The sequence below is a fragment of the Ambystoma mexicanum genome, chromosome 1p, assembly GCF_040938575.1.
Source record: "Ambystoma mexicanum isolate Mex_15411 chromosome 1p, UKY_AmexF1_1, whole genome shotgun sequence".
Lineage (NCBI taxonomy): Eukaryota > Metazoa > Chordata > Amphibia > Caudata > Ambystomatidae > Ambystoma > Ambystoma mexicanum.
The window spans coordinates 1,282,203,970-1,282,348,148 of record NC_090921.1 but is presented as its reverse complement, the minus strand read 5'-3'; the positions used below and the strand labels follow the sequence as shown (position 1 = coordinate 1,282,348,148).

At 47.2% G+C, this 144,179-nt stretch overlaps 1 protein-coding gene across 1 annotated transcript; it reads left to right on the top strand.

Moving 5' to 3' along the window:
- Nucleotides 1-40,355: 40,355 nt before the first annotated feature.
- On the top strand, nucleotides 40,356-136,165 carry BAX (BCL2 associated X, apoptosis regulator). The gene is made up of 6 exons (XM_069605261.1): nucleotides 40,356-40,585; nucleotides 106,911-106,959; nucleotides 109,411-109,578; nucleotides 110,359-110,494; nucleotides 132,430-132,534; nucleotides 134,015-136,165. Exons 1-6 carry the CDS (start codon nucleotides 40,471-40,473, stop codon nucleotides 134,105-134,107), a joined length of 666 nt encoding a protein of 221 aa, XP_069461362.1. The 5' UTR covers nucleotides 40,356-40,470; the 3' UTR covers nucleotides 134,108-136,165.
- Nucleotides 136,166-144,179: the final 8,014 nt, after the last annotated feature.

The following is a 144,179-nucleotide window of genomic DNA, read 5'->3' as shown; positions in this document are numbered from 1 at the left end:
CCTCATTAGAATATGTTTCACCATGAAAATATTTGAAATAAATAAAATAAAAATTGTACCTACTCCTGCTCACATGGAGATCACAGTTGCAAGTGTATTAATCCTCTCCACAGCAATGTTACCAGTCTAGCTATCTTATAGGCTGTGTATATCATACATTTGTTTAGAAGGAGATGCATACAGGAGGCACATGCAGTATGTAAAAACAGATTAATTGGCATGCATTTTAAAGCCGTTCAAGGGTGCCCTAGTGATTGTTTGTGTTCCAGAGGTGGGGATTATATTTATAACATGTGTTTATCCCTTCCATGATGATTTTCAGCATGCTATATTGGGTGCTGGAATGGTAAGTGTTTGTCTTTTTCTCTCTCTACCTGTCTAACTTACATAATCTTTGACAAAACACCCTCCATAAACTAAATGTACTCTTGCCACTTCAATAATACACCTTGACCATTAACCTCATATAATTTCAAGGTCTTTGATAGACCCTGAAAGTATAAAAGGTGCAGTCTAGAGATGATCCTCAGATCTCTGTGGTGGGGACTGAACGCACAGAACAACCTTACTGGCTCAACACAATGCTATAGTCGGCCATGGTCCACAATCGCTGTCCATGATCGGCAAGACTTGACCATGATTGGCGATGCTTGGCAATGGTTAGCTACGATTGGGGATGGTGGGCCATGGTTGGCAATGATTGACTTGGGGATAGGCAACCGTGGTTGGTTTGGACGCTGGCGAAAGTCAGCAATGGCCAACTGTGTTTGGCAATGGTCGCCTGCTGTCTGATCCTAAAAAACGTTTGGTAATATGAATAATGCAAAATGCAAAACCTCTTAACTGCAGATAACCAAGACAAAAGACAGTTCAGGCAAACAAAAGCCAGACTCTGTGGGCCTCATTACACGGTAGGCAGTAACCATGGCGCTATTAGTGCCATGGTTGCCGCCGGTATTTTACTGTGTCCGCCTTGGTGGATGGCGGAATTACCGCCCTACTCCAAGGTGAGCGGGGGCGGTAATTCCCCATTCACCAAGGCCCTTCCCCATTCCCTTTTTTGCCCCCATAGGGCATAATGGGAATGGGGAAGGCGCTAATTACGGTACCACAAACTGCGGTACCATAATTAGCACCAAGGTCCCTTTGCGGGTTTGTTTTTTAACGCCTGCTATGAGCAGGTGTTAAAGTACCAACCCGCAAAGGGACCTCGTAATAAGGCGGTAAGGGTTAACGGTCACCGGTACCCTTACCGGTGACCGTTAACCCTTACCGCCTACCGTGTAATGAGGACCTATATCTGCCTCTGCCAACCCTTATGTCAAGCTTTTGCCTACTTGGTGCTTATCTGATCAGGTTTCATTTTGAAAACGCTTTCAAATTGCGTCCCGATCCAAGAAGGCGCCCAGATGCTCTTGCCACACGGTGACATCATCGCGTTCACGTGCTCAGCAACATCCGATACCCGGAAATAAATAGAGGTAATTCAGAAGGCTTCTCGCATTGCAATTGTTTTGTATTGCGGAACGCTAGTTTGCCTTGCGACCTCGTGTTTTCTACTTGTTCCTGGTTCCTGTAAAGACAAATTCCCGGAATAACAAACTTACCTGGAACGTCTTCTCACCACCTTGTTTTTTTTCCCCCTCAAGGTTTTTTTCCCCCTGGGACCTGGCTCTCAGGGTAGCCGTAGTGCTTACCTGTTATCCTGTAATCGGGTTGCATGGTGGCTACTTGAAAGGACAGGCCTTACCTCTTCCCAGCAAAGGAGTCCAGAAGCAAAGAGGTAAGGACTGAACCTGACACCTTATCTCCTAAGTCATCATTTAGGGCATTCATTTTGGCTCACATGCAAAGGGGAACTAAACCACCACCCCATGGAGCCAAAATTAAAAAATTCAAATGTAATCAGTACTCAAATAATTCTACTAAAATAAAAAGTCAAATAAAAAATGAATCAAATAAGAGAGAAAATTAAGTTTGAGTCCCTGTAATATAGCCAGGGGTGTTAATGTCTCTGTTGCAGAGATATGCTTGTATCCTACGGGTTCGAATTTCCCATTCCCAGTGAGATTGCACAAAGGGTTAACATGCCTGCTCTGATTTGTCTGGTACATGCACTGCACATACCTACCATTCTAAACAATGGAAGAGCTGAGGCCCCTGCAGCCCACCCCTGAAAAACTGAAAAATATATTACGATTTGCTCCTCATAAAAACAAATGTCCCTTCTTCTGGGTGCTCCAGCACGGGAGCGGGACTTTTTTCATTTAAATAGGGCACTGCTGCTACACCATAATGGGACAGGCTGTCATGATGCCTACCCCCGGGGACCCAGACCAAGTCCAGCAACCCCGGAAGCAGGCATCAAGTTATTCCAAGCAAGCCCAACAACCCCTGCTAGGGGCTATTTGGGTGCAGTCCTGTGTCTATGGCGCCAGGCTCATAGATTAAAACTTACCTGATGCAGTCCATGCTTCAAAGAGCTCCAAGCCAAAGAGGCTTGGAAGGGACTACTTTACCTAGGGACTATTTTTTACTCGGGTGGGGCTGGGGAGGAATACCTACCTGGGACTCTTTGGAGGCTATTTAAACCACGCCCGAAGAGCAGCACACACTTTGCGTTATTCTGCATCCAGCAGCGTAACGCTCACCCTGCCTGCAAGTCTGCATCCAGTCTTCTGCCACGCCCGCCTCGAGTCTGGAGCTCCTAGAAAAAGGGAGAAAGAAGAAGAAAAGGTTAGAACAAGAGCAATACCTTTGATCCTTACCTGAATTCCCAATCCACCGCGCCTTCGAGCTGGAAGAAAGAAGTTATTTTATGCGCGTCGCCTCGCCTGCTGCAGCGCCGCGCTGAACTCACCGGCCTTCGCAGCATCTTCACATTCCACTGCATCCTTCTGCATGTTCCCGCCGCACTCCGGCACCTAAGGGGAAGACAAGAACAGCAAGGTGAGCCAAGGGAATAAACAGAGGCAATATTATTTACCCCCCCAAAGACTTACCTGATTTTACCACCGGGGGTACTATTCCTCTTCATAGGTCGGCGCAGCTTCCACTGCATCCTCACCGGACCACGGCCCCTAAGGGGAAACAAAAGGACAGCAAGGTGAAACAAAGGGACAAACAAGGGGAAACCTCCTCACCACAATAGAGTTACCTGATTTTACCGCCAGAGGCATTATTCCCCGAGACTTCATACTCTCTCATTTCTCTCAGCGCCTGAATAAGGGAGAAAGCAACAGGTTACATACTGACATTATTTTATCGAACTGTGTTGGATAATACAAATCCTTACCTGAATATTACTGGTTGCCACGAGGAACTCTTCGCTAGGGTCAAGCTGCAACCTGCAAGGAATCGGACAAGAGTGAAAGTCAGACATTTGAACTCTTACGAACTACATACTTACGGCGTCTTGCCGGAAATCTCAGAGTCAATATTGTTCGGGAACTCACCAATTCCTTCGAGCCAGTGAAGCAACTGGTTATCTACGCGCCCCTTCGCTCAATGCAGGCGGGAGAGCTCATCTTTCCAAACCATCAGGTGAGACTATAGGAGGGGACATCAAAGGTGATCAGTGGGGAGAACAGCGGGAGTGGGGGGGGTTAACGCTCAACTCCACGGGTGGTTAATTCCCTTTCTCCATTTGCAGAAGAATATTCCTACGGGCCAAGCAAACGAAGCTAGGTGGGCCAGATCAGTCCGTCATCTCGGCACTACGCGTCACATTGGTGGAGACCGCAGCTGTCCAGTTCAGATTGACGCCCCTGTGGTAGCCAGGTGAGCGTAACACAGCCTTTGAAAGACTGCCCATGCTGGTGTGGCAGCGGCGCACTATTTAAGTGATAGGCTCTCCGCTCCTACACAGCAGCTTGGAACTTTTCATTTAAATAGGACGTTGTTGCTACACCAGTACGGGGTAGCTTCTGGAAGGCTTCCCTGAGCTGGTGTGGCAGCGGTGCCCTATCACCCACCATATACAGAGGGACGCCCTGCGGCAGACCGGGTTTGCAGCTGCCCATCTGCCTCATGGTGTAGAGCTTGCTGAGGTGGGACGTAGCAAGGTTCTGGACCGAACTGGGACTTGCCTGTACTTCAGAGACCTATTCTAGAATCAGAAGACACTGCTCTAGTATTTGTGTGGTGGGGACTGTGCATGGGGGATGTAGCCGCTTCACTCGTGTGCTGAGGAGGGACACATTGAAACAATCCACGAGGGATCCTAGCATTCTCAGTGTCCCAAAAACGAGTCTGTTTGGGTTGTAGCTGAAGGCTGTAATGGGAGGCAGACTTTGTTCTCAGCTGTCAAACCCTCAGAGGAAGCCACTCCCCAGGGTTATGATCAAGCTCAGTGGGACAACTTGTCAACTAACTGCCAACTCACCCTAGTTTTGGCAGAGCCTCCATTTTTTGTGATTGCCCATATACAATTCCCTTTCACACTTTCCCTTTAACATAAAAAACATACAGTAGTCACTCAGTGGCCGATTAAAGCTTGCACCCTATGCCTGTTTACCCGCTGTGAGAAACCTGAAGGTGTCACCCTGGCTAAATCCCGGAGATCTGTCGTCCAGGTGGCCAGGACATGGCCATCGCTATTGGATCCAGTTCCTGTGGGTGGACTAGTGAGGGAAGATCACCTGGACGGGGTGCCCTTGGGGAGTGGGAGTGGGACACTGATGGGTGAGACGTGGTATCCCCCTTCCTTCAACACCTTTTCCCCAACCTCTTCTGTAGGACATTCAAAAACATTGCCCCCCCCCCCCTTTTCCAACACAAACACTTTCGCACAACATGAAAGACAATGGACTAACACCAGAGCCGTTTACCTGACTTGTCCCAATACCAGGGTCAGGCAAAAGTCAGGCAATGCATCAGAATCACACACACCTGACGGCTCTTTCCCTTCCACAGAGGGATAAAAAGGGGAGCAAGAGAGCACAGAGAGCCCAGTACGAGCGAGGCAGACCGCACAATGAGACAGCTATCAAGACCAGGCAGTTCAAGAGGAGGAGAAAGGCGACAAACATCGAGAGGCAGACGAGGAGAGACACAACCTTGCCCTTCTTGACAAAACCCAGCGAAACCTCTGCAAAAGGAATCGTAAGACCGAGTACAATAGCCCAAGTGTCCTGCAGCAGAGGTATACCGAGTGTATTGACGCTGATAAACTGGATCGAGGGAGACTCCTGCTACCATGGTACCGGCCTTGACTCCAGTTGCGGAGAAAACCAAGCGGTTCATCACAGCCAGTGAGTCGAAGGGAAAACTGATAAGAACCGGGCTGCGGGGAATGAAAGTTGCAAAGTGGCAAAGTAAAAGAAGTTCAAGGAAAAATTGTAAAGGGGAGACCAGCTGCAGAAGGAGACCAGCACCACGTGGGTGCTGCTTCGTGAAACTCTGGTTGACTCTGATTGATCCCCGTCTGAGTGAAACTACAGATACCAGAAGGCCGTAGGAGAGCCGTCTAGATAGCTCAAGTGGTCATACAGGAGGTCAAGCAAAATCCCTGTACAGTCGAAAGCCTTTGACCTAAGAACTATAATAAAGCAAGAGAAGTAAATCCTGCAAACATTGGAGGTAAATGTGAATGTGAAGTTGGCCAGAGTGAACCCGGAAGAGTGATGCTGACTAGGAGGGGACAAAGTCTAAAGTCCCAAGAAACCGTGCTTTGACAAATGTGAACCTGGTAGAGGGATGTCCACTATGAACTGTTAGAAAAGACATTAAGATTTGGGAACCAAGAGAAAGCCATAGTGAACCCGGTGGAGGGAGGCTGAAAGCAAAGAGGGGTCTGCGTCCGGAAGAGGGGGACCCAGGGGTGAAGCCATCACCCGAAAAATAAGCCATAGTGAACCCAGTGGAGGGAGGCTGAAAGCAACAAGGGGTCTGCGCCGGAAGAGGGGGACCCAGGTGTGAAGCCATCCCCCGAGGAATACGTAGAACAGAACTTTGCATTTGTTAGTCATTTTTGGAAACCTATCAGGCCCTCGGAAACAGGAGACTCAACCACTGAATGCCTTGATATCGATAGGAACTGTTTTGGGATCCAAGCCCAGAAGAGGGGGTTCCCGGGGTGGAAGTCATCACCCGAGACCCACTGAAAGGGGACTGTATATATGATTTGTAGAAAGCGATTGGTACCTGAAAAGAAACTTTGTGTTTGTTATTTTACTCACCCTAGAAGGCAAGAGACTTTTTGAAGATAAAAGAGACTTGGCCATCGAGGCTCCTGATAAGCCAAAACAGAACTGTCGTCTCATGCTGGGAGAGCTTGAGACTGTGCTGTGCTCCAAGATCCCACCTTACCCCGTGCTCAAAACGTGGGAAGGAAGACCCAGGTACCATATCCTGACATATTATTTGTGAACACTTCTTTCTTTTTTTGAAAACTATCCCACACTCTTTTTCTATTAGTTGGAAGGCCTGGCAATAGGTTTCTTAGTATAGGCCCTTTTTCATTTGACACAATGCCACTAGGACTGCCTTATTTTCATTTGATGGTCGACGCTTGCTCCTATCTTAGATTTAGGTTTAGATTAGGCGTTTTTCCAACCTGCATACAGTTTAATAAACACCCTTGAACTGTGATCACTTGTGTCTGTCTTTACTGTTGCCACCATGAGTTCCTTACACCGCCCTCCCCCTTTTTCTATCTGCCCCCTCATCCACAGAACTTCCTGACAAGAGTTCATATCTGCCAACTAGATATGTGACACCACACATAGGTAATAGTGCTATGGGTCTGTAGGAGGCACAATTAGTGGGGTCTTTCCTGGGCTTCAGGATTAGTGTAATCATGGCTTCACCATAGAAGGAGGGAGAGAGCCTTGCTAGAAAGCTTCTTGCCAGACTTGCAACAAGTGCATGGACAGTTTAGGACAAAATTTGTTAGAAAATACAGCCGTTAGATCATCCGATATCAGGACGTTTGAGGTGGGTAGTGCTACAATGGCATTCATTATATCCTTTTCTGTGATTGGGGCATTTAAGAGTGTAGGGTGCTCTGATTTAACTTGCGCATTGGTATATCGCATAGGTTTGCTTTGAGTCCCATAGGGAATTGTGTATTCTTCCTAGCATACAGTGTTTTGCTAGAAGTATGAAACATATACACTAAGTCGCTCAGATCTGACATAAGTGTCCCTTCATCGTTCAATATAGGCGCTATGTTTGTAGGCCCCCGTTCAGAATGCAAAACAAAAGAGGTGATGGTTGGAAGGTTTAGAATTAATCTTAACTACTGGCATTGCTCTGGGCAACCCTCCAAGCCATTATTCTTTGCCTGCCAAGCCATTGCAAAAGGGGAAAGACCATATGCAAATCAGGCTTGGTCCCACCCCAAAAGGGGCAGTCTAGCCTGAACTACTAGGTCACATCCCTTCTGCACAAGAGCACAAGCATCCACAAACATGTTTTGGTCTTCTTAGGCCTCATCAGTGAGGAATAGCTTGGGTCTCTTGGCCCAGCAGTCATGGGACCCACGTCTGGGCATACCCGTCCCACTAGGGGTGACTACAGCAAAACAAAAGAGGTGATGGCTCTTTCAGAACACAACAATAAGGCTAGTAAGCAGCAGGTCGTCTGTCCTCTCCATATTTTGGGTCTGTATCTGGGCAGAAACTAATTTCACCTCTTGATCTGCCAGTGAGCGGAATTGGTCCAGTTGAACTTTTATGGATGGAAGCTGGACCTGATCCATTTCAATCTCAAGTTGTCTGATCTCTACCTCTAGTTCCGTCAAACTCCTCCTTATGGCCTTATGGACTCCATTCTCTATGCCTACGCAGCATGAAGATAGACCTTGACTGTGTCCCAGATAGTAGATATTCAAGGGGACTAAGCCGATATTAGTTTAAAAAAAAGGTGTTAATGACCACGTTGATGTCACTTTTAAATGCTACATCTAACATTGCCTGCAATTTAAAATGCCAGAGAAGTTGCTCAATCACATTCCCCTCAAGAAGAAATGTCCACAATAAGCGGGGCTGTTCTGATAGAGTCCTAAGGAGCAGAATACACTCCCGCGACCTATGTAACTGTCCCGTCCCGATTAAGATACATTCAATCGGTGACTGCATTTCATGGACTGAAGAGTAATATGAATATTCCCTATCACTTGGATGGAGTGTCCTCCACAGGTCTAAAAGCTCAAAATCATACATGCCCTTGTGAATTTCCTGTGCAGACAATGAAAGAGCTCTAGGAACTCTGCTGGATCTACCTAGGGAGGTGCTTAAAATGGTGTTGAAATCTCCAGCCTTTATAAACTGGGTATGAAGAGGATTAGCACATTTACTGCTGTTTTTGCTGCCTATGCTCACGTGAGGTGGAGGAGGAGGCGCATTTAACCCTTACACAAGCGCGGAGCGTGGCTCGGAGGTGAAGTCGAGGCACAAGTGATTATTGGTGGGGGGACTGCCAGCCTTTCCAGTCTGGTTTTGCTGCCTATGCTCATGTGAGGTGGAGGAGGAGCATTTAACTCTAACACGAGCGCGGAGTGCTGCACAGAGGTGAAGTGGAGGCACAAGTGGTTATTGGTGGTTCGTGGTGGAGTGGCATGGAGGGGGTTACTCCAGTCACCAAGTTCTGCAAGTAAGTCATTGGCCGACCTCCGTTGGTAACCCGGGTTTCCTCACCCCTCTGCACTTTGGTACTTCCACATGATAGTGGAGTGTGGAAAACCTGTAACCCGAAAGTGGGAAAGTGAAAGCTGGACTGTTGAAAAACTGTACGTGAATATATTTGCACTCCCCTCCACTTTGGCCTGCTACTCTACGTCCAGCCAACTGAGTGGCTATTTACTTATTCCGGAAATTGGATAATGAGGAGTGTGCCAAGCTAGAATCCCTCCCGAGAGCAGTGCTACTGGTTGACTATTGATTTGCCACCGAAATCTATCGCTCTGCAATGCCTCTGACTGTTTCAACTTTTGTGTTTATGAGAGTGTGGTTAGGGGGAGACAGACAGACTGAGGCTGCTCCTTGAGCCATCGTGCATTCTCTGTACCCCCTCTCTGGGTCCCTGGAGGTTTTTCCTGAAGACTGGCTACCGGTGGCCATCTGTGACCGTGGGTGTTGTGCTTGCCTTTGGAGCCGAACAGTCCTTACTAAGCTATCAATCCAGGGTGGCGGGTGGCTGTATTTGTCCTGCGGATGGTTATGGTCCTCTGTGGCCAACAACCCATTACCATTTGTTTCTTATGCAATGGCGCATGCCCGGAAGGTCCCACTGTATAGTCACCATTTAGACATTGACGGTCTGTTTACGCTTTTTAACCAATTTTATAATGGCTCAATTTTACTGTTCTTAGGTGCATTTCCACCATGGTGAAAAGAAAAGCAAGGGATGATCGGAGACCGGGGGCGCTGACAGAAAGGGCAAAAAACCTAAACACATTAAAAATGGCCCAGGAGCTTGCCAAGGTTAAGCCCCATCTTTTGCAACGCTCCCTTGATTTGTATTTGGAACACATGGCCAGCAAAATAGTGAATCGCATTACTGTTACTGGAAAAGCCACGTGGGATGCTATTTCAGGTTCAGGAGGGAATCCCAAAGGTAGCACCACTGAAATAAATAGTTGTATTGAGGGGGTGGGGGTTTAGGGGGCACAGTGGTTCAGGCAATGGCTCTACGGGAGCAGTTGATTGGGGTGTGTATGCCTCAGGATCCTCTGCACCCTGGTACAGAGGCAGATAAGGAAGTAGAAGTGGAAGGGGAGGGGATGAGACTAGGGATGGGAGACCGGATGGTGAGTGTTAGAGGTTACAGTTTATCATATTAGAAGCTATTATATTTAAATGTCTATGGCTCTCATTACGACCCTGGCGGAAAGGGGTTTACGCCGGCGTAATGCATGGCGTACCTTTCCGCCTGACTACGAGTTCCGGTAGCGCCATGGTGATTTTTACGCCTGCTTCTTGCATGCGGAAAAATCCATGGCGCTACGGGACTTGTTGTTAATTACGCCACCGTAATTTACGGTGGCGTAATTAACGCCTTCCCCACTCCCATTATACCCTATGGGGCAAAAATGGGAATGGGGAAGGGTAAATGGGGATTGGGGACTTACCGCCCCGCCAAGGTCGGAATGGGGCGGTAAGTCCGCCAACCACCATGGCGGAGTTGGCAGTTTAGCGCCATGGACCATGGTGCAAATTGCACCATGGTTCTCTGCCAGAGTCGTAATGAGGGCCTATGTATTGATGGGCTTGTGTGTGCAATACATCTCATCCATAACTTGGTTACTGTTGTCAAAATATGTTCACTGAGATCACCTCCTGGAATGTGGAGTCTCAGCATCTGGGGGACTCCACATTCCACTAGGTCAGTTGAGAAGATTTCCCTTGGTTGGGGGTCATTGCTGTTCTTACTAGAAAAGGTGTGTTGTTTGATTGGGATGAGAAGTGTATGAAGGTGTTTACAGACATTAAACAGGCTGTGGTGAATGCTCCCGTGTTGACCAGTTTTGTAGAGTCAAGGAACACTTTGTTATTTGTGGATGCGAGCAACTATGGCTTGGCTGGTGTTCTCATGCAGGAGTATGGCTCGGAGCTTTATACTGTGGCTTTTGCCTCGAGAACTCTTAAGGAAGTTAAACGTAGGTACTCTGTTGTTGAGAAGAGACGTTGGCATCTGTCTGGGGTGTGGAGAAATTTAAAAGAAACTTATGGGGATGAGAGTTTACTATTTGCACTGACCACAAACCATTGGTATCAAGATGTGATTGCTTTTATAACTGGTGTTGCAATCACTGGTAGAGAAAGAAAATAGGGAGGGTTTGACAAAGTAAAGAATGAACTGTCTGTCAGGGGTGAATATTTACATAGAGGCCACAAACTTGTAGTTCCTAAATCAATGAGAAGTAGATTAGTGGAGTTGGCAAATGTGGGTCATTTGGGTTTAGCAAGGGCTAAAGGGTTGGTTAGGGCTGATTTTTGGTGGCCGGTTGTGGACAGAGATGTAGAGGAGCAAGTGAAGGCGTGTGCAGAGTGTATTGAAGGTGACAAGGGGCTTAGAGTACAAAAGACTCCCAGCATTGTGAGGATGAGCCCTAATGTGCCTTGGGATGAAGTGGCAATAGGTTTGTTGGGTCCTTTCAATATCAGAGGCTGGAGGGACTCGTATCATTTAGTCATAATGGATTTATTGTCAAAATGGCCAGAAGTGTGTGTGCTTAAAGACATCACCAGCAGCAGTATAATACATTTTTGGAACAGGAGAGAGGGTTTCCCCAGAAAATGCCTTTCTGACAAAGGATCGCAATTGGCGTCCAGGGAATTTAGAGATTTTCTGGAGAAGTATGGCGTTGAGCAAATCACCACAGCGTTGTATCATTCCCAAGGAAATGGGTGTGTGGAGCGGTTTAATAGGACGTTAATGGAAGCCATCAGAATTGCGGTTGCAGCGGGTGGTGACTGGGTACGTACTGTAATGGAGAGGACATTGCAGTACAGATTGGTTCCCCATAGTGTCATAGGTGTTTTACCTTTTGAAGTATTGCGAGGCAGGAAACCAAATTCTCACTTATGTCCAGGTTGGATGGAGAGGTTGCGTCTTGTGGATGTGGATGTTGGGATGGTAAGAGAGAAGTTAATGGCTAGTGGTTGGCGTTCTAAGGCACGCTATGATGAGAAAGATTGCTGCAGAGAGTTAGAGGTAAAGCCGGGTGAATGGATCAAGGTGAAACTGCCTAGCAAGGTCAAGAAGGGGTGTTCTTTATATTCAGAACCCAAGAAGTAATTAAGGATCTTGGTTCATCTATACTGGTCAGAGGTGGAGCTGTGTGGAATAAAGAGAGAGTTGCTATATTGAGAAGATAGAATGTGTTGTGTGATGAGTATGAGAAGGAAGGGAGGTGTTAGAGGTTAGAGTTTATCATATTAGAAGTTATTATATTCAAATTTCTATGTATTGATGGGCTTGTGTGTGCAATACATCTCATTCATAACTTGGTTACTGTTGTCCTAATATGTTCACTGGCATCTCCTCCTGGAATGTGGAGTCTCAGCATTTGAGGGACTCCCCATCCACTAGGTCAGTTGAGAGGATTTTCCCTGGCTGGAGGTCGTTGCTGTTACTAACTCAATAAAGAGTTAATTATAACTTTACGCAGTGTGGACCCATCATTTTGTGTCTTAACAGTGAGGGGGTGTAGTAACGGATCAATTGGGGAATAGCCATATGGGTGGGAGCCCGGAGAGGGAACTGAGTCAGGATCTAAATTCCTCCTCTGGGGGCGGGGGGAGATAAGCGCTGGCTGGAATCACTTCTAGATGTAAAGCTCAAGCCCCTTTAGACCATCCTAGAGTCATTGCAGATGTTTAAGTCTGGGGTAATGAACACACTGGCTATCTGTATTGCTCCCCAAATGCACGGACAGTAATTTATCACCAGTACAGCCGCAGAGCCAAAACATGTATTGCTCGCCAATAGTGCACGGACAGTAATTTATCACCAGCGCAGCCGCAGAGCCAATACTTTGAACGCAGGTAGACAACGCAATGACTTACAACCACATGCACGCTTAGAGAGTAAGTAGCACTTATACGGCTATTTATTCATAGTTAGGCATATATACAATACAAGCATAAATCAGATAAATCATAGGAAATTAGCAGGAATACATCACCATGGGCGTAACTTGACAAAACCTCATCTCGCCAGAAGCGGCTGAAAGACCCCGACAACAGCCAGGCCAAGAGCACAACAGCCCACAGGTATATCGGACCAGGGCGTCCCCCCTCCGACTGAGGTCTTTGTGCATGTCCCGTCTGACCGTTGAGGGCTTCCGCATATATGCCCTCCTCAACAAGGGGTGGCACCTTCTCGAACCTTCTGGCAAATGCGCTTGCGCATTGATGGGTGACCGTTGATTGCCAGCTGGGTCAACCGACAGTAACCTCAAGGAGCAGAGCGCTTCCCTCTCCTAAGCGCCCCGGAAAACAATTCCATAACTCATCTCAAAACCTTGGCGCAAGCATAGCAAACCAAAACAAACTTCGTTATCAGGTACCAGCCGGCACCTGCGGATCTTAGCTTTCCCAGCGCCGTGTCCTTGGCTGAGAAGGCCTGCATTCCAAACCCATCAGCGAATAACGTTGAAAACATGTTGTTTCGCAAAGCAAGTGCAGCTTTCCACTGAGGCATGGATAAATATCCATCATGGCTCTGAGTTCCCCCAGAATGCACTGCGCACCAGCGCCATGTTTTTTAGCTCGAACACCACACTATCCTGGATGACTCAATCAGAGTTCTAACAAAAAGAGTGGCAGAAATAAGTACGGTTGGGGCCAAGCCAAATGGTAAGATACTATCGGGGGGGGATTGAGTGGTGAGCGTCCTGGCCCGGTCACTGAGGTTGGCAGGCTGGTGATGCCGACAAAGGATAAGGCAATAACCACACAGTTAAGCTCAGTAACTGTTAATTCAAATTTTAAAATTTTACAGGTACTGGGAGGTCTGACTTAAGCTTTAGGACTTTCATAGGGATCACTGGGGCTAACATGCATATAGGAGGGCTGGAGAAGAACATTTTGAATTTACTGCCTGCAGCAGCCCCTCTTATGGGGATTATCATGGGTGTACCGGGGCTCCCTAAGTGTGCATTTGAATCAACTATTTCACTTATGAATAAAACGACCCATTGGATAAACACCAACCTGTATGGACCGAGCATTGACCCAAGCCTTATATTAATGGCAAGAAGGGTAGGTCAAAAACCCAAATGTATGAAGGGGGACTGCATGGTGGTTTCCTTCTCGGATGCAACGATGATTTGTTATTTGGTCAACTCTAATTTATCGAGAGGCCTAAAACCAAACAGCTACATTCTCCATAGTAGGCTAGTCTCTCAGGATTTGTTTTACGGTTGTAAAGGGAGGGTGGCTGATTCAGGGAACCGCTTAAGCAAATTTGTTAGGAGGAGGGAAGCACCGAGTTACCCCATGCACAGGGGCCTTTGTATCCACCTCTTGGCCACAGATTACCCTTGGGTTGGAGGTCCAACCCTAATTTAGAAAGATTGACCCCACAGAAGGGAGGGGCGCATACTATTGGGGTTGAGCTAGCTAATCGGTATGAAGCCCTAACCTCCTATAAAGATCTGGATTGACGTACGGCTGACCGGCCCATCTCAGTCGACTGGGAGCTTTGTGAAAGGGGCGGGTCCTGAGATTGGAGGGGTACACATGTTATCTAAAGCAGCCCCTTCGGTAGTTAGCTTGTTATCCTGAAATATAGCTCATCGCGGAGTGGGGAGACAGACGACGGGCAGTGGCCGGGGGGCCTCAAAGCGCACGGGGGCCTCGCAGCACACGTCCCAACGCTGTCTCGGAAGGATCCAGAAGAAGAGGTGAGGAGGTCACGGGGGGACGAGGATGCCCAGAGGAAGCCAAATCACGAGCCAGGCTCCCCCCCACACCTGGCATATATAAACGCTCCGAGACATGTGGGCATGAGCGGGGCCCTGAGAACTCTCCCAGACCCTCTTTTTCAGTGTGCAGGACCCCCGCCCGCGAGGCACGGGCCCCAACATTGGAGGGGAGGGTGGATCCTGGACTCTGGGCGCATGGAGGGGGATAAAACAGCAGCCCTCGGGGTCTTCCACAACGAACCCCAGGGTGCCAACAAACAGGACCCTAACCCATTCCAGCGCAGATCCCGGGAACCCCTCTGGAGACCAAAGCAGGCGCAGAAAATAAGCAGGCAGCAGGTGCCCCGCCATCCCAGTCCTCGGTGGAGCTCTGAGCCACACAATCCAGCCCACCCACGCCAGGGAGAGACAGAGAACATGGAGGGAGCCTAAGGCCAGAAGGAGAAGGCTCAACACGGGAGGCCCCACCAGAAACCCGGCCCCAGACCTCATCTGAGGAATCTCTAAAGAACCCTGGGCTTGCAGTGGGACCCCTCCAGGGCAAAACCAGATCTGGGCTCAAGGCATACAAAACAAAGGAGTCTGGAACGAGGTCCCAGGGGTACAGACAGGGTAGCCTGGAAGTCTGCACCGAACTATTGGAACCCAGGGGACCGGAAACCTGCAGGAACCATTGATAGGTGCCTCAGAGCAACAAGCACTTACCCACACAATCCTATCCCTCCAGTGTTTCCGTAGGCCTCAAGCAACACTAGGAGCAGGGCCTGGCGAGACGCACTATAATATGGCCACAGGAAGTGCCCCCCACCGCACCACTTACCAGGGATGATCTTAAAGACATTCTGCAGGAAATCAAGGCCATAAAGACAGATATACAGGCCTCGATAGTGAATCTTAAGGGGAGAGTAGACACTCTTGAAGAGATAATAGAAGGTATGGAGAATAACCACCCCCAGACTGATCTGCTGGACATGAAATATGAAGTGAGGCTGACAAACCTGGAAATGAGAGAAGAGGACATGCTTTTGAAGATGGACGACCTTCAAAACAGGGAACGCCGATATAACCTGCGTATTCTAGGGCTGACCCAACAAAGGGGGGAGACAGCGGCGGACGTTGGGAGGACAGTCCTAGGCTTAATAAAGCAACTCTTCACCCTGGAGGGGGGCAAGGAAGTCCAGCTGGAAAGAGCTCATAGGGGTGGTGGAGGCGGAGGGAAAGGCCCAAGATCCATCGTGGTGCTTTTCCTCCGCTACAGAGAAAAGATGGAGGTCCTAAAAGGCGAAGAGACTGGGGAGCTTCTCCTTTGAGGGGGACACAATCAGGATTTATCAAGATCTCTCCGCCCTCACACTTACCTGCAGAAGGGAATGCCGTCCCCTCACACAATGGCTCACTGGACAGGATATACGATATAGATGGTCCTACCCATTTGCCCTCGCATTTGAATGGGATGAAGTGGATTATCGAGTCACAGGGGGGAGGAGGCTTTACAAAGGGACCCTGATGCCCCAGGAGCACAGACACTAACCACAGTGCCCCTGGGCCAAAAAGAAGAAGATGAAGTGCAAGAGAAAATTTTAAAAAACCAACACCTCGACGCATGATCTAGAGGAGGATTAAAAGATCGGGGCTGCATCAGAGGTGCAGGAGTCGGGGTAAGTTCAAGGACCCAAGCCGGGGGTGGCGAGGAGATACGAAGGACAGCGAGGGACAGACGGACCTCTTCCCCGAGTGGCTTGCCAACTGGCAAGTGTCTCAAACAAGGATGGGAGGGGGACCAGGGGGAGGGAAAGGGTTGGGAATGTATGGGGTCAGGCACAACAAAGATCGGACTCAAGAAGTGAGCTCAGCGGCTTCCATATGGCCGGAAGAGGTGTGAATCCAAAAATGTCATTCGATGACGGACAATGAGAAAAGGGCCCGGGTCGAAACTTTAAGGCTAGGATCGCTTAATGTAAAGGGCCTTAACTCACCAACAAAGCGCTCACTCCTGGGGAGGGAAATGAAGAATGCGGGTCTGGGTGTACTCCTAGTACAAGAAACTAGAACAGTGAAAGGGGAAGAAAGGCACATTCCAGGTTCACATGTGGGCCAGATATTCTGGGAATCAGGCCCCACCAAAAAGAGAGGTGTTGGGATCCTACTCCGCTGAAATCTTAGGCTCACAGAGTCTTCAGTTTGGGACAGAGCAGATGGGAGAGCAGTGGTGGTCTCGGGAAACCTGGAAAACTCCAGAATTACCACAGCAGCCATTTATGGCCCAATTATGGGTCAGATGCAATTCATCAAGGAGGTACTGAGGGAGGTATAGGATAGGGCAGAGGGGCTCCTCCTATTGGGAGGCGATTTTAACATGTGGGCGGACCGGGGATTGGATCATAGTGGGAAGCCGATCCCCACAGGTAGTAGGTGGGGGCAGCCGTACAGAGGGTTCTTGGACTTAATGTGGAACCACAGGTTGGTAGATCTTTGGAGGGAGACTCACCCAATTATGGAAGGCTGTACATTTTACTCCGCAGTCCATGGCACCAGAACCAGGATTGATTATATATTTCTGGAACACCAGCATATGAGCAGAACCGATGCTTGTGACCATCACCCAGTTAGCTGGTCAGATGATGACCTGGTTTGGGCAGACATTATTATATTGGGTTTTAAACCGAGGGAATCATTGTGTAGGTGCAACAACCTCCTATTGAGGGATGTGGTTTTTAGAGAGGAGATGATGGCAGCCATTAGAGAGTACTTTGAGTTAAACAACACTGGTGAGGTTCACTTGGAGACAGTATGGGAGGCGGCTAAAGCTACATGGCGGGGTAGATTGATTAGTGAAGGGGCGGCCAAGAAGAGAACTAGAACGCTCTTGGCCCACAAACTAAGATCTGAGATATGCCTATTGGAGAGAGTCGAGGGGAAGGAAGAGGAAGAGAAGGAGAGAGACCTGGGGATCACCAGAACCAAGAGACAGGAACTTAGAGAAATGGAGATGGGAAAAATTGTAGCAGGCTCCAACACCTGAGACAGAAATAGTACGAAAAAGGGGATAAGGCGGGTGCCAGGCTGGCGGCGAAGCTCCGCGCCCAGCGGCCAGATAGATGGGTGGCAAAGATCAAGAATGGGAAAGAGGAGGAAAGATCGGACCCAGAGGCGATAGCGGGAGAATTCGCCAGTTTCTATGAGATATTGTACGAGAAAGAAGGAGTTATAGGAGGGGAAACATTAGAATCCTATTTGCAGGGAGTGACCCTCCCGACCCTTAGACCTGGAGAAGTCTCCACCTTAGAGGCCCCAATAACAGATGAGGAAGTCCTCTGGGCAATATCAGGTTTGAAGCTGGGGAAGGCCCCAGTAGAGGACGGGTTCACGGCAGGCTTCTATAAGGCTGTTGCAGGCCAACTGGCAGGATCCTGGCGGATCTGTTCACAAATATTATCTCCACAGGGAGGGCCCCTCTGTCGTTTGGGAAAGCATTAATCACAGTCATCCCCAAAGAAGGAAAAGACCCTGCAGACTGCCGATCTTATAGACCAATCTCCCTCCTGAACGTGGATGGAATGTTATTCACCAGAATAATTGCAACAAGACTAGAGGGCCTACTTCTGAGGCTCATCCATTCTGATCAGGTGGGCTTCGTACAGGGAAGGCAGGGAGCAGACACCCTCAGGAAGACTCTCCATCTCAAGATGGAGGCAGCACCCAGGGGGGGCAACCCAGTCTTGGTGGCCATAAATGCTGAAAAGGCCTTTGACCGAGTCGACTGGGGGTTTCTACATGGGGTACTAGAGAAATTGGGTTTTGGTGAGGGTGTCCGACGAGCGATCAAGGCTCTGTACGCAGAACAGTCAGCCAGAGTTACGGTAAATGGGCAGCTATCACATAGATTTAATCTTCAACTTGGGACCCGACAGGGCTGCCCCTCTCGCCCCTATTGTTTGCAATGACCATGGAGATTTTGGTGGAATATCTCAGGGGGTCCCCTGATGTGATGGGTATAGATGTGGGAGACAGAACCTTTAAACTCGGTCTCTATGCAGATGATATAAAGCAGCCAGACCAATCTGTCCCAGCCGCCTTGCGGGTGATAGAGGAGTTCGGGCATTTTTCAGGATTCAAGGTGAATGTGGGCACATTTGGTCCCCACTGGTGAGGGATGCGATCCCTGGCCACAAACATTATCAGTCCTGGTTTGAAACGGGGCTTTGCAGGGTGGGTCAGTTGGTGGAAGAAAATACATTCATAAGCACCCAGGAACTGGAGGAAGCATTGGGCATTGGCAGGCTGTCCCCACTCCTCTATCTAAGATTGAAGGGGCTATTCATAGCAGGGGAATGGAAGCAGCATATACAGAGGCCACTCACCCCAGTAGAAAAGATCTTGGACACGCATGTAGATATGAAAGGTCTCATCTCCCTCCTGTATAGGGTGCTTTTGTCCTCCCGTGAAGGAGCAATCAGGGGTCTAAGAACGAGATAGGAGAGGGACTTGGGCTGTGAAATTGGGGATGGTTTATGGGTGCAACTCTGTAGTAGTGCATTTAAGATGTCAATTTCGTGTCAATATAAGATGCACACCATAAAACTGCTTCACAGGTGGCAATATGACCCTGTAGTACTCTCCAAGATTTTTCCAGCAGTGATTCCCCGTTGCTGGCACGGATGCGTGGAAAAAGCCAATTATTGGCATATGTGGTGGACATGTCACAAAGTGCGCACATATTGGACAGAAGTGTTGAGCTGGATCAAAGAGACGGTCGGAGGAACCCACCCACTAGACCCAATCTTACTATTATTTGGACTTGAAAGAAGGGATGAGAAGTTGGACAAGCTTCCACACCTGTCACATTGTTTACTTTTAGCGGCCAGAGCCTGTCGAGCTAGAACTTTAGAAAAGGACCTGCCTCCCCATGAAGAAATAATGTGTGGCATTGGCCAGGGATATTTATCTTATGGAAAAGATCACAGAAGCTATACAGGGATCCAGCGTTCTGATAGAGACTGAATGGCTCGGGTTCTTTAATGCTTTTAGTAACATGGAAAGTACAGGTTGAAATTCCCGGAGAACAGTGACTCGGCCCCACCGAATAGTTAACTTGGAAAACACAGACTTTAATTCAGAGGAATCGGCCCATTGCCGACGATCTAGTGCCCGGTCGGGACTGCCGACAACGGATTGAACAGTATAAGTGAAAGCAGCGATCAGAGACTGTGCCTTGAAAGGTGGTATGGGGGAGGAGGGAGGAGAGGGTGTAAACGCCAGGGAATTATCTTTTTTATTGTATAAGGTTTATAAGTCCCTTTCATGTTTGCTCCGAAGGTTCTCTGTTGTTTCATAAAAACAATAAAAAGAAAAAATGTTTTAAAACAAAACAACCCACAATGTCATTCTCTGTTAGATGGCTACACATCGTAGGGGATCTGCTAGAGTAATATGTTATGGGGGTCTGGCCATTTTGATTAAAGCCCCTCCCTAACCTGTAGGTTTAGGGTAGTGGAGACTAACATGGACTACCTACAGGTGCTCCCTATTTTACCCTCTAGGGGGGAACCATTAATCATTTTGAACCTCTATAACAGCCACCATAAGGCTGAGGCAGACAGGTTAGCCAAAGTCAAGGCATTTATTGATGAGTTATTTCTAAACAGGAGGAATCGTAATGAGAAATCCATATGGGGAGGAGATTTTAACCTCAAAATGGGTGTAGGTCTGCCAAAGGATCTGTTAGATCCGCTGGAGGACTGGTCACTGAACATCCCCTTGCCCACAATGAAATATGGACGGGTGTGTGCAAAGGGTCTCCAAATGTGTTTATGGCTCATCGAATGGGGGCTGCGCACGGTAAACGGATGCAAAGCACCCGATATACTGGTTAACCTTACCTTCAATAATCACCAAGGTTGGAGGGTCGTGTGGCCAGCAAGCGGGCAATGAGGATGTGATTCCTAACTGCTCCCAGGCCGCCAACTAGATCCTGCCTTTATCCTGACAATTCATGTTGTTAAACTCCCGAAAATAGCTTCCAAAAGCGGCGGAACCCTTCTGCAATGGGTCGCTGCACTATGGACCTGAACCGACGTGTGGATCCGGAGATACGCGCTATGGAATCCAGAAGCGGCTGAATGCGTATGCCAGACAGGATGGGGGCCGGGACTGCGAGCTAAGAGGAAGGTGCGCATTACGTTAAAGGCTCCACTGAACCAAGCGCCCCGCAACAGCAACTACCATCACAGCACTGAGGCCGAAATCAGGAACACTAAACACTGATGCCGACCCCAAACAACACTGCGAGTAGGCAGCGAGTCCGCCAATGAAAGCAGGCGGGGACTGGCATCCCCTGCTCCGATACGAGGTGGAGCAACCCTGCTTGAGGATGACAGAAAGGACCAGCCAACGTTACGATCCTGATCACTGCAGCGACAAGGTGAGCCGCGCTATCGGCCCCCCCCGATGGGATCTCCAAGTGCCAGCGAGGCTCTGCTCCTACCTGCTGCCCTGGCGGTCGATGGGGAGGTCCCATCTGAGGCTGTGAGAAGCTGCTGTGGGCCCCTGGGAACGACGCGACCTGAGCTAGCAGGCGAACCGAGGAAGGCTGCCTGAAGGCGCTGCGGTTGCAGGACAGCCAGGCCGACAGCAAAGCGAGCAGCGCCTGCAACAAGGAGTGAGCAGGGGCAACCAAATCAAACATGTGTCCTACCCAGAGACGGTGCGAAGAAGCTAAACTGCCTACCAACAACGATACGCAGCAGAATTATCCCTGGACCCCAACTGCTCACAGTGGGACCCTGAAAGTGGAACGCGACATGTGGATTGCAACGCACTTTCCACAAAGCAACCGAGAATGGAAGGTAAACTGCCTACGCTGAGGGCATGGCTGTTATAAAATGAGAACTGCGCACTGAATCTACAACGCTCCGAGCTCCCAATGAAGTAGTGATGTGGCTGAGCGCTGAGTGTCCAAGGTGAACCCAATAAGGCTAATATCCTGTGAATAAATCACCTAGCCGCCATCACACGCAGCAATAAACAGGGTTTACACACTTGAAATCGCTTGTGAGCCCAGACCTTTATCAAAAGCGACCACCTGCTGGGAGGCGAGCTTGTACACAACCGGTGCGCCGACCTGAGTGGCAGCACGCACTTCAGAAGCTGCAGGGATTTGAGAGAGCAAAACAACATTCTGATATCACTGGCCCTGATCAAAGACTACTACTGAGGACAACTGAAACGAGCACGTCTCCCAGGAAAGGAGGCAACTGGAGTATTGGCCTGCTTGTCCGTGGCGTGAAGCGGCAACAGGGCCCCTAATCCTCCACTGTACGAGTCTAAGACACACGTATGAACTGAGACTAATAGAAGCACCTCCTTCCCGAAAGATAGGGTGCCGACCGAGCCAATCCTCAGGCCAACAAGACAAAGAAGGGAGAGGTCATAGGTGATAACGCAGCGGCTTCTGGGAAGAAACCACGAAGTGGACAGTGCATATAAACCATAAGAGAAACCATAAGAGGTGAGGGAAGAGGTGTTAGAGATTATAACGGCACCACCCTAGCGAGATAGAAGCCAAGGCTTGTGGCTCTGCCGTCTTCGGAGTACTGCAGCCGGGTGGCCACAGACAGCACCATTTGGTAATAAATGCTGGACAGTGCACCTGAGAAGGCGAAACAAGTGTCTCTGGTGAACCACTTGACCAGTATCCACAAGATCCTGAACCAACAGCAACAACTGGATGGTGCCTTGCCGAATCGTTGCGCCCGAAGCCAGCACCCCACTGACCTAAACAGCTGCACAAACATTGGCTGAGAGGGAAGGGAACAACTGCAAATCAACACGAACTTGACCACCATGGGGAAAGACAGGGCAAAGAACGCGACAACGCAGAGCAAAATCGAGCAGTACACAATTGCTACCCAAGTTCCCCTGCAGGAGCAGGGCAACTCTGGCGATGCACTGGGACCGAAGGATGACAATATATCCCTTAAAGACATCATGAGTGCTATCGCCAACTCAAGGACCTCCATGGAAAAAAAGATGGATGGCTTAAGTACTGAGGTGGCGATATTGCGCCATGACCTGCAAAAACTCACGGCTCGTACCGGGGAAGCAGAGGGTCGCATATCGGAAACAGAGGACAGCCTGAGGATTGTAAATCACCAAATGACTGGAGCGTTGGCACGCCTCAAGGCACTGAAAGAACAAGGCAAGAGGGTGAGGGCAGAGCAAGATGGAACAACATCTGGATCCTTGGATTGCCTGAAAAGTCCGAAGGCCAGAGCATGGAGCTATTCCTAGAGCAATGGCATGCGGATCTATTCACTCCCAAGACCCTATCAAAATTCTTCTCAGTTGAACGTGCTCACCACTTACCAACAGGCAGACAAATACCCAGAGCTCACCCGCGCACGGTAATAGCAAAGCTCCGAAACTATAGGGATCGGGACGCCATACTGCAGATGGCCAGAACTAAGGGCTCCATAACATTTAATGGCTCCAGAATCGCCTTTTTCCCAGACTTCACCAGAGAAAGCGAGGCAGTCCTTCGACCCACTCAAAAAACGCCTTCAAGCTCTTAACATAAAATACAGACTTCTGTTCCCAGCACAACTGAAAATATACCACAAGGGTACGACAGGGCATTTCACGGATCCCAGAGAAGCGTGGAGCTGGGCGGAAAGAAACCTAGAGGGTGACTGGAGGCCGAATCAGAGGCAAGACATCGGCAGGAGTCGCCCACGACCAGAGAGAGCACCACCTGAGCGCCCACAACAGGAGATGGAAGCACTGCCAAATGGAGGCAATGACTTCTGGAAGCAATCTCATCCTTTTTTTAAAGGGGATACCAAATATAAAGGCTAATATAGGGTTGTAATATTTGGCATCCCCTTGAGGTTGAGGGGTAACATTTAACAAACCACTGCTTGAAATATCCCTTGCATACGGGAGGGGAGTACATCATAAGCCTACAATGTGATAGCTTCTGGAAGCCATCTCATCCTTTTTTTAAGGGGGATACCAAATATTACAGCTAATATAGTGTTATAATATTTGGTATCCCCTTGATTTTGAGGGGTAACATTTAACAACGCACTGCTTGAACTATCCCTTGCATTGGGGAGAGGAGTACATCATAAGCCTACACTGTGACAGCTTCTGGAAGCTATCTCATCCTTTTTTTGAATGGAATACCAAATATTACAGCTAATATAGTGTTGTAATATTTGGTATCCCCTTGATTTTTAGGGGTAACATTTAACAACGCACTGCTTGAACTATCCCTTGCATTGGGGAGGGGAGTACATCATAAGCCTTCACTTTGACAGCTTCTGGAAGCCATCCCATCCTTTTTTTGAGGGAGATACCAAATATAATGGCTAATATAGGGTTGTAATATTTTGTATCCCCTTGATGTTGAGGGGGAACATTTAACAAAGCACTGCTTGAACTATCCCTTGCATTAGGGAGGGGAGTACATCATAAGCCTACACTGTGACAGCTTCTGGAAACCATCTCATCCTTTTTTTGAAGGGGATATCAAATATTACAGCTAATATAGTGTTGAAATATTTGGTATCCCCTTGATTTTGAGGGGGAACATTTAACAAAGCACTACTTGAACTATCCTTTGCATTGGGGAGGGGAGTACATCATAAGCCTACACTGTGACAGCTTCTGGAAACCATCTCATCCTTTTTTTGACGGGGATACCAAATATTACAGCTAATATAGTGTTGAAATATTTGGTATCCCCTTTATTTTGAGGGGGAACATTTAACAAAGCACTGCTTGAACTATCCCTTGCATTGGGGGGGGAGTACATCATAAGCCTACACTGTGACAGCTTCTGGAAGCCATCTCATACTTTTTATTAAGGGGATACCAAATATTACAGCTAATACAGTGTAATATTTGCAATCCCCTTGATTTTGAGGGGTAACATTTAACAACGCACTGCTTGATCTGTCCCTTGCATTGGGAGGGGATGTCACGACCCTCGCCCAATACCCCCTCTGGCAAACCCATTGGCCAGATGGAGTCAGGACTCAGGCCTCTAGAGCCTGGCATCCTCTTCAAAAGCCCTCATGGGGCCAGTCCTGGCGCCTATGGTGCCAGGTTCATACACCATGAACAACAATGTGCTTGGGAACTACTTTATTTTATTGTCAGCCAACATGGAGGCATCCACATAGCTTGGTTCCTAAGAACCAAGCTATGAGGTCTAGTGTTTTAGGTGTGGGCAGGCCTGGAACTACTTTCCCTGGTACTACTTTACCTGGGCTATATAAACCACACCCTGACTGCAGAACATGCTTCGTGTTACTTTGCAGCTTGCAACGTGACGCTCACCATGTCCAGCTATTCCCTCGAACCTCGGAGAAGCAGAACCTGCAAGGAGACAAAAGGAACATCATTAGCAGCAGCATCTTACCTGCAGTCTTCATCTTTAAAGACTCACAGCTACTGAGAACAGCTTCCTCGAATCTGCACGCCTCCCGGACAGAACGACCTGAAAGAGGAAGATAGAGGCAACATTAAAGAAAGCTGTAGAGACATTTACAAATTACGAACTGCTCAAAAGGCTTAACTGGCTGGTCGCCTCTCGGCTTGCACCACTCTGGACATTCTACTCGCGCTGAAGAGAACCGCAATCTACAAGGAAGGAAAACACAGGTTAGCAAAGGCAAGACTTCGCAGCGCTGCGCATAGCGTTTACTTACCGCATCATAGCGCTCTTAATGCACCATCATTTACCAGCGGGCCTCAACCAAGCCAGTTCGCCGCGCTGAAGCTCCGCATACCTAAGGGAGAAAAAAGAGACATTTTAAACAAAGAAAAGCATGCAGGATTCTGCCCCACAAGAGACTAATGCCCTCCGGAGAGACCTAATAGTGACCAAAGAACGCACTGAAGAGATTACCAGGCAATACTTGCAATCACAGGCAGGACAGACACCTCTACCTGGAAGCAATCCAATGATGCAAAATCCCGCCATACCACCCACTCTGGTACAGATCACGTTATCTGCAACAGTGCCACTGGCACCACCAGAAAGGTTCTCAGGCGACCCACAGAAGTATGCAGCATTCATCAATCAGTGACGCCTTCATTTTCTTTGTAGGCCTGGAGCATTTCCAAAAGACCAAGCTTGGGTAGCTTTTGTCTTATCATACCTGAGTGGTAGTGCAGCAGATTGGTCGGGCGGTTGGTAACCCATGACGATCCTCTATTACATGACTTTGGGGGGTTCCAGAGAGAAATGGAAAAACTTTTTGCTCGCCATACCCAGGAACAAGCAGTAGACAATGAACTCTTGTCCCTCCGACAGGGGAATCAGGACTTGTTAACGTACATTGCTACCTTCAACAGACTGGTTGCCGAAGCTAGGTGGCCAGAAAACAAAAGAACCACGTTATTCCATCGAGGCTTACGAGGCAAATTAAAGGACGTCTTAGCCCAGGTGGTTGATCCACCCAGAGACTGTGCAGAATTCATAAATCTGGTCGTGCAGCTAGACCACCGGTTGCAGGACCGAAAGGCAGACCGGTCTAAAACGGACCCTCGGACCGTGTATGTTCGACCAAGGGAAACACACCCTGTGTACCTGAAAATACTGTAGAACCCATGCAGATTGGAGGGATACGGCCTCCATTAACAAAACAAGAGCGGGACAAAAGAAGACAACAACAGCTTTGTTTGTATTGTGGGAAACCAGGACATTTCCTGAAGGATTGTCCAGTAAAACCCCCAAGAAGAACAGTTGGGGCCACAGAGAAGGATGAAGCTAAGGAATTGGGAAACTACCAAGCTCGACAAACGTAGAGGTCAGTTTGTCGAGTGAGAAGAAAGAGTTGCTGACCTTGCACTTTGCAATACCAGTGATCTTAATTAACCACCAACAGTCGTCAAGAATGCATGCCATTGAGCAGTTGGAAATTATATTGATCAAGAACTGGCAGTAGAGATGGAGCTTCCTTTGTGTTCTAGGCCAATTATGGACAAGGTAAACAACGTGGATGGGACAGAAATCGCTTCCGGACCAGTAACCCAGTGCACAGACAGGGTAACCTTGCTGGGTCAGGACGGACATCGCGCATCTATTTCATTCGATCTCATCTCAGTTCAGGCTAATACTAGGGATGCCATGGTTGGTTGCTCACAACCCTTTGATAGACTGGTGGGCATGAAAATTAACCTTCCCCGGTGACTGCTCCCCTGCCTGCTATTACCAAGAGGAGAAACCCGACATCTGTATCCCCATGACTCCCGGAGCAACAGTATCAACCCTGGGAGCAACTAATACCTTGCCAAGTGAATACCATGATTTCCAGGATGTTTTCTGAAAGGACCAAGCCAATACATTGCCGCCGCACTGGCCCTATGACTGTCAGATCGACCTTGTTCCTGGTGCACAAATCCCTTGCGGCAGGATCTACGCTCTCACAGAACCAGAAAACCTTCATTTATTTAAAATCTTATTTAGACCAGTATCTTGCAAACGGATTTACCTGTCCTTCGAAGTCCCCCGCAGCCAATCCTTTGTTCTTCATACCGAAAAAGGAAGGGGACTTGAGAACCTGTATTGACTACCGCGCATTGAACCAGATCACCGTGAAGAACCGCTACCCCTTGCCACTTATCCCTGAGATGCTAGACCAAGTTAAAGATGCCCAGATTTATACCAAATTGGACCTTCGAGGAGCATACCACCTAGTCCGAGTCAGAAAAGGATGTGTGCTCCTTAGTGTACATAGACGACATCTTAGTATACTCAGCCTCGGAACAAGATCATGTCAGGCACGTTCGTTCATTCCTCACCAAGCTCCGTCAACATTGCTTGTTTGCAAAGCTTGAAAAATGCTTTTTCACGTCACCGAAGTAGAATTTCTTGGTTTTATCCTTACTCCAGGAGGCATCAGAATGGATATGCACAAAGTAGATGCCATTCTGAAATGGCCTTCACCGACGTCTCTGAAAGGGCTACAAAGCATGCTGGGCTTTGCGAACCTCTACCGCCGGTTCATCCCAGACTTCTCTCAAATTGTGCATCCAATCACAGTACTATTATGAAAAAACAATAAAAAGTTTGCTTGGACCGAAGAAGCAGAAGAAGCCTTTCAGGAACTTAAACAAAGGTTTACCTCCGCTCCAATCCTGCAACATCCTCGTCCAGACCTCCCTTATGTCGTTGAAACTGATGCGTCCAGTTTTGCAATGGGGGCTGTCCTTTCACAGAGAGACGCGGAAACCGGCCAGCTACATCCTGTGGCCTTCTGGTCGAAAAGGTTCTCACCTCCAGAGATTAATTATGCCATCACGGACAGGGAACTCCTGGCTATCAAATCCGCCTTTAAAGCCTGGAGGCACTACTTTCTGGGGGCCAGACACACCATTACAGTCATTACAGACCACCGAAACCTGCAATATCTCAAAACAGTCAAGGCCCAGTCCTCGCGCCAATTAAGGTGGGCCCTTTTCTTCGGCGAATATGATTATGTAATCACATTTTGACCAGGAGTCAGAAACGGAAAGGCAGATGCCTTATCTCGCATGGGCATAAATGAGGCATAGATGAAATAGTATATACAACTCGAGACCCAGTACCTATTATACCTGAAGACAAACTCTTGGGTATCACGACAGCCTTAACACAAGCAGAACTAGGAAAAGAAATCCAACGGACAATGAATCCTGATGCCTACCTCGCATGGCAAACTCAAGGAGAACAATATACCATCAAGGACCACCTACCCTTTTTTAGGGATCGCCTATATGTACCCAAGAAGGAATTACAGCAGCATATTATTTCAAAATATCACGATTCACTAATCGAAGGGCATCCTGGGATCGCCAAAACCGTAGCTAAGGTGAAAGAGAACTTTTGGTGGCCTACCTGGCGTAAGGACATCATTCAGTATATTCAGTCCTGAGGTGTCTGTGCACAAAATAAATCACAGAAACAAAACCATCTGATCTCCTACAACCATTGGACATTCCTCCAGTTCCATGGCACACTCTTTCCTTTGACTTCATCAATGATCTACCTCCAAGCCAAGGGTTCAACACCATCCTTGTAGTTGTGGACTTATTCTCGAAGATGGCCCATTTTATTCCTCTCAAAGGCCTCCCCGACACAGCCACTTTAGCAAAAGTGTTCCTGAAGGGTGTGGTTAAGCTACATGGCTTCCCTTTGGTTCTGGTCTCTGATTGAGGCAGCCAGTTTGTTTCAAACTTCTGGAAAAAATGCTGTGCAATGGCGCAGATCGACATTCGGCTATCTACCAGTCACCATCCCCAAACGGACGGCCAAACCGAGAGAACCCATCAGACACTCGAGCAATATTTACTTTACATGCTGCACCACGAACAAAGGAATTGAAAGACCTACTATGGATAGCCGAATATGCATATAACAATTCTTTGCATTCAATCACGGGACAAACACCCTTCTATACCCTTCATGGCAGACATCCACGTACCTCTGAACTAGACCTTCCAGCCAGCTTGGAAATGCCAGCGGTAAAGACTCTACACACAACCATTACTCAGGCTTTTAAAAAGGCAAAGGAACACCTTATTCATGCCAAAGAAAAACAAAAGAGATTTGCTGACCAACACCGGAAAAAGGCCCCTGATTATCAAGTAGGAGACAAAGTTTGGTTATCCGCTAAATTCGTACCCATCAAGGGAACCCAGACCTTTCATCTCAGATTCTTAGGACCCTATACCATTAAGGCAATTATCAACCCAGCAGCCGTGAAACTGGATTTACCAACTAATCTACACATCCACCCGGTATTCCATGTGTCCCTTCTGAAACCAATGCAACCCGGCACACGGATTGGGACACAACCTAAGCCCATACTTTTTGACGGAGAACCAGAATTCGAAGTCAAAGATATCTTGGACTCTAAATACTCTAGGACCAAACTATATTATCTTGTCGATTGGAAAGGATTTGGACCACAAGATAGATCCAGGGAGCCCAGTGAGAATATCCACGCACCACGTCTAATCAGGAAATTCCATCGGAACTTCCCAACCAAACCTGGGCCAGAAAGAAGGAACACCATGGGAGGGGCCTTAGGGAGGAGTGCTGTCACGACCCTCGGCCAAAACCCCCTCTGGCAAACCCATTGGCCAGGTGGAGTCAGGACTCGGGCCTCTAGAGCCTGGCATCCTCTTCAAAAGCCCTATGGCGCCAGGCTCATACACCATGAACAACAATGTGCTTGGGAACTACTTTATTGTATTGTCAGCCAACATGGACGGATCCTCATAGCTTGGTTCGTGAGAACCAAGCTATGCGGTCTAGTGTTTTGGGTGTGGCAGGCCTGGAACTACTTTCCCTGGTACTACTTTACCTGGGCTATATAAACCACACCCTGACTGCAGAACATGCTTCATGTTACTTTGCAGCTTGCAACATGGCGCTCACTGTGTCCAGCTATTCCCTCGAACCTTGGAGAAGCAGAACCTGCAAGGAGACAAAAGGAACATCATTAGCAGCAGCATCTTACCTGCAGTCTTCATCTTTAAACACTCGCACCTACTGAGAACAGCTTCCTCGAATCTGCACGTCTCCAGGACAGAACGACCTGAAAGAGGAAGATAGGGGCAACATTAAAGAAAGCTGTAGAGACATTTACAAATTGCGAACTTCTCAAAAGGCTTACCTGGCTGGTTGCCTCTCGGCTGGCACCACTCCGGTCATTCCACTCGCGCTGAAGAGCACCGCGACCTACAAGTAAGGAAAACACAGGTTAGCAAAGGCAAGACTTTGCAGCACTGCGCATAGCGTTTACTTACCGCATCATAGCACTCTTAATGCACCATCATTTACCAGCGGGCATCAACCAAGCCAGTTTGCGGCGCTGAAGTTCCACATACCTAAGGGAGAAAAAAGAGACATTTTTAAAAAAGAAAGGCATGCAGGGTAGCAACAAAACTAAAGAACAGCAATAAGACCTACCTGAACAATATCAAACGGGCCGGCGTCAGTGAAGTAACTGGACCGCACTCGCCCATAAAAGACAACGCGCCCCTGCAAAGAAGGCAGGACGGAGAGCACGCCTAATTCTACCACAAGGCAGAACCTTCCACGCAAACCACATCAGGGCAAAGCTGAGAAGCATACCAGCGAGTAACCCAGTTGGGTGGCGTCCCTGTGGATACCAGGTGAGCGTAACAGAACACGAAGCCTACCATAACAAATCCACCTGGGTGCCATGGAGACATCAGAAATGGACCAATTGGCCCAATTACAAGGAGAGCTTCGTGCAGAGGTTCATTCTGCCTGACAAGAGACTAATGCCCTCTGGAGAGACCTAATAGTGACCAAAGAACGCACTGAAGAGATTAGCAGGCAATACTTGCAATCACAGGCAGGACATTCGCCTCTACCTGGAAGCAATCCAACCATGCAAAACCCCGCCATACCACCCACTCTGGTATAGATCACGTTACCTGGAACAGTGCCCCTGGCACCACCCAGAAAGGTTCTCAGGCGACCCACAGAAGTATGCGGCATTCATCAATCAGTGCCGCCTTCATTTTCTTTGTATGCCTGGAGCATTTCCAAACGACCAAGTTCGGTTAGCTTTTGTCTTATCATACCCGAGTGGTAGTGCAGCAGATTGGTCGGTGCCGTTGGTAACCCATGACGATCCTCTATTACATGACTTTGGGGGGTTCCAGAGAGAAATGGAAAAACTTTTTGCTTGCCATACCCAGGAACAAGCAGTAGACAATGAACTCTTGTCCCTCCGACAGGGGAATCAGGACCTGTTAACGTACATTGCTACCTTCAACAGACTGGTTGCCGAAGCTAGGTGGCCAGAAAACAAAAGAACCATGTTATTCCATCGAGGCTTACAAGGCGAATTAAAGGACGTCTTAGCCCAGGTGGTTGATCCACCCAGAGACTGTGCAGAATTCATAAATCTGGTTGTGCAGCTAGACCACCGGTTTCAGGACCGAAAGGCAGAGCGGTCTAATACAGACCCTCGGACCGTGTATGTTCGACCAAGGGAAAACACACCCCGTGTTCCTGAAAATGCTGTAGAACCCATGCAGATTGGAGGGATGCGGCCTCCATTAACAAAACAAGAGCGGGACAAAAGAAGACAACAACAGATTTGTTTGTATTGTGGGAAACCAGGACATTTCCTGAAGGATTGTCCAGTAAAACCCCCAAGAAGAACAGTTGGGGCCACAGAGAAGGATGAAGCTAAGGAATTGGGAAACTACCAAGCTCGACAAACGTAGAGGTCAGTTTGTCGACTGAGAAGAAAGAGTTGCTGACCTCGCACTTTGCAATACCAGTGATCTTAATTAACCACCAACAGTCGGCAAGAATGCATGTCGTTGAAGCATGGTTTATAGTCATAATGTCGAAAAAAAAATGTCGACAGACAAAAATGTCGAAAAAAAAATGTCGAAAATAATAATGTCGACATCCTATACTTATAATGTAAAAAGTCATTTTTTCGAAAAGAAAATGTCGACATTTTTTTTTTGACATTATGACTATAAACCCTTAAAACTATCAACACCTCACCCAACACCCCCCTGCCACCCCCCCCCCACACCCCCCAACCACCCTTTCACCCCTCATACTCAACACATACCAATTATTTATTTATTTATTTATTTATTTATTCAATAAATAAATAAACTAAAAAAGGATAATTTACTATGGGGGGGTCCCCCCCAACCCCCCCTCACCCAACACCCCCCTGCCACCCCCCCCCCACACCCCCCAACCACCCTTTCACCCCTCATACTCAACACATACCAATTATTTATTTATTTATTTATTTATTCAATAAATAAATAAACTAAAAAAGGATCATTTACTATGGGGGGGGTCCCCCCCAACCCCCCTCACCCAACACCCCCCTCACCCCCCCAACCACCCTTTCACCCCTCATACTCAACACATACCAATTATTTATTTATTTATTCAATAATTAAATAAATAAAAATTGTATTTACTATGGGGGGGTCCCCCCCAACCCCCCCTCACCCAACACCCCCCCTGTCAATAATGTCATAATGTCGACATTATTGATGTCGACATTATGACTGCACACCTTGAAGCATACATCGACAGCGGAGCAGTTGGAAATTATATTGATCAAGAACTGGCAGCAGAGATGGGGCTTCCTTTGTGTTCTAAGCCAACTATGGACAAGGTAACCACCGTGGATGGAACAGAAATCACTTCCGGACCAGTAACGCAGTGCACTATCCAGGGTAACCTTGCTGGGTCAGGACGAACATCGGGAGTCTATTTTATTCGCTCTCATCAAGGCACCTCAGTTCAGGCTAATACTATGGATGCCATGGTTGGTTCCTCACATCCCTTTGATAGACTGGCGGGCATGAAAATTAACCTTCCCTGGTGACTGCTCCCCTGCCTGCTACTACTAAGAGGAGAAACCCGACATCTGTATCCCCATGACTCCTGGAGCGACAGTATCAACCCTGGGAGCAACTAATTCCTTGCCAAGTGAATACCATGATTTCCAGGATGTTTTCCGAAAGGGCCAAGCCAATACATTGCCGCCGCACAGTCCCTATGACTGTCAGATCGACCTTGTTCCTGGTGCACAAATCCCTTGCGGCAGGATCTATGCTCTCACAGAACCAGAAAACCTTAATTTGAAATCCTATTTAGACCAGTACCTTGCAAACGAATTTATCTGTCCTTCGAAGTCCCCCGCAGCCAGTCCTTTGTTCTTCGTACCGAAAAAGGAAGGAGACTTGAGAACCTGTATTGACTACCGCGCATTGAACCAGATCACCGTGAAGAACCACTACCCCTTGCCACTTATCCCTGAGATGTTAGACCAAGTTAAAGATGCCCAGATTTATACCAAATTGGACCTTTGAGGAGCGTACCACCTGGTCTGAGTCAGAAAAGGAGATTAATAGAAAACCGCCTTCCGTACTAAGTATGGCTTGTTTGAATATCAAGTAATGCCCTTCGGGTTATGCAACGCTCCTGCGGCATTCCAATATTTCATGAATGACGTCTTAAGGGAGTTAATTGATGTGTGCGCCTTAGTGTGCATAGACGACATCTTAGTATACTCAGCCTCGGAACAAGATCATGTCAGGCACGTTCGTTCATTCCTCACCAAGCTCCGTCAACATCGCTTGTTTGCAAGGCTTGAAAAATGCTTTTTTCACGTCACCGAAGTAGAATTTCTTGGTTTTATCCTTACTCCAGGAGGCATCAGAATGGACGTGCATAAGGTAGATGCCATTCTGAAATGGCCTTCACCGACGTCTCTGAAAGGGGTACAAAGCATGCTGGTCTTTGCGAACTTCTACCGCCGGTTCATCCCAGACTTCTCTCAGGTTGTGCACCTAATCACAGTACTATTACGAAAAAACAATAAAAAGTTTGCTTCGACCGAAGAAGCAGAAGAAGCCTTTCAGGAACTTAAATGAAGGTTTACCTCCGCTCCAATCCTGCGACATCCTCGTCCAGACCTCCCTTATCTTGTTAAAACTGATGCATCCAGTCTCGCAATGTGGGCTGTCCTTTCACAGAGAGACGCGGAAACCGGCCAGCTACATCCTGTGGCCTTCTGATCGAAAAAGTTCTCACCTCCAGAGATTAATTATGCCATCACGGACAAGGAACTCCTGTCTATCAAATCCGCCTTTAAAGCCTGGAGGCACTACCTTCTGGGGGCCAGACACACCATTACAGTCATCACAGACCACCGAAACCTGCAAAATCTCAAAACAGCCAAGGCCCAGTCCTCGCGCCAATTACGGTGGGCCCTTTTCTTCGCCGAATATGATTATGTAATCACATTTCGACCAGGAGTCAGAAACGGAAAGGCGGATGCCTTATCTCCCATGGGCATAGATGAAATAGTATATACAACTCCAGACCCAGTACCTATTATACCTGAAGACAAACTCTTGGGTATCACCACCGCCTTAACACAAGCAGAACTAGGAAAAGAAATCCAACGGACAATGAATCCTGATGCCTACCTCGCATGGCAAACTCAAGGAGAACAACATACCATCAAGGACCACCTACCCTTTTTTAGGGATCGCCTATATGTACCCAAGAAGGAATTACAGCAGCATATTATTTCAAACTATCACGATTCACTGATCGAAGGGCATCCTGGGATCGCCAAAACCCTAGCTAAGGTGAAAGAGAACTTCTGGTGGCCTACCTGGCGTAAGGACATCATTCAGTATATTCACTCCTGAGGTGTCTGTGCACAAAATAAATCACAGAAACAAAACCATCTGGTCTCCCATAACCATTGGACATTCCTCCAGGTCCATGGCACACTCTTTCCCTTGACTTCATCACTGATCTACCTCCAAGCCAAGGGTTCAAAACCATCCTTGTAGTTGTGGACTTATTCTCGAAGATGGCCCATTTTATTCCTCTCAAAGGCCTCCCCGACGCAGCCACTTTAGCAAAAGTGTTCCTGGAGGGCGTGGTTAAGCTACATGGCTTCCCTTCGGTTCTGGTCTCTGATCGAGGCAGCCAGTTTGTTTCAAACTTCTGGAAAAAATGCTGTGCAATGGCGCAGATCGACGTTCGGCTATCTACCAGTCACCATCCCCAAACAGACGGCCAAACCGAGAGAACCAATCAGACACTCGAGCAATATTTACGGTGCATGCTGCACCACGAACAAAGGAATTGGAAAGACCTACTATGGATAGCCGAATATGCATATAACAATTATTTGCATTCAAGCACGGGACAAACGCTCTTCTGTACCCTTCATGGCAGACATCCACGTACCTCTGAACTAGACCTTCCAGCCAGCTTGGAAATGCCAGGGGTAAAGACTCTACACACAACCATTACTTAGGCTTTCAAAAGGGCAAAGATACACCTTATTCATGCCAAAGAAAAACAAAAGAGATTTGCTGACCAACACCGAAAAAAGGCCCCTGATTATCAAGTAGGAGACAAAGTTTGGTTAGCCACTAAATTTGTAGCCATCAAGGGAACCCTGCCTTTCATCCCAGATTCTTAGGACCCTATACCGTTAAGGCAATTATCAACCCAGCAGCCGTGAAACTGGATTTACCACCTAATCTACACATCCACCCGGTATTCCATGTGTCCCTTCTGAAACCAATGCAACCCGGCACACGCATTGCGACACCATCTAAGCCCATACTTGTTGACGGAGAACCAGAATTCGAAGTTAAAGATATCTTGGACTCTAAATACTCTAGGTCCAAGCTATATTATCTCGTCGATTGGAAAGGATTTGGACCACAAGATAGATCCTGGGAGCCCTGTGAGAATATCCACGCACCACGTCTAATCAGGAAATTCCATCGGAACTTCCGAACCAAACCTGGGCCAGACAGAAGGAACACCATGGGAGGGTCCTTAGGGGGGAGTGCTGTCACGACCCTCGCCCAGAACGCCCTCTGGCAAACCCATTGGCCAGGTGGAGTCAGGACTCGGGCCTCTAGAGCCTGGCATCCTCTTCGAAAGCCCTAATGGGGCCAGTCCTGGCGCCTATGGCACCAGGCTCATACACCATGAACAACAATGTGTTTGGGAACTACTTTATTGTATTGTCAGCCAACATGGAGGCATCCACATAACTTGGTTCGTAAGAACCAAGCTATGCGGTCTAGTGTTTTGGGTGTGGCAGGCCTGAAACTACTTTCCCTGCTACTACTTTACCTGGGCTATATAAACCACACCCTGACTGCAGAACATGCTTCGTGTTACTTTGCAGCTTGCAACGTGACGCTCACCGTGTCCAGCTATTCCCTCGAACCTCGGAGAAGCAGAACCTGCAAGGAGACAAAAGGAACATCATTAGCAGCAGCATCTTACCTGCAGTTTTCATCTTTAAATACTCGCAGCTACTGAAAACAGCTTCCTCGAATCTGCACGCCTCCCGGACAGAACGACCTGAAAGAGGAAGATAGAGGCAACATTAAAGAAAGCTGTAGAGACATTTACAAATTACGAACTGCTCAAAAGGCTTACCTGGCTGGTCGCCTCTCGGCTGGCACCACTCTGGACATTCCACTCGCGCTGAAGAACACCACGACCTACATGGAAGGAAAACACAGGTTAGCAAAGGCAAGACTTTGCAGCGCTGCGCATAGCGTTTACTTACCACATCATAGCGCTCTTAATGTGCCATCATTTACCAGCGGGGCTCAACCAAGCCAGTTCGCCGCGCTGAAGCTCTGCATGCCTAAGGGAGAAAAAAGCCCATGAAAGACAACGCGCCTCTGCAAAGAAGGCAGGACGGAGAGCACGCCTAATTCTACCACAAGGCAGAACCTTCTCGCAGACCGCATCAGGGCAAAGCTGAGAGGCATACCAGCGAGTAACCCAGCTGGGTGGCGTCCCTGTGGATACCAGGTGAGCTTAACAGCGGAGTACATCATAAGTCTTCACTGTGACAGCTTCTGGAAGCCATCCCATCCTTTTTTTGAAGGGGATACCAAATATAATGGCTAATATAGGGATGTAATATTTGGTATCCCCTTGATGTTGAGGGGTAACATTTAATAAAGCACTGCTTGAACTATCCCTTGCATTGCGGAGGGGTGTACATCATAAGCCTACACTGTGACAGTTTCTGGAAGCCATCTCATCCTTTTTTTAAAGGGGATACCAAATATTACAGCTAATATAGTGTTGTAATATTTGGTATCCCCTTGATGTTGAGGGGTAACACTTAACAAAGCACTGCTTGAACTATCCCTTGCATTGGGTAGAGGAGTACATCATAAGCGTTCACTGTGACAGCTTCTGGAAGCCATTCCATCCTTTTTTTGAAGGGATACCAAATATATAATGGCTAATATAGGGTTGTAATATTTGGTATCCCCTTGATGTTGAGGTGTAACATTTAACAAAGCACTGCTGGAACTATCCCTTGCATTGGGGAGGGGTTTACATCATAAACCTACACTGTGACCGTTTCTGGAAGCCATCTCATCTTTTTTTAAGGGGATTCCAAATATTACAGCTAATATAGTGTTGTAATATTTGGTATCCCCTTGATTTTGAGGGGTAACATTTAACAACGCTCTGCTTGAACTATCCATTGCATTGAGGAGGGGAGTACATCATAAGCCTACACTGTGACAGCTTCTGGAAGCCATCTCATCCTTTTTTGGAAGGGGATACCAAATATTACAGCTAATATAGTGTTGTAATATTTGGTATCCCCTTGATTTTGAGGGGTAACAATTAACATTGCACTCCTTGAACTATCCCCTGCATTGGGGAGGGGAGTTCATCATAATCCTTCACTGTGACAGCTGCTTCTGGAAGCCATCCCATCCTTTTTTTGAAGGGGATACCAAATATAATGGCTAATATAGGGTTGTAATATTTGGTATCCCCTTGATGTTGAGGGGTAACATTTAACAATCCCTTCCATTGGGGAGGGGAGTACATCATACACCTACACTCTGACAGCTTCTGGAAGCCATCTCATCCCTTTTTTGAAGGGAAATACCAAATATTACAGCTAATATAGTGTTGTAATATTTGGTATCCCCTTAATTTTGAGGATTAACATTTAACAAAACACTGCTTGAACTATCCCTTGAATGGGGAGTACATAATTCCTGTGCACTGTGACTCTGGGCCAGCCCAACGGGTGCTCGGAGCACCAACACACAATTAAGGTAGCAGGGATCACCTTGATCATCGTGGTCACACGATAAGACCGCAGCTGCCGTGGGCTTCCAGACAAGCAGCTGCTCTGCGATCACACAGAGGGCACCCAGACCGCACCCAGACTAGCAGGGCTGCAGGCCTGTGATCACAAGGGGTAGGCCTGCTGGCCCAACACAATGAGACACAGGGACAGAGTGCCATTACATTTAGTCTACCACCGTGGTATTGCACGTGCGTGCGGAGGCTCCTTCTTCCAGTCAGGTATGAGGCTGTCATGACACATCCTTAGAGGGGCAATACATGTTCTTAAAAGGGAAACACCACAAATACTGCCACTATGCTATGAGATGTGTAATATATATATTGTCAGTCTCATTTATTTTGTGATTTATCTGCGTTTCATTTCAACCCTGTAAAATGAAATATTATTTGTATGTTTTCTACGTGCCTGCCATGATGACTGCACCGCTACACCACACCCTCTACAGTGAACCTATCTATCAGGTCAATTTCCCTAAGGAGGTAGTATTCCAGTGTATTTTTTAATTTCCAAGCGTAGTTTGTGTACCCATTTCCATCACTGTTGGCAGCTGTAATTTATTAAGCTACTAATAATCATATAATCCACCAAATGTTGGCAGCTGTGATTTTTAAGCTACAAATAACCATATAACCAACTAAGTTTCATTTAACTCAAGGCAGTTCAGCTGACTGATCAAGTAACAGTGGCGTACCGAGCCGGGGGGGGCAAGCTGCCACCCCACCGGGTCTTTTTAGAGCCTGACCGGGACTTTCATCAGTGGGCCACCCGGCCTGTTCGGCACCTCAATGAGAGTGTCCAACGAGAAAGGTGTCCCGCTGGTAGGACAATGTGTGCTCAGTAATTCCTGCTCAGCACAGTAATTGTCCTGGCAGCAAGACACCTTACCCATTCCTAAACCTCTGGCAGGACAATGTCCCAAGGAGCTCAGGGCAGCAGCAGAGGGGCTCTCAAGTTGCTCAGTGTCAACAGAGCATTTCAATGTGAGCCCTTAGGCATTGCTGAGAGGGATGGGGTACTATCAGCAGGGACTTTTGTCCCTTTAGAAATGTGCATGGCAGGGAGTGAGCAAGTGTGAGAAGGTTGCAAAATGCTACAGGCTTTATGAAATAATTACTATGGCTTTACCCAAGGCGGATTTGTTAGGCTAACATTAATCTGCATGATGCTATTGTGACTTTGCATGCAGGATGGGGAGAATAAAACCAAATCCATCCTCTTATTGCTCAACATATTTCTATAATGATGTATAGTGTAAAGTTAATAATGAAAGGGAAGTTTGTTATGTAATGTGCTTTGCTTCCAAGGCATTGATATAAATAAAGTATTATTTAAGCACATGAAATGCAAAGGGAAACCTTAATAAATATCTGTATGAATTAAAGCTGTGAAAATGTGCTCAGTTGCTTAAATTATCCACATCCCGGTTTCACTATTTAACCAAAGTGTGTGATCCTGGGCAGATCATGAAATCAGACTGTGTTTTATCTGCTGCTCTGTAAGTGATTCACTTCAAAGTTTATGGGAAATATAATGCTGTTTTTTTTAAAAAAAGCCTGACTTGCTCCATATATAACAGTGCATTTTAGGTATTTTGCATCACAACATTATTTGCCACTTGGCTTACTTATGACAACTTATTCTAAAGTCACTTTCATGGTGCCTCCAAGTATCAAAGACTGACGATGTTCCTTGAGATGTGTTTTCTGTGAAGTAATTTCTGTTGGTGCAATCCATATGCAAATCAGGAAATGTGCATGTATTTTGCCACAGAGCACCTGGACAGAGCTCTCATAGACGAGTTCCCTGCATCTGTAACGATTCAGCCGGTTTTTGTTTTGTTGTGTTAAAATGCGATATGACACTAGTAATGTTTCCAAAAAAGTACATTGGGGACAGGGCTGTGGGCGCGAATGAGACAACCTGAGTAGCAGAAGTTTCGCGTTATGCCCGTGTTGTGCAACATTTGGTACCGCATACCGAGGCTCTGAACTTTGGTCTGTAATCCACGAAGACAGCCGAAGACAGGGGATACCAGATCGGTATGGGAGACCAAATATTACAGAACACCACCACCCGCGTGTGTGTACGCTAAGCTCGAGTGTCCAGTCGTTATCTGGAATAGTCTCTCTTTTATGTCTAAGGTCCTCTTCTAACAGACCATCTTCTTTGTCCGTAGCGTTACCATCATAAGTTTCCGGCAGACAACTCAGTAAATACCAGGGTCACGTGATTCCTCAGACACTTTCTTCCTTGTCTCCATGGTTTCTCGAGCGCCTATGTTGCGCGCGCATGTTGCCCCTTGACACGTGATGTATCCGCTCCTGTGTGGCATTGGACGGAAGCAGGAACCGGAAGAACAGAACCTGCAGTACTACTTCGCTAGGTATCGCAATGACTGAGCCGGGTGGCGACGGAGAGAAGCCGGACCAGCTCCCAGAGGAGCAGGGGGCCACTGGGGGACCTTGTGGTGATGGGACTGGCGGAAGGAGGCGTGGCAGTTCCTCAGGTGAGTTGTTCGGGAGCTTGTCACTGTGTTTCGAAGTGATGAAATGCTTTCCGGAAAGTAACCTCTCCCATTGGACTCTGGGGACAGGGATTTTGTTGCACGGTCTGGGGTGGAAAAGTGTCGATATATGTATCTCTGGGACTGAAACGAAGTCATTTAGCATTTGACAAAAAGTGACGTGATGTAACAACAGAGTGATGTCATTTTCGCTTGCTTGGGATAAATGAGTTGCTTATTTTGGATGGGTTTCGGAAATGGTTGAGGAGAGATGTATGCTATAGAGGTGGGACCTGGAGCAAGTGAGCTAAACTGTTGTGAAGGGCTAGGACAAATGTATTCGGGGGAGCTAGATGGTCCTAGGGAAAATGAGTATTGCCATTGATTTGGGGGTGAGGGCACGCTTTGCTCATTAATGAGAAATCCCCTGTTAGGAACCCTGTGGCCAATAAGCAATGAAATGGAGGAACCCTCAAAGCTATTTTTCCTGTTTAAACTTTTTATTAATTTTAAATAAGAACACAATGATGAAATTGGTGAACTGAGAAAAGTACATCAAATATTCAAAGAACCTGTCAAAACCAAGTAAAACAGAGCCAATAAGCATTATTTAAATCTAAGTCCATAATCTTATTGGAATTGTGTAAAGGGGAGACGAATACAGGGGAAAATCAGACATAAGGACATGATGGGACACACGAGGGAATGAGAGAAAATAATGATAAAATAATATGCAATTAATAATTTTGAGAATTAAGATATTGATGAAATTCAATTTTTTTAATTAAATTTGTGCATAACATCAAAAGAAGAGGCATAGCATTTTTCGATCCTGTGGATGGAGCAAATGGAGTTCCGCCAAACATTATAAGATAAATTGGCTGAATTTTTCCAGTTAAAAGAAATCTTCTTAAAAGCAATACTAATGAACAAATTAAATGGAGGGGGAGATTCAATGCAACTGATACCAGGATTAACAATAGTTACAATCATTAAGCTGGCAAGTGTTAAGGGTTCTGATAAATGAAAAATTGTTTGTAATTGAAACCAAATCAAAGTCCAAAAGGCATGTACATATTTACATTGAAAAATTAGATGTATGAAATCCGCATTGGGTTGCGCACAAGACCAGCAATTATCAGTTGCATTGTCGACGACTTTAGCAATGCGGGTTGGAGTGAGGAAAATGCGATGAAAGATATAAAAATGGGGGTTTGAGTAACATTGGCAGCAATAGAGGTTGAGTGACATAACTTCAAAATTTTGTTCCAATGGTCAGGAGTAGGTTGTAGGTCCCAATCGGATTCCCTTTGCCTTATGTTATTAGCTGTTTTTAATACTGTGTTGTGTAGGTGTCATGTGCTGCTGATATTGTCCTTCAGCAGCCTGGAGGATAGGGGGCGCTGTTGCATTAAGAGGCTGGACTGGGATGAACCTCTTCCTGCCCAACAGAGGCACTTAATCAGTGATTCTGGTGCCTGGCAGAGGGCATGAGGCATCAAGTCAATGAGCAGATGCTGGCATCAATGCGAAGTAGCACAGTATATAGTAAGCGGGTTTGGGTGGTGTTGAGCGCTAGATCTTGTGGATGTCCTTTCCCAGTGTTTTTGGCCTGGGCCTTTAAGACATAGAAGGTAAAATGTATATGCTCTTTGTTCCCAATTGTCTTGCTGAGACGCGTGAAATGAGAACTGATCCTTGTTTTGCACTAGCATGCAGAAGTCCAGTTCATCAGGATACCAAGCTTTTTTAAACCAGTGTGCTTTTTATATGGTGGTTGTCTTGTTCTGTGCGATTTTTAACTAATTGGAACCAGCTCTCCAAAATTATTGGAATTTTGAGGGGAGTAGGTGGGTGGGGGGGGGCAGGACCAAACCTATTACTATTAGTGCTGCATCAAAGAACACAAATTATCCATTTGCATATCAGTCTGGTCCCACTGGGCAGTCCAGCACTGAAATGTTAGGCAATTCTCTCCTGAACAAGAGTAACAACATCCACCCCAGACAACTTTCAGCTTGGTCAGGCCTCATCAGTCACGAAGCACAGTCGTCAAAGGGTGCACCTCTGGGTAATTGGGGTGAAAACCAAAGTTCGTAAAATGCATAAGTCTTGAGCATATATTAGCCATACCTCTGATGTACATACTGCACACACGTAATGTCTGGCTGCAGGATCTAGCTTCCTGTATATTCATAAAGCCAGCTGTGTTCTGATGTAGGTTCTTCAGAAACTCTGGTCATTCTTAAAGGTAAGTTGCTTTATTCGGTTGCATCTTCAGTTACATCTTAAAAATGCTACACAAGAACTCACTGGTGCCTAGCACCCATTCTACAACTTCAAATTGACTTGTGTGGAGCACAAGGGCAGAATAGTATGAACGCACGTTTTACATCCAGGGGAAAAAATTCAAGTTGGTGTTTTAAAAAAAAAAACTTATTTTTTCTTTAATTGATATTTACAAAGAAAAATATGTATCCATATTCCAGTCCTTAGCACAATTGGAATTAATTCACTTTACAGTCCTTCTAATCATGTGCTTGTTGTGTTATTTATAACTGGGGCTAGCTGAAGCGTAGGCCCATCCAGTCCCGTTTCTCTTTCTCTTTGGTTTATAGGAGGCCTGTCTAGGCCACTACTGCAACTACCAAAGTAGGCTTCTCTCCGCTCGTTAGCCTAGGCCACCATTCTTCCTCGTCATAATGGTGTAGATTTTTAAATGGATGACCAAGGTGATGTTACGTTCCTCTTGAATCCCCAGGCATTCCAGCAGCAGATGTATAAAGCAAGTTCAAGCGAATCCAAGCAACCTTGCTGTATTTTATTGTCAGGACATTTTGCCAAATATGACCTTGTCTGATTTTATTTTGATCTGATTATACGGAAGGGCTTTTGAAAGTCTTAAGGCTGCAGCTTCGTCTAAGGTTTGTATCCAATCAAATTCTGACAAGCGCTTTTTGACTTTTGTTGGATTGTTCTTCAGTTCTTCTTCTGAGCTTCCCATGGTTTCCAAGAGTTCGTTCTTAGACCATTTCGTGAGCATCTTGCAGTTCTCTCCTTTATTTCTTTATTTATGACCTCAAGAATCAGTGAAGGCTTTGGGAGGATGATCTTTCTAAACAACATTCTGCCGTTTCTTGCCACTGTCGCACTAATTGACATTAATACCAGATCAAGCCGAATTGCTGCCATTGACGTTGATTGTGGTAGGACCAGCACATTTCACCACAGCAGCCCTTCAAGTTTTTGCCAAAGGGTTTCCAGAATCGTTGGCATTGCTTCAACTCTGTATAGTTCAAGTTGTAAGTTACTAGTCGGCCATCAAAAAGTCACTTGCCAACTCAATTCTATACATAGGCACACATTTCTTAGTCGGCAAGAGTCAAATTTCACTCCCCACTGAATAGTGCAGATTTTGCACCCTGTAAAATTGACATAATTGCATACCTGAGATTCCACGCCACACTGACCTAAAAAGGGAGGCACATACTAAAGACCTCCCTTGTTTACTGTAATACACAAATAAAATAATCGTGCATCCATACACGGCGCTCGCCGCTACTCGGTGCCAAAATAGTATAACCATGCACTGAATCAATTGGCCATACTTTAATCTGTGATGCCACACCACTTACAACATACACAGGGCTCATGCTCATCCATAATGTCACAGCCACACCTATAACTGTACATCAATAATCTTTCAACTGGCTTTAGGTGACATCTCAATAACGGTTCTATATTCATTCATCCCCACTTTTTGTTTTTTAGAAATGTTTGGGCCGAAAAACGCCTCATTTTTAATTTTTTATAACGGCTCTCCACTTTTGTTTATTCACTACCCTCGCCCCCTACACCTTATATGCTCTTATTTCGCCCCAGCCCCCATAGTTTTCGATTTAGTTTTTTTTTGTTGGCAAAATCTTTTGTAAATAAAACGGGCGATGAATGAACGTCGTACCCTCAATTACCATACATCCTGCCGCCCTGCCATTAGACCTCCGCCATGGTGTCCAGTCAAATGGTCGACAGTGATTTGGTCGACAGACAATGGGTCGACTGAATTTGGTCGAATGCCAAATGGTCGAATTTTTTTTTTTTTTATATATATGTGTTTTGTGGGTTTTCGTGTGGGGAAAACAAATAAAAAAGAAAAAAAGGGGGTTGGGGGGGGGGACCCCCCCAAAAAATGGGTTAAAAAAAAAAAAAAAAAAAAATTCGACCAAATTGTCTGTCGACCAAATGTTTTCGACCATTTGACTGGTAACCCTCCGCCATACCACTCCAGGGGAGTCTTTAAATTTAAATGCGGCGCTCCGCGTAACGCATCTAATAGTATTAGGGTGCCTGCTACGGAGGAGGGCCGCAAAATTGTTTTATTTGTGGCCCGGTGCGCTGCGGCTTCTAAGGCCGGCCCGCATCCTTGCACATTTATTCATCACACCATACTCTAATGCCTCAAGAACAATTCATCCATACACTTGGTCCCATGCTCACCTTGCTCCACAATAACCATCCATCTGTTCGCTATTACACAGGACATTCGCTACTCCGTGATGCCACCATGGAAAAACGTACAACCATACTTGTAACACACCCGAGCTGATATAAATCACTGTTATGCTAAATTCAGCAAGTGTTGGGTTTCCACGTCACAACACTACCAGGCTCTACATACTAATGCGTGCACTGACCTGACCTTACACATGGTTAGGTAGCAGCCTTCTTGATGTATATTTAAAACCATATATACACGAGTGAGTGCAAGATTTTTATATGGGTACATTTGGTCCAATGCCCATGCCAACTTGTAAGCATTTCAGCTGCAGTCTGTATGTGGAAGGAAAGGCATGCGTATATCCACCCGTTTGCCCAAAACTCTATACCATGCACGCAGCCACTTTAAAAAGCAATTGACCTTTGCCATTGTTGGTTTTCAATCAGAAATCGTACTAAACTGTATGTAAGCGGTTTTCTTTGGAACTTCACATCCAGTGCACATTAGTCGCATCCAATCTTGGGCCCTTTTTCGTTGATGTATACTTGGATTGTAGCATAGCACTTATCCGATAACTCCAGTCTTAAACACACATTACTCTCCCGGGAACGCATGACATGAGCAAGTTTCATAAAAGTAGTACAAAAGCCAACAGCTTGCAAACGCCAAGCATCACTGTAATGACACCTTCCACTTGGCGACTTTCATGCAGCTACATTGCTGAAGTTTCTCCATATACGCACCATAGAGCAACCCTTTTTCCTGAACAGCCATTCACTTGTGCATTCTGTCTTATGTGGAGCGATCCTTCAGGCATGCTTCTTGGGTACGTGCTGGTGCCCGAAGTTTCCTACCCTCTAGCTGCTCCCGTTTTTGCTCTACATAGCACAGTTGTCATCCTGTGTTCCCAGTTATCGGGCTGCTTGTACCTCCAAAGCTCTCCTCCAACTGTCTATGTCTTGTCACTGCCTTAACGCATCCCTCATGTTGGCAGCGCTCCATTTGCTCGATTCGTCTAAGTCGGTAATGGTGCCACAAATTTTGGATTACTAGAGTACCTCTACTTTTGAGGCGCCCATAGGTGGCTTGAGATGTCTCATTGGCCGTTATATCTGCCTCACATCACGCATGCGCAGTGACGTGAGTCACAAGAAAGGACCCCGATTGCTAGAACCCCGGCAGTTCGGGAGCTGGCAGGCATCAAGGGTGACATTCATTTTATTTGCGATGCGCAACCTGAGGCCTACCATGCCCGGCCTACATTCACCCCGATCCCTGCCGGCAGTTACCATCACACAGGTGACAATGCCACGATATTAACCCACGCATGAAAACGCTGCCTTTTTCTCTCTGCTGAGAGAACACAATAGACTGTAAAGATGTGACGACACCAAGGAAACTGAGATCGCACCCACTGCTCATAGTTGGCGTTGATGTGTTACACATTTTCAACTCTCTGGCAGTGGGGGATGGCACAGATGTATATCAGTTGGCAAAAGATGCACCAACGGCACATTTCATGCCACAATTGACCCCGATTATGAGACATTCAACGATGCCTACCGCACAAGGCTCCCAATGGTAGCACTATCCTGCAAATTCGATGACATCAAAAAGGAGATAAGGCACCAAATAATTAATGGGATGAGCTTGGAAAAGCTGCAGAGGATAGTGTTAGTGAAAAAGTAATTCCCCTTAGCGAGGTCACTAGAGTACGGACGCCAGAGGGAGCTATCGCACACAAGAGCAGGACAAGTGGGCACCACCCTCCAAACATTGCAACTGGCTCCAACAACGATGACAGTAGCCAAAGTCCGAAACCTCCAAGCACCCAGAGACGAGAACAATGAAACGAACCACACATCACAGTGGCAACCAAGAATCCCGGGGCCTAATGAATGCGTATGGTGTGGAGGAGCACGACATGGTAAAAATAAATTGTCCAGCACAAGGGAACACTTGCAGAGCATGTGGCAGAAGGGATCATTACGCACTAGTGTGCCGATCATCGTGCCCCCCACAATACACGCAACCGCTCGCCGAAGCCACTTCCCAAGAAAAAGAAGCAAGCAGACAAATGCTTGGTGGTGACCGGTGAGAACTCCTCAACAGATTATTTCGCAGATGAGCACGAAGAAGCTGCAATAGCAGTTGAGGCTGCACGGACAAGGAGAAAAGGCAAAAATCACCTAATCTCAGCATTAGAACAAAGAGGAAACGCATAGAAACGGGAAACGAGGAGACCCAAATGCCTTGTTAACATACAAGGCCAACGACTATCGACACTGGAGCGTTAGTAACGTGATGCCGGCAGAAATGTTCTGAGTACATCCTCATCCAAACATCAAATGCACTAAGACCCTACTATCTGCATATGGCAGCAAGACGCTATTGCTGGTGGTGGGACGATTCCGGACTGCACTAGACGGAGGAGAAAAGAAAATTCAATCAAACATGTATGTGGTAAATGTATGCATTGAATTGCCTGCTCAGCTGGGAGTCGGCAGAGGAATTTGGATTCATTAAATTCATCTGCGACATTACTGACTCCACGGACATCACCAACCTGCTAGCCAAACTCTGCAGCATTCTCCAGGGCATAGTATGTCTTAAAGGAAAGCTGATTTAAACTACATATTGACCCTACAGTTCAGGCACGGGCAGTACGACACCGGAGGACTCCACTCCACATGTAAGACCTAGTGGCAAAAGAACTACAGGAACTAGAGTAAGCCCGACATCATCGAACCAGTCCCTGACCCAACACCATGGCTGTCACCAATGGTCGTCATGAAAAAGCCCAAACAACTGGGAACAATTTGACTTCCTCACAGGGATGTTTCCAATACTAGAGGAACTGTCGGTTACTAGCAAGGGACTAATCCTAAAGGGCGCATGCTCAGTGATCCCCATCAGTCTACAAGACAGAATAGTTACACTGGCACACGAGGGACACCAAGGCATTGTTGGAACCAAGGCCAGGATTCAGCACCATGTATGGTTTCCGGTTTCCCCAGATCGATGCCAAAGTGTAAGATCCCATTGCCTCAATCCACCCATGCATAGTAACTGGGGAACCGCCGAGTCCGGAACCGATTCAGTCCGTGGAATGAGGGACCGCATGCTGGGAAGCCATCAGCATTGACTTCTGTATGGTACAGGTCTGTACGTACTTGTTGGTGGCTAGCAGCGACTACTCGCGGTACGCTGAGGTGGAAATACTGTCATCGAGAGCAGCAGACACAGTGATCCCGGCGTTAGAGAAAATGTTTGCCACAAATGGGTAACCGCCGGGTCTGGAATGCCCCGGTAATTCCCCCATTGCCAGGTGCTGGAGAAAACACTACTCTGGCGGCAGCCGTGCCGTTTTTCCCGACACGGCCACCGCCAGGGTCGTAATAAGGCCCATTGTTTTCTCTGCATTTGTATTGAATTGAGATGGCGTGTGACTTTTTTTTCATGGTTGGCTAGTAGCTTTCCAATTGAATTTGTGCCCCCTGTTGACATGGTGGGTCGTAAAAGCAGACCATTGTGGATTTGGGCTTAATTTCTGCCAGATAGCTTTCATTTTATTGGCGCGTGGTGCAAGACAGTTGGACGTGTGTCATGGGCACGTCATATTGGGGAAAGTACTGCCTTCACAGCATTGTCCTGTAATACAAATAGCAGACTTTACATGGCTCTGATTATGCTGGATTCTTCCTGCTTCCAAGATCATAAAAGTATTATTTTATGTTGTTGGGTCTTCGAAAGACTTCTGACATGACCTTTGCTTACCACTTAGGAACCTGCAGGAGATTGGTTGAGTTGTTTGAGATGGTAAATTAGTGATAGCATATGATAAAGAGCAAGGTAGCTATTGCGGTGTAGCGTTTGAAAGAGATCGTTCTGTGTGTGGGTTCAGTTTTTTGTTTTTTTTGTTTTTCTTTGGTAAAGGCTTGTTGCCTAGTGAGGTCTAGCCTGGGTCTGTGGTGGCAGCAATGTTTATCCGTGCATTTGACATGCTTTGCTTTTGTGTTGACGGGTATTTGTCATAGGCTGTTCCAGTGTTATTGTGGAGTTGGCTAGGGTTATTTTGGTGAGGTTTTGCCATGGGTCCCTTTCAGCTAATCGGTCCATTACAAAATGGAATTCAGCTAAATTGCTGAAACAAGTGGCCATTTTAAGTGTGTGCAGAATAGCATAACAAATCATAATATAGAAGACTTAGCCATTTACCGGTACTCATCAAGGTAGCACTGCTTTGGTTGCAGTGTTGCATGTCTGGCGTCATTGTTTTATCTCATAACGTAAGGTGACTAGTGATGCTGGTGATATCCGAGGTGTGCCATGACGCAGGAGCAGCAGAACCCTCCTACAACTAATTGCGTTCTAACCAGTTTTATTCTGAAGTAAACACTGGGTGGGAGTACTAAGAAAGAGGGACAGTTATAAACTGCATGGGCCTACTTGACAGACCCGTTCCTAGCAGAACAAAAACTGTTAATTTCGGCAAAAGTTTGCCTAACTTCTGGGACTGTCTTGCCTAACTTTTGACTTCTGGGACTGTCTATCAGTTTGTGTCCAAACTCCAGTTTGATAGGGATGGTTCTCCTCTTCCTACATCCTGTTCTTGGAGCATCTGGTATTTCTGCCGTGAGTGTCCTAGTATCTTGTATTTCCCATATAAGAGTTCTGGGGTTGGGGCAGGGGGAGAGAAACTCCCACCGGACCTAAGGTGAGACCCAAACTAACAAAAATAGTAATTGTTTCTCTAGCAAGAAGATTCCAGGATGGAAGGTTAAATTAAATATTAAGGGCCTGTCTTGCTTTTTCTGTGCCACGCATAAGGAACTCAGAATTACGTCCCTCTGGACCCTTACAAAGCAAGTTATTATACTCTGGAAACAAATCACACATATAGGTCCTTTATTCAATCTTAATACACGCACAACATAGTGCATTATACAAAATCCTAGAAAAAGAGCATCACTGTTAGTGGTTGCAGAAGGCACCTTCATCTCAGCCATAACAACACTGCTTATTCTCAGAGCAGGTAGGCAGAGAGATCACTCGTACTAACGGGGTCTGGAGCGGAGCGTTCTCCCTCACTGCATCACCCGGGCGCCCAGTTCTATCTGTGTTTGCTAAGAGGAATACCTCTTCTCTTTATGGGGGGACTCCCCGCCTCTCTGTTACCAGACTGCCCTAGGCCAAAGAACAGGCAATAACTATGAGAAGCCAAGAGTGGAAAATTCCAGTTAGAATTGGAAAACCCCAGCTTCTCTTATTGCCTTCTTTCCCAGTACATCTTATCACTGCACCTGCAGAATGCTCCGACTCCCTTTCTGGCTCGTCTTTCGGTGGACAAAACTACAACTATTCTCCACAGTTAGTTCAACTGACGTCATTATGTGACCTTGCCTTTGCTGCAGAAATGCACATCTACTTACTGAGCCCACGAAAACGTATGCTTTCATTAATGTAATAGAAGTGAATGTCCAAAATGGGCACGCATCATCGCCATGTTTTAGCTAATTTTTTACACACTCAATACAGGGCCTTGCTAAAAGGATCTAAAGACCATAATTCAGTGTCCAGTTATTATGCTACTTCACAAGGTTTGTGGTGTATGCACCCACGAGAGTGTTCCTCTGACCCATTGGTCCCAGGGGCATTTTAAGTGCCATAGTAGCACGCTCCTTTGACTAGTACACCATGACAGACCATTCCAACGTTGTAGTCTTCTGTGGCTCTGTTGCCTTGTTGAACTCTGCTTCTTACCATTCTTGTTCGCTAAATTATCTACAAGACTCGTAGCTTCTCCACTTGCCCATGGGTTTCTTCTAGGTGGTACCCCCCCCCCACCTCACCCTCGGTATTCGAGTTTCTGTAATTAGAATTCCCCCTGCCCCTTACGGTATAATGAGAGGTGCTGGGTGATGTCTTTACCTTTTATGCACTGAAAAGCTATGTCTTTAACATTTTTCTGAAGGTGAGGTGCGGATTCCCCTTGGCAGCATGCTCCTGTGTTTGGCTGCTATGTTGGAAAATCAGAAGCACCTTGTCTCTCTGGCATGGAGCATTGTCTCCATCAGTAGATCGTCGCTGGATCTTACTTGTGTTCTTGGTTGTTTATTTTGGATGATTTTTCAGGGTTTGAAATTGCAGCAGTATAACCTACTCCTGGGTGTCGGGTGGAGCCAGTACACAGTAAATCCAACTTTCCCATGAAATGCACACTTAAAACCATTTGCCAGTTTTATATACGATCCATTATATTTAAATGTGCTCTAACTTTATTTATATTCTCAGTCACTCAAAGTTAATGCCACATATGCAGGTTTGTGAGGCACAAATTGCTCTGGGGAGCCAAAAGTATTCCCATGTAACTATTGGTTTTAAGCTAACCAGGCTCGCCTATGGTAGAAGCTGGAGCTAAATAGCTCCCAGAAATGTACAACTGTGATTTTCTTTTATTCCTTACGTGAATTGGGCTTTTTTGTGTAGTCATTGGAGAGCTCTTATTTGTTCGCGCCTATCAACTCTTGATTAGTAGTCTTGCTGTGGTTGGCTTTTTGTAGTAGGGTATCGGGTGTGCTGAGATATGCTGTTGACCTAATGTATCCTTGACAAAAACCATTGCGTTGACTGAAACGATATTGGGTAGGAAGGTGAGGAATGGCATCCACCTGAGCACAGTAATAATCTGCTGGTCAGGGTACATGCTGTTAAAAAGTATGCTGCAGCGTATGGAGTGCATTGCATGCCTGGATCTGAGTGTTCCGCTTACTGGCAGTTGGAAGGCGCTGGCTGTGGGGTGCTGGGTGCCAGCGATATATTGACTTGTACTTGCAGTTATCTTGTACACTGGTGATAAAGCACAGACCCTACTTGGGACTCTCCTGGCACTCATTCACTGGAAGAACCCTGATGCATCATTTTGGTGACTAGTTGGTCTTGTCTGGAGAGAGGAGGAAGCTGTGAGGGGAGCAGCTGTTATTGTCCCCCCGCAGGAAGATCCACCCAGACCCCCATGTGTACCAGCAGTAGGGCCTGGAGTACTATAGGTAGACCCCGCAGAGAGGTGTGGAGAGGAGTTATCTGTGCTCTGGAGCAGTGGCGGGTGGATACCCCACCCCCCAAAATTATTTGTTGTGGGTGTGCAGGAGTTCCGACCTGGTCGCAGCCTTTCTGATGTCATCCCAGCGCTGCCTGTGGTAGTTGCACGCTGGTGGTTGGGGACCCGTGACGACGTTGGGTCAAGTTCGGAAGGGGGTTGGGCATACAGTGTCGAGGTTCTGCGCTGTCATGGGCAATTACGAGCTTAGCTACATGCAGTCTCGGAAGTCATGGAGAACTCTGCGGCTATTTGGAGGAGGATTCGACACAAGACTAATTGTACTAGTGGGACGCTGCCTGGGTGCACGTTTATCATGGAGGGCGGGTTTGCTGGGGGGCTGGGCACCCGTCTGGCGGACATTGGGTCGAGCGCCGAGTCTCCTGTTGGTGGCACATATGTGGCAGCGTTGGCGAATTTGATCCTCAGCTGTCAGTGTTGTTGTGTGAGCAGAAGAGGATGTCGCCTCAGGAGGACTAGTGGACGGCGGGCATGGACCTTGGGTGGGTGTTGTTGCGCGACCAGTTTTCTGGTTCTGCAGTTTGTGTCTTGTTTGTGGTCTCCTGTTCTATAGGGGTTGTTAATTTTCCTCCAGGGGTGTAGAGGGGTTTGTCAGGTTTTGGAGGCCTGTTAGTTGTACATGTCGGTGTGTGTGTGAGATGTTAGTGTTGTGGCCTCGCGTTAGGGTTTGATAGGAACCTGGGGATCCACTGTTTTAGCTTTTTTTTTTGTGGGTTGGGACTCTTTGGGGTTGTGTTTTTCCCCTTTGGACATTTTGGTGACTTAAGGATTTGGATGCATTTTTGGGTGTTTTCATTTTTCCAATTCCATCGGGATTCGGACTGTGGGTGCGTCATCCCATCTTTTTTAGACACGAGGGCTTATACTGTTTTGGGTACCTGGGATGTGTATTTATCCTCATCTGTTGGTTGGACAATGGGGCCAGGGGTTACCTGTGTTATGCCTCCCTTTGTTTTATGGTATGGTGAAGTGAGCTGCTGCAGGGATTAGAGTGCAGTGCTGTGCTCTCACTTTGGGTATGTTGTGCTGTCATGTGTGTCGAGGGCACGTTGTGCTATTTGACGGCCTGGAATTAAGATGTAGTTGTATTCTGCAGGAAGTAGTTTTTGACTGGTACTGTGGTAATTCCCCATCACCGGTATCCCCCAACAGTACGATCCCTGGGTCACAGGGAATTGCAAGACATGTGATTGACTTTATGTGTCTAGTACCCCTCGCCAGTAGTTTGCCGCTTTTGGGCAGGTCCATAGCAGGTGGAATAGTGTTTCCTCAGTTGTGCATCCTCTCCAGCAGTTCGATGGAATGTTTGGATTGTATTTATGTAGCTGTACTGGAGTGATGTAGTATCTGTAACAAACCTTATACCCGCCCTTTGTTGGTGACACATTGGGTGATTTTATGCATTCTCGCCCAGAGCTTGTTCCAGGCTTCAATGTCTATTGTTCGCCCCAAGTTTGTCTCCCAGTTAACCATGTATTTTTCTTTGGTGGTGGGGTCTTACTTGTCCAGGAGTCGCTATAGGATGGATGTTAATGTTGGTTCCAGTGCTGTGAGGTCCCTGGAGCCCTTCTCCTTACCAATCTTCTTGGGCAGCCAGTGACTGATCAGAGAGTATCTGAACCCCTACCCTTCTGAGATTTTGAATTTTGCCTTGTAACCCTCGAATGTTAGTGGATTACCCCCTCTAGGAAGTCTGAGATCTTCCAGAGGCCCCCGTCTTGCCATGCGGAGAAGCAGCTCTGAGCGGGAAAACCTGGTGAAAACTCAGGATTGTCCCATAATGGTGTGAGAGGGCCCAGAGTCCCTGTGTATCCTCATTTCCGGGCTGCTGCTTTCCAGTTTGCTACTCTATTGTGTGTTGCTGTAAGGGGACCTAAGTTTGGCTGGGTTTTCAGAGCCTGCATGTGCGGGAGGTCGGCTAAGGGGGTTTGCACCATGCTTCCTCTATCTGCTTCCCGTATGGTTGGTCCATAGTTTGTGTCCATGTGAATGCGTGGGATAGTTGTGCTGCTCGTCTATGTCTGGAACTCCCAGTCCCCCTGAGTTTTGGCCCCAGAACATGATCGGTCTTGCAATTCGGGGTTTCTTCCCTCCCCAGACAAATTTTAATATGGATCTCTGTAGGGCGTTTAGTTCACTCTCTGGGATATGTCGGGAGTGCTAGGCATTGGTAGATTAATCTTGGAATCTGGTTCATTTTTATCGCAGCCATCCTGCCCAGCCATGATATCTCCTGTTTATCCCAGTGGCGTATATCCCTCTGCAGGTCCCTAAACAATTGCGGGAAGTTACTCTGGTAGATCAGAGTGTGGTTTTTGGGAATATGGACCCCCAGGTATCCAATCGATGCATCTACCCATTGAATGGTGAGTCTGGAGTTGAGATCTTCCTTCTGTTTCTTTGTAAGGTTGATCGCTAATACAGAGGATTTGTCATAGTTTACCCTGAATCCAGAGGCTCTTCCAAATGCGTCAAGCTCCTCCAGTAAGGGTTCTAATGATGTGCCCGGGTGGGCTATGGTTAGAACATCATCAGCATATAGTGCTGCTTTATATTTCCTACCCCCTACTGGGAGTCCCTGTATGTCTTTTGTCGGACCCGTTCAGCGAGGTTCCATGGACAATGCGAACACCACGGGAGATAACTGGCAACCGTGTTACGTGCCCCTATTTTATAGATATTTTTCCCATCTCTTTCCGTTCACCCGTAGCCGAGTGGTTGTGCACTGATAATTCTCCATTATCCATTTCATAAAGTTGCGGCCAAATCCCATGTATGTAAGTGTGTGTCTGATATATTCCCAGTCCATGAGGTCGAACGCTTTGAGCATCTAGGGAGATGACCAATAACTCCCCCCTCCAAAACCCCCCCCTCTCCTCCAGTTGGCACTTTCAATGAGGTCCAGTAGTGTTCTGATGTTACTGTGCGTTCCCTTCCCTGGTATGAACCCCGTCTGGTCCCCATCTATTATGTCTGGGAGTTTTCTGGATGCCGGATCTTTAGAGTAGATCTTCCCATCCAAGTTCATAAGCGTTATCAGTCTATAAGCGGCCACCTGATCGGGGTCTTTCCCTGTTTTATGAACTAGTATGGTAAGTGATTCTGCCATTGATTTGCTCACCTTCCCGGTTTCCAAGAATGAGTTGAATAAGAGTGTAAGTTGTGGGGCTAGGATTTGTGCCTATATTTTGTAAAATTTTGCTGTTAGCCCGTCCGGGGCCAGGACAGTGTTTTTCAGGGATTTGATGGCGTCAGATACCTCCTCTAACGATATTGAGGCTTCTAAAGGCTCGAGTTGGTGTTGGATGTTATGTAGGATTGTAAATTCTATAATCTTTGGGGCTGATTTCCGGGATGGGGTGGCGGGTCTGTCATGATTGCGCTGTGGTGGGCTATTAAGGCTTCCATCTTTTCACTGTTGGTGTATCAGGGTTTGCCGTCCTCCCAGAGGTGAGCTATATTGTTCCTTTTATGTACCTGTTGCAATTTATAAGCTAGTATGCGGTTTGCTTTGTTGCTTTTGTTATAATAAAACTGCTTTGTGTATGCTAGGGTTTTAGCTGAGTGGTCCGCCCAGTGGATTTATAGGGCTATTCTCGCTTTTTTCAATTCTCTCTCTGATTTCCTGGCATGGCGAATCTTTAGCTCCTTCTCCGGTGCTGAGACTTTTAGCTCCAGAGTGGATGCTTGGATCTTAGAGATCTGATATTGTTCAGCGGCTGCGCTGATGAGTGTCCCCTTCACCACAGGCTTCATGGCCTCCCGGATTATTCCAATGGATGTGTCGAGAGTTGTGTTTTCTTTGAAATAGTTGGTCAGCGATTCCCTCACCTCTGCTTTGATTTTTCTCGTCTAGTAAGATGGAGTTGTTTAGCTTCTAGTATCTCGGAGGGGGTGTGGGTGAACCTCTTATTAATAGATCTGCTGATACTGGGGTGTGATCGGAGATCATCCGGGTGTGAATTTCTAGTTTCCCTCGACAGGGGAACAGGGCCCCCGTGATCGGGAGTAGGTCAATCCGTGAGTGGCATTTGTGTGCGTTAGATAGAAGGTGTAATCCCTGGCCCCCCTGTTTGCCAGCCTCCATGCGTCTACTGTTTTTCTCGCAGGAGTTTAGCGAGAGTTAAGGCCAGTGTAAAATCAAAATTGGATGGAGGGAGAGTCTTGTCTGTTAGTGAATCGGGAACCATGTTAAAGTCACCACTGATGAGGTGGTGTCCTGTTGTGAATGTCAATAATATTGGGATTAGTTCCAGCAGGAATTTATCTTGGCCAGCGTTTGGACTGTAGATCCCGACTATACTAATTGGTTGCTCTGAGATGTATCCTTTTAGCAAGAGGTACCTGCCTTCAGGGTATCTTTTCTACTGTGGGTTCTGTGAGTGGGAAGTTATCACTAAGTAGAATCGCTACCCCCCCTGCTTTTTCTCCCCCGAGGTGGCAAAGTAGGCCTTTTTAAACTGCTTGAATCTGATGCGCTACTCCTATGCAACTAATAAATGTGTCTCTTGGAGAATTACTATATCACCCCTAGAGCGTTAAGCCTGCTTTCTACCTATTTGCGCTTCCCCGGGAATTTGAGGCCTTGTATGTTCCACATGAGAATGTGAATGTCTTTCATTATCCGACACCATTGAGCTCCTGTGTGGATTCAGCTATGGACGCCTTTCTACTGGGTCCTATGTTAAAGTCCTGGGGTGCCCCCCCTATGACGGTATGTGTGTGTCCGGTCTGTATATGTCTGAGTTGCAAAGTGATTGCTTTTTCAGGAGGCCACGGTTGTGAATCCTTACCCGTCCCCCAATTACCTCCATCCCACTCCCCACCGCCCCATCTCTGCCCCCCCCCAAACTTCTAGGTATGAGACCAGCCACACCCAACAGGGTAACTAGCTGGGGTCCATCCTAGCACCAGTGGAGGCCAACGGGCCCCACAAGCTATGAACGGGATACCAAGAAATTGCAATCGGTCACCGAAATGGACCTGCGTGTTCTGATCGCGCTGTGGTATTCTTGTATGGATGTATAGGTAATGCCCTCTCACCCCCTCCCGGGTATTGGAGGTTCCCCCTCCTATTTGTATGCCCCTCTAATGGCTGCGTGAGTAGTGATTCTGCAGGGTGTTTCTGGGAGAGGGCGTCGTGGAGGGGAGTAACTGACCTTTTGTGTGTAGTCGTCATTATTCTAGCTGAGTCTAGTTTGGCGGTTTTCCGGGAGCCCTGGAGCCTTCGCCGCCTATTGGCTCGGGACCAGGTGCCAGCTGAGGGGGTCTCTGTTTGATCCTGGGCTAGTGTTTCCGATTCGGAGCCTACACTTTCTGCCCCTGCTCCCTTGAATTTCTCTGCTTCTTTTGGAGTGCGGATTTGCCTTCGGGTACCTTCCCATGTGAAATTCAGGGCTGTTGGGAAGCTCCAGCGATATTGAATTTTCCGTACCTGTAGCCATTCTGTGAGGTTCCTTTAGTGCTTTCCGCTTCTGTAATGTAGCGTTGGCTAGGTCTTGGAATAGTAAGATGGTTGCCCCTCTGAAGAGTATCTGTATAGACGATCTAGCTTCCCTCATTATTTCTTCTTTCATTTTAAAGAAGTGAATCCACGATAGGACGTCAGGAGGGGATGAGGACGCCTGACTCTGGGCTGTTCGGTGGACTCGGTTGATCTTCAGGGGAGAGCTATCCGAAAGAGTTAGGATAAATCTAAACCGGTCCGTTGCAAAGCTTTCCAGTTCTGTGTCAGTGATTGCTCTAGGGATTCCTCGACTCTCGCATCTTGCTTCAAGGGCTGTGATTTGGTCCAGGCCCCTTTCCAGCTCGAAGGGGTGGTGACACAGGTTGTTTTCCACGTCTCTGGTGCGTTTTTCCAGCTCTTGCACCCTCTTGTCCAACGCCGAGATCTTCTTCATGACCTAGTCTGTCCCTTTATGGATCTCCTTTTTTAAGGCTTGCAGCAGGTCTTTAAGGTCTGATTTGGTCACGAATCCGACACCTCTGGGGTATTGATTGCTTCGGAGGTGGGCCCCATTGTTTGTTCGTTTTTCTTCAGTTTTTCCTGGATAGGGTTGGTCCTTAGGGCTGTAACGTTTGTTTAGTTGCTTTTCCATTCTTTGCCATGGCTTCTGTGGTAAGCTTGACGGCTGCGTGTGGGGGTGAGGACCCCTCACTCCTGGGTCAGGACCCGGTATGGACCTTCGCTGCTGTGTGGGTAGAGTGGAAGTGATCGGGTCCCAGATACCGTTCGTGGGCGCAGGCACCCCAAACTCCGCCATACGCTTCTGCTCCTTCGCCTGCGAGATGCTGTGTTGCGTTTGCTTCCTTTCAATATGCCTCCAGCCTGCTCACGCGCATGTGGTGGGGGGGGGGGTTGCTTCTTTTTTTCACCCTCAGCTCGCAGGGGAGGCTCAGATGGATACGGCAAGTACTCTCAATGGCGTATACTCGGGGATTCCGTGCCTCTTTTGGGCCCGAGGGACTTGTGGAGGTAGATTTTGAAGGGCTTTCACAGCCTTTCAGCCCCCCCCTGGAATTTGGGTCCAGGGAGGGCCTATGGGAATGTCTGCTCCCTGTCTGGGTGGGTTGCCGAGGAGCTAGTTGTAGTACCTGGGGTCACTGCTTCCTCTGCGGGCGTCCAAGTGTATGTGGTGATTATCTGCTGCAGAGAGCCAGCTCTGGGTGAGCACGTTGTGTGATCTCCATCTCCCAGCTCCTGGGCTGCCAGTGAACGTCTCCCGCTCTCCCCCTCTGTGCCAGCATGAAGGAGGTGCTTTGTTTGTTGTGTAGCGCACCGACTCCCTGATTGCATATGGTTATCTGGGGCCGTTGTGGGTGCCAATTTGATGGTAGGCTGGTGGGTGCACAGGTATGCGCCTGCTGATTACCCCCGCCGGCTGTAGGTCAGTGCAGGGCTTGCTCCTGCCCTGGCTCCTACTCCGCCTTTGGGTGGGCACCGAGTGTCTCCTACCTTGTCGGGCTTGGATCCTCCAGGTCGGGGGCTGAGGGGTGTTTGCCTTCCCCGACGCTGTAGTGCAGGGTGACCCTGGTGGGGTCCTGGAGCAATGTGCTGCACCGGGGTCGGACCAAGCGAGCAGGATCTTCACCAGGTGCTGTAGTCGCCGACAGGGGAGCAGGGGGGTTTGCAGTCATCTTAAGGTGCGTGCCTCATGCTGAGGGTCGGGTCCAGAACTGTCAGTGCAGCGTTGCGCCCATTAAAATGTTCCTAGGCGTTCGGGTCTTGGATACGGCCGCAGCTCCTCATTTTCCTGCGTAATGTGGAGCTCCAGGACTCGGCGACCGCCATCTTTCCCCCACTGCTATGGGCTGAGTGTGGGATTTCCAGCCAGGGATATTAGGTCGCAGGGGCTAGTTGGTGGTTTCGGTAATTAAGCGTTAGATGCAGCGTCTTTTCATAACCCTCTGAGGGTTTTTTAGAGTTGTAATGGAGGCTCCAGCTTGCTAATATGCATTCGGATGATGGGGCCAGCCAAGAGCTTTTACGGAGCCATGCTGCTCGAGTCGGCTCCAAGGCACGCCCCATTTGGGGCTGTTTTTCTCACGGAGAGCATTTGGTTTGTGCTCAGGTGTGGCCGGGCTCAGACTTTGCAAGTGGCATGCTCAAGCAAAAGTTATTTTCCTTGTTGGTCAGGTGTGTTAAGTTGTTATTTTTCCGGGAGTCGCAAGGGTTGTGCTCGGACATGGCAGGTCTGAGGCCCTGGGGTGGCAGCTCGGGCAAAGGGAGTCTGTTTTTGTTTGCTTATTTATCTGGTTGGATAGCAGTGGCAGTTATGGTTTTTGTACTTCTGTTCATGGTGGTCTGTGTGTTCTTTTTTTTTTGCTTGTGTTTGCTACTGTTTGTTTTGGTTTGGGGTCTCCTGTTCCGTTCAGTGTCCATGGATGGTTCTGGGAGTTGGTGCAATGCATTTGGTATTTTTGGAATTATACGGAGGGAGAGGTGTGGTAGTGTGCTAGCCTAGTGCATGCTGTTAGAAGGCATGGTGCAGCTTGTGGAATGTTCTGTGTGCCTGGATCTGAGTGTTCTCTTACTGGCAGTTGGAAGGAGCTGGCTGGGGGGGCTGGTTGCCAGTGATGCATTATCCTGTACCTGCAGTTATCTTGTACACTGGTAATAAAGCACTTGCATACTTGATGCATCACATTTCTTTACTAAGGTGTTGATTTGTGGTCTCGGGGTGAGCCCATTGTCCAAAAGGATCCCATGGTTTTTGAAAACTTAAAAAAAAAATTCAGGTAGGTACCCATCACAGTGGGCCAGGTTAATGTTGCATCTTTTTGGATACAATTATCCTGATTTGTCTTGTCAGTGTTGTTATCCATGTGCTTGTATAAGGCAGTTGGTGAGGATATTTGTTAGTTTCGTCATTGGTCATTTTGAAGGTTCCATGCCATTTTCCTGAAATGCATGACTTTTTTGGTAATTTACTTTGTGGACATGACTTGAAATTTTTACTTCGATGATTTTTTAATAGCCCCACCGCCCTTCATTCCCCTTTCCCCCTTCACTACCATCCCGACCCACCCCATTTTACCCCTTAACTTACAAATATGTGTATATATGTTCAAAGTAAATTACCACAATGTAATTTACTTTGTGGAAACAACGGGAGACCATTTTGAAGTCTGCTGCAGTTTTAGTGGGAAAGTCTGTCTTTTCTTCTGCTCCTTGTAGGTGGAGCTGTGTGTGTATTGAAAAGCAGAGGTGATGGGCTCAATCCTTGCAGGTCTTCAATGTTCTTGTGTGAGTTTGATCTGAAAGGGAGAGTGTCAAACGGTCCTTCCATGAAGAAAGATATGCAATGTAGCACAATTATGTTCAACTACCTCTTCCAGCCTTAATAATGTGTTGACTGCAGCTGTCCTCATTGACTTCAAGGTCGTCCCATCTCCCCACCCCACCGCCCTCATTGTAGTGAGTTCTACTGGTTCATGGTCTAGTATGTTCTTGGACTAAACGTGTTCAAGTATTTGCCCCTATGCATCCCATTCCAAGATTTTTGCTGGGTACTGTTGTATATTGGAAATTCTTCTGTAGTTTTCCATTTTCGTGGTGTTTGTGAGGAGAGGTTTAACGTAGGCAGTCTTGAAAAGATTTTGTACAATTCCAGTTCCAATGAGTACGAAGGGCAAAGAGCGGGTGGTTCTTTGGTGTAGATGTCTGTGATTGTCTGGGCAGGTGTTTACTGGCACATATCCCTTCTTCACTGCTTTAGTGGGATACACTTTAGTGGTGGGCTTTAATTGAGTCAGCGATGAGGGGTTATTGGATTCCCAGTGAGAGTTGCAATTTCCATCATTTTGGGCCAAGTCTGTGGGTTGCTGGATATTGCCCCTTATTTCGGAAATAATTGGTGGCATCACTGCATAGTTTCGGGGTGCGTGTTGATTTCTTGATGCAAGGGTTTTAATGTTCTTCATGATTTTGAACCCTTTAACGCTTGCCTTTGTGCATTTTTTTGTTGCGCCATATTACTACTGAACGCTGCCTTGCTGTTCATGGTGTTTCCATGAAGTTTACTTTCAGGTTTTTTTTTCTCCGTGTTCCCAAGGGGTGAGGGAGTAAACGACGGTTGCTACTTTCTTTTAGTTTTTGTTTGGTAGGTAGTGTTAAAAACGCTGGCTAAACACCAAAAGATTTGTCATGAGATCTGACGCTAGGAGAGATGTGTAGATTTGGCATGGGAGGAGGGACACAGCCTTTTTTTTTTTTTTTTTTTTTTTTTTTTTTTTTATTAAATTTGTATTTAATTTTGTTTACCTCCCCATTGACCATGCTCAACTACTTGCTTTTCACCCAAAACGCACCACTGTGCGATGTTTGGCGCTAGTTCTGTTTTCTGAACAACATTCTCATGAAGTGGCTTAATTGCAGCTAAAAGACAGTTCCTGGTGTAATTAAAATGTCTTAACCGAGTGTGCCTACAACCACTTTATAAGCTTTATGTACGTACTTGCCCTGAAGTCCTGTTAAAAACAAGCATTGTTAAAGTCAAACATTTTTGATCTTTTTGTATAGGCATTTTCGTGTTGCCATGTTCTGGCCATGCCTTTCTTTCATTACGTGGGGAAAATTCCCTTTCCATGTCTACAGAAAAAATAAAACTGTTGGCTTTGCTGGTGCCTGTATTTTTTTTTATTTTTTATGAAGGGGTGAATACTTTGAGTAGCGTGACGATGTCAGTCTTGTTGTCCTCCGTTAATGTTTCTAGTTTTCCTCCGGGTTGCTTGCTCTTGAGTAGGGAGCCTGCATGTTGGTGAGTTAATAACAAAAGGGGACATGTGGTGATTGTGACACAGAACTTTGATATGTGGGGATTTAGTGGTCAGGCCTTCTTCACTAAACGTTGCATCCGGTCTGTGGCCATTTGTAGGCACGTAGGTGATTTGGTAGAGGTTTAGTTAATCATCTTCCAACCAGAAATGGAAATCTTCAATAACGGCTAAGTGCTTGGTAACAATGTCTCTGAAACTTGAAGAGGAAGTAGCTCTAATGTTCCAACTTGTTCTGAACACTAACTTCAAAATAAAAGTGACAGATTGGCTCAAACTCCCACTGTTGGAAAAGTTGTCCATAGTTCACTGGTTATATTGTTCCATTGCACAAGCCAGCAGGTATGTCTTTTGGCTAATGAATTATTTTTTACAGTATAGTCACCATACAAAGAAAGATTAGTTGCTCCAAATGTGTTGGTCGTCCAAAGGATCTTCGGTTGGGTTACAGAGTGGGGGGTGGGGGTCCCCTTAGAACTCCGATTCAGGAATCAGCCTGCTACCACCCTTTAACACAGAGAGGGAGTTTGGAAGCATTGGTCTATGCAGATGAAACCCCTTCTTCCCTCCCTCTCGCCCCCCACCAGCTCTCCTCTCTAAGGGAAACAATCACCAAAACCCTGAAATGAAACTGACATGGTAAGCCGGCTGACTGAGGGGCAGGCCTAGCTCGATGGACTGGACTTAACAGTAATTTACAAATTTGACGCCCACAATGAGTCTTCCAGACAAAAATGTGTCACCCTAGCATTCCAAATATCTGAGCGGTTTGGCCACCGTTTGAGGCTTAGTGCTTGGCAAGCTTATTAGACTACTTAATTTCCGAATCTACCTCTGACTCCCAAGGCTCTGGCTCCCTACAAATCAATACATGCAATATCTCTCTGGCTGGTCTTGATCATACGCAGTGCTGGAAATTGAAAATAATTGCTGTGGGAACCCTCACCACCTAGTGTGGTGGTAGGGCATGGCCCCGGGCCGCGTTCGTGCATTTACTTTATTTGTAAGGCGCTGCCAAAGTTTCCCGGAGCCATACAGGCGCTGAATAACTATAGTCCTTAAACAGTGATTATAGACAGATGGGGAAGAGGACGGGAACCTATGAGGTGTGGTTATCTGAAAGGGTATTTTTTTTTTTTTTTAACAGTCCAGTGACGTGCAACTTCTGAGGTCAGAAGGCATGGCATTCCAGTTGTCGGGTGCAGCCACCCAGAAAGCACTCTTTACCCATGACCAGACTAGCTTTGGGGACATCCAGAAGTTTTTGGTCATTCAATTGCAAAGTGCTAGCTTCCAGTTTTTTGTTGGTCAAAGAGCCATTTACGCTGGTTATTGCCCTGCCAAACATTTGAAGGTAATGGTAAGTAGCCTAAATTTAAATCCTAGCCTCTATGGGGAGCCAATGGAGGCGTCTCTGAATGTTGGACACATGCTAGCATTTCCTCATCCCCATAATGGCTCTGATAGTACTATTTTGTACTACTTGTAGTTTAGCCAGTTCCCCTGTGCTGGTTGTTCAAATGGCCATCTGGCTCTCAGCTACACTATGTGTGGCGCGTGAGTGAATCGGTCAACACCCACTAACCTGGTAAAGACCTGAAGTGCCGCTTACCACACGGTCTTATCCTCCGGTGGCTCAGGGAGGGACTCGTCCGGGGAATCCAGCCGGCCCCTCGCTGCTCTCCTCATTTCTCTTCTACCGTCTCAGTGCTCTGTGAGCAGAGCTGCCCCAATCATCTGTCTGTCTTTCACCCCGGATGTCAAGGGGGCTGACTCACTCACCACGGCCGGAAGCTTTGTAGCCGCTTCACATGTCCTCCCAGAGGCAGTGAGCCCCTGTCGCCTTAGCCCACACTACAGTCCCGCTCCTCTGTCTGCTGAGGATGCCCTCAGGGCTGCCGTATCGTGGTGGCGGCCGCTGCGCTATCACTGATCTGCCGATTTGCAGGGTGTACCACAGCTGGGGATCGGCCTCTCCCCTCAGTCTCCCTTCAGTGCTCATTTTACTGCAGGTGTATCCGCCGGTTGACCACCGCACACGGTTTAGGAGCTGCTCTCCGTCTCCAGCTTGCAGTCTACGCCAGGCCGCCACGCACACAGTGCCTGTGTCTGGGTGCATCTACATTCGGGCCACCTGATAATGGTTTATTCAAAAGGATTTCCCCAGCTCTGGGACCGGCTGACTCCGCGATGGGCCTCAGTTCGCCCTCCCCTCCGGTACAGAGCTCAGAGACGCAGCCATCTTGGCTGCGGGCTATCGATCACCCCCCACTGCTGCAAAGTGTAACGACTTGGCCTTCTCCCTTGAGTTGTCTTTGGGTTCCCCCGACTTTAGACAAGATCTATGAACAGCTCAATTTTCAGTCATGTTATGAGAGGGAGGCTCTTCGTTTACAGAAATGTATCACTGAACATAGTTTATTCTGTTTGTCCAGAACTAGGTGGACGACCATGTCGTCTAGATGGTGAATTCAAGGGGTTGCTTATTTGCACATTTGATATCGAAGCAATGATAGTCGACCATGGAAAACATTCATCTGTTTTCACTTTGAGTTTAGGTGATTCCGTCTTGTACTTTTGCTCTGTTAGTGCGCGGTACAAATATCCTTTAACATTATCACTGCTGGAGTGGTCCCCTGGCACTCTGGCAGCTCTGAAAAAGGGAGGGGGGTGAGTTAGTGGGAATAAGCTGGAAAAGTGCAAGATAGCAGTGATGTGCTGTTGGCGGCCTCAGCCCGGTGGGTCCGTTGGCTGGGCTTGGGGTGTTTTACGGTCGGTGGTAGTCGTGTGCTGTTGTGCGAGTCTGTGTGGTTTGTTCTGTTGTTGCAGTGTAGTGAAGTTTGTGCGGATTGCTGCGTTTTAGACTTGTGGTTGTGTTTGGTTAGATTTTGAGAGGTGTATACAGAGGGATGAAATTGTTAGTGGATTCATTAGTTGGCCTTGCTGTCCTTGCAATTATGTCTAGGTGTGATGCTTGTTAATCATTCACTATTCCATCGGGGTGTGGCTTGCTGATTTCTAATTATGAAATAGCTTATTTCAATATTCTGTCTAGATGTGAGGCAGGCTAGTGATCACGAGTCCATTCCAGTGCTGCACTTATCATTCAGTTTCATTTAAGTGTGGCGCATGCTAACATTCACAATCTCGTCTAGATGTGACGCAAGCTAAGATTAAGAATTCCATCTGAGCGTGGCACCTAGTAAGGCCAATCTCGACCGTATTCTATAGGTGTGGCACTAGTTAACATTGGCTAGTATGTTAGTGCGTCATGCAATGCAACATTTACCGTCCAGCCAAGAATGGATTTGGCTGGTGGTCACAAATCTCTCTAAGTATGCATGTTGTAATTCTATGGCAGTCTACGTTATGGAGAGGTAAGGTAGAGTGGTGAGTGCTTTCTGGAGTAGAGCAATTGCTCTACACCCCACCCATGCCACACTTAGTTTTGTTAGTGTTTGTTGGCTGCTGGCTTCATTGGCTTCCCCTGCGGAAACCTGCAGACACGTCTTTGAACTGCCAATGTAGGAGCCACCCTTAGCCGCAGGGGCCTCCTGGGCAGTGGGCTGCCCTGGGGAGGTGGCTTAAGAGTTCAGAATGAGCCAAATGCTCGATGGGGAGGAGGGAGGGAGTGGGAACCAGAGGCGGGTGAAGAATTGGGAGCAACAGCAGGGACAGTGGGCTAACTAGGTGGAGGTATGGACCAAGGCCTTTTTTTTTACAAAAAAAGGGGTCCCTCTAAGAGCCCCACTCACCTGCTAGGCTCCGGTGGTAATGGAGGCAGGTCTCGGGGTCAGGTCACCCGAGGAAGCAACGGAGCACCCAGTTAATCACGGGTGGGAGGGCATAGGAGGGGGCGGAGGGAGGGAGAAGCAGGAAGAAAGTGCGGTCGGCAATGGGGGCGCTCGCACTGCTTGGATGGGCTTTTTTTTTTTTACAAAAAATGGGGTTGCTCTAAGAGCCCCACTCACCTCCTAGGCTCCAGTGGTTACCAGTGGTCCAGTAAGTTTCTCGCTTATCAATCGGCCCTTCCTATGTCTTGGAGAATGCACCATTGTTCTATCATACTGTACAAAGCCTACCTGGAGCTACTGGGAATAAGATGTGGTTTTGGCTCTGTACCCGTTTTGTGTGTGGGAGTGGGGGGGGGGGATTTCAAACAACCAGGAACCAAAGAATCGGTTTTGTGATGCCCATGTCTTTTTGCTGTGACTGCCCCCTCTCCCCTCCCATTTCACCTCCTCCCTCCATTTCACCCGCCTCCCCTCCAAACGGGCACCACATCTACGTTGGGCTTCCTCTGGTGTGACCTGAAGAATTAGGCAGAATTTGATTGAATGCTAATCCAGGGGTGAAACATTGTTCAAGCTACTATCCAGGCTGAACAATGTATGTACCACCTCAATGCTCTGCAAATGTGTATCCTACTTGAATGTTTTTGTTAGTAATGCCATTATTGGCGTGATGTCCTTGGGAATCCATTGCAATTTTAGGATGAGGTGAACTGACATGTTAGTTGTGTTTTGCATTTACTGATACTGTTGGCATCTCACATACAACTGCGCATTTAACCCACATAAACAATATCGACACATATATTGCCATTCAGCCCAACAATATCAAGATATGATTTTTGGTCCATATTGTCAAGCCCTACCGATCAAGTAAACAATAAGGTCCTAAAAGACTACAATGGACTACAAGGAAGATTGACATGGCTTCCGGGCTAGGCCAGATGTGACTCGGGGGGGGGGGGGGGGGGGGGGTAAATTGACTGATGGGCCTGGAGATAAATGCGCTCGGAGCGCATCAAGGACATTTACCTTCCAATTTGTTTACCTAAACCAACTTGCTACAAGCTATACAAGTCCATGTTCTTGGAGGGGAGCTCAGAGCTGTTCAAGAGATCCTCGGAAACTGTCAGGCCAGAGGCCCTGAAGCAGGTTGGAAACGCCCTGCCCATTCTGGCCTATGGGGAAATTAGCTGATTCTGCTTTATTTTCTGCTTGGGATTCTGAAGCATTGAAATAGCCTTTTTGGGCTCCTGAAGCTCAATTTTCGTTTTGCTTTCTGGGAGAACTACTTTTCTTCTTTTGGAACGGCAGGCTTATCTCCGAAAGGTCATGGATCGTTGTTTAGTTGCAACACAGCGAAAATACAATTATTACCCAATGAAATAAGGGACTATCCAGTCAAGGTTGTATCAAAATGATCATCTTTTAGTTCTATTGCAACATTCTAGCAATCCTTCGAAATACAACCCGGCCTGTAAAGGAATGCAAGGACGGATCATTTCAAAGAAGAAAAAGGGATGCACTCTGGATACTGGTAGGAGGGCAGTCGGTTTGGCTAATAACCACAACAGTTTAAGGTTTCTTGGCTTTAGCGCAGTGGGTCTTAAAATGTCTCTAGGGACATTCTGAGAAGGACCAGGAGGACAGAACCACAATGTACCTTGTACTGTAGGTGTTCTTGGTGCTTGACAAGGTTGAGTTGGCGTAAGGGCTCTTTGCAAGCTTCTGTGACAGTTCGACGGGAGACGGCTGCGGGTATCGGGTGGCAATGCGGTTCAGTGAGCGAAGCAGGATGAGCAGCTGCAGGCTAGCCTACACAGCGACTCCGGATCGGGAATCGATGTCTCTGTGCTGTTCAATGGCTCTGAAGCACTGTTCGAGACATTTGGGTGATCTTTAAGCATCTGCGGCTTGACAAACAGTCCAGGGTGCAGTCTGTTGCAGCTGGAGGAACTCGGCTGGCTCGAAAATGTCATTGAAGGCAGTAGATGGCTTGTCAAGGCACTTCTAGCTTCTTCAATGGGCTCTTCTCGTCCTTTGAAGGTGGACAGCCCACAGATGTGGAGTGTGTTGCGGGCAGCTGCCTTGTCCTTGGTTGTAGGTTCAGAGACCTTATGGCACTTATATCTGGGAAGCTTGCTGCAGAGCCTAGCAGGGCAAGCTGTGTTCTGTCTAGTTACCTGTTCTGGAGCAGCTGGAGGGTTCTATGAGTTATGTTTCTTCCTCTGTTCGCTGGGAGAAGTTTAGGGGTGGGATATTGCTTCCCTCTTTGGATATCCTGGCCTTCCTTCACTGTTGGAAGATATAAGGCAGACTGTGCCTTCAGTCGGGGTCCAAGGTTGAGTTCTTACTTCAAGTGAAGTCTTCGGATTTTCTTATAAATGCAAAAGGGCACAGTGATTGGTGTAGGCTATGCCCACTTTAATGAACTAATCCTGTGATATCCACCAAAGATCTACTGTATGCATGACTGCAAACCAGAGTGCTTTAAAAGAGGATAGCTAAAGTGGCCAAAACATATGATACTAAGTCCCACCCATCTTCCTGTCTGCTGTTGATCAAAGAGGCTCTCTGGTTAATGGGTCTCTCTGTGGGTTCTGTTTAAAGTGCCAGTTCTCCCTTGAAGCTGCTGTGAGACCAGACTCTGGCTCTTGCAAACCACATTCTCTTACCTGATTAATGGGGCTCCCTACCTGGGAGGCTTACTGTAAGCATGCAGTCCCAGACATGACGGTTCACTATCAATGACACTTGAGGGCGGGAGTTGGCTTCAGGTTGACACAGATGCATATGAAAGATTGTTGGAGTGTCCTGTCTCCTTTGCTAACCTCTGCAGCCAGGCCAGAGTACACTGGTCTATGATATGGCATTTATAACGCGCCTATATACAAGTGTTTCAAGGTGCGAAGAGGCAGGGGAGGGGGAACAGAGGGAAGACGGACAGCGTTCCTACTAGGCCAGGTGTCGGTCATATCAGATTGCGCAAGTGCATGGGAAGGGGAGAGTGTGGGGGTTGGGGAGTCATGGTGTGAGCATAGGATAATGTGTGTGGATTAGCCCCACTCATTTTCCTCAGGCTGGTCTACCATCGTTTAGATTTAAAAAAAAAAAAACAGCCGAGCGCACACCCACCGTGCGGATGGTCGGATTCCTCCGTCATATGCAATTGACACCAAATGTCTTTTAAGGCTTTGTTACAGCCGTTAAGAGAACATGACTGATTTGAATGTATTTTTCTACCATTGGATTGCTTTTGGGATTGTATAGACGAACAGGCCTTTCTCCATCCTCAGCCATTCTTATCACCGAAGACTGTAGTGAGTATGAGGGTCAGTTTTACCCACTTTTAGAATCACATTGGAAAAGAGTTGAGGTATTGAGAAGGTAATTCATTTGATGAGGCTGTTTAGCGAGTATTGATGAGCATAATCATTGCTTTTAAGCAGCTGTTAGGTTTTTTTTTTAGTTATTTTATTTGTTTTTTGTACTTTTTTTATTGAATTATTTTCCTATAATGTAAACCCACACCCCTAATGCAAATGAAATATTTCTTTACAGCAGAAGGATCTGATGAATCACACATCTATACATAAATATATTATTTCTGGACCCTTTAAACCTCTAGCAGCCTCCTTGCATTCTCAGTAAATGGGCCCCATTCTACCTCAAATGATCCCTTGTCATGAAGTAGGTAAGTCACCTTCTCCATTGGGTACATGTCCCACATCTTCAGCAAATCCTGCTGGTCAGGCACCAATTGAGTGTTTCAAATCTGAGCGACTGCCAGCCTGCCTGTCATGAACATGGCTTCCAACATCCAAGGGAAATGATGTTCCTCCCCATCCTTTGGGGGTATTCCCAAAAGTACAAGCAGGGAGTTGTACCCCTCCCTCCCCCCCTCGTCACCTCTTTCATCCCGTTTAGAACCTCTGTCCAATACATTTGTATGCACGGCACAACCACCACATGTGAGGGGGCCAAAGACCTCACTTGCTCACAACCTCTTGCACACAGAGGGGAGATGCCCATACATTTTAGATAATTTTAACTGGCTCCTATGCCATCCAATGGAGTACCTTGAAATTGTGTGGGAAGAGATTTCCATGAAAAGGGACCTCTTATATTATCCTTATGTGTTCTGAAACCACCTCCCCATATAGTGAATCCCTATATATTTTAAAATTGTGTCTCTTTCAAAATCGTAAGTGATGAGGACCCTATACAATTTCGAGATTATCCCCTTATGTGAGGCTGACTCGTCAACCTTTTCAAAGGTAGTAAAGTCCCTTTCCAGATGGTCAGTTATATGACCCTTCTGGCGTAAGTACTCGAACCCCAATTTTATCCTGGCCTAACATCGCAACCTCTTCAAAAACATCTGTTACACTCTTTCTAAGACCCTATGTAAGGAATCGGCCCTGGAGACTATGGGACTATTGGAGACACTAATGTTCTAGTGTGTTCCCATCTAGTCCTCACCCAAGATGGCCGACGCTACTACATAGGTCGGCTCCTCCCCTCTTGCCGGTGCATTGTATCTGTTTTCCTTCAGACCGCGCTGCTGTGTGTTGTGTACAGTTTCCTCCTTGAGAGCCTTTGCTTCTATTCTACTCCAGTGCCTTCCCTTGGAAGCTCCTTACCTATTAGGAGCTTTCTCTTGGTTCTACCTCGCCTCCTTTTCTACCTTAGCTCTGTACTATACTTTTTTTCCACCTCACGGATTATTACCGCGACATTCTGCTATTCTTACCCACGTTTCTGTAGCTGACTCCGCGCTCTCGCCTCTCACTCTATTCAGTGTCTTGTGCTGACTCTGCCCTTTTTCGTTTGCAGTTGCCAGTGTTTTATTTTCTTACGGTATTCTATTCTTTATTCCTTCCTGGCTTCAGGCTGTTCCTCTGCAAGCTTTACTTTCTAACTCTTCCTATTCCGGAGACCTGCCATTTTCTGGACTACATCTCCCAGAATCCTGTGTATCCAGCCATATACCCCACAGAAGCTATTATTGGAAACTACTCTCTCTGGACCGAAATACCTCCCAGCATACGAACTCTACAGGGTTTTTTCTGCCTTCTGGCTTTTTCCCTGATATTGGAGGCTGGCCCCCTGGGGGTCCCCAAGGATAGATTCTTATTTCTGTCAAGGTGGCTTTCGGAGGGGCCAGACCTTACTTACACGAACGAAAGAGTAAGGAAAAGATTCCGAAAGACAAGATGAGTCGCCTTAAGGTGAAGAAGGCCTCCAAGGACACTATTTCCGAAGACTCAGGTGAGGAGTTAGGGGAGGTGGAGCCGAGCCCTGACAGCATACAACGCCCAACAGGATCCATGGCGTCCTTGGAACAATTGCCAAAAAGCCAAATTAGCTAATTGCGCTTTCCAAATAGTCTCTTGTGCACATGTGTTGTGCTAAAAAACACATGCTCTACTGCCTTGGTTGTTGCATGTTAGCTGTCATCCAAATGAAAAATGAACATTAATTTTAATAGGTTTTCTCTGGATGAACAGGTGCAGGTTAGAATTGTAAAAACAATGAAGAATTTTTCTTCAGCGATGTTCTCTCTGAAGGTAGTTACAGGTAAGACCCCTAAATACTTGGGCAGGGGGTCCTTAATCCGAACGAGCGTAACCTGTGCAGTTCATGTTGTGCATTAGGTATGGTCGTTCTCTAGCCGACCGGTTTCTGTGGAACAAATTAGTGGGCCACATTCATCAGGGCTTCGCAGGGCATCTGGGTATGTGCCTGCTGGTAATCGCGTCTGTATCTCTTCAAAAACACTCCCTGTAGGGGTGACAAGGAGGGAGGGGAGAGAGATTGGGCACGGGTAAATATCTAAGACTATCTCGAAACACTGCATTAGTATATAACGAGGGGCGAAGGCTTACCCGCTCCGTGTGGTCTGGTAATTTAGCACGGTGGGTGAGACGGCCCGGAACCTGGTGGCCAAAAGACAATGAATACTGTCAATAGTGATGCCTAAGTGCATCGTTTCGGAAAAACAACAGGCAGCAAAATAATTGCTATCTATTTTAACCAAATAGAGTGTATATCCTGTCTACAGCGACGCGCGCACAGCGTGGTCACTGATGGTTTAGCAAACATACACAAGAGGACATCCTAGGTCTACACATTGAGCCGCGTGTCTGAGTCAAGGACACCACGCTCGGGGGGAGGGAGTGGGGGGAGGAGAGTGGCAGTCCCAGGCAAGCTGCAAAGGGTGGTCGCTTACCTTGGAGCGATCGTCTCTGTTCGCGTAACGGACCGCGCGCGAGAGATGTGTTTCTCAGCGGGCGGCGTTCGCAGACTGTTTTTTGTTTCCATTGTGTGCCGCGCGTGCGCGCCTGGCTCTAGCATGGCCGCCCCATCGGGAGGAGGCGGCGGCCATCGCAGAGTCAGGCAACGCGCGTCGCAGGGACATCGGCCAACCACATTGTACCTGGATGGCACTGGTCACCGAAAAGGTATGAGATTCTGTTTCATTACTGTATGTTCAATGGCGATAGCTCACATGACCCCATAGCGCTCACACTTAGTGCGAGCGAATGCAGAGGAATGCAATGTGGAGAGAAGCACAAATCACAACACTATATCACAGCACGAAATTAGAGGGATAACCACTGGTCCACTTTCAATCTAGCTCATAAGGTTGCCAATGATTGCCAGTGCATCGCTTCATTCAGCCCAGATTTGTCTGTTTTTAGACGGAAAATCCAAAGTTGTTCCCGTCTGAACAGCAAGTTCTGTATATTCCCCCCTCTGGTGGGGATGGCCATTTTTTCGATTATTGTCCATGTGAAATCTGCCGGGGTGTGCTTTTGGGCTAGGAAGTGTTCCACCATAGGTGCCGTAATCATCTTCGTGCGGATGCATGATCTATGCTCTGCAAGGCGTGTTTTAATAGGACGTGTTGTCATGCCTACGTAGCGTTTGTTGCAGGGGCATGTAATGATGTAAATCACGTTGCTGCTGTTGCAGTTCGTAAATGTTTTTTGAATCCACGGGAGATGCCACCCTATGTCATTGGAGGTGGTTCTCTTGGTGCTGGAGCAAGCATTACATGCTCCACAAGGAGTGTGGCCAGTTGCTGGGTTCTGTCCCCACAGTGTGTGTGGTTTGGGTTCTATTTCTTTGTATGAATGTACAAGGGCGTCACGTAAGTTCTTCCTTATTTTTAATGCAAACCTTGGGGTTTCTATACTGTGCTGGCCGACGTTTAAGATTGGCCAAAGTTTCACGATTTCTTTCTTGATTTTGTTGATGAGTGGAGATAAGCTCATTACTGCTGTTATAATGTTATTGGCTTCATTCGGCTTGGCATGATGTTCCATGGTGACTTCGCGTGGGATGTTACTGGCTCGTTTGCGTGCCTGTTTAATTATACGTTTTGGATACCCCCTATTGTGGAGTTTGGTTGCGAGGTCTGCTGATTGTCGATTGTAATCTAGTAATGTTGAACAGTTTCTCCGGTATCTAAGGAATTGTCCAAACGGTAAATTCCTTCTCAAACTGGTAGGGTGGAAGCTCCCGTAGGTGAGTAGTGAGTTTCTATCCGTAGGTTTATTGAACACTGTGCTGTTGATGGTTGCATTCCGTATCTCCAGAGTGAGATCTAGGAAATGTAGAGACTCTGTACTGTGGGTCTCTGAGAATTTGAGAAAAGGGTTCTGTCTGTTGAGACATGTCATGAACAATACAAGCTCAGGTTCAGTGCCTTTGAAGATGAGTAACACATCGTCGATGTATCTGGACCATGATTCCAATTTGGGTAGCCATGGGTTGGCTGGATTATAGATTCTTTCTTCTTCAAAGTTGGCTACATATAAGTTCGCGAGACTCGGTGCGAATGTGGCGCCCATTGGAATTATGGTCCAGATACATCGACGATGTGTTACTCATCTTCAAAGGCACTGAACCTGAGCTTGTATTGTTCATGACATGGCTCAACAGACAGAACCCTTTTCTCAAATTCTCAGAGACCCACAGTACAGAGTCTGTACATTTCCTAGATCTCACTCTGGAGATACGGAATGCAACCATCAACAGCACAGTGTTCAATAAACCTACGGATAGAAACTCACTACTCACCTACGGGAGCTTCCACCCTACCAGTTTGAGAAGGAATTTACCGTTTGGACAATTCCTTAGATACCGGAGAAACTGTTCAACATTACTAGATTACAATCGACAATCAGCAGACCTCGCAACCAAACTCCACAATAGGGGGTATCCCAAACGTATAATTAAACAGGCACGCAAACGAGCCAGTAACATCCCACGCGAAGTCACCATGGAACATCATGCCAAGCCGAATGAAGCCAATAACATTATAACAGCAGTAATGAGCTTCTCTCCACTCATCAACAAAATCAAGAAAGAAATCGTGAAACTTTGGCCAATCTTAAACGTCGGCCAGCACAGTATAGAAACCCCAAGGTTTGCATTAAAAAGAAGGAAGAACTTACGTGACGCCCTTGTACATTCATACAAAGAAATAGAACCCAAACCACACACACTGTGGGGACAGAACCCAGCAACTGGCCACACTCCTTGTGGCGCATGTAATGCTTGCTCCAGCACCAAGAGAACCACCTCCATTGACATAGGGTGGCATCTCCCGTGGATTCAAAAAACATTTACGAACTGCAACAGCAGCAACGTGATTTACATCATTACATGCCCCTGCAACAAACGCTACGTAGGCATGACAACACGTCCTATTAAAACACGCCTTGCAGAGCATAGATCATGCATCCGCACGAAGAAGATTACGGCACCTATGGTGGAACACTTCCTAGCCCAAAAGCACACCCCGGCAGATTTCACATGGACAATAATCGAAAAAATGGCCATCCCCACCAGAGGGGGGAATATACAGAACTTGCTGTTTAGACGGGAACAACCTTGGATTTTCCGTCTAAAAACAGACAAATCTGGGCTGAATGAAGCGATGCACTGGCAATCATTGGCAACCTTATGAGCTAGATTGAAAGTGGACCAGTGGTTATCCTTCTAATTTCGTGCTGTGATATAGTGTTGTGATTTGTGCTTCTCTCCACATTGCATTCCTCTGCATTCGCTCGCACTAAGTGTGAGCGCTATGGGGTCATGTGAGCTATCGCCATTGAACATACAGTAATGAAACAGAATCTCATACCTTTTCGGTGACCAGTGCCATCCAGGTACAATGTGGTTGGCTGATGTCCCTGCGACGCGCGTTGCCTGACTCTGCGATGGCCGCCACCTCCTCCCGATGGGGCGGCCATGCTAGAGCCAGGCGCGCACGCGCGGCACACAATGGAAACAAAAAACAGTCTGCGAACGCCGCCCGCTGAGAAACACATCTCTCGCGCGCGGTCCGTTACGCGAACAGAGACGACCACTCCAAGGTAAGCGACCACCCTTTGCAGCTTGCCTGGGACTGCCACTCTCCTCCCCCCACTCCCTCCCCCCGAGCGTGGTGTCCTTGACTCAGACACGCGGCTCAATGTGTAGACCTAGGATGTCCTCTTGTGTATGTTTGCTAAACCAGCAGTGACCACGCTGTGCGCGCGTCGCTGTAGACAGGATATACACTCTATTTGGTTAAAATAGATAGCAATTATTTTGCTGCCTGTTGTTTTTCCGAAACGATGCACTTAGGCATCACTATTGACAGTATTCATTGTCTTTTGGCCACCAGGTTCCGGGCCGTCTCACCCACCGTGCTAAGTTACCAGACCACACGGAGCGGGTAAGCCTTCTCCCCTCGTTATATACTAATGCAGTGTTTCGAGATAGTCTTAGATATAGCACTAGATATTTACCCGTGCCCAATCTCTCTCCCCTCCCTCCTTGTCACCCCTACAGGGAGTGTTTTTGAAGAGATACAGACGTGATTACCAGCAGGCACATACCCAGATGCCCTGCGAAGCCCTGATGAATGTGGCCCACTAATTTGTTCCACAGAAACCGGTCGGCTAGAGAACGACCATACCTAATGCACAACATGAACTGCACAGGTTACGCTCGTTCGGATTAAGGACCCCCTGCCCAAGTATTTAGGGGTCTTACCTGTAACTACCTTCGGAGAGAACATCGCTGACGAAAAATTCTTCATTGTTTTTACAATTCTAACCTGCACCTGTTCATCCAGAGAAAACCTATTAAAATTAATGTTCATTTTTCATTTGGATGACAGCTAACACATGCAACAACCAAGGCGGTAGAGCATGTGTTTTTTAGCACAACACATGTGCACAAGAGACTATTTGGAAAGCGCAATTAGCTAATTTGGCTTTTTGGCAAACTCCTCCCCACTCGACATAACTGTGTCCTCCCTAGTGTGAAAACGGTTTTGGGCAACACACAGTTGAGATACCCATAAGTAGTCCCCTTTGATTTTGTTGAGTCCTTGGAACAATACCAAGAGTTGGCGGTCGCGATGCAGAACCTTACTATAGAAGTGCAAGCTTTGAGAACCGAGAACGTGGCTCTACAGCAACAGGTGGTATTACATAGAGACGATCACGGGGACTTACCTCCGATGTCTCTCTCCTTTGGCAAATATGACAGGTATCCAGGAGGACTCAAGGACTTCTAGACGCTTGTAAGGTTTACTTTGCTTTCCGACCTCATGCATTTGAGACATCTCGAGCCAGAGTTGGCTTCATTATTGCAAACCTTAGCGGTAATGCATTATCCTGGGCCACGCCGCTGGTCACAAGAAATGATCCTGCCTTGAACGATTATAATCAGTTTGTGGATATCTTTACTGAAAGATTCGACCGACCTGAAGTTTTGTACACCTCACTCGAAGCCATCCTTGACGTACAACAGGGACCTACGGATGTTCAGACATATGTTGCTCGCTTTTTGCGACTGGCAGCTAAGGCAGACTGGCCTGATTCCGCCAAACAAACTATCTTCAGACGGGGACTGCATGACGACATAAAGGATGAGCTTGCGAGAGTAGCTAGACCTACATCCTTTCAAGATTTGTTGACATTGTCCTTACAAATCGAGTTCCGATTGCAGGAACGTCGACCTGAAAGAAGAAGAGTGCGCAGCCCTCCTCCTACAGGCAGCTCACCTTCCCAATCTCCAACTCCCAGGTCTTCTTATTCCTCAGAGGAGTCTATGCAGATCGGCGCAAGGCGAGGAGCCTTAACCCCGGAAGAGCGAAGACGTCGCCGTGAAGCAGGATTGTGTATGTACTGTGGGTCTTCAAAACATTTACTTAGAAATCGTCCTGAAGTTCCCCCTAGGAGGAAGGGAAACGCCAACCCCCGGTCTACTGCAAGGGAAGTATCGGGGAAACTACCTGCTACCCTTGCAACAACCCACGACCAATAGAAGATTCAGAAGACAACAGCTTGATGGTGTTCCGAGTCTCGCTATGGCTGTCGGACTCCAAACCAACGGAGGTGTTAGCTATGCTTGCCTGCCTGCGGCGCTGCAGGTAATTTCATGGACTTGAATTGGGCCAAGGAACATGGGATCATCGCTAAATCTAAGAGAAGGCCCATTCCTGTGGAAGGAGTTGATGGGACACCATTGTCTTCGGGTCCGATAACCAAGGAAACCATAGCCTTGCGGATGGGACTGTGGGGTCATCAAGAAAACATAGTTTTTGATCTCGTCAGAGCCGCTCATTTTCCTTTGGTAATTGCCATTCCCTGGTTAAGAAGACATAACCCTCTCATCAACTGGACTCTCAACAAGGTGAGCTTTAATTCTCAGTTTTGTGGTTTGAACTGTATGGAACTTCCCAAACCAGAAAGGCATAAGGAAGGTATTAGGACCATATCATCTGTTCCTCATCAATATCAGGAATATGCTGAGATATTTCTGGATACTCTGCCTCGACGTCTACCCCCTCACAGGGCCGAGGATTGCTCCATTGACCTGACATCGGATGCTGTAGTGCCCTTTGGACGCATGTACCCTCTGTCTCTCACCGAGAGACATGCTCTTCAGGACTACTTAGACGCCGATATTCAGAACTGACTCATCCAGGAGTCCAAATCGGCTTGTGGAGCATCTTTGTTCTTCATTCCAAAGAGGGACTCCTCTGAACTCCGCCCATGCATAGACTATAGGGGTCTACACAAAATAACCATCCGGGATCGCTACCCCATGCCCTCAATTCGAGACATTCTAGAGGCAGTACAGGGAGCAAATTATTTCACCAAACTTGACCTACGTGGAGCCTACCACCTCCTAAGAATAAAAGGGGGAGACGAATGGAAGACTGCTTTCCGTACTCCATTCGGTCTCTATGAATACAGAGTGATGCCGTTTGGCCTGGTCAGTGCTCCCGCAGTTTTCCAGAGATTCATGGATAAGACCTTTGCTGATATGTTGTTTTTGTCTGTAGTAGTATACCTAGACGACATTTTAATATTCTCTCAATCTCTACAGGACCACCGTATACTGGTCAAGCAGGTACTACAGCGTTTACTATCCAACCAATTGCTGGTAAAACCTGAGAAGTGCCGGTTTGAAGTTACTTCGGTATCATACCTGGGATTCATTCTGTCTAAGGAGGGTGTCAAGATGGATCCAAATAAGACGAAGGCCATTCGGGAATGGAAAGAGCCCACTAACATCAAGGAGGTACAGATTCCTGGGCCTAGCGAACCTTTAGACGGTTCATTCCAAATTTTTCTGATACAGTGATACCCCTCACTTCCCTTCTTTAAAAAGGAGTCAAATTCATCTTTGAGAATGAGCCTCGAGGCCTTTCATTTGCTCAAGGAGAAGTTCATATCGGCACCAGTTCTTATTCAACCTGATCAGACCAAACCGTTCTTTTTTGAGACTGAGGCCTCGATTGGAGCGGTGGGTGCCATCCTACTTCAGACGGCGGATGATGGACTGGAACACCCTGTGGCATATTACTCCAAGACACTGACGAATAGTGAAAGAAACTATTCTGTACTCGAAAGGGAACTCTTAGCCATAAAATTGGCATGCCAAGAATGGCGTCCTCTACTTCAAGGGGTAGCACACAGTTTCACAGTCCGCACGGATCACTGAAATCTACAGCAGATGGAGTGTACTAACGCTTGCCATGCCAGATGGGCCTACTTCTTTCTACAGTTCGACTTTGTAATTACCTACATACCAGGTACTGAAAACAAGAAGGCGGATGCTTTATCACGCAGTCATGGGGAGGATTCAGGATTTCTCCAGAGTCATGAATGGGTTTTTCCCGATCTGAAGATCCTAGCCAATACCTCCATATTTCTGCAAGACTTCCGCAATATCAATCAAGTACAGATCAACCTACTACTGTTATCCAAGGTAATGATGGACTTTGTTACCGGGGTAGTGCGCTTTACATTCCTACTAAGAAGCTACAAAACCAAGTTCTTTCCTGGTGCCATCATAACCCTTTATCTGGTCATTAGGAAGACCTACGAATTACTTCGTAGAGGATTCTGGTGGCCTACTCTTCGCAAGGACACAAATATGTGTCTACTTGTTTCTGTCTGTGCCGCTAACAAATACCAGACAGGTAAGCCCTTCGGCTTACTACAACAGTCATCGCTACCCGAACGCCCATAGCAACATATCTTCACTGACTTTATTGTTGATCTTCCCAGATGCTCCGGGATGACTATAATCATGGTTACTGTAGACTCTTTCAGTAAGATGGCCCATTTATTTACTTTAAAACAGATCCCTCCGGCAGCAGAGACCGCAGCAGTCTTTCTCAGAGACATTGTTCGTCTCCATGGCTTCCAAAGACCATTGTCTCTGATCGTGGTCCTCCATATACCTCCAAATTCTGGGCCATGCTCGGTCAGATCTTGGAGATTCACAGAGCCCTTTTGTTGGGTTATCACCCTCAAAGCAATGGACAGAGAGACTAAATGCCAGTCTTGAGCAGTATCTGAGGTGTTTTTGTAGTCCCCAGCAAGAAGAATGGCTTCAATATCTTCCGCAAGCTGAGTTTGCTTATAATAACTCGGTTCATACTTCAATCCAAATGAGAACTTTTTATTGTACCTATGGCTACCACCCCCTCCATTTACCTGAGTCGAGTTCACCATCTACCAAGGTTCCGGCACTGGATGGGGTTTTGAAGGATCTACATGAGGTACAGGAGATGGCGAAGAAGGCTCATTTGGCTAGTCAACTGTCTCAAAAGAGATGGGCTGATAAGAGCAGACGCTCCAACCCAGAGTGGAAGACCGGGCAGTTGGTCTGGCTGTCTGCGAGATTCCTACCAAGATGGGTGCATACTGGGAAGTTCTCTGCTCGACATCTGGGACCGTTTCCAATAACAAAACAGATCAACCCAGTAGCCTATAAACTTCAGCTACCTGAATACCTCAAGAGAGTACATCCGGTATTCCACATCTCCCTAGTAAAGGAGTACAAGGATGACCCCTTTCACCGACCTGTCCATAGAGGGGTGACTCCAGTAACTACGATCCTGATGAGTATGAGGAGGTGGCCTATCTAGTGGATTCCAGGTATTGAAAGGGCAGGGTACAGTACTTGGTCCATTGGAAGGGATACCCGGCCGAGGAAAGGACTTGGGAACCTAGGTGCCACATACATGCCCCCAAGTTGTTGAGAAGTTTTCACTGATTCCACCCTGGTAAACCGGGAGGACCTCCGGGGAGAAGGGGGTATACTGTAAGGCAGGGGTCCCCAACCTTTTGCGCGCAATGAGCAACATTGGCATATCAAATAAAATGGTGAGCAACATCCATTTTTCAACAGAACATATCGGTGCACAGTTGGCGGACAAATGATTGCAACACAAATTAGAAATGTAACAAAGTTAAAACTGCGTATGGAACATTTAATTTGCAGTACTTAATAGTTATCTAGACTACGTGTTATTCTAGTCAAGGAAATGTGCAAGGCCTTTAACTTCATTTGACGTGGTTGTTTACAAGAAATGTTGAGGAAATTGAGTGGTCAGTAGTAAATTGTTATACATATAGGACCAGTCCAGCAGTTCAAAAATAGAGTAGGAGTAAAAAAACATTACATGGGGTTTCAGGTTCCCGAGCAAAATATTAGTGCAAATGTATGGACAGTAAAAATGGCCACAAACGGAGCACTGATTTTTCAGGTCTACTGAGATTCTGCCTAGGATTTTATGGGATCTTTAATGGCAAATGGTGCATTCCTGAGCATGCAAAATCGGCAATACTGTTCCACAGTCATTGATGACTGTATTGTGGATGGTTTTTTCTTCAGGAATGTTATGAAATGTTACATTTCTTATTGATCAAAGAGTAAGCACAATCCTCTTGAGTACATTTTCCAATGGCCAGCGTAGGCACCACGAAGAAGATATCTGACAGCAAGAGAGGCTGGTTGGCGATGCCTATGCTTGAAAAGTATTACTAATTCACAAGAAATTAAGATATTCTCTTAAAACTGTTGAACAGTTGAGAGGCCACAAAGGAAAGCGTCAGTTTGTTTGAGTCTTTAGGAGAAACTATCGAGGACAGAGCTATTGGCAAACCGTGCCCCCAAGTTCAGGAGTTCCAGGTTATAGAAAGGGATGTACCATGGTTCGATGCAGAATGTAGAATCTCGAAAAGAAAACTGAACCATGATTTGATGAGGGGTGTGTACACTGCTGGTTAGATTTAGTTTCAAAATGGCATAAAAAATTGGCTTAAGACAAAAAAAGAATTTGAGAAACAATGGGAGCTTTTTTGAAGGACACCACATCGTTTTATGTTGATTGCTGTTGTCAAGACAGGCATTATGCCATCCCCGTAGACAAGTATTTCTTGGACCACCAGCCCCTCACGATTATAGGCCAATTCCCTTACTGGACATTGGGGCTCATTACGAGTTTGGTGGCATCTCAACGGTACCGTTACTGCCATTTGGTCCAGTGGTATCACTGCCAGATTCCAAGCGGTGGTTTGCCAGTGCTAGTCCCCAATTATGGAGTCTGTAGCACTCCAGGGTGGATTTAGTCGGTATTTGATTGCTAGAAACCTAATGTGGCGTAATTTATATTTTATTGGCGTCTGTGACAAATCTGTGGATGCTGTCCCTTCTACCCTATTGGGGAGACCATTCCCATGGGGCCATGGTGGTACGTCCCCGGTACAATAGTTCCCCTGAGGGTGGTGCACAGGGAGAGCATCACATGGGAGAGGAAACCCCTCATGTGACTAAGAACGACCCTACCCTGAGAACGCAATATCTGTACCAATCACCAGACCCTAGTCCCCCCTTCCTATAAACCAAAGAACAACCCCTTCCCTAATAAGCTCATGAGCTATAGTCGCCCTGCCATTTCCCTAGATAAGTACTGGGACTATGAAGAGCACAACCAACCCAAGGGAGATCAAGGGTAGAAATACTGAGACGAAGAATGGGGAAGAGTTGAAAGATATGCTATTGACAACCACTAAGACAAAGAAGATGCATGGAGGAATGTAGAGTGTTCCGCATAACCAACATGAGCATTCTAGACAACTTGGAATAAGTACTGGGATGAAGAGGAGGAGCGGAGGCATGAAGAGTTCTCCTAAGAACCACAATGAGCAGTCTAGTTGTTGCTGGCTGCTCATTGGCCAATGCAGAGTAGAAAAAGAAGAGGTTGTCTAGTCCTCCATGCAGGAGCCAGCACGGTGCAGGAAGGTGCAAGGAAGCACACCAGGATGCCAAGAAGGGAGCTGGAAGGACAAGGGCCAGTCCACAGTGGAAGGACCAGAAGGCGAGCTAGCAGAGACAAGCTCCTGGTGTTCCTGCAGACAGGGAAGCATGTGAAAGGAAGACCACGCTGCCCTGGCAAACATTGACACTGCAGTGTTCCCGGGCAGACCAGATCCCACTACAAAGGGGGGGAGCACTCAGGCTGACTGGTGGGAAAATAAGACGGTGGGAAAATAAGACGGTGCAATCAGCATCTTTCTCCAGCATGGGGTCTGGCATGGATTCACATGCTCATGAATATTCCCCGTCGTCAGGCTGGGAATCCTCGGTAAAGAAAAAACCAGTATCAGTTTCGTTTCTGATCTGTCTTTCGTAGTAATAACCAATCACTGGTCTCTGCGTCATACTGACCACAGCCAATGACTGCCCTCTACCTAAGCACCGCCTCTGGCAGCCATCTTCAGATTTTTACCGCACGTTCATGTGTTGGGATCCTCGTGCTATTGCTCTCGAGCGTTAGTGCTATTTTTTCGCGCTTTTTCACAAAAACTTCGATTCTTTCGGTCAAAAGAGCCTCAAGCTCCACCGATCCTACATCCGATCAACGGGGACCCGTGTCGGATTCATCTGTGCCCCTCAAGGGTGAAGATTTCGTCGAGCTACACTTCGGAGGACTCCAGAAGCTTCTCAGGCCCGGTCTCGGAGATGGCCCAGGAGAAGGGAAGCTCGACGCCCGGAAAGCTGTTCAGGGCCTGCCCTGGATGCCAGCTGCAGAACGTCTTCAAGGAGGACGAACACTCTTTCTGCCTTTACTGCCTTCATGGGGACAAGACGCACGTGGAGAAGGACTGTGCGTTTTGCGGCAACATGTCGGAACGGACCATGAAGGACCGCCATCAACGTCTCGCCAGCTGGCTGGAGGGTAAGAGCCCGTCTGGCGAGAAGAAGAAGAAATCTGAGCGGTCTTCTAAGACCTTTGAGGGCGCCCCGGCGACGGGGGCCCAACATAAGGCCAAGCACCGCGAGTCCGCTGGCACCGGGAGCGCCGAACGGTCGGGCTCTACGGGCGCCAGGCAGGGCGCACCCTCCCCGGCACCATCAACCACGAGCCAACGCTCTGGGTCGGGTAAGAGGAAGGCCGAGCACCCGGCGAAGCTCCTGGAGAGGCCCCGGTCGAGCTCTATGGCAGAGGAGGAGCGTGGCAGTGCCCCCTCCCTCAAGGATAAGGCGGTGAGCGCACCTAAGGTGGCGAAGGCCTTGATCCATTCGACCAAGCCCTCTATCGAAACGGTCGCGGCGGCCCTGGCCCAGCCTGTGGAGGCGGCACCAGTGGTGGCGGCCTCGGGGCCCAGAATCTCCCTGCCTCCTCGGAGGGAGTCTTCCTTTGTGCCCATCGATAGGACCCCCGTGAAACCCTCCGTGGGGAAGAAGGGGGGGCAGGGCGTCGTCGTAGATTCGGCCTCAACCTCAGAAGAGGAGCTGATCGAGGTCTTAAGCCACGGCCTAGGCGTGGAACAAGACCAGCCCGTCGGAATGGGCCCCGACGCAGGTGACGACGACGACATCGTCGAGGATACCGACGGGGCCCCTGCTCGCCCGTCGGATTCCCCTTTGCCAGCGCCGCAAGACAACTCAGCGGCCATTTTGTTGGCTATACAGTCCTTATGCTCCGAGATAAGGACGAGACTACCGTTACCGACGGAGGAACCTCTCCCGTCGGGGGATCCAGAACCGGGACCTTCTGGTGTTCCCCCTACCAAGAAAAGAAGGATCCATCCACTGCCTCCTTTTCAACCGTCGCGCCCCGTCCAGCCCTCCTCCCCGTCCACCCGAGGGGATGATACGGGGACTGACACGGCAGCGACGGGTACGGACGACGAGGCATACGACGAGGATTTTCCGTCGTCGCCTCCCACCAGGGCTTCTCCGCCCGACGAGATTGGATCGTTCCACTCAATGATCGCCAGGGCATCCGAGCTTTTCCAACTCTGCCCTGAGGAGAAGAAAAAGGAAGGTTTCCTTTACCAACGGCGCGAGGCCAAGAGGAAGACGGTCCTCGCAGTGCCTCTGTTGGACGACATTTGGGATGAGGGCCTTTCCCTCCTCAAGAACCCTTCCACGACGCCAGCGAAAAGAGACCGGTACGAGAAAAAGTACCGGGTCCCGGACTCGGCCCCCCTATGCCTCCGGGCGCAGCCTACCCCGGACTCCGTCGTCTCCGCGGCAGCCAGGAAGAAAGCGGGGGGGGGTGCGGCCTCCACGTCGACTTCCCCGCCGGACGGCGAGGGAAAGAAATTGGATGCCATGGGACGTAGAGTCATCTCGTCGGCGGCGACGACCATTAAAGCGGCCAACGCCTTGGCTATCGTGGCCCGCTACGACAGGGAACTCTGGTACAAGATAGCTCCCCTGCTGGATTTTCTGCCGGACGACAAGAGGGCGGAGGCCCTTGAGATCCTGCAGGAAGGTGAGGTGGCCTCGGACCACGCCATCACCGTGGCGACGGACATCGCCGACACTGGGTTCCGCCAGATGGGCAACGGCGTTTGCCTTCGACGTCGTGGATGGCTCAAGGCTACGGACTTTCGGCAGGACGTCCAGACCAGGGTCCTGGACATGCCCTTCGACGGGAACAACCTGTTTGGGAAGACAGTGGACGATTCCCTTCAGGCCATCAAGGCGGATACTGAGACGGCCCGGGCCCTTGGAGTACTGCAGCAACGGCGGACGCCCTTTCGGAGCGGCGGAGGCAAGGGCGCCTCCAAAGGTTCCGGCGGCGGTTTCGCTTCCTACCGTCAAGCGGCCCGCTCGTCGTCGCAAGAGGCCTACAGAGGACGAGGCAAGTCTGGCGGACCCCGCCGTCGTCGCCAAGGAGGCCAAGGCGGCAAGGCCGCGTCCAAGCAGGATTGAACCGGCCGTGGGGTCGGGCCCCCACCGAAGCACCCCGGTGGGAGGCCGGCTGGCGGGCTTCGTCAGCGTGTGGGAGTCCATCTCCACCGACCGTTGGGTGCTGGACGCCCTGGCCCGGGGCCACGCGCTCGAGTTTCAAAGAAGGTGCCCGCGCGTCCCCCCCGTGGCCAGGAAAGAACTTCACGTCCCTCAACTTCTCCGGGAGGTAAAGGCGATGCTCAGAAAGGGCGCCATCGAACTCGTCCCAAAGAGGCTTCGGGGCTCCGGAGTCTACTCGCGATACTTCCTCGTGAAGAAGAAGACGGGAGGATGGCGCCCCATCCTGGACCTGCGACGCCTGAACAAGTTCATCAAGGCGCAGAAGTTCCGGATGGTCACCCTCCAGCACGTCCTGGGTCAGCTGGAGGAAGGAGACTTCCTATCGTCGTTGGATTTGGAGGATGCCTACTTCCACATTCCCATCCTAAAGGGGCACCGAAAATTCCTCAGATTCGTGGTCCAAGGGCGTCATTACCAGTTCAAAGCCCTTCCCTTCGGACTACGGTCGGCACCCAGGGTTTTCACCAAGTGCCTCGCACCGGTGGCGGCGCAGCTGCGCCGCGAGGGGATTCACGTCTACCCCTACCTGGACGACTGGCTCATCCGCGCCAAGACGAGGGAGCTCGCCGTGGTCCACACGGCAAGGACCGTCCAACTCCTCACGGACCTGGGATTCTCCGTGAACTACGCCAAATCCCACCTGGTGCCCGCGCAAGTCGCACTGTTTCTGGGAGCGAGGCTCGACACAGTGTCCCTTCTGGCCTCCCCGTCGGAGGAGAGGACCAGGACCATCTTGGGCAAGGTGCAACGGATGTTGGTGGCCGACGCGGCCAAGGTGAGGTCCATCAAGTCCCTCCTCGGGATGATGTCTTCCTGCATCTACCTCATTCCCATGTGCAGGCTCCGGATGCGCCCGTTGCAAGAATTCCTGGATGCGCGCTGGATCCAGACGACGGGCAGCTTCGAGGAAAGGATCAAGCTCGACGAGAGTTTCCGACGAGCGATACGGTGGTGGGGCACCCGCGCGCATCTGACGGCGGGCATGGACTTCCAGACCCCAGCCCACCAGGTGACTGTGACCACGGATGCCTCCCTAGAAGGGTGGGGAGCGCACACCGAAAATCTGCACGCAAGGGGACTCTGGCTCCCGACGGAGAAGTCCCTGCATATCAACGTCCTGGAGCTCCGTGCAGTGTTTTGGGCCCTCAGGTCCTTCCTTCCGTCCCTCAAGGGCAAGGTGGTGAGGATCTTCACCGACAACACCACCACCATGTTTTACATCAGGAAACGGGGCGGAACCAGGTCCCCAGCGCTGTCCAAGGAGGCGCAGGACCTGTGCACCATCGCCGACTCACTCAGCAGGGAGCTGCGCTCGTGCCACGAGTGGGAACTACGGCAGGATCTGGTGGATCGCCTCTTCCGACGGTGGGGCACACCCCAGATCGACCTGTTCGCGACGGCGACGAACACCAAGTGCCGGAGGTTCGCCAGCAGGTTTCCCCAGACGAGGAGCATGGGCGATGCTTTCTCGTTCCCCTGGGAGGGCCTGTTCCTCTACGCGTTCCCTCCCTTGCCTCTGCTAATCCGGCTCGTCAACCAGCTCAAGAGGTCACGGTGCAGGATGATCCTCGTCGCACCTGCGTGGCCGAGGCAGATATGGTTCCCGGACCTTCTGGACTTGTCGGCGTCCCCGCCAATCAAGCTGCCGGCGGACGCGGATCTACTCTCCAGGGAAGGAGGCGCCATCCTCCACCACGACCCGAAGTCGCTGAACTTGCAGGCCTGGCTCCTGCAGCGCTAGAGTTTGGAGGATACGACATACCGGCCGATTGCAGAGAGGTTCTTGCAAAGGCCAGGGCGTCCTCGACTCTTAAATGCTACGGACACAAATGGAAGAGGTTCTCTGTCTGGTGCCACGCACAGAAGATTAACCCTCTACGGATTACGGCTCCCCAAGTACTGCCGTACCTGCTGACGCTGGCCAAAGCTGGTCTGGCACACGCGTCCATCAAGATTCATCTTGCTGCGATCTCCCGATACACCAGAACCACGGGCCGGACGTCCTTGTGGTCTCATCGTCTGGTGAAAGAGTTCATGAAGGGACTGTTCAGATCGTTCCCGCCGGTGAAGGCTCCGGCCCCGGCGTGGGAGCTCAACGTGGTGCTGACCAAGCTCATGGGACCTCCGTTCGAGCCTCTGCACTCGGCCCCGTTGAAGTTTCTATCGTGGAAAACAGCTTTTCTTGTGGCCATCACCTCCGCACGACGAGTGGGAGAGATCCAGGCCCTTTCCTGCAAGGCCCCGTACTTGACTTTCCACGACACGAGGGTAGTGCTCAGGACGCACCCCTCCTTCATGCCCAAGGTACCGTCGGACTTTCATCTCAACGAACCCTTGGTGTTACCTGTGTTCTTCCCGTCGCCTTCGTCGCCGGCTGAGAGGACTTTGCACTCGCTGGATGTAGCTAGAGCGCTGAAGTTCTACGTGGACCGCACGAAAGGTTTTCGGAAGACGTCACAACTCTTTGTGAACTTTGGACCTGTCAATCAGGGGAAGGCTCTCTCGAAGGCTTCCATCTCCAGATGGCTCTCCGGCTGTATCATGTACTGTCACCGGTTGGCAAACCGACCGCTGCCTGGCCGTCCGAGAGCCCATTCCACCAGAGCGATCGCAGCTACCACGGCGTTCCTATCTGGTGTGCCCCTGCTGGACATATGCAGGGCTGCTACGTGGAGGTCGACGCACACCTTCACGAAATTCTACTGCGTCGACCGGGATTCCAGGGAGGAGTCCAGGGTCGGCCAAGCAGTGCTGCGCAACCTGTTCGCCTGAGGTGAGCCTGGTGAGGAGGTAAGATGCTTAATGTTGAGTTGATGTGATGCTTAATGTTGAGCCTTTGCCACCTCCCGTGGTTGTGCATGTGTGTACTGCTATGTATTCTTTATTCATGAGCATGTGAATCCATGCCAGACCCCATGCTGGAGAAGGAACAAGTTACTTACCTGTAACTGTTGTTCTCCAGCATGGGTCTGGCATGGATTCACATGCGAACCCTCCCGCCTACCCCTCTGCGGCTCTTCACTTGGTCATACTGCCACTTCACGTGCTTCCAAATCTGAAGATGGCTGCCAGAGGCGGTGCTTAGGTAGAGGGCAGTCATTGGCTGTGGTCAGTATGACGCAGAGACCAGTGATTGGTTATTACTACGAAAGACAGATCAGAAACGAAACTGATACTGGTTTTTTCTTTACCGAGGATTCCCAGCCTGACGACGGGGAATATTCATGAGCATGTGAATCCATGCCAGACCCATGCTGGAGAACAACAGTTACAGGTAAGTAACTTGTTCCTAATAGTCACAGTACCAGGCAGGCATGTGGACCATGCCTGTCCCCCAACAGGAGAAACTTAAGGGTTTGGGACCCACCAAACAAAGGCAACATGAGTCCTCCTCTTTGTGGCGGTACTTGGGAGGAAAGGGCTCCAAGTACCCACACACAAAGAAGAGGTGTCTGGGACCCACTACACAAGAACCACACAAGTCATCTTCCTTGTGGTGGTACATGGGAGAAGAGAGCTCCAAGTACCCTCATGCAAGGGGGGTTTGGGACCCACTACACGAGAAACACAAAAGTCCTCTTCCTCATGGTGGTACTTGGGAGAAGAGGGCTCCCAGTTCCCGGACATAAAGAGGGGTCTGGGGCCCAATCCCATGAGATGAAGGGAAACCACAGAGTAATTTACTAAGGACCATACTTGGCAGGGAAGTGAACCAAATTGGCCCAAGCGGAAAGAGAGAGAAGCAGAGAACTGGGACCTACAAGAGAAGGAACCAGGGCAAAGCAATCATTGCCCCTGGTTGTGGTCCAATAAATAGTGAGTTGCCAAGAGAAGGAAATGGGACAAGGGAGTCGTTGCGAAGTTTGCAACAGAGAAATTATCTAAAAACTTTGTTTTACATTTAAGAACTGTGGGTTTGGAAACTTTGTTACTTGGAACTCTTTGATTGGATCTACAACCTATTCTTCTGAATTAAGAAGACCTTTTGTTTTTTATAGGTTGGTCAATAGTGTGAGGGATGGAAATAGGTTTTGGACTTGTGACAGTGGACTATTTACTTTAGACAAGACATCCTGACAGGTTCCTTAGTTTTGGTTGAGGAAACGAAACCCCTCTTAGCTTTAGGGAAAGGCAAGAGTTTCCCCAGTCCCCCACCCTTTTACTTTCAATGAAAGTATATGTCAAACAACATGAGCCCACTGTGTCTGAGTCCTACTTCTACATTCTTACAGGTCACTAATGGTTTTTTAAGTCTTATCCAACGTGTTACGCTGAAATCTCAGCATCTGTCCAATATACAAGATTGTGGAATTATACATTGTTTTCCAACACCAATAAAGGTGACAAGCAGGGATGTCAGTTGGTCCCAATGTATTCCTTTTGGATGTTGATTCTAGTACTTCTCTTAGGAAAGTTAATCCACCCTCCACCTGAAGGGTTCATTGTATAGCATGCTTCCTTATGCAGAAGACACAGCTTTTTTGGACTTGCCCCAAGCAGGTCTCCAACAGGGCCTGCTAAACATAAGTTCCTATTTTGGGAATTACAGTTTGAAATTAGATATAATAAAAACAAAAATGATGGTGTTCAGGCAAAGGGTGAAACCTTGTAGCTAGTTTTTAAATGAATGTAAAGATGAGGGGGCAGTCTCATTTTTATTTGAGCCCACTCTTCTGAAAGAGCAGTGCTTGCGTCAGTCATTTTAAGAAGATAGCTGAAAAGGCATCATTAATGATTAAATGGCTTTTTACGTTATTTCAAGTTTGCGGCATTCTGATTGGACGAGTGGAGATATATAACACAAAGGTCTTCATGATTTTAAGGCCGCAAAATCTAGAGTGGTTAGAACTGTCATTTTCTGGAGGGGTTGCAAAATAAATTCCTGTACCAAATAGCAGGTCTCCTTGCAGAAACACCTGCTAACGCCTTGTGAGCTAAATTGGGGGTGTTCAATTTGAAAGTGTCAGGCCAGTTAAGAATGTTCTTATTCTTTAAAAGCACATCTGGGGTTTGAACCAATTAATTGGCTTGTTAGTTTAAACAACTGAGACAAATATAGAATACAGGGCATATTAATTATGAAAAATGTGACCTGCATTAACCATATCTGCCCCTTAACCATGTGCCAGATGGGCAGAGTATCAAACGATGACAATTTTTCCACTAGGACACTATGTAGTAATAAATACAGGTGACACCAAAATGAACATTGTCGATAAATATGCATGGTGGCATCAAACACAAACCTCACTTGTACAGAAAGTTTGCATGCACATTATTTAATAAAGGAATGTTGGGTATGCATACCACCTCCTTGTCCAATATGCTCATACCAGCTGTACCAAGGAAAATAATATGCCAATTTTCTCCATGACACAAAGATGGATCAAATATTGTACTCATTAATATATGTGTCAGCTGGACAAAGTAACTGGTGATGACAGGGTTTTAGCAATGACACTACCATAACAAGTAAGGATATTTACTGAAGAATTGTGTGCATGGTGGCACCAAACACAAATCTTGCATGTATAAAAATAAGCCAGCTGGAAGCACAGGGGCTCATTGGCCAACATTCTTGCACAGTGCTACTGAGGTCTCATCCATTCAGCACCTCCTTCTAGGCCTCCACATCATGACCCAGAGCAACTGGCGAGCAACAATTTAGGGTGCCACGAGCAACATGTTGCTCCCGAGCTACACGTTGGGGATCCCTGCTGTAAGGAATCGGCCCTGGAGACTATGGGACTATTGGAGACACTAGTGTTCTAGTGTGTTCCGATCTAGTTCTCACCCAAGATGGCCGACGCTACTGCATAGGTCGGCTCCTCCCCTCTTGCCGGTGCGTTGTATCTGTTTTCCTTCAGACCGCGCTGCTGTGTGTTGTGCACAGTTTCCTCCTTGAGAGCCTTCGCTTCTATTCTACTCCAGTGCCTTCCCTTGGAAGCTCCTTTCCTATTAGGAGCTTGTTCTTGGTTCTACCTCGCCTCCTTTTCTACCTTAGCTCTGTACTATACTTTTTTTCCACCTCACAGATTATTACCGCAACATTCTGCTACTCTTACCCATGTTTCTGTAGCTGACTCCGCGCTCTCGCCTCTCACTCTATTCAGTGTCTTGTGCTGACTCTGCCCTTTTTCGTTTGCAGTTGCCAGTGTTTTATTTTCTTACGGTATTCTGTTCTTTATTCCTTCCTGGCTTCATGCTGTTCCTTTGCAAGCTTTACTTTCTAACTCTTCCTATTCCGGAGACCTGCTATTTTCTGGACCACATCTCCCAGAATCCTGTGTATCCAGCCATATACCCACCAGAAACTATTATTGGAAACTACTCTCTCTGGACCGAAATACCTCCCAGCATACGAACTCTAAAGGGTTTTTTCTGCCTTCCGGCTTTTTCCCTGATATTGGAGGCTGGCCCCCTGGGGGTCCCCAAGGATAGATTCTTATTTCTGTCAAGGTGGCCTCCGGAGGGGCCAGACCTTACTTACACGAACAGAAGAGTAAGGAAAAGATTCTGAAGGACAAGACGAGTCGCCTTAGGGTGAAGAAGGCCTCCAAGGACACTATTTCCAAAGACTCAGGTGGGTGTCAGGCCTCGGCTCCACCTCTCCTATCGGACCATTCCTGGGATTATGAAAGCCCAATCGACTCTAGGCAGACCCCTTAATGAACTTGTGCGGGTTGGGGCACTAGGACAGGACAATCTGTCCTCCCAGTCCTTCCTCCATACTGTCCATAGAACCTCCAGGGATTTTAGGGTTTGTGTTGTTGTTAGTACGTGGTATAAATATACTTTAACATTATCAGCACCAGAGTGGTCCCCTGGTGACTCTGAAAGGCAAGATGGTAGGTTAAGTTAGTAGGACATAGCGGGAGAAAGTGCAAGAGTAGTGATGTGCTGTTGGCAGCTTCAGTTTGGTTTTCACTGTTCACTGAGCTTGGGTGTATTTTCGGTTGGTAGCTTTTGTGTGCTGTTGTGTGAGGCTGTGTGGTTTGTTTCGCAGTGAAGTGCGTGCGGTTTGCTGTCTTTTGAAGATATGTTTGTGTTTAGTTTATAGTTTGAGAGGTGTATTCAGAGGGATTTATTTGCGGGGTTGGTTGTAGACATTACTAGCTAGGTGCTGCAAGCTAGATGTTTAGATTTCTATCTAGATGTGATGCAAGCTAGCATTCATACTCCTGTCCCAATGCAACACAGCCCAATAGTCCTAATTCCGTCCAGATGTGACGCAGGCCAATGACCACAATTCTGTCTTGATGTTACACAGGCTAATAACCACAAATTTGACAGAGTAGCGAGTGCAGTAGTGCCATTCACGTAGATGTGAGGTGGCGCCAACCAACAGTTCTCCTAGATGCAATACATGGCTTTCAAAACAGTACACAACTCAGTGGTTGTATTAGGTGGGAGAGTTGCCAAATGGAAATGAGTACATGCAGGCCACAAGCTACTGGGTGGTGGATTAGATAGGGTATTGTAGAGGTGGGCCAGTTTAGTGGGGCGCAGTGATTGCTGTGCCCTCCTGTCCACACCCCACTTACAATGTCTGTCGCTGCTGGTTGACGGCTGCCGGCTTTCTGCTTTTCTGGCTGACGCTGGCAGATGCCATCTGGAGCTGCTTCTTTTGGAGCAGTTATTTGCCTCGGGGGAGGGGGAGGTGGGGCCTTAGCCGAGGAGGCTGCCAGGGCAGAGGGTTGTAAATAAATAGGGCTGAAGGCCCAATGACGGCACTGGTGGAGGGGGGCAACACGGAAGAGGTAGTGGGGAGGGAGGGGTCAGAGTGCGCGCAGAAGTGGGAAGGAGGTAATGAGAAAATACATTTATGCCTCGCAATAGCGAGTTAGGAGCAGCTAATTGGGTCAGAAAGGGGACCTGGCGGAGCAGTACTAGCCGCTGGTCAAGGAAGCAGGCGGGAAGGGTCGGGCAAAGCCCTTGGAGCACTGGAATTGGAGAACAAAGCACTACAAACAGCAAAAGGGCATCCATTTTGTTTATTGGTCACTTTTTAGGCTCTTGTACAATTAGCAAAACTGTTTCAAAGTGCCCACAGGGCAAACGGGTGGGGAGAGGGGAAGGTAGACAATGAGTTACAGCAATGATAAATAATTAAATTAGAAGTACATACAAATGATGAGAATAAGGTGAGGGGAGATGAACCTACTGTGCCTTGTGAGTGTTCAGAACGTGCAAGTGCAGAGGGAGACGGGTGAGGGATAGGTGTTTTGTTGCTCATGGAGAAGTGCTCAGGTTAAGTGCTAAGAGGAGAAAAACGTAAGTGCAACCACCCATGGGTAGGGCGACCCCTAGTAAGTGCAGCAGAAAGACAGCAGCTGGGATGAGAGATGTGGGCGGTCAAGGCACTGAGGACACTAAGGGCCTAAAAAAAATGCCCACCTGCAACACACAAACTAAAATGGTGTGTAGGGGCAGGTGTTTCTATTGGGGAAACTCTTCACTGGTGACAATAGCAAATCTCAAACCTTTTTAAGGGTGAACTACCCATTCTTCAAGTTAGGGCCAATACGTAGCCAGGACATCCCTCATGTGTTCCATCAAAATTCATAGTTGGGCAGTCATATAATGGTTATAAAGGTCTGGGAATCCAAATCCTCCATATGCCTTTTGTGAGGGTCAGTATCTCCTCCTTAATCCTGGAGTTTGTCTTCTGCCATATAAACCTATACATCATAAAGTTAACTTCCTGGAAAAAACTCTAACATAGTTGCATCATAGTAAATGAGAAAAGCAGGCAGGGAAGTAGGTTCGTCTTCACTGAGGCCATCCGCTGAACTAGTAAAAGACTGCTTAGAAACACTAGCACCGTTTCTCAAAACTTTAATTAATGCAACCTCCAACGCCAACTAAGTCCCAACCAGCCTAAAAGAAGCATGGGTGCGCCCTCTTCTTAAAAAAAACCTACCTTAAATCCCGAAAACGCCAACCACTACAGACCTATCATGACCGTTCCCTTCTTGCTCAAAATTCTGGACAAGGTGGCCTACACACAAATCCAGCAATACTTGGAAGAACACTGCATTCTAGGAAAAAGACAATCGGATTTCCGCTCCCGAATCGGCCCTACTAGACCTTTAAAATACAATTCAATGACATTATGGACCGAGGGAAACCAGCACCACTCCTCCTCCTGCTGGACCTCTCTGCGGCCTTTGACCGCGTCAACCATGACATTCTAGGCACGCAACTTAAAAACGAAGCTCGCTTCTCGTCAGAAGCCATCTCCTAGATCACATCCTTCCTCTAGGGTCGATTTATGAAAGTCTTTTCCGACTCAGCAAGCGATACTCCCACCACAATCCACTGTGGCGTCCCACAAGGTTCTTGCACTGCCCCACCCTATACAACATCTTCACCCTCCCACTGTTCAATGACCTCGATCAGCGTCACGTAGCCTACACCAACTATGCTGATGATACCCAAGTCCTGCTCCCCCTTACAGGGATCTACAAACAAGATGCTGCGGCACTAACCAAGATCTACACAGCCATCCAAACCTGGATGGCAGCCAACGGCCTCTGCTTAAATGGGGACAAAACGGAGATCCTACTAGTTGGCACCAAAGAGACGCTAAACAAACTCCCAACGCAATACAAATCATTTAACATTGACAACTCCACCATCCCCGTCTCCTCTGCAGTCAAAACTCTAGGAGTAAACCTTGACTCTACACTATCTATTACACGGCAGGTCAATTTCATAGCCTGCTCCGCTGCGCTTACCACTAAGGTAATCAATGCCGTCAAACCTTTCCTATTCACAAAAAACTGTCTGACTATAGCCAGAGCCAGAATAGGTACCAATTAAGACTACTGCAATGCCCTCTTCCTGGGCACGACTGCAAAAAACTTAAAAAAAAAAAATGCAAGTCACACAAAATAATGCCCTGAGAGCAGCACTGAGTATCCCTAAAAAGGAGCCCATTTCCCAAGCCAGAAAAGAGGCCCATTTGCTACCAATAAAAGAACGTATCCTATTCAAATCCATGGCCATCACCCACACATGCCTCTCCGCCAACGCCCCGCCTCTCCAGCTTCCAACACCTAGCACCAAAAAATTGGAACGCACTCCCCACCACACTTAGGAACAAAAAATCATACCATGCTTTCCTCAGACTACTCAAAACCACTTTGTTCAACTAACCCTTCCCACCCTCCTGCTGCTCTACTGTATATGACAACTTTATGTACCTATGCTATGCCCATTGTAATCCATACCCCATGTATAGTATTTATGTACCTATGCTATGCCCGTTGTAATCTATGCACCACCTTTACATCACCACTCAACTAGAACACAGATACTATGACACCATTCGGTATAACTATTCTCATACCAACATCCGGCGCTTACTCCACATCATTCTATGTAAACACTGCTGGTTTCACACCCCCAGCCAGGCGTTTTCCTCAGGCCTAACGCAGCCACATCCGTTCCGGATAAATCCTGCCAGAACGAACACATTCTCCTGATCTCTCAACCACCACACCTACCGCTAAGAAGCAGCTATTACACGAGTACCGCACGAGCTGCACACATACCCGGTGCTCACACGCACCTTTTGACTCTCCCTACTCTCTCTACTGATCTGAACTTCGGTTCCCAAGTTCAACCTACCAGCGCCTTTAGACCATACCAATGGTATATAAGGCGCTATATAAGTGCAAAATAACATAACATGTATGTTATGTAACCAGTAAGACTACTTTCAGCGCCACGATGCCCCCGGGCAGATGTGCGCAATCCAAATAAACTATCTGACCAAGAAACAGTATGCGCTGATCACCTCTTGAGGTCCGATCTCGGTGTATTGATAAGGGGGTCAAAATTGAGTGAGTGCATTTTTACTCCCAAATAATTAAACAACTCTTCTCTACCATCGTCCCATGGACCTCTTATTGCCTAGGCTGGACCCTCTCAACCTAATCAGTAATACACTTGACTTGGCCACATTTATCTTCAAACCTCCAACTCTCTCATAATTCTCAGCATTTCAGTAAACGACTCACCCGTGTCCCATAAATATCCCAGGATGTAATTCGCAAATGGGGATAATTTGAATTCCCTTTCACATTTTATCCCCCTGATGTTGCGGTTGCTTCTAATTGCTATCACCAAGGGTTTGATGGCTAGAGCATAGAGAAGAGGGGATAGTGGGCAACTTTGCCTAGTACCTCATGATAACTTTAATTCTGTTAGAGTACTGTTCAAGTGAGCTCTGGCGGTTGGTGAGCTGTAGTGCATCTACCTTCTTCTGGAATTTGGGGCCCAAACCACATTTCTCAAGGAACTGCCACTCCGTCCACTCAGTTGAACGCTTTCTCAGAATTGAGAGAAACCAATTGATAGTCTGCCCCCTGTTGCTGTGCTGTGCCAAAAGTCCAATGTTTTTCTAATATTGGATCCCTGCCGACCTCGTAAAAATCCAACCTGATCCCCTTGGGTAACATTGGGAAGGGCTCCCTCCAACCAGCTTCCCAATAATTTGGCAAATGTTTTACATCGGTGTTCAGAAGGGAGATGTTTATAAAAGGCACACTTCTTGGCATCTTTTTCTTCTTTGCGGATTACAGCAATTATGGCTCTCAGCATAGACTCTGAGAGATTGCCACCCCCTCAGGTATTTTGTTGAGCAACCTTGCCACGATAGGAGCAAGCTTGGAGCGAAACAAATCTGACAGTGAAGCCATCGTCCCCAGGAGTTTTGTGATCTTATCTTCCTCCTCCATGATTGGGGAATCATGGAGGTCAGAGATCTAGTCTGTTTAAAAAAAAATGGGACTGTACGACTTCCATCCCCCCCATACTCTGCTTTATGTACCTTTGAATAGTATATGCTGTTCCGATACTCTTCTGATAATAAACTGGCCTTTTATTTCTGGCATTTGGTCAGTGGAAGTATTGATTGGCTGCTTTTTTAGCTTCCAGGCCAATATCATGTCTGCCTTTTTACCTTCTCGTAATATTTTTGTTTGAGGAATTGTTTTGTGTATCAAAAACTACTTTAACTTTGCTTTGTGTTGTAAGCTATTTGAAGATTGCCGGGTTCATATAGTTAGTACCCGGTCCCGCTGCCTGGAGTGTTTCCATCTTTTTCCTCAATGCTGTTTCCTTCTGATGGGGCTCTCGTTTCTTTTCCGATCCCAACCTCTTTAACTCTCCCTAAGCGTGACTTTAAAATTGTAGGCATAGATACCTTACCATTGTCAGTAACCCAAGTGCTCTTTAATACTTTACAAGAGCCCCTGTCCCACTTCCCTATCTTTGAGAAGAAAGTAATTGCATGCCCATTGCCCCTTCTTCCTTTACTGTGCCATCTTCATGTAAACCAAATTGCGGTCGGACCAAGGGACCAGAGCGAGACCCACATTGTGCACCCACCATCTAACTGTAGAATCCACAAGGTTGAGACCAATCCACCAGTATGAGTCATAAACTGAAGCATGAGTATGGGTGTGCTCTCCACTGCCCTCCAGTTGCCACACATCATCCACCCCTAACTTGCTGTTGATTTGATAGAACTTCCTGGATTCTCTTTCCCCCCCCCCCCCCCAACCTGCCCAAACTTGGGATATCGCTGAATGCCTCATACGCTTCCTATGGTCCAGAACAATATTAAAATCAATTCCCCTATAAACAGAGCCCCTTCAACATAGTTTCATTTTTGGAGCCAAATCCTGCCAGTAGGGTATGTGTGCCGCATTAGGGCATCATACCACTGCAACCAGATCTTGATCACACCCCTTTCAAAACAGATACCGACCCTCCGGGTCTGAGTACCATTTCCACTGATATTCTACAACACTATAGCAACACCTTTCTGTTTAGACTGCCCTGGGGCATAGTATACCTTTACCCAGTAAGAAAGGCTCTGTTCCCCTAACAGTGAGTTTCCTGTAGGCATGGGTGTATGGTCGCAGCCTCTGGAATTCATGGATTGTCATTGACTGTTTGGTTGAGGAGTTCACTCCCCTTACATTTGGTGGCACCCATACAGGAATGAAACATGAACTGTATGGTGTGGCTGTGTCATCTCTTGGACGTCTGATCCTTTGCTTCCAATCAATCACTAGTATCATACTAGTGCTTGGACCCAACCGCCGATTCATATCCCAAGCTGGGCCACCAGTACGGCCCCTCTCCCACTTCCTACCACAGTTAGAAACACCTGCACTGGACCACATATTTCTTTGTTTGTCACTGCCATAGCCACGCCCGACCCCCCCCTTCTCTTCTTCCCCTTCCATCTTTCAACACAAGGCCCACCCTTCAGAGTGAGGCCTCTCAATATCGATCAACGATCCATACTATTCCCCCCCCTCAGACACCCCTGTTGCCTTAGTGGTGGGGTGGCTCCCCCTCTCCTCACCAGCATCCGCCATTGAATGGAAGGTTCCACCTTGAGTCTGTTTCTTAGGAGAGAGGGTGTTCATCTTTTTGAATTTATGGGATCCCAGGACTCTCCACCACTCGGGGGCTTTTCCCCTTCGGTGTACCATTCCACTGCATGATGACTTTTTGTGGATGGGATCCCTCCTCACCCATAAATTCTCCAAAAACACTATGAAAGTCATTCTCTGTAACAAGAATGTCTTGGGTTGATTAAGCTATGTATAAAGTTGCACTGCCCTCTTGGAGACGAAGACAATTTCCTGGAGAAAAAGGTTTGCATTTGAGCTAATTTGCATACCCACAATGCCTTGCTGTTGTGGCTCAACTGGAGGTGAACTTCCAGCAATGGCTACTAGGTGGCGTTGTGGAATGTGTGACTTGGCTCAAATGGACTTTGTGTGTGTGTGTATCCTCCAAGGGCTTTCATGCCTCTTGTACTCATCAGGGAGGCAGTCTGTTCAGGTGTTGATAGTTAATACCAAATATGGCCTTGGGGGATTCCGATTGCTGTAGTCAATGCAGTTAGCCAGGCACCAACTTTCCCTCCAATTACAATATACATCCCACAGTGGGGGCAGGGGGGAAAACCAGCAGTGTGGCGCTCTAGAGTGGGGCATGTCACCCATGTGCTGCCCCTCTGGAGTCTGGAACTCCCAACTGGGGTGGGGGGTTGGGGGCCGAGGGGCACACTCTTAGTGTCTATCCACAGTCGAGTTGATCTCCATGGATCTTATACTCATCTGGTAGGCAGTCTGTTCAGTTGTTGATAGTAAATCCCAACCATGGCCTCAGGGATTCTGGTTCCTGTAGTCGATGCAAGTAGCAGAAACCAACTCTCCCTTCAATTACAGTATGTATATATCTCTATATCTCCGCTTAGATCACATGCTGTGAATAGGGCGATCTAGTGAAAGCTGCGTATTAGTTTGTTTTTCGAAACTCGACAAGGGGCATCAAACTAGGGCATGCCAGTAATACTATCCCTAGTGTGAAGTCTACTGTACCCATGATCCCCACGCATGTAGGACCCTCAGATTGTTTTTCCCGCCATTCCAGTCTGACGCATATTGCGGAGTTCTATTGGCATTAGCCAATTATACATATATTATTGTTAGAAATTCCTTGTTTCTTTCCACCCTACGCCAAAGATCGACTCCGGTGAAGATTGAGGACAACAGCCATCGAGACTCCACAACAGACTTTGGGCCTCCAGAAGGCCTCTGGCCTCGGCCCTGTACAAGTAGGGAGAGTGGGGGGTGGTCATACAGGCTCCCACGTTTATTTCCTACATATACTCGCCTGCTGCCAAATTAATACATATGGAGAGTACTAAATTCTGCCTGAAGTGTAACAGGAAGTTCCCATGGGTAGATGAGCACAATAAGTGCAATTTGGGTCTCCCACGAGACCATCCCGAGGCTACCTGTGGAGCTTGTAAGCTCTTCAAGCCCAAAACACTTAAAGACAGCTCCCCTAAACGCTGGGCCCACTACGCCAGGCAACCAGAGGCCATGGACGCCGAAGGGACCTTTAACGATGGCAGCAACGCCAACGTATCAGACGGCGAGGGCAGAAGGGTGACTTTAGACACCCACGCGCAAGCCCCCGACCTCAGGACTGGCCAGCGGCCCAGTTATGGAGATAACACCCGGCGGCAAAAGCGCAACCCACACCACTCCCACTAAGCACACCACTCCCACTAAGCACATCAGCCCCAGCCGTGACTCGACACGCGTGTCGAGCGATTGGCAATGGAAGGCACCGAGAGAGCGGTCTAACGATTGTGTCCTCTGGGCGCTCCTGTTCAAAATCGCCACATGACAAGGACCAACCGTCCACGGTTGGAAAGAGTGCCGCACTACCAATACCTGTAGAGGCTCGGTCGTCATAAGATGATTCCGTCCTTTATGCTCCCAAGTCTAAGCGTGTAGCGGCTACTCCCGAGATTCGACATCCTTCTACCACCTCCAAACCTCGACGCGGTGCGTTGAAACACTCTGAAACCCCTAAAACCTTCAGGAAACATTCCTCTAGTCATGGGAAGGAGGATAAACAACACAAGAAACCTTCAGAACACCATAAAGAAAAACAGAAGGCCCCTGAAAAGTCCAAGGTCCCTGACACTACTCCTGAGGATAAAATTGTCCCTCCCACTCCTCATGATATGGCCATGGATGAGGAACCAGAGCAAGAGGGGTATATTCCCAGTTCCAAAGAATGGAACTCGGCTGATATTGATAGGGTAATGAGAAGGGTGTCTTTTTTTGTAGACTTCTATGAAAAGGACCCTAATTATTTCCATAGCTATGCAAATACACCATCTACCTCTGCCCCTTCGGGATCCAAGGACTCTCAACCCCCTACTAAAAGGCTCCGCTCTGAGACTCCAGTGCAGGGATTGGTTTCAGACCCTTTGCTAATTGAACCTTACCATCCAGAGTCATATGGTGAGGAGACAGAAACACAGATGCTGGACGACCAGACAGGGGTTGCTTACTATGGGGATGATGAGGACCAGGAAGAGGAAGATGAGGCGGAAGCCTACAATCTTGATGACTCACCGGTTGATAATCAGCCACTCCTCAATGAGTTACTAGCTAAAGCAGCAGCCCATTTACAAATAGACACACAGGGTGTCCAAGAAGATAGAGATTTCGCAGAAGAAATCCTAGAGGACAGGAGAGCCATTACCCAAGCCATCCCCATATTAAAATCAATCCAGCGCAGAATTGATCCCTCGCTGGTAACCCCAAATCTTACTCGTGCAGTGAATCCACGAGTGGAAAAATTATTCCGGCCCGCTCCCTCCGATCCCATATATAGAAGGGGTCAATTAAAACCTGACTCCCTGGTAGTAACAACCACCAGAAAGGGCAGGCACACCACTAGCTTCTTCAGAAGCACCTCCCGATAAAGAGAGCAAAAGGATATACGCTCTGGGGAAGAAAGTTGCATCCACGTCAGCATATCGGGCACATATTGCTGACAGTACCACTCTGTTAGCAAGCTATAACTGCCGCCAGTGGGAACAAGTAGCTGCTCTAGTAGCCTCTGCACCTGAACAACTAAAGTGCCAGTTGGCCCAAATTGCTTCAGACAGAAGATCTGTGTCTGGATGCATCCTTAAAGTAAACTTTGATGCAGCAGATAATGCAGGAAGATTAATAGCAGAAGGCACAGTAATAAATCGCCATGCTTGGCTCAGGCAGTCCGGGTTTAAACCCGAGACCCAAGCCACGCGCTTAGACATGCCGGTAGAGCATAACGTTCTATTCGGCAAGGCAGTGGAGGAGGCACTAAAGACAGCTAAAGATGAGTACGAGACCTTAAAATATCTCTGCCAACTCACAAACCCTCAGGTCGAAAGGGTAATAGTTTTTATCGCTTTCGTGGCCAAAGCTCCAAGAGGGGTTCCAACTACTACCAAAATCAAGGAACCTAGAGGCCAGCGCAGGGGCCGCACTAGGGGTAGAGGCAGCCCCGCCAGGGGTGGCACTCCACCTAGTAAACGATGACGCTCCGGGCCCCCTCCCATGCATCCCCAGTAGGGGGGGCGCATTTCTACCTTCACCCACGCATGGGAGGGGAATCACTTTGGACAGATGGGTGCTGTCCGCAGGATACTGTATAGAACTATAAGCACGCCCCATCCTCCGTGACAGAAGGTACTCTCGTTGGAGCACCAGAAAATCCTTCTCGAGGAAATCCCCACTCTACTTGCAAAGGACGCCATAGAACTCGTCCCGGGCAACCAAGTAAACAGGGGTATTTATTCAACCTACTTCCTTGTGCCAAAGAAAGATCTAACAATGCGCCCAGTATTAGATTTGCGCCCTGCAAAAAGTATGTCAAGCCACAAAAATTCTGCATGACTACACTCCAAAGAGGTAATCCCCCTATTAAAAAGGGGATTACATGGCAACATTGGATATGAAAGATGCCTATTTATATATTTCAATGTTCCCAGCTCACAGAAGATTCTTGCGTTTCAAAATAGACAACCAGCACTACCAGTTCAAGGTGCTGCCCTTTGGGATAGCCTTGGCTCCAAGGGTATTCACCAAGGTACTGGCGGTGGTGGCGGCGCCTTTACGCAGGGAGGTAATCCCAGTGTACCCTTACCTGGACGACTGGCTCATCACAGGGCCACATCTGCCTCCCGTAATTTGCAGAGTAAACACTCAAAGAACAATCAACATCCCCTTCCAATTGGGCTTCTCAATCAAGGAGAAAAAATCAAGTCTGGTGCCAAGCACCTCAAAACAGTTCCTAGGAGCTGTTCTAAACACCCAAGAGGGTTTGGCCTTTTCATCAGAGGAAAGAATTCAAAATCTGTTGATGCAAATTCCTCATTATCAGGCCGGTCGCCAAATAAGGGTGCGCAAAGCGATGCGTTTCCTAGGCATGATGGCATCTTGCATTTACCTGGTTCCCCACACGTGCCTGCGCATTTGACCCATGCAGCAATGGTTAGCGAAACAGTGGTCTCAGGCAAGTGGTCAGTGGGGCGAGCTAGTGGTCGTTTCGCCAACACTAATAGTTTTCGGTGGTGGACAAGAGAGAATCTTGCGAAGGGCAAACCCTTCTACGATCCAGAAATGCAGGCCATCGTCACAACAGACGCCTCCCTGGCAGGGTGGAGAGCTCACTACCTTCACAACACAGCTCAGGGTCTCTGGTCTCACATGGTGGCTCAGAGCCACATCAATCTGCGAGAACTTCTTGCAGTCTTCAGAGCGCTTCAGGCATTCAAACCCCTCCTATCCAACCTGTCAGTGCAGATCCTAACAGCACGACGGCAATGTTTTATTTAAACAAACAAGGGGGCACTCGTTCGCCAAATCTGTCCAAGCTTGCCCAGAAAATTTGGAGATGGGCACTCAAACGGAAGATTTACTTGTCATCCCAACATTTTCCAGGGAATCTCAACTGGCTAGCAGATGCTCTGAGCAGGGATCCCCTTCCAGAAGAACACGAGTGGACACTACACGATGAAGTCGTAGCAGACGACTTCTCTCAGTGGGGTTTCCCCCCTATAGACTATTCGCCACAAGCGAAAACAGGCAATGCTCAGACTTCGCATCCATGTTCCCCCAGCCAGGCTCCAAGGGGAACGCCCTATGGATGAATTGGTCAGGGATGTTTGCCTACGCTCTTCTACCAACCCCTCTGATGAGGGAGGTGGTCAACAAGATCCACAGGGAACCGATGACCCTCATCCTAGTTGCTCCTATGTGGGCGAGACAACCGTGCTACCCACACCTACACAAACTGGCGGTGTGCGACCCAATCAAACTCCCGTGCCGGTACAACCTACTCTCGCAGCACACAGGACTAACCGTGCATCCTCAGCCCAACTCGATGAACTTGGCAGCATGGCTCCTGAACTCATAGAGTTCGGACATCTCAATTTACCCCAGAGATGTATGGATATCTTGAAGAGTCAAGAAAACCTAACACTGTTACTATGACAAATGGAAATGATTTGTTATTTAGTGCTAGAATAAGCAAATCAACCCAGTTGATTGTACTCTAATGTCACCTATATGCTCCACCTATTGGATGCAGGGTTAGTGTTTAACTCACTTAAAGTACACCTGGCAGCTTTATCAGCCTACACCACTTCTATAACAAGGTTTCATGGTGGAGAGTGCCAGTTGTCAAAGCATTTTTGGAAGGGGTAAAAAGACTCCATCCTCCAATTTCTAACCCACCACCATGTTGGGACCTTAATGTGGTTCTTGCTAAGCTCATTGGAATCCACCCCCCTTTGAGCCCTAGTCTCAAACACTTGACTTATAAAACAGCCTTCTTAGTCGCCATCACATCCATAGAAGGGTCAGTGAAATTCAAGCTCTGTCAGTGCAGGATCTTTTCTTTACTCTTCACAAGGATAAACTGGTTTTACGCACTCACCCCAGGTTCTCACCTAAGTTCATTTCCAAACTCCATGTTAACCAGTTTATTGAGCTACCGGCCTTCTTCCAAGAACCCAAAAGCTCTGCTGAGGTGAAACTCCACACACTAGATGTGAGGAGGGCGGTCCTCTACTACGTAGACAAGACCAGGCCGCTAAGAAAGACAGATCAACTGTTAGTCTCCATAGCTCCAGGCAGAGAGGGAGCTTGTGTCTCTAAGAATGCCATCTCTAGGTGGATAGTCGGTTGTTTACAACTGTGCAATTCCCTTTCAGATAAAACACGGCCTTTTATGCCAAGGGCCCACTCTACAAGAGGTACTGGAACCACTCTGGCTTTCATTGCAAATGTACCCCTTGATACCATTTGCAAAGCAGCTACATGGAGCTCTTTTCACACCTTTACTCAGCACTACTGCATTGACACTCATTCCAAGACAGATACTGAAGTGGGACAAGCAGTTCTAAGACATTTGTTCGCTCATGATCCTTCTCACATCCCACCTCCTCCTTCTTCTAACACTGCTCGCTAATCTATGCACAGCATGTGATCTAAGCAGATTCCACAAGCCTCAGAAGGGATACATTACTCACTGTAATCGTATTTCTGATGCTTGTATCTGCTTAGATTCACATGTGCCCGCCCTTCCTCCCCTCTGGGAGAAGGTGCATGGATGCTTGTAGTCTTATCTGCTTGGATACTCTGTACTCGCGCTACCTCATGTCAGAAAAAATACAATCTGAGGGTCCTAAACGCGTGAGGGATCATGGGTAAAGTGGACGTCACACTAGGGATCATATTACTGGCACGCCCTAGTTCGCCCCTTTTCGAGTTTCGAAAAACTAACTAATGCTCCGCAGCTTCCACTAGATGTCGGCCTATGCACAGCATGTGAATCTAAGCAGGTACAAGCATCAGAAATACAATTAATATCATATATATATATATATTCTCTCAATAAGAATGCACTTTGCAGGAGGGTGGGAGCCTTCATTGTGTTCTTTGTTGAGAATCAATGACCATTTTGTGCATGTGTATTAAAGGTGGGGCATCTATAAAGTACTGTGTATGGTGCATGTTTTCAGCAGTAAGGGGTTGGTAGAAGGTTGAAGAGTAGAACCTCAATAAATGACATTACATTATTAGATCAGTCCTGTGTGGATGAGTGAGGGAGACTAATCCGCTCGAGGGGTTTATTGCCTTCTCTCTTTTCAGATGCTTAGTGATTGGTATATGCTTTTCTCCACCTATATTCCTACCACCGCCCACTACTGAGAGCATGTGGGGGAGGGAAAGAGGGAGTCGGCACTCTCCCCTTGGGGTGGAGGAAAGCCTCTGTGAGGCAGAGGTGATGAATCACGTCACAGCGTTCAAATAGCCAGAAAAACTTGTAATTCTTTTGGTCCTGACATCAGTATGAACTGTCCAGACGGAGCAGCGATGTCACATCCCAACTCCTCCTCTTCCCCCAGTTGCTGCTCGATTCCTTAGGCACAGTGAGAAAAGGGCACATCTTCTCTCCCTAAGGAGTCTTAATGTAAACACTAAAAAGGAAAGCTAACGAGCCATACCATAACAAATGGGAATTCCTGTAGGCCATTTCCTTTGGTTGTTTTGGCCCTAATAACTCCACCCTACCCCCTCACTTATTAATATGTTGCTCATGCTTTTCTTCTAGGAAACAGCACGGATCAGATTATGAACAGGGGTGGTGCACTTCTTCGTGGGTAAGTATCCTGGAAGTCCTGTCTAGACATATCTGGTGGAGGTGTAGTAGGGGGGCAGCGCAATAAGGCAGGACCTGTAACAAATGGGACTTGGTCGCTTCTAGACCATAAATCTATGATGACTGCTGGTTATTACCGTACCTTATGTTGGCTCTGTGCCAGGCATCCGTTCTCTTTACCCAGGCAAGTTGGCACTTCCTGATCAAAATGACATCACATGACATCTTCTTTGGCTCTCACTCTTAGCAACCATTAAATATTCTTTGACCATAAACTAACCCATATTGCTATTTGCATCCGTGTTGAAATGCGAGGGATCTCTTTTCTATGCAAGGCTTTCTGAAAACAATTTGAAACAGAGCAGCTGCAAAATGTAGCTGGCTCTGTTTTCAAGCCATTTTCCTGCTTTATCGCTGGGTTTCTTCTTTGTCCTCCCATTTGGAAATCCACATTGGCACAGGAGTTCCGTTGGCAACTGATGGTTCAAAATACATCATATAATAATAATTATAATAATACATATATTAGATCTGTAATCCCATTTGGTAATTTCCATCAAACGATGAGCAGTTGGGTTGTAGTCCCTCCAATATAAGGCAGAGTGGGGAGGGAGACTTATCATTTATAGGCTTTGGAAACATTATTTATTTTCTCCCTGACTTGTTCCTTGCATCAAGCTGATATGAATGAGTGCAGAATAAGTGCAAAGAAAGAAGTGAGATGCTTGGTTAGCACAATCAAAAAAAGCGGCCTGTAAGTGCAGGACACTGAAAATTCACATGACGGTTAACCAGTTGTTTTCAAACTCTGGCCCAAGCAGTTGGACATTTTCAGTTCTAAGCAACTTCATAACCCTTACTAGGGGTTATGACCTTTATAACGTAAAAACGTATAACCTTTTCTAAAAAGGTTATTCGTTTTTTCTGGACCTGATGGTTCCTTGTGGCTGGGGAAACGTGGAGAACTTTAAAGCTGATGAACGCAGCAACAGGAAGCAAATAAAGGAAGCCTAGCACAGGTATGGGTGCATGATAGCTGACGATCATTCTAGCAGATCTATTTTGGATGATCCGTAACTGCTCGATCCGGCTTTTAGGGAGACCGAGCAAAAGGCTATTACAATAGTCTAGGCCTGATTGCACCCTTGAAGTTCCTATGATGTGCTTGGGAGATGGATAATGTGCTTCAGGACATGAGTTGGAAATGCAGAAGGAATGTGAAGTGTTTGGTGTGCGGGTGGGAGGGGGAGCGGGAGGGGGTGGGCAAGGGAAAGGATATTGTTCAAGTTCTGTGCCGAGGCTAAAAGGTTGCAGAAGCTCAGAGGAATAGAGGCCAAGCAAAAGGAGGATGAATGAATGTTGTTGCCAAAGTAAATGATCTGTCTTAGTGGCATTTCGACAAGTGGTTATCAGTCATCCAGAGCAGGTAGCCTGAGATCGTCTGGGGGGGGGGGGGTGGTGGTGGTGGTGGTGGTGGTGGTGGTGGTGGTGGTGGTGGTGTATGGTCCAGTCAATATAGGACTGGACCATACTAGAATGAGGAATGGTGATCTTGGCCTGAGATTTCAGATGGGCATTGAAGAGACGAGGGAGGATGGAGCATTGTGACATTCGACACAGTAGTCTGGAGGGATCAGAAAGAAATGGCCCAGATGTAACCTGAATTTCTCTGGGAAAGAAATTCTGAGGCCATCACCTGCATTTATTTCTAGTTGGCATTGCCTTGGAGCAATCTGGATATTCCTAGCAACTCTCAGTTCTAGGGACACTGCTCCCATTTTTGTCCTATGGTGTTTAAATGCAACGGTCAAATTGAGTAGAAGGTCATCTCCTTTTCCTGGGGAGCGGGAAGACCAGAACGCTACTGTGAGTATTCTCAGAATTGTGAAGATGCCTCCTGCTGATTTTATTAGAATACTCATTTTACTACATAAATCGCCCCATTCCCCAAGTGCATTGTCCCAGAAAAAACCTCTATAGAATATTATATTTTAATGTAGGTTGTGCTTCTGAGAAAACTTAAAGGTGGCCTAAAGCAATAAAAGAATTCCTGTAGCGTGTGTTGAACGGTTTCTGTCCCAGGTGTTGGTCCTTGGGGGCGCGGGGGAGAATGTTACTTAAAAGACCATACCAAGCAGACAGACCAATATTTTCAAAGCCCACAGTGCAGATCTCTGTAGTGTCTTTAAACATACATATCCCTAAGGCCGTTTAGTTATCGGGAAGTGTCAATTTTATTTGAGGAATGATTGTAGTTGTTTGTGTAAAGTTCAATATGCCTTTGTGGTCCTCTGCAGGTTTCTGACCCACTAAGCAGTTCATAAATTCTGTTTACACGAAAAGGTCCCTGATTTACTATGTTCAGCCATAAACCAAGTTACTCGTTCTCATTTGTCATGCGTTTTCACTTATAACGCAGTTCTCTTGTGGCCTGGTATCCCTCTGCTTTAAGGTTTATTGAAGATAGAGTGCAGCGCAAGTGCCGTGAAGAGGAGGTCAACCGGACGAAGCAGGAGCTGGGGGGAAATGAAGAGCCACCGATGGATCCTTCCACCAAGCGCCTGAGCGAGTGTCTGCGCAAAATCGGGGATGAGTTGGATGGGAACATGGAGTTGCAGAGGTTCGATTTTGAGGGGGTGTATGCGAAATAGAATTGCATGATGGTTTCCTAATATTATGGTGTTTTAGAATATGTGAGTGGCATGCTGGTTGGGTGTGCATGGTATGATGACTTGCGATTGGAATGAAGATTGCAGTAACGCGGCCTGTAGGCGTGTTTTGATTATTGTGCATTGAGTGAGTGGCATGATTGTCAGTCGGGGGTTCCATGTGTTAATATCCCCGCAAAAATCTATAACTGTTGGGAGTTGCACTTAATAAAGGTGGGCATGCAGCGATGATGGGCATAGGGAAAGCAGTCCAGGTTCTCTGCAGGGAATAAGCAGCATTGTGTTGTGGGTGAATTATGGGAGGTAGGGGCTCGGCAACTTGATGTACCTAGGATAAAGGGGCAAAATAGCGCTAGCCACAATGTTTTTGAAGGTTGAATTGAAACAGCAAATGAGTGGAAAAATATCCTTTTTGCAGTTGGGCAATACAAAAATCTGTTTTATATTTCTACCTGCAATAGTTAATTGAGATAACTAAAACTTTATCTGAAACCTGTAGGTTAGTATGAAGTGAATTATTTGAGAATTAAGAGTTTATTGGGCACTTGTGGTGTTTCAGAGCACAATGGGGTGGTGGTTTGGCAAAATTAAGGTTTTATGAGGTGCGTTTAGCGATTTCCCGCACAATCGGGAGGGGGGTGGGAATTATGTGGAGTACAACCCCTTTGCGGGTGGTGGGGTGTCTCATTATAAATATCTTTACAGTTAATAGTATGCATTTCTCTTCCCAGAATGATTGATCAGGTGCCAATCAACTCCCCTAAGGATGTCTTCTTCCAGGTTGCCTGCCAGATGTTCGCAGATGGAACTTTCAACTGGGGACGTGTGGTAGCACTTTTTTACTTCGCATGCAAACTGGTCCTAAAGGTGAGTGCCTTTTGTTATGCAAGAAGTCGGACAAGTTATGGAGCAAGAATATTTTTCTGTGTTCTGTCTGTGAGATCTGGTTCTAATCTGTTGTCTTGTATAATGACGACCTATGAAACTCCTCACAAAATAATTCGTTGGTTTGAGCGACACATTGGGAAAGGTTTTGTTGAGTAGTATTCCTGCAAAGTCATGTTGTGAGAACAAGATCCCACAAAGCAAGAGCTGTCCTCATATTACAACCTAAACCAATGCATCTAGTAGGCTTGCACCAAGCAAACTAATGAAATCTCATGGCAAACTATTTATTCTGAGAAGTCTGTGTTGTACATTGGAAACCTAAACTCCCTATTCAGAAAATGTGTGCAAGTTTAATGCCACCACCTATAATTTGTGACATTAAATGGCGCCTTTCTGGTTTCAGTTCCTTAACTGACGTATTTGGTTGCTTACGTCTTACTAGCCACTGAGCATAATATTTTTCAGTTTAAATTTTTTTCTATGTCTTTACCTGATATTTTGTTGACTAGCATATTCAAACCGCCTTGTGGTTAAAAATATGAACGCAAGAAGAATGTTGTCACTGAATTAATCTGTATACCCTTTGCCTTCTGTAGTTTTCGTTAACGTGTTAGTTAACATCACTAGCCGGTGATGTAAATATCCCGTTTGTTTCAATTTGATAGCCCTTTTAGTGTGATACCCTCTGGTACATATGACATTAACATCCACATTTCGTGAGTGCTGCTGTATGTCTATATAGTGCATATTGGTCAATAGCAGCCACATATTGAGTTTCTGATGTACCAGGACACTTTAGCATTGTGCAAGCAAAAATGTCTGGTCTTTTTAAATGTCACACTTGAATCCTCCTGTGCAGCCATATCCACCATTGGCACCTCGGTAGTCTCACGTATCCTGATCCTGCCCAGTATACCCTCTGTTATACGGTGAGTGAAGTAAACAATGTCAGTCTACAGCCAGCATATGACCTCTTTGGGGACTATATTAAGAAAAATGTCTTGTTGCATGTGGGTGCTATTGAGAGTAGCAGAACCCGAGAGATCCCCAAAGTGGGTGAACAAGAAAAACATCGCTGGGGAAACTGAGGCCCCCCTTTTTTTTTTTCTTGTGCAATCACTTGTGGCTTGACTATTATGTAAGACATTGAACATATTTCTGAAAGACCGATATGACCCTTCCCCTTTATCTGATCCATCAAATGTTATTAAAATGTCACCAGTTTAGTTGAATAACAATCGCTTTGCATTTATGCTTAAATTATAGGTTTATGACCGCTAGCGTGCTAGCAGGTAGGCTCGTATAATTTGCATGGTGAATATGTGCATACTTAGCACTCATTTGGATTAATCTGATGCTACCATGGCGTGTGTATGCTCTGCACCAGACCAACTTATGAAAGGCACTTGCAACTATTTTGTTCACTGTTACAAGTGCCCTATTTGAGTTGGTGGGTCACAAAAATGGCACTTCCTCCTGGGATAACTGATGGTACTCTGGTCCCTTTAATGAAGCCAAAGAGCAGTGCTCCTGTGGGCCGGCAGCTCCGGTATGTTGTACTCCGCTTGCGGGGTGCTAAAGCTGCATCGGAATCCATTTGAAACAAGAGGCACCTGAGCTAGTTTATGGTATCCTCCAATGAGTCAGCCAGCAGCTTAAAGAACAAGAGGTAGTTGTGAACTCCAATATGGGGGACGTGGTTCTCAAAGCTGTGGTCCACATCCATTCAGGCCCAGAGAACTACAATTCCCAAGTTCCCCAAGCAAAACCACAATACCGAATTCCCGTTCCACCAGAGGAGGCGCCAATGCCCTATAAAACCTCAAGGTATGAGATGGTGGTGGTAGGCGGAAGAGCTATTTTGGTATTAGCTGGAGAGGGGAAGAGTAGGATCTGAAAGAAGGATACCGGAGCAGAGCCCCTGGAGCCTGATGAGAACAGGCAGCTGGAGAGAGCAAGAATGCTGGCATAAGGCAGAGACAAAAGGTTGCTGGGAGGGTAATGACAGTCCCTGGAAGTGGGGTGGCAGGGTGTATTGAGACAGTGGGCTGGAATAAGCAAGACACAGAAGGCTGTGGAGAAAGGTCAAGGACATTGGAGGGGATTGACACTGGGGGGGGGGGGAGAAGGAGACGGAAGTCTGAGGACTGGTGGGGAGAAGGTACCCAAAGGGGTGAATAAGAGGATGGTAGCAAGGAACTGGAGTGTCAGAGTAATTTTAGGAGAGATGCCTTAAGGGGATAAAAGGGAAGAGCGATAAGTGAGTTGGAAAGCCTGAATTGTCATAGGGGACACACCCATAGAATAGTGATTAGACATCTCAGAGAAAGAATTTCTCTTTGCTCATGATTTCTAAATCGAAGTTAAACCTTGAAATTGATAGAATTAAATCCAATGAGATAATGTTCATAAAACCGTGTATTCCAGAAACATAGGCAAATAATTGGGCCCAATGCATTTCAGTTTGTAGACCGTCTTCAGGGACCATAATCTAGAAAAAAACAAATCTTAATTACATTGCCTTAATGTGTAGAAAGGGGGAAAGGTTTTCCTGCCTGTCTTATCTACAATTTTTTTTTCATATCTGGAAGTACACATATAACTGCTAATTAGCCTCTCTGGTACATATAGTAATATTGCATCAAGGATCTACTGATGGGATCCTGTGATGTGGAGTAATGTTCTGCCCCTCCAAAGGTAGCCAACGGAAGAAAAAGCTTTTGTGGGAGTGAAACCTGAGCAGGGAGGGATTGGAGCAGATGGCTGGAGGAGCAGAACCCTGACGGGGCAGGAGTGGGGAACCTAGTGATCACCCTCTCCGATTGTTGGGGAAGCCTCTTGTCATCCCTTGTCATGCTTCCATCCATCCCAGAAGGTTCAAAATCCACCAACTGGTTCAAAGGTCAGTGCTGAATGGCAAAGAAGAAAAGGGAACCCTTTATTCAGAGACTGGACTGAGAAGCTGTTTAGATGTATTTTTGAAATTATCCCACGGGGGGCTGGGAGATTGAGGGGCCACTCTATTATGGGGACCAGGGAAGACTGAGTTCAGCCAAACCCAATCAAGCTAAGGTAGCAGAGCTGCAAGGCTTAGTATCAGGAAGGGCGTGAGAGTGGTCTAGGACAGCAATGAGTCGGCACACAACCACAAATAATTCTAGTTAGACAGTCAAGTATCAAACCTGCAATAGTTTATTAGGCCTTTTTAAAATTCACACTAAGCAAGGAAAACCTGTAGTCCAACATTGTCAGGCAAACTCTGAAAAAACAGATGTTCGAATTCACATTTGGAGAAATAGATGAGCATTAGATTCAATGACAAGGGATAACGCAGGCAAGCACTTATATGCTTTAGAAAGAACAATTGAGGCTATTCCTATAATAGCTTCACTCGCTCTTCTAAAGTCCAACCCTAAGATGGTTTGGGGCCTTATGCCCAAAGGTCACCAGTTCCAAAATATATACTTCACTGGTAGCTTTAGGAAGAGATTGGAAGTGCCAGTGGTTATGATTTAGAGTCAAAAAGTTACTTACATTTCAGGTAAGTAATATCACTTAATCCCAGGCCTTTGGGAAGTCCTAGGAAGGGATCCTTTACAAGGCCCCCACGGACTAAAGTCAGGAAAGAGTGATTTAGGGACAGGACTTTATGCCCATGTAACCCTATGTAGAACAGGGAAGGGAAGGAACAGGTATCTAAACCTACCCCCTCTAACTCTGATTCTTCTAGAGCCCACTACTTGTGTTCTGGTATCCATTTGAGGCAGTCTTCTGCACTTGGTCCGGTCGAGGAAGGCCCAGGGGTCACTGGTGCAGAGGTTACTTTCTGCACCAGGATTTGGTTTCGGTCAGTTGTGGTGCACAGGAATCTGTTCCTGACTGCTTCAGTAGAACATCCAAAGGAGGAAAAAGTAACACTTCTGGGAGACGGACAACCTCTGGTACCCTGATGGGTTTCAAGGAGTGTTGCTATGCTAGTCACCACGGTCAGACTGCGAGAGGCTAAGTTCAATTGAACAAAGGAGAAGGCCCGGCACAGCTTCTGTTCATGTGGGCAGGCATGCAAGTATATACTCTGAACAGCAACTGCTGTAGAAGGTAGCCCAGGAGAGAGCTGGTTGTCCTGGGACACTTCTGAAGGCATTGATCCTCGAGCAGAAGTCGAGACCCGTCGCCTGCAGAGGTAGTCCTCTGGCTGTCAGCGGGCTGCACTTCTTTGAGGTTAGAGCCTTTGAGGCTCGAACGATCTTTTGAATAGCCATACAAGCCCTCCTTTTATCCAAAATTTGGGCTGGGAGCATTCCCGAGCCCACCAATGGTAAGGATCTGCACCACGCAAACAGCCAGTGGCTGTCAATTAATGGATAGCCACTGGACACCACTGCCCAGCAACAGACATTCATGCACCAGAGATGTGGATTGGGACTAAATGGTCCCATCCTTCACCTCCGACCACACACGCAAACCACCATTTGTCCTGCGAAAGCCACAGCTTTCCCTGCTAAAGGGCATTCAACACAGGGCATTTCCTGATCTGAGAAGGCAGGAAGAAAGCCAAAGAACATTATGGCCAAAGAACAAGCAACAGTCTTATGGCACAGCCATTTTAGGGTGCTAGCCACCTTTTTAGTAGTCATTCACGGTAAATGCAAAATTGCACGAGTAAAGTTCCAAAAACTTTAACAATCATTGCTGCCACCAGCTTGTCTTAGGCACGTTGTCAAAGTGACCAAAAATCCATTATATAAAAAGATAGTATACATGGTATCCTAACTGCACTTCACTGTAAAATGTGTGTGATTTGTAACCATGCAAGACATTGGGAGGGACCTAGTATTTCACTGCTAATAGTCTTGGGCACTGCTCTGTTTCCCCATAAGAATGAGCAAACCGACAAGAAAAGTAAAGCAGAAGGCTTTACTTGCCTTAAAAAAAAGTCAGGGCAAGGGTTCAAAACCAGCAAAAAGAAAGGGTATCCCATAGGTCTATGGGAGGATAGGCACAAAAATAATAAAGTTCTGAACGAGGATCCATAAGAACTGTGGAAAATAGATGTGGGAACTCATTTTAAAATCCTACGATGTAAACTCATTTTTTGTGTGGCTTTGGACCACATGCTTAACTTTTGTTGTAACACATTGTCACAAAAGACACTTATTCGAATACGCTTCTCACAGCACTACAAGGTTCGAAATGACGGTTCAATGAGCATGAGCTAAAACCAGCTTGTGGGCATCAGGCATCACCCAGTAGGCGGGAGCAACCGTAGAGTAACCAGGAACGAGCAAACAGCGATCCACGAATCCAAGTTCCACTTTAGATGCAAACTTTTTACCCATTCTGTGTGATCCGTTATGTTTAAATGCGTACTAGATGTGTTCTGAGTTCTGATCCTTTATTAACATTCTCAAATACTCCGTTTGTGTCATATGCATGTTTGCACCAGTTGCCCTGTAGAGTCACAATTAGCTCCTGGTAGTTGTTGGTTTCAAGCTAACCAGGCTCTTAGGCTGAAAGCATGAGCTGTACAGCTCCCAGCAATTTCGAACCCTGCACTACCCCCAAAAGGAAGGCGCATCCTGTCAACATTTAGTTTAATCCAGACACAATTAGTTTATTTTGGCCAACTCTGTACAAATTTAGTAAAAATAATCCTTGGTTAACCAGATTCTCTGGTCTGTCAATCTAAGGCTGTTGTGTGACATTTCATCCATCTAACCAAACACTATGGCAAATGCATATATTTTCGGATCGGTTAGACACAAAGTGATAATTGTTGCACTTCTTCTCAGAGAAACGGAATTGTCGGTTAATTATTGGTTTTGTTCTTATTTTGTTTCTTTGGGAACACATTATGACAGATTACCATGGTTCTGTAATGAATGCGGTGGTACTTGTTTGTGCAGTGTGTTGCTTTACCTACTGACACTGAACATGAATTGCACCAACTAAGTTTTTCGGCCTGCAAAATTACATGTTCTTTCTTACATTGCCCATGGCGTTTATTTGAGATGGGTGCATCAAGATATTTGTTCTGATCACATCACGTGTTATCAATAGCCCATTAGAATTGGTGGTGGCTTTTATCATTCTGCTTACGGTTCACTGTCCTGTTTTAATATGGAACAAGCTCCCTGATTTTAATTTATTTGGAACTACTCTATAAACATAATAAGGCACAGGTAAGTAATTCAGCAGGACTACTCTGCGTACTTACTCTGATTTTCCCAAATGACTTGGCAGGTTTTCCTCTGTTGGATCCAGTAGAAGATGCCCAGCAGCTGTAGGTGCTAGGAAGAATCTAGTCTGCTCCAGGGGCCGAGTACAACCCTTTCCAAAGAAGAAATACAGCATTCACTGATGGAGGGATTTTCTGAGAAACTGAAATTTGGTAATTAACATGTAAGACTAGTGGCCGACTACTGAAGTTCCAGACCAAAACACGGAACAGCAGCGGTTCTGGCAGAATGGCTCAATTCAGAGCTGATCAGTTCACTGGGTGGGCCAGGGACACTCCCGGAGGCTTCAAGATCGTGAAAAGGCGTTGAGACTGGCAGTCCATGGGACAAAGCACCGATGATGGCCTAAGATCAGGTTGTCCAGCAAGGCTTCACCGGAACAGTTGCAGGAAGGGTCACCAGGCCTCCTTAAGAGGTTGCAAGAAGAGAAGAGGCAAGTAAGTCCAATATGCTTGCAATGAAAAGTAAAGTAACAAAGGCTGCAGGTGGCTTGACGTTGTGAGTACGTTGCCCAAGTACACCACAGGAATTGAAAATGTAAACACGAGCCTCAGAGGAAGAGCATGGATACGCTCGAACATGTGTCAGGCTGCATATGTCTAATTACTCTTGCAAATCAAGCGGTTTCCAATAACTTACTTTTGGCGCAGAGTGAATGTAACTCGTGTTTACACTCTTAAGAGGTTGTCCTCGAGTCTTCCGTTGGCTGCAGAGCTGCACAGGATACTTAGCTCTGTTGTTGAAATGCTGGAATGATTGCAGGACCCCTCATCTTAAATTCAGGTCAGTGATCAAACTCCGCCATGTAATAGAAAGGATCTGCACCACTCACGCAGCCAGCAGTGGTCCAATCATGGACCACTGTGGGTCTGACTTATGCATGCACATCAGACTCACTGGCATCAGACAGTCCCAACCCACTTCTTGGGTCCACACTCAAATGGCCTGCAATAGCCCATGTAAACGGAAGCTTTCCCAGGCAAATGCATGACCATATTCGGTATTTCCTTGCCTGAAAGAAGGCCAATCAACAAATGCCCAAAAATCTTGTGCCGCGACCCTGTTGGGACACTAGCTACTGTTAGTAGCTAAACGCGAATGTGCATACTAAAAATATAGCTAAAAAGGCATCTGCTGCCACCTGCTTGTCTTGTAACTAGTATAAAACCACCAGTCCAAGGGACGAAGCACTGACAAAGGCCTTCTGAGATCAGGTAGTCCAGACGGGCTGAATGACTAATCAGTTTCCCCATGACAAATGAGAAGAAAGGCCAGGGAAGTGAAGCTGAAGGCTTATTTTCTCTCTAAAAGGTAAGGACAGGTCAAATGTTTGGGGGTGCATAGAATATGCAGGGAAAGTTGCCTAAAGGGGAGATCTTTCTGAACAACCAGCACAGTGCAACCTAGAATATGCTTGGGCTACCAATGTGGGTGAATTCTGGGATTTTACAAATGGAGCGTATGCTAAGCTTGTCAAGCTAATTGTATAATGGGGGTTGTCTAGACTGGGTTTTGCAAAATACTGTTGTAACAGCATTTTGGAGTAAACTCTCACTATGCTGGAATCCTGCAAACCTGATCAAACCTCCATGTTACTCTGTGCAAACTGACGAATAGTTGTTAATGCTGCCAAACGTATACTTATTTATCAGGGGCATTGGTCATTTTTCAAGAAACTTTCGAATGCATATTCTGGAGTTAGACTGCATTTTGTCATGAATGCTAGTACTGATTCAAGGAACATGTATTGCTCCTGTACATCTTAAACCATTGTCTTAACATGCATTCCAACTGGTTTGCTATCCAGCCGTCTTTCCGATTTCATTGCATCAGTTTCCCTTTCTGAGTGGGATCCATTTGGGGGTTCTGGTTGACTTATCTTGCCTTTTGGAGAAAGACCCTATGACCATGGAAGAGTTTTAATACTCTAACTTAGTGTATCTACTTGTCCAAATCCTCTTTCCACATATGCATTCCCTCCACCCTATCCCACTCTGAATTATATTTACGGAATGTACTCTGAGTGCACAACCATTTAACATGTCAAACTGTTTGCGGGAAAACAGTGCTTACCTTCCAGGGCCCTGGTTATTCCTGATCTGAAACTTGGTAGTCTTCAGACACTTTTCCTTCCCGTTTGTGTAGAGAGGTTTGCCATTATGGTGAGACTTGTTGGAGACGTATGGGTGCAAACTGGTGTCTCACTGAGGTGCGCTATATTTTGAAAGGGCAAAATTATTGAAAAGATTACGAAAGCCTCAGGGTTTCTTTCCTCATGAGAAATTGTTTGAGAATTACAAAGGGACTTCGAGGGGGCATGGGGCAAAAAAAGTGCTTAAATCACTAAAATTAACTGACTCAATTGTGTACAGGCAATTTATAAGTCCCCTGATAGTCTGATCAAATTGTGATGTTAGTCACCTGTGATCCAAACCTGCATGCTCGAGGGGGTAGCACTTTTAAGAGTTTGTGAACATCATCAGAACAGTTTTCGATAACTGTGCAGCAGGGTGCCAGTGTCCTCTACCGCAGCACTTTTCATGGTCTAGTATACCTCTGGTATATTATGTGCGGGCTCATGGAGGTAGGGGTAGTGGGGGGGGGGGAGGGGGTTCACTTCCCATTGAGCGAGACCAGCAAAGAAATCGAGGCTGAATGCCTAAAGGATCTTAGGCGCTGGGGTAGCTACTAAGAGCAATGGTAGAATGACCCAGATGAGTGCGGCATATTACTATAGGGCCATGTTGGTAGTATTAAGAGCAATGTCCCAAAGGAGTTGCTCAGCGCATTCTTGGGTTTAAGTTGTGTGGAAATAGACCTAGTTGTCAAGTGTTATGAAAGATGTTCATAGCAATGATAAATCTTCCTGACCTGTGCCAACCCCAGAACATTTTGCTTTACTGGTGGATTATTTTTCCCTATACCTCAGTGAGTGCAAACCTTTTGCCACACTCGTAATCTTTTACTCTTTTTATGGGTGTCATTTATTTTTGTAAATTAACTTTTTATTTGTATCAACAAAACAGGAACCGCAGTGGAGCCGACATTTTGAGAAATCCAACCATCACAGTTATAATTATGTTTGAAAACGACCCCGCCTGGTTCACTCCCCCCATATAATCTTCGGGACCCAACGCCAACCAGTCGTGCAACTTGATGGTGCCACTGCATGGTGCACAGTAAACTCTCAAAGTTATCTTCTTAGGGGTCGGGTACTGCACTCGGGTACCCACCCACCTGCCCCATGTCTGGACCTCTATAAATATCGTGGAACTTCAACCATTCATCTTCTATCGCTGCACTACCTCCATGTATTGCCTCAGTGATCCTTTCCAGGAGGTTTATGCCCTTCGCTTTCGTAACCCATTCCTCCAACCTCTAGCGGTGCGCCCTTTTCCAGTGTCTAGCCAAGCAGGCCCTGGCCCCAAGCAGTAGTAAGTGCACCATATGGGGTTGTGTTCTCCATTGGTCACCCTCCCTCTCCAACCCGAGAATAGCATCAGCATTGGGTCCAGTCCCCGGGCCACCCCTTTGACCTCTTTAATCCACCCGAAAATCTCTGCCCAATGGACCTGGACCTCTCGGCACCCCAACCACATATACCATAAATACGCCCTTTCCCCACATCTGTGCCAACACTGTGGGCTCACCTCTGGGAACATTCTGGACAGCCTCACGTGGTCGTACTGCCATCTATGCAGCAGCTTAATTCCATGAAGTTTAAATTGACAGGCCACTGAGGCTTTGAAGGCCCTCCTACACATTCCTTTCCGTAGACCGTCGTCCAGTTCCCACCCCAGGTCCCTTTTCCACTTCCGTCGGAGTCCCTAGACTACGTTCTTCCTCACCCCAACCAATGCCCCATATACCAAGGAGATAAGTCCTTTAATCTCTGTAGGGGTGTCCAGGATCCTCTCCATGGGGGTGAGATCCCTCTGCCGCGATGCCCTTCAACCTTAAGTAGAGGGAGACCGGCAGCTTACCCACATTTAAGGCAGTCTTGAGGTCCTGAATCCCCACGAAGAGCCCATTTGACCATATCTGACCCACCCTAGTCAGCCCAGCTTCAAACCATCAGTGGTATCTCTTGTGATCAGGGATATCCTCCCTAATCGGTGGGGCCCAGATGTGGCTCATTGGTGTGGGCCAGGAGGTGACACCCCCCCCCCTCCCTCATAGCGGCACCCTGTCTCCAGACTTCCCACTGTACCCCCAATATCGGGTGCTGCCTGATTCTCCTGGGGACCCTTTCCCTCAGGACCTATAACCACTCCCCTACTGTGGTAGGCGCAGGTGTTGATTCTCCAAGAAGACGCACTGTTTATCTGCATCTTCCCTAAGGTGTGGCACCATTGCTTGCAATTGGGAGGCCTTAGAGTAAAGAGTTAAATCTGGGAGACTGGGCTTTTGTCCCTGCCAGAGAAAATGTAACGTGATGCCCTTGGCCTCCCTCAGAAGCTGCTCTGGGACCTTCACTGGTAACATTTTGACGAAGTATTGTATCCTTGGAAGGAAGTTCATTTTCAGAGCGTTTAGCCGTCCCATCCATGAGATGTTATGTTTACCCCATTCAACCATTTCTCTGTACTGATTGTTCAGTAGGGGGGGGGATTTGACCCACTAAGGTCACCCAAAGCCCTTGTAATGTTGATACCAAACAGTGAATGCTCTCAACCTGGATATCCATCCCTAAACCCCTGACTGCATCGACATCCCTCAATCCCTTCTCCAGCAAATGGGAACAGGACAGACGGTTCACCCTAAAGCCTGAAAGGGACACCTATTCCTCAATGCCATTGCCGCTGGGACCAATCTCAATGGGTTCTTTAGATGTGGGAGGACATAGTCCGCATAGAGCCCCAGTTTAAACTCACCCCCCCCTCCCACCGCAATGCCCTCCACCCAGGAAGCCCCTCAACTTCTCCACCAAAGGTTCCATGGGGAGGCCGAATAACTGGGGACAATGGGCACCCCGGTCCTTTCCGCCTCTAACTTCAGGGCCCTTGAAAGCCTTCCGTTAACCTCCGACCTCGCTGTGGGGCAAGAGTATAGTGCCTGGATTCCCCTCATGATCCTATTCCCCGACCCCTTATTTACTTAAGACCTTGTAAAGGAAATCCCAGCCCAAATCAGCATCCAGAGATAGCAATACAGGATTACCCTCCTTGTTCCCAGCCTAGTCGATCAGGTGCAACGTCTTCTGTAACATATCTGCCCCCTGCCTCCCTCTAATGAATCCAACCTGGTCGGAATTGATCAATCTGGGCATGACTTTGTCCATTCTTAAAACCAGGACCCTTTTCAGCACCTTTGCGTCCACGTTTAGGAGTGATATGGGCCAGTAGTTCTTGCGATTCCCTCCCTTCCTTTGGTATAACCGATATCCGGGCCAGTCTAAAGGTGGGGGGGGGGGCCAGTTTCTCCATGTGTGGCACCAGCTCATTAGCAAAGGTCTTAAAGAAGGCCATTGAATATCCGTCGTCTCGCGGTGCTTTCCCTATCTTCATCCCACGGATCGCCCTCAGCACTTCCTCCCCCCATAATGGGCCCCTTTAGCTCTGCCATCTCGCCCCAGGGCAAGGTCGGAAGGGGAATTCCCTGTAGGTACTGCTCCAGCTGCTGGTTACCCACCACCATGTCCTGCTCCTCATAAAACCGAACAAATTCATCCAGTACTCCCATCGTTGGAGTATTCCCTCCACCCACTGGTTGGCTCCTTAACCTGGATGCCAGCATGGCATCTGCTTTGTCCCCTTTTTTGTAGTAGCATTGCCGGAGGGACTGCAGCCTTGACACCACCTTGTCCACCTCCAGTTCTCTCAGCTCCTGTCTCTGCTTCCTGGCTTGCGCCAGCCTCTCTTGGGAAGCTCATTCGTCACCTGGCTTTTCGGACTCAAGGTCTCTGATTTTCCCCCCTCAGTCTACCTGCTAGGGGTGTTCTGGTGCTTTTCTTTCCCGCCCCCTCTCCAATCAGCAACCCCCCTCCATGTCGCCTTTGCTACCTCCCATACCATGCGAGGGTCGACCTTTCCTATATCATTGTACATGAAAAAAAATCCCCTATGGCTTTCCTCATCCCCTGCACAAAAACCTCATCCTTCAACAGCATGTCATTGCACTTCCAAAGGGAGTCCCTTGTTCACAAGCCCACCATGGAGAATCCCATTATAACCATGTCCTGATCCATCCATCTGATGGGGGTGATATCAATATACGGCCTCTGGATACACCAATAATCAATCCTTGTCTTCGTGCCATGTACGGGGGAGAAAAATGTGGTGTAGCCCCTAGTTTCCGGATGAAACCCACTACAAACATCCACCATTCCCTCCCGTGCCAGGATGCTGTGGAACTTCCCTGCCCCCAATCCCTCCATCACAACCTCACTGCTGCTTCTGTCAATAGCAGGGTCCGCCCACATATTGAAATCGCCCCCCCCAAGAGCACTAAGCCGTTAGCCTGCCTCATTATTTCTGCCAATGTGTCCTGGAAGAATGGGAGCGGTCCCTGATTTGGGCAGTAGATATTAGCCAGCGTAAACTGAAACCCCTCGAGTACCAGAGATGAGCAAGACTACCATCCGGCCTCTGCCACATCTTCATGTCCCCAGGTGAGCAGTCTATGAAGCAAAATGCCAACCCCTCCCTTTTTGGCCTTACCTGAAGCTCGGAATTCCTGTCCTATCTCCCCTCTGGGCAGGCACCTCTTTTCCCATCTCCAACCTTGTTTCCTGTAGGAACCTAATATCAAGCCCCTGGTTCCGGAATTCCCTCACCGCCAGTGAGCGCCTAATGGAACCCCTTCACATTTAACGTCGCTGCCATGAGCACGTCCACCCGTCCACCATACCTGTGCACCATTGCCGATTTCCAACTAGCTTTCTGGCCACTTTGTTGCCATGACAACTACTCTTCCCAACCGCCCCAATCCCACTTCCCCAACTACCCTGCCCCAGCCCCCAACTCCCATCTCCTTCCCATCCCTCCCCTCCTTTTCAAACCAGAGACACCCACCATGTGATGGGCCGCCAATGATTGCTACTGCCACGCCGTCCATCCAAACTATCACTTATCTCCTCCCCATTTGATAACCAGTATCTGAGGCTTGATGGCCTTCCGGACAACCATTTCTCTCCTCCCCCAAACATTTGAGGCAATGACACCCTCTAAACTGTCACTTCTCTCCTCTTCCACTTCCAAACAGGCATTTAAGGCCCTGAGGGCTCATCACACTTGAGCAGAACCCTGCATGCTTCCAGTCACTTCCCCGAGGGTGGGGTGTTAAGTTTCCTGTACTTCTTCCCCCTGGTGTCTTTTTCTTAGCCACGAGTTCCTTCCTTTGCTCAGAGTTTGAGCTTTTCTGGTCAACCTGCACATTCGTACATGGGTCTGGTGCCGCTTGCAGCAGGGACTGTAGCAGCTGCTGTGCCTCCTGGCCGTTCGTGATCCGGTAGTCCGTGTGGCCAATCCAAAACACAGAGCAAATGGGTATGCCCAGCGGTATCAGTGGCCCTTTTCCGTCAGCCATTGCGTGAGGGGCCGGCAGTCCCTTCTGTGTGATAGAATAAGATCTGAGAGGTCCTGAAACACTTTAATCGAGTCCCTCTCTTATTGCAGGGTTCGCACGCGTTTTGCTCTTTCCAAGACTTGCATCCTGTCCCTGTATCTGAGGAACCGGACGACTATTGATCTCGGGCCTCCACTCCTACCGCCCGAACCTCTATAGGCCATCCAACTGGACTGTCTTGCCTCCCTCTGCGAGGAAGAGGGCATCGATCAGGCCTTCCACCTTCCTTCCCACGTCTCGCCTTTCTGCTCACTCTGGCCCAGTATGCGCAGATCATTGCGGCGCTCTCTATTTTCAAGGTCATCGACCTTCAGAAGGATATCCTTCACGCGTCTCCATGTCAGTCAGCCTAGCTTCATGTTTCATCTCCAAAAGGTCTACCTGGAGGTGGTTGTTCTCCATCCCCTCCATTTTGTCCTCCAGCTTGTCCACCCTCCCCTTGAGATTGCAGATGGAGGCCTTAATGTCACCCCTGATGGCTTTGATCTCCTGGAAGATGTCCTTAAAATCTTCACTTGTCCGGCGTGGTGGGTCTCCCTCTGCACCCGCTTCTCTCCTTTTGCTTCCTGTCCCCACCACCTCCATCGTGGGTTCCCTCCTGAAGCGCTGTAGGGCGCCCATCGCCCAGGGGCCGCCCTTCTCCAGCTTCTCAATAGGCCGCTCACAAGTGCTGGCCCTCTCTATTCCGTGCGCCTCACTGGCCCTCTCTGCTTCGACTTCAACCACTGTGCGGCTAGTCTTAGTCCATGTATGTTTCCTGCACCTGCTCAACTACTTCGCACGTGGTGCCTGCAAAGTTCTTGGAGGGTGGTGGGGGAGAGTGGGCTTTTTAACCCCACTGTGCGCTATACGCTCAGGCCCCAGGTTCCTCGACCTCCCCTCCCCCCGCCTTGCCCGTGTCATATCCGGGGGCTCAGTTACCCATGGGCCCTCCAGGCACATGCACCCCCTCCCAAGTGTCCACAGCTCCTCTGCTCCTCAACAGAGGGGCCCATGTCCCTGATCACCTCCGGCGGCCCACTACGTCACAGGGGCCTCCAGACTGCGCCAGTCCGCTCTGCGCTGTCCCAACCAGGCCTTGACCCACTGTTGGCCACTCCTCAGTAGGCTGCTAGTCTGGCCTGGTGCCAGCCACTACAAGTCGCCTCTCTGCGTGGGGCCCTGGACACCCCTGCTCAGGCCTCCTCCTGACTGCCCACTTCTCGCTCTCCCGTGGGCTCCAAACCTCCCGGGGTCCCTCGAGGTGGGGGGGGGTGGGCCCAGCTGAGTCACGTTCTCCCCACTGGGCCTCCTCACCCCCCCCATCTTTCAATCATCTGCAGAGGGTGTGGGATGCCCTTTTAAGTCACTGGAGTTCTGCTCCTCTCCCTCACCTCTGTCCCTGGATGTCTGCTTTGCTGTCGCCTGACCAGCTCTTTGGGGACAGCACTATGTTACGGGGGATCACTGTGTCCCCCCCCAATCCTCTGCAGCAGACCGCTGCACCTCCTGTCTCTCTGTTGCCACGAGGGATGCCCGCCACAGTTCATGGGACTCGAGGGCTCTGGCCCCTCCCCCTTGCCTATCTGCACCTACTTTGCCGCCGAAGCTCCTCGGGCCACTCTGCCCCATCCCAATGTGCCGGCTTGCTTGGTGCCTCCACGTTCCTCACCCAGGTCCACCCGCAGGAACTATATTGCACTGTCCCGCGGGACAACACCAGGGCCTCGTGGTCTCCCCAAGGCTCCGCTTCCACCACAGGGGGTTGCACGCAGCTCGCGTAGCCAGGCCGTCGGGGATGCGTCGGCCTGTCCAGCCATTCTCTTCTCTGCTGTCCTTCACCCGGGTGGCTTGCTAACTGGAGGGCATGCGCCGTCACAACCCCTGGGTCCCTTGTGTATCTCTCGCCCTGTGAGAGCCGCTGCGGCCGAGGGAAGCAGGCTCTGCCATCAAATCTTCACGCGGGCATCACTGTCCGCGCCCCTTGGTGGTCTACATGGTTGTCATTTTTAAGTCTCTCCATAGTGTAGTGTTAATGTTATCCTCTTTGACAACGTTTGGCACATAGTACCTATTGTTGCTGGGTTGCCCTTGGGGCTCCCCTTTTAACTTTCTCTGGCTAACCTTGTGAGAACTACAGTTCCCAACAGTAGAAACGATCTTTGGATCCCTTTTATATTTTATTGGGTGAAGCCGCACACCCTACCTTATGTGAAGTGCTGGGGAGATGCAATGTATCGCCTTTCTCCTTCACTGTAACATTTGTTACAGGGACAAGATTTCTTTTAATGGCTGGTGGCAGTGAACCTTATAACTAATTTGGTGCACCTTTACCGTGGGCTGTTTCCAGCCCAGGTAAAGGCACCCATGGGTTCTCATTTTACCAAAATGGCCCCGGGTCGTCTTTTTTCACCATTTCACTGTTCCTTGTCCTTTCTTGTTCCTTCCCCTGACCTCTAGGGCGGGAGAATCCTTTGTCTCAATGTTTTCTTCGGTGGGAATCGTGTGGATTCCCCGCCCAGGCTCCAGAGTGTCTGTGAAGGCAGGAAGTGAGGGAGGAGTAAAAAAATCTTCAACCCTTTGTCTCCAGCCTGACTGCGAGAATCCAGTTCAAATTGGGAGGCTGTCCTAAAAAACTACTGCTGAAACCCCCCCCCCCCCCCCAGTTTGAATGTTGCATAGCTGTTTGGCTGGGTTCCTGCATAAAACCGATCCTGGAAGCTGAATAGGTAGATCACCACTGGAACGGAAACCGAAGAGGATGATGCAGAAAACGCGGCTGAGACAATTTCTAGCGACTGGAGAGCCAGCTCTGTAGTTGGAGCCTGCTGTTACCCTTCCTTCCAATCAACCTGAGGGACTTCCGAGGGACGACCCAGAGCCTGGTGAGACCATTAGACCTGAGACCTGCTTTTAGAGCCATCCCATGTCGTGTTGCAACCTTGCGGGGCTGCAATACCCCAATTCCCTAGGACCTCGAGCCATTGTGCAGTGCACAGTCTTCTGAATTCCGAGTCTTGTAGAAACTTTGTGGTCATCCTGCTGGACATCCATAGATGTGAATATAGTCCGAAGGTCCCCTCAAATGACGAGAATTCAACCAATGATATTCAGTCTTCTTTTAGCTCCTGAAAAGGGGTGCCAAAACCAGAGCCACATCGAGCCGCAAAGAAACTCTTGCCTGGAGCCTTCCCCGTGTATCCTTTCTTCAAAAGTCCTTCCAGGGTCCTGTATTCAATCTTAATAAGGAATCCAATGATCAGGTTTTTGACTGTAGATCCTGAAGTCCTCCCGCTGCAAACTCTTCTTCTGTGCTGAGGTACTTTGTCAGCTTGGGTATTACTTACCTTAAGTCTCTTCTGATTCCTGTGTAGCGTGGGGGTGTTTTCTCTGATTGGGAGTCTTCTCGTCCAGTTCACCCATGTCCCTGCCAGAATCCTCCTAAGGTGTCTTCTCTGAAGTCTCTGGACCCTCAACTAACTTTGAAAGTATAATACTTATTTGTTTGAACAGTCTTTCTCTGGAACTCGGCAATCAGTTGATTCTTTCAGGATCTCTTGGCCTCGGTTTCGGTGTCCCATTCTTCCTGCACCCATTCTCTCCTGCTTCCTGGTCTGCCCGACCGGCCAAAGAGTGCTTGGGTCGGCTCCCTCTCTCGCTGCCTCCACACGACTGCCTTCAGGGTTCCCACCCTGATTGGGACACCATCTGATCCGCACTACAACCTGCGCCGCAATGGCGGTTTTCAAGACAAACCTTGTAAATGAAGCTCTCCATCTTTCAGAAGCAGCTGATTTTAAACGCCCACCTCCAGGCTGGGAAATATCTTGGACCAATCACATACTTCGCAACACTAGACTGCACATTTCTCACTAACCACCCCTCCCAGCTGTAATCCTATCGCCATGGCTTTTCAATATCTATCTCTCACTCTTGCTAACCTGATCTCCTCCTTCCCTCATTTCCAGTATTAAGCAGGTTTCCATCCAACTTCCCACCCCCTCTTCCTCCTCTCTTGTTCCCGATTGTCTATCCGCTATCTTGAGCAAAAGACTTTTGACCCCTTGACTTTGGCCCTAAGCCTTTTCTACCTGATTCTATCGCTGTAGTTCCTCTTGCTCAATTGCCCTGAGTACTTACCTGTTGGAGTGGTTCAATGTCTATTAACTTTTTCACCCCCTTTTAAATTGCTAGAGTGCCATTTTTGCTCCCACTTCATTTTGTGAGCTTAACTTGTCTGGAACTTATTGGGAGTGGTGGGGTGTATTAAGAGTGTGATTTTTAAACTGCTTATAATGGTGTCATGTTATGCAACTGAAGAGTGAAATAAATGTATATTATTTTACTTGAAAACCTTGAGTCAGTGTTTGCCTGTCCTTTGTGTAACTATTTGATACTGCTCACTTACTCTTGAGATACATCTGGCTGCTCAGCCACTGCTACCACTTTAACTGTGTAGTACAGGCTTGTACCAAAGGTGAATTTGTACTGTCATTTGTAGTCTTAATTGGGTGTGGTGTTCCCAAAGGGTACTGCATGTAATTCTGCCTAACACTTTATGCCTGGAGTTAGGTTTTAAACTTAATATACAGAAGCCCCCTTGAAGATGCTAATGTTCTCTCTCTGTTTACAGAGCGCAGAAGACTTGACCTTATGTAAAAATGCTGTATGGGATGTGATTTGATTGTTTATATGTATTGTGCTTATACACAATGTGTTTCAAAGTGCTTCAAGGAGAGATGGAACATGTAAGTAAACAATTACATTCTTACAAGTCCTTGAAACAAATTAGAATGTGAAAAATAACTATCGTAATCAGTCTGGCGACATTTCAGATAGTGCAAGGAACAATTAGGGAGAAAAGGGACAAACCAGCAGTAACATTACTATGCTTGACAACAATTGATGTAGTGTATGAATAACAAGGGAAGGAGGAGGAGGAGGAGGAGGAGGAGGAGGAGGAGGAGGAGGAGGAGGAGGAGGAGGAGGAGGAGGAGGAGGAGGAGGAGAGTGTGAGGAGAAGAGGAAACAAACAAGCAACTATCATAATAGGTCAGACAACGATTTAGAATAGTCCTGGAGGGTAGTGCGAGAAGACAAGGAGGGAAGGGGGGGGGGTGGCAGACAGCTGCTATCAGGTCTTGGGACAAATGATGGGAGTAAGTGCTAATAAACAAACAAAAAATAGGGGGGTGGGAGTGGAGAGGGCAAAGTGGTTTGCGAAAGACAGGTGGCTACGATTACTATGCCTGGCGGCAATTGGGGTAATGCCTGAAAATTAGCAGGATTGAAGGTTGGGGGGGGGGGGGCGCGGAGTAGGGGCAGCCAAAACTATCAGGGGGTGAGGGGGCAAGGGAGTGGGAGGGGGCAAAGACACTCATGGGGGTGGGGCGGCACATGCATACTCACGGGGGCATGGGGGCGGCAGTGTGGCATACCGTGGTGGAGGAGTAGACCGGGGCCTTAGGAGTGGGCCTTGTGAGGAGGGCCGGCCAAGCCTGCTGGCCTTCCATTTGGCCCAGATCAGGGCTACAGCCAATCCCAGACCCCCAGCAAATCCCAGACCCCCAGCAGCACCATGCCCAGCACTCCAGTGCAGACAGTTAACACTGGCATCTTGGAATGGCGGATTTTAACACAAACCAAGTAAGGCACACAGTGTTATGGTAAGAACAGAACATTAATAATGCACACACATGTGAGGAACTTCAGAATAGTAAATGTGCCTATGCAGGCAAAGTCGGGGCATAATTAAGGTCCAGTTCAATGCGCCGTCGCATGCCGCTTTGTGGAAGCCCAGAAATGTGGGGCTTACCTTTCCTGTGTCGGTGCTATGAATGCAAAGGAAATCCGAGTCTGGTGTGAGAAGAGAGCTGCAGACGCTCAGGCAGCCACATCTAAGAAAGGAAAAAGCATGTGTGTGGGGTGCTTTATTGGAACTGGGTCAGTGCCATAAAGCAATGGATTGTTTCAATGTGGTCTCTAGTTTGAGTGAGCCATAAGAGGCTACATTAACAAATGTAGAAGGGGCTTTATACAGTAAGCTTTCTGAATATATTAGTCAATGTTTAAGTGTAAGGTGTTTTAGTAAATATTGGCATTGAAACATACCTGCATACAATTGATTTCATTTCCGTATCTTCCTCCTCACATCTTTTGTGACTATATGCTATGCGTATACCTCAACATATACTGGATTCTTCACTTTTCTTTCCTGTGCCCTTTCTACTCCTAATATTAGGAAATCCTGTTTGGTTCAATTATTGAACTCTGGGGGCACTAGAAATTCAAAAGAAGCCTTACTGATTATTCGGTCTATTTTACGTATTCTGTTTATGTGGTATCAAGATTTAGTTTAGTTTATTCATTTATATGATGCACACCAGACCCAGTGGTATCGGGGCGCAAGCAGTACAGATAATGCGAGGCTTAGTTAACCGGTTACATGGTTATACACAAAAAAGGGAATGCAAATAATAAATACATTGTAGTGCATAGAATAGGCATTGCGAGGTGCACAAGTGTGATATACAAATATACAAAAAGAGCAAATCTACAAAAATAGTGGTGTGCGAATATTCACTTAGCTGTCGTTCGACTTGAGCCAGTTAATTTTGCCGAGTCTGAACTTAGGATAGGATTGATCTTCCTAATATGGTGTGGTAGGGAGTTCCATAGTTGGGCAGCCTTGACCTGAAAGCTGTTACCACCAACCTTGGTTAGCCAAAACCTCCTAGTGGAGGTTCTTCGTTGGACTCTGTTTACAAGGTAGCTGGGGGCAGCATTGTTCAGTGCCTTGTGTGTCAAGGCGGCTGTTTTTAAATGGATCTTGTAGAGAGCCAATTGTTTTGGCACCTTATTGCTGAGCTATGAGACCTTTTAGACACACCTAATGATGCACTAAGGGCATTGTTTTGAAGGATCTGGATTTTTTGGGTGATATACTTGTTGGCACCAATGTATAATGCATTGCAATAGTCGAGCCTAGATAAAATCAGGGCCCTAGCTAGGACAATGCAATTATCATCTGATAGAAAGGGTTTGCCCGTTCTAATCAGCTTACATGTGTAGGCTATGGCTGAGGCCAAGGCGTTAACTTGTTGAGTTAGGGATAGGGTGGAGTCGAGGTAGAACCCGGGTGTTTTCACTTCTTTAGCTACCTTAATAAGATTACCATCGATGATGAATGATGAGTAATTCTGTCCCAGTTTTTTTATGTTGGCTTGTGTGCCCAGTATGATTTCCGTATTTTCATCATTCAGGCATAGACCATGAGTAGCCATTCATGCCTGGATGATGAGATGCACCCTGTTTACCAAGGCCAAATCCTTTTCGTAATCCCCGGAAAGTGGGATGAGAATCTGGGTATCATCTGCATAGTTAGTGTAGGTGATACCAAGAAGATCCTGATCATCAAAGAGGGGCTTGGTAAATATGTTGTACAGAGTGGGGGAGACGCAAGATCCCTGGAGGACACCGCACGGGATAGGAATAGGGTCCGCTGCCGCTGAGGGCGCAAAAACCCTCATGATGGTTGTGGAATTTCTTGTGGAAGCTTGGCATAGAAGACAATGCTATATGTAAAATACTTTTAATGCTTTGGATTTATTTAATTTAAATGTGTGCTGAATGCCTGAGGTTTTATTGTCCATAATGTTATGCTATTCCATATACATATAATTGCTGTGCGTCTTAATTGTGAAATGTAGTTGATTTTTGTCTCTCCTGTACTTTTCATTGTTTTTTTTTTCTGAAATAACGTGCATGCATGAAATATCTTAAAGAGCAGACTTGGAACAATTCTAGTTAACTAAAAGTCTGAAGCAGCAAATTCATTGGCTTTGAGGGATGTTGTGGAGAAGGTATCCATGTACTGTAAACAATTGGGGACTCCTCTTTCTTTGATTCACCGCTCGTAGAGGTGAGTGTATGCAGGAAGCTGCATGCTCTGAGCTGTGTAGGTAGGTAGGTATGTATCTGTGGGTGTCTGTCAATAGCTGCGGGTTGTAATCTCTGCTTGGAATGCCCATAGCTCTGTCTTACAAGTGGGTGACTGATGGTTAGGCTACAATACACAATCATGTGTCTTTGAGTATACATGTTACCCTGTCCCATCTCTTTCTCCCATAGGCTCTGATCTCCAACGTCCCACAGTTGATACGTACTATTTACTCCTGGACCATGGATTATCTCCAAGAGCACTTACTCCAATGGATTCGAGATCAAGGGGGATGGGTGAGTTTCAGCATAGATGGGGTCCACTCACTTATGCACTAAGACGCAATAAAAGTAACATTGAATGCATTATTTCTTTGGCTGTTTGAAATTTCACGCCATGTGACTTATTTACCCTTTTCTTATTGCATCATACGTGTTCTGTTAGTCTGATATGATATGGCATTTATAACGTGCCTATACACCAGTGTTTCAAGGCGCGACAAGGCAAGGGGTGGCTGGGGGCGGAGGTGGGGGGGACAGAGTGAAGACGGACAACCATCTTACTAGGCCAGGTGGCATTGAGATTGCGTGTGAAGGGGAATGGGAAAAGTGCAGGTGGGGAGGGGCAGTGCAGTACACAGGATTGACAGTAAAAAATAAATAGAATAAAAGCAGTAAGTAAAAAGTGCGGCCAGCTGGTGACAAGTGCAGGGGTAAGTGCAGACATCCGGTGTAAAATGCTGGTAGGGAACTGTAGGGATACAGAAAACGGTGCCCAAGTGCGGGGGTTGCCAGGGAGTCTGGCTATTTTTTCTTTGCATACCATGATTGTATCCATGTATGTAGGTTAGTCGGGCTAATGGCGCTGTGCCCAAAAAATCCAACTTTTCAAAAGGAGTAGTTTTTATTTCTACCTTAATCCTGCAGACCTTGCAAAGGCAACGAGTGTGCAGGTTTCTGATTTTGTTCCAACTTGAAGCCTGAACATCCTCCCACCTGTTAATTTTAAGTTATCGGGAGGGGACATTCAATAACTGTTGACCAGAGCTGCATAAGAACTGCATGTGATGGTAAAGCAAGACCTCATCTGTTTAATAGGAAGGGGCACATACATCTTGGCATTTGAAGGCCAGCAAAACTAGCTTGAAATTAATTACTCAGACATGGAAGGGGTTCACTGTCTGGTTCCTTCTAAACCCACAGAACATTAATGCTGCCGCATTTGTCATAGCCAGCCGGCAGGCCGGCATAGAGTATGTTGGTATAGTCAAGCTGTGATTAGTTACGGCCCCCACTATCAGATTTTTATTGTCTTGAGAAAAGCAGGATCATTTTTTTTTTTCTTTTGTAACAGCCTAAAATGAAAGCCACTGCGTGTAACATCTTTGGTTTGTGGAAAAGGTGATTGAGTCGTAAAAAAATAAAATCTAGGTTCATACATTCATTGTCTTGTTATTAAAGAGCATGCTTTTGTTTGCCTTTGTTAGGATTATTTTATTTTACTAGCATCCCACAAATGGTTTGTTATTCCCCCAGCCTTCCTACGGGAGCCCTTGCACAAGAAATTTGGGATTTTGTAGATCCTTTTTCCTTAAGATGTCATATGCTGTGATGACTTGAGGTTTTGTTCACTATCTCAAGTGTTTTTTGTTCTGAATTGGGTTTATCCTTTTGCATTCCATGCTGGGTTTTATTCTCACTGTTGGTTCTTCTGATACCACATGTATGTTCTAACATGTATGTTCTAATATTATGGACTTCTGTTCTCTCTTTACAGGAGAGCCTCCTTGGCACCCCAACGTGGCAGACAATCGGCATCTTTGTTGCTGGAGTGCTGACCGCTTCCCTCACTTTCTGGAAGTTGTCCTAGGGCCATGTGGATGCAGAAATTATGAAGCCACTTAACCCAAGCCCTGTCGAGACTGAGCTTCCTCTTGTAGTGCCGGACTCTGCTGACCAGAACCTTTTTATCATGATGAATTACAAATGGCTCTCTGAACTCTCCTTAACTTCATCTTTTTACACAATATTCTTGTGCCTTTTTTTTAAAGAAAAAATATGAAAGCCATTTTGTTTTTTAATTCTCTTTTTGAATGGTGTACTTGAACAAATCTTTTTCCTGAAACTTGAATCAACTCTTGACAATGCTGGATGGAGCCCTGTCTGGTAGATGACCCTGGCCACTGACTTAATGAATGGCCCAACAACTGGTTTCCTTTAGATTGACCTGGGTATTGATCCATACATCATACCAAGGAGGGGTGGAAGGGTGTGCTGGGCACAGAGACTCAATTGAGCTCACCAGGAGGGGTGCTTGGACACTATTGTAATATACTCTTTGTGACACTACAATGTTTTGGTGATTAACAGTGTCAAGTAAGTCACTGACAATATTCCGTTATGTAAAGCATGGATTCTTTTCTCAGGAATTGCTGCACAGTCTGAAAAGGGAGCCTCAATGATTTGTCTATTTTATGAGGGACAGTGCTGCTCTATGGTGCTTGAGCCTCTACAATGGTGTAACCTGAGGCGGTGGCTATGCTGCCTGACATTATGAACTGTGTGTAACCAGTGACAATTGTGTTATACTATCTAAAATGGGAGTCGTGATCTGTGTAGTATGAAGGATAGATCTGCTCTCTATAGCATGATCCTGTAATACCTGTTGAATTGTTTGCTGGCTAAAATTGGAAGCTTTTAAGTCTGGTTCCGTTTGCCCAGACCTGTTGCCTAAGGAATAGCCCAATGATCTGTTTAATTGGCACCATAACCCATGTGATTTTAGGACTGAAAGATGCACGAGTTGCTTGACCCAAAAGGCAACGTGGCAGTCTAAACCTTTAGTTTGTGGTAATTGAGGGTATCATTTTACTATTGCGGTAGATGGCTGTAAAGATGTGTGCAGTTTGAAAGCTATTACTACTTTAGCATGATCCAGTGTAATATTTGGAGTTTGCAAAATCTCTGCTGCCCAACAACCAAGCTTGTTAGTTTGCATACCAAGATCTCTTGTGCCTAGTTGTTGGCGTGCTAGAGCTGTGTCTCTTGAGGGCCAGGTCTGCTGGCTAAAGATGTACAATAGTAGGCTTTCTGTGACATGATCGATGGCTTCATCACTCCCTTTCATGGTTTTGATTTTTCCCACCAATTATGTGGTGGATGGTTCGAAAACCTTATATTGTTGCCAGATAAACGCCCAGGACACGTGAAGTACTATTGTACAATATGATGGTAGAGTTTAGGATTAATGGCCCTAGCTACCATTCTGGCTTTTGGTTCTTCCTTGTAAATGTTTGTGGCAGATGGGCCTCTTGTCCACTGGCAGTCTGAACGGGTTTTACTCCCTAGGCTGTTGGAGCCTTGGTTATCGAGAATAACCTTTCCAGTCTGAAAATGGGTCAGTCTGTTAAGGTGTAAGGTATGACTGAGGTTAACATTTTGTTTTATGACAGGATAATACACAGATGTATTGCATTGTCTGCCTTCATTCAGAAATCATGGAATGTGGCTTTGCCTTAGTCCTTCGAAGGCCCACTCCAAAAGTGATCATTAAGGATCCTGTCTACCGATGCTGGATCCCATGGGAGAAGCACCTTCTATTCTCAGGTTTAGTCTCCCTAATCCCTCATCAAAAGGGTGCGTCTCCAGACTGTTGGCCCTCATGCCCTCGATATGAATAGTAAAAGTAATCCATGTGCAGGGGTCTGTTCTCGAAAGTGGTGAATGCCACTGGTTGTACCACTCCAGGTGACCTTTTGTGATTAGAGGACGACTGCCAACAGCAAGCCCTTTTTGTGCCATTGATTTGAGAAGTTTGTCGCACTGACAGGAACTGTTTGAGGTACGAGCTGCTTGATGCATTTCTTTATTTATTTTTTCTTTTTTAAAATAAAATTGATCCCTTCTTTGGAGAAGGGATTTATCTTTACATCTCTTTCCAGAAAAATGTTCTTTATGTGGTGTGTATGCAATTGTTGCAAGGCACCATCAATCTGCAGACTTCCAAGTATTCTGCCATTGAACCTCTGCAGCAGTCTTCCTGTGTTGTGGGTGTGCCTGTAAGTCTAAACTGTGAGGACTTCCTATGACCTTTGTCAGACCTATAACTTCAGGTTTATTAGTGGCTGTAAGCTTGTCTGCTTGTGTGGCTGTTTGTGCCTCTGCGCACATGCATCTTACTTCCAATAGGTAACTGCCTTTGTGCATGTCTAAAAGTGTGCCTACTTGTGTTTGTACATCTCTTAATGCTAGGGTACCTTTCCAACCCCCCCCAATCCCCCTTCCCTTGGAATGTCTGTAAGGGGACAAGAGCCTAATGCACAGCAAATCCCTTAAGAAGCCAGGTCGCTTGCACAGGGAATGGTTCTGCCCCTCTATATTCTAACCACTCAACAGCCATCAGTCCTTTTCCTTGCTCCAATGTGACGGATTGCCTACTGCCCAAGGACGTTTCTAATTTTCCCTCCAATAGCTTCTGTTTTCGTTTTCCCCATAGGTATGTCCCTTTAAAAAAATAATATAAACATTTCTGCAGGCCCTGTGAACAGCAGTGTCTGCTGTCAGACCAACAGGAGCTCTCTGGAGTGCTGGCTTTGACCATGCATTACCAGATGTTCACTGTCTCCACTTCTATCCAGGTCCTAGTTGAATCAACTCTGCACTAGGTATCCAGCAATCGCAGACCCCCACCCATGCCATTTGCCAATTTCCTTTGCTTCATGTCAGTCATGGAATCCTGCAGGACCTCTCCCACAGACATTGGGGCAGGGCCTTTTTTTGTGTGCAAATTTCCAAGGCTCATTAGGTACTTCTGGAGCTTGATAAAGGAGTTTGCCTATGAACCTACAGCTAGCTACCATGTATGTCACCCATCAGATTGCATCTCCTCATACAACCTTGGTACCAAGCTTTCTGGTGGAAGCCCACATCTTCTTGTCAGCTGTTCTTTTCTTGGTTGATTCTACCTTGCCCTATCTTCCCATGCTGGAAGATCGCTCTGAAGCACCTTCTGAGCACCAGAACCTCTTGCTTTGGATTTTAAAAACCCTGATGCACAACAGGAGACCCCTTTTTATCTGAGCATCCTTTCCACAAGTGTATGGAAGGAGTTCTGTGAGGAATCACTCAATAGGTACCTATAGTGGAAAAAGGCGTTCTTGCCTTACACTAGTAGATTGTAGAAATAGATGCACTGAAATTTACATCCAAAAAGCTTTCTTGACAGTCTAAAAAATGTGTGAACACCGCCTTCAGTTCAGCATGTTAACGGCAAATGTGATCAGGTACTGGAGATACCATCACAACCCCAGGAACAGTCCTCCTTAGACCCAAAAGTAATTCTATGGTGGAAATCTTCTTACTGCTCTGATTCTGCAACATTTTTCTTTCAGTAAGGATGAACGGTTCCTGGACACTTTTGGGGGGGGTAGGGGTATGGAAGAAGTGAGGTGCAAGATTTATCATGAGCTCACCCGTTCACTTAAGGTGGGCTGATAATTTTCTGGCAGCATGTAACTAATAGTGCAGGGAGACTGGAGGCTTTGAAAAAGATGATCTCTGGAAAAGTAGGATCTGTTCTGGGCAAGATTTTGAAAAGCTGTGGCAAATGATCTGATGGAGTCTTGGCTTCATTACATACACTGCAGCTTGCAGGATATATCCGACCTCATACATGGGAGGACCAGCTATGTATCAATTTGCCCTTTTATGCCCAAGTGAAAATCTTAGACTTTCCGTTTGTCAGCAGAGGGATGAAATAAATGATTTCCTCCAAACTCAGTAAGAAGAAAACCTCTCCACAAGCAGTACTTTATATCATTGAGTAAGCAACTTACTAATTTTTTTTATGTATCCTCTCTGCAGAAGCAAGACTGATCAGGTTTTTCAGTTTGCTTTCTAGACTTTCAGGACAAACCTTTTGTCTCCGAGCTTCCAAATACAAAGGCCTCCCAAGGTGCCATGTGTCCTCTTCTTAGAAAAAAAAACTCGTTAGTTCTGGGTTATCATTCCCAAATGGAGAACCGATATTACATAATTTACGATCTTGGGCCATGATTTCCATTGACCTTTTTGGGTGATTTGTATTTGGCCTAGGATCCACACTCACTTAATTGTAACCTGCCAAACAACAAAGAGGGGCATCATTTTTGTACGAGGCAGTGAGAAGGCTTTTGAAGATTAGTGCTATTGAAGAGGTTCCCACCTCGAAAGAGTGATTGTTTTTTTGTTCCTGACTGTTTACGGTACGCAACAAAAAAAACTGTGGTGCCTGTACACCATTCTGGCACTATTCTATCCATCGTTCGTTTTACCAAATAAAGTAGAACATGGTCTCTTCAGATCAGTGTTGCTCTTCACTCATGACCACAGATTGAATATGCTCTTTTCAGCTAATCTAGTGGAGGTATGGGACCAGTACCATTGGCCTCTGCATAGCACATTTATCTTACCTGATGGATCACCTGCTCTGCTGTGTTCGGGAAGCAAATTTGACAGCTGATATTGCTGTTTTTGACCCGTTCATCTGATAAATCGTACCAGATTCCTATTTTTTTTTTAGATGGCGTGAGGGGACTTCTGCAATCATTCATTATCTATGGCCACAGCATAACAGCAATAAGCTCATAAACAGTTTGGCATGCGAAGTTATTTTTTTTCACAAAGAAGACCTTGCTTATCCATTATCCTGGGGAAATGGGTGTTTCGTCTGTTAGTATCATTTTATATAAAACATCTTGAGGTGCACGTGTGAATCGCCTAATCTGTTCCGTAGTCATTCAGATGTAGGAAGGGGCCACTAGCCACGTCTTAAGCATCTTGCTTGGCAGGAAAAGCAACAGGACAGTACATTTCCAGACTCCTAGAAATCATGAGTGGACACTTCAAGAGGTGCACAGTTTCCTCAGGTGGGAATGCAGACAAATCGGCCTTTCCTGTAACGCATGCATTTGGAATTCCATCGCTGCATTAAAACAAAGGGGTGTTTTGATCATTGTTTGGAACAACCTGTGAGCTTTTGCTTTCCCTCCTTCTATTGACCGGCATGTTAGCCGAGTTCAGGCAGAACGATTGCTCCCCAATTCTAATATTTCTCTATTGGCCATAAAGAGTCGGTTGGTCTGACCTAGGTAATCAGTCCTCCATACGTCCAATTCCCCCGTCAAATACACAGCAACCTTCCGAGTTGATAAAGGAGCAAGATTCTGCATCCGCTCCTCTGTCATGAAGTCCTCAGATTGCTTTCGGACCAGCTCTACCTGGGTCATCTTCCTCTCTCAGAATCTAATAGGGCTATTATACTGACAGCCAGAAGGTTAACTAAATCTCAATGTTCCAGCAATTTTCCTCGGATTTTGTCATTTTATTTTTTAAACATGCAAACTCAAGTTCCTTGGATGATGGCCTTCAAGTACTGTTGGTTATTTTAATGTTTATTTCTGTGTCTCAAAAGATTTGAACCCATTGCAGTGATAGCTCACAGCCTAGTCACATAGAAAATAGCGTAGAAAGACGGAGTGACGTCCGCCAAAAGGAGTAATTATCTTCAGTATCCTAAGTGTTTTTTAAATTTTCTTTTTCTGCAATGTGGGTCGTTCCTTGCATTTGGCTTTCAAGCTTTAAAAAATCCAGACTGAAAGACAGTTTAGGCACATGTATGGGGGTCCAAGTGGAGTCAATGGCTTTTCAAAGATCCTTTCCAATAGATCGTATCTGTAGGGCTGCTAACTAGTCATCCACTGTTGCTTTTTGTTCCGCATTGTTTTGCTAGATGTTGGCTCGTACAGATCCTTGGTTCGGAAAAATGCAACTTCATTACTTGTTCAGCTAAGTATATGTTCCAACCTCCCTCAATTTTAGTCATTCTGCATGGTCTCCTATAAGGTTGCTGTGGCTTCAGAGTAATTCTAAATGTATGTAGTGACTAACGTCATGTTTCATGGTCTTTTTCCTCCATGCCCCTTCCCATCTGTACCCTCGAACTTCACTGTACTGCTTGGCTAGGATGGATGGAAAAGACCTGTGGGATAAAGCTGGAGTAGTGGGGGAAAAGGGTTCCATTCACCCCCACGTCATGAATTGTTTCTGAGGAGGTTATTGTCCACAATGCTGTTAACATTGCCTTTCCGACTCTGGAGGAAATGGGACTTTGGAGTAGAACATTAGTCACTACAGGGGGTTTCTTGGCCTTGAAGAGCTGGCACTGTTTCTTATTTTTTCTTCCCTTTCTGTCTTTGTGCTTTGGTTTTTATTCTTCTGTAGCGAGCAGCTCTGAATCTGTGTTCCTGCCTGATTTTTGTAAAACTCCTTGTGTTTGTCATGGACATGTTTGCACAGGTGCCGCTGACATTTTCAAGTGTAGTTTTTATATGATGTCTTCGTCTTAACTACCATAGCACCTATTATTACCTGTTATTAAAGGATATAAAATAATGGCCAAAGTAACCCTTTCAGCCAGTAGTGGACAGGGTTGGGTGTTTGATAGAAATCAAGACTGTGTTTTCAGAGAATTTTAAGAAATGTCGCCCAGCCTCAGACAAATATTACCCCAAACTGTGAAGCTGAATGACCTGTCAAAAGCATGGTTTTAAGGAAATTGAAAGCACCTTCCACAATTTCAAGAAGTGAACAGGGGTCAATGCATCTATTCTCTTGGATAGATTGGTTTAAAATCCAACTCCTGTAGACCAAAGAAATTGCCTTGCTCAATGTATGCTGATCAATGTATGCCCAGAGTGAACACAGGTGTCATAGCCTTCGATCATTGGTCACTTGCAGCATTCCTGGGACCATGAAAAAACTAGTGATTGCCTTCTGGAAAGCTTGCAGTCTTTTTCTAGCTTAGAATGTGGTAGCTCATTCGAGCTTTAATGGTCTTGGAGCAGCGAATGAAAATCCAGTAAAATAGCAATGGCTTCAAGTAAATGAGATGCTTCAATCTCAAACCCACCGTAACAGTTCATAATGTTGCTTTCAATAGCACAAAAATAAATTGACACACGTTCGGGCTCTCCATCTGAGATGGAGAAGATGATGCTGTCCTTTGACTTACAGAAAGGGCTTCTGTCAATTGATGTCCTCCCTAGCATTGCTAATTAGCAAAATTCGGGCTCAGCCAATCCGAACATCACATGTCCTTGATTAGCTCAAGATAAATTGATAGAATGTGTCCCTGCTCTGTCTGTATTTGCACTGAGTCTACCTGATTGTACTTGAATCTACTTTCACTCTTGTTCCTGGATCTGGTTGGTTCACTGCTTTAAATGTATGTGTACATCTATGTACTCCTTACTAAATGGGTACTTCTACATTCAATTCCCTGCTTGTATGCTGGTCTGCGGCTGTTACTATTTTGCCTGTCTACCCTTTTCTTTGTCACTGTGTTCATGTCTACTTGCGCTTTTGTCTATGCCTGCTTGCGTGTCGGCATTTATTCTTGCCTGCAAGCTTGTTTTGAACAGCTGTTTGCATGTTTGTGTGCAGTTCTCCATTTGACTGTATGCTTGTAATTGCTGATGGGTGTATTACTATGTGCCATTTTATGACTGTATATGTTGCTGTGCTGATGTGTGCTGCCCTATTCAGGTTAGTTGCTGTCTGACTCCCCTCTTGCTGGAGGGGGCCACCTTTAACTTTTAGACCTGGTGCCTCTGATGGCATTGGGGCCTGCTTCCAGACTACACATGTCTGAAGAGGAAAGCACTATCAATGGGGTTTGATTCTATGCCGGTAACCATAGTTTATATTTTAACATATTTAAATGCTTCTTGGCAGTCTTTCGGGACCACATTTCATACTGTTCCTTTCTTACTGCGGGTTCTTAACCACAGGAAACGAACAATGGAGGAACCGTGCTTGCTCACTTAGATATCGATAACCCTCTCCTTTGTGTGCAGGATCGGGAAGGGAAATTGCTGTGACCATGCCTAAAACTAGCAGACGTTCGTTAGTCCCATTTTGTTGGGTACTGCTGGCTCAAAACGGTGAAATGTTGTTGGTTTCTGTGGAAAAGATCGATTTCACCAACTGCAAAAAAAGTTAGCAAGCCTGAAGAACTCCACTCACAAAATGTAAGTGCCCTTTTTGGAAGATTCATTGGGTGAGAGTTAAACGGTACCTGTACCATAGCACTGCTGTCAGTTTTGAGTGAGTGGCCAAATTAGTTGCCACATTTTTAGAGTTTAGTAAAGCTGATATAAGCATGATGAATGAGCTGCTTCCCTTGGCCGCTGTTGTGTGCAGAGCAATTATGGTGCAAAGTTAGTTTGTAGATTCTTTTGTAGCTGGTGCTGGATCTGATTGACCTAAGTCTCTGGCTTGTGCTGCAAAGTAAGATGGGCTGTCAGCAGAGAGATTAACGTGTCCAGCTGGCTCCAACATTGCAACTCCTTTGAAGGAGGCGGTTCTGCTAGTGAACCTGCCATGTTTGTTTTTAATTAGGTCCTACCTGTGTGTGTGTTCTCCAAATCGGGAATTGACAGCGAGGGATTGCTTGGCACTACAGAATTGCATAGTGGCGAATATGTTCTTTTAACAGTGCTTTGCCATGTGGTGCCTCTAGGTGATGGCCCTTGTTGAAACTCTGGTTACATACCCTCTCCAACTCTGGTGATGCAACCTCCATGGGTGATTTGGCCGGCAGTAATGCAGTAAACATGTACGTTGATATTTTAGATTTCCCACAGTGCAATAGAGCGCTAGACGTTAGAGGGCAGAAATGTATCCCTGATGAGGTTATTTTGAAAGGTGAAATTAAATGCACAGGAAGGTCCTTGCTTAAATGAAGGTGGCACTTGCTCGGATGCCGATTGCCCATTAAACATCAGAGATGTCCGGGTCCCATTGTTGCGCCTGTAGTGTTTGAATCTGCTCCTTCCTTCCTTTCTGAAGAGGGCAGTGTGACGTGTTTTCCTAGCCCTCACATTTTTCTACTCATTTACAGAGCAGGCTCTTGTACTTTCACAACTTGTGAATAAGCATAAGAAAGTCTTTCATTTTCATGCACGCTGTTTTATTCAAGGTTACTTTCTTTGCCGTTTTATTTTCCAATTATCTTTTTACTGAATTTTGAGGAATTCTGTTTGGATAAAATGTGGGCAGTCTGAGCAGTTAGCCAGAGCCTACTTTACGGTTTACCTTCTAGCACTGCAGCACTTGCGCTGACCTTCTCATCTATGTGCATGTGAAACCTGTTTTTATCTTTTGGAAAAAAAGGTTCAGCCATTTTAAATGAGAATAAAAGTGTTTTCTACTATGATTGTGGTCCTGTCCATAATTGTCCAAATCTTGGGTTACTTATTTTTTTTTCCTGTAGCACACACTTAGTTTGTTAATTAAAAGCGTATTGACTGTCTGACTTTATTTTGTGTACTGTAATTACTTTGGCCCTGATTCATGGATTATTTGCGCCGAAAAAAACGGGATTTGTGCGCTATTCTGCCCACAAATCCCTGTTTAACAAATGGGTTTTTGCGGGCAGAATGGCACACAAATCCCGTTTTTTTCGGCGCAAATAGTCCATGTATCAGTTTCAAGGATGATTTTAAGAGATGAAAAGCAGATTGGTTCGAAATCCAGTGCATTCTGAAATTACCACACACACTGCTCAGTGAGAGTTGCAAACTGGAAAATGGTAGGCATAGTGATTCTCTGGATAGAAGGAAGGTACTGTGACTGTGAAGTAAGGAGGGGCAATTTAATATATGTATATATATATCTTTATTTTTATACTTATTTAAGTTATTACATAAATAAACAAGGGACAACGTCGTATGCGTCTCCTCAGCTTCGCTTCTCTTCCAACTGTCCTTTTTCCACGTTCTCTCTCTCCCTTCCATTCTTCTTCCACGAGCATAGTCGCGTGCAGACGCACGCTTCACGGAAGAAGGATACTACACATCTCCCTTCTTTATATGGAAGGACTCTTTAGCACAGTTTCATCATCC

Bases quoted from the DNA above. Each gene is read 5' to 3' on its own strand.
- BAX (XM_069605261.1), top strand. From the start codon at position 40,471: ATGACTGAGCCGGGTGGCGACGGAGAGAAGCCGGACCAGCTCCCAGAG. The intron at 109,579-110,358 runs GTTCGATTTTGA...TTCTCTTCCCAG, and splicing joins GGGAACATGGAGTTGCAGAG to AATGATTGATCAGGTGCCAA. The intron at 132,535-134,014 runs GTGAGTTTCAGC...CTCTCTTTACAG, and splicing joins TTCGAGATCAAGGGGGATGG to GAGAGCCTCCTTGGCACCCC.